This window comes from Nycticebus coucang, chromosome X, assembly GCF_027406575.1.
Source record: "Nycticebus coucang isolate mNycCou1 chromosome X, mNycCou1.pri, whole genome shotgun sequence".
Taxonomy (NCBI): domain Eukaryota; kingdom Metazoa; phylum Chordata; class Mammalia; order Primates; family Lorisidae; genus Nycticebus; species Nycticebus coucang.
The window spans coordinates 73318204-73462382 of NC_069804.1; the positions used below are offsets into that span (position 1 = coordinate 73318204).

General features: G+C 37.6%; 1 protein-coding gene across 1 annotated transcript; it reads left to right on the forward strand.

Moving 5' to 3' along the window:
• The first annotated feature begins 1170 nt into the window (after positions 1 to 1170).
• Positions 1171 to 63428, forward strand: LOC128576858 (syncytin-1-like). Its single transcript, XM_053579026.1, has 4 exons — positions 1171 to 1362; positions 1677 to 2626; positions 3576 to 3636; positions 63106 to 63428. The coding sequence occupies exons 1-4, from the start codon at positions 1296 to 1298 to the stop codon at positions 63426 to 63428; spliced, it is 1401 nt and encodes a 466-aa protein (XP_053435001.1). The 5' UTR covers positions 1171 to 1295.
• The last annotated feature ends 80751 nt before the right edge of the window (positions 63429 to 144179 follow it).

Here is a 144179-nt window from a genome sequence, read left to right on the forward strand (position 1 = left end):
AGAACCTCCAATTCCCCATTGCCCAATGCCTTATTATTTTTCACAAATGGCTCCTCTTCTGGTCATGCAGCTTATGCCTTTAATACAGAGATTGTACAATTTCAGGTAAAATCAAATTCTGCACAAACTGTAGAACTTCAAGCAGTTATCGCAGTTTTCTCCGCATTCCCCAATCAAGCTTTAAATATTTATACTGATAGTGCTTATTTATCTCATTCAGTTCCCTTATTAGAGACAGCAGCGCAAATCAAACATGTATCAGATACTGCTACCTTTTTCTTGCAACTTCAAAATCTTATACACCAAAGGACCCTCCCCTTTTTCATTGGACACCTTAGAAATCATTCCAATTTACCTGGAGAGCAGACGAAGCCACTCACTTAGTCTGTACTGCCCAAACCACCACAGAGCCTGATGGGATCGCATTAGCCTCCGCTGCTCACCAATTACATCATCTAAACGCTCACACCCTTAGAATCATGTTTCAAATTACCTGGGAACAAGCCCGCCACATCGTAAAGCAATGCTCTCCTTGTGTAATTCTACTCCCTACTCCCCATCTAGGAGTAAATCCTCCAGGTCTCATACCCAATGCCATCTGGCAAATGGATGTTACTCACCTACCTGAATTTGGAAAACTCAAGTATGTTCATGTAACCATAGATACCTTCAGTGGATTTATTTATGCCACTGGCCAGTCAGGGGAGGCCGGCAAACATGTCATTGCCCATGTACTAGCCACCATGGCTGTACTAGCCACCCCTAAACAAACGAAAACTGATAATGGTCCAGGATACACAGGACATGCATTTAACCCCTTCTGTAAACACCTCGATATCAAACACGTCACTGGTATACCATTTAACCCACAAGGGCAAGACATAGTAGAACGTACCCACCTATCTCTTAAAAACACTCTAGAAAAAATAAAGAAGGGGGAATGGTACCCTGTCAAGGGATCCCCAAGAAATCTCTTATCCCATTCATTACTCATTTAAAATTTTTTCACACTGGACCAAGACAGCCGGTCTGCAGCAGACCACTTCTGGCACCCAGATACTAGATGGGATTTTGCCACTGCCCTATGGAAAGATCCATTAGATAATAAATGGCATGGCCCCGATACGATTTTAATTCGGGGTAGAGGTGCCGTATGCATATATTCACAGAAGATGGAAGCAGCACGATGGTTACCTGAACGACTGGTCAAATAAGTAGATAACATCATCACCTCTAAATCCAGGGAGCAAGAGACCCCCTGAGAAGGCTTTCTTTCCTTTTCTTTGCAGGTAACTATGAGCACCTGGATGTGGCTACTGCTGGGAATCTCTCTCCTGATACGAAAAAATGAAGGTGGTTTCGGTAATCCCCATGAGGCTCAAGCACTCTTACAAAAATTAAGTGGTACTCCTTGCTAGTGTCGTGATGGCACCTGGAATGGTGAGACAACCCCTCTCCTAAATGTAGATTGTGGTGATAAAACAGCATACTTAGTAATGAGACAAAATGTTCATGGAGCACAGGCATGGGTCTGTAGCAAAAAGGCTAAAATTATCCCCACCTTTAATAAAAGCCTGGACCATGCCCTTGTATAGAATTTCATCCATCTGTACATAATACCTGTTATAAGCAGGTTCAACTATGTACTGGTACAGATAATAATACCTATTTTACAGCAATCTTGACCAGACATTTTTCGGGGACATTTGGAGGCGAGTGGGACACAGTCCCTCAGGTCCGGGGGACCTCAAATAAATATGCCCAATCTGGCTGTCCCAATACAGTAGGAAAAACAATTTGCTGGAATAAGACTCCACCTGTGCACGTCTCTGATGGAGGTGGACCCCAAGATCAGGTGAGACAGAATATAGTCCAAAAGCAACTGGAAAACATTGTAAACCACATGTCTCCTAAATTTAATTATCATCCAATAGCTTTACCCAAAAATAGGGATGCGAATCCAGACCCCCAAACCCTGAAAATGTTAGACATCACACATAGGTTACTTAATCAATCCAACCCTTCTTTGGCTCAAAATTGCTGGTTATGCCTTCATTTAGGACTATCTATGCCTATTTCTATCAATATTAATTCCATTGAATTATCATCTAATAACTGCATGCCCATTATGCCTTTACCAGTACAACCTATCTTTTCTGAAGCACCCTGTATTGTCTCCCCTTATAGAGACGACAGTTATGCTATTGATATTGGCATACTCTCTTTGACCAATTTCACTGACATCATCAATATTACTTATTCCCCGTGTGCTCCCAATGATATGGTATTTGTTTGTGGCAATAACTTGGCATATACCATTCTGCCTACTAATTGGACAGGATTATGTACTATTGCCCTTTTGCTAACTGATATAGATATAGTCAATGGAAATGAATCTTTACCTATACCATCCTTCGATTATATATCTGGCTGTTCTAGAGGGGTTATCCAATTTCTCCCTCTCTTGGCCACTCTGGGAATCACTGCTGGCATGGCCACTGGTACAGCCGATATGGTCATTGCTGTACATAAATATACTGAACTATCTCAACTTATGGCAGAAGATATACAAGCCCTATCAGGCACAGTTAAAGATCTTCAAGTTCAATTAAATTCCTTAGCTGAAGTAGTACTACAGAATAGAAGAGGTTTAGATCTTCTAACGGCTAACCAAGGAGGCATCTGCTTAGCATTACAGGAAAAATGCTGCTTTTATGAAAATAAATCAGGAATTGTTCGAGACAAAATAAAAATTGACAAGATAATCTAGAGGAAAGAAAAAGAAAAATTATGGACAACCCGTTTTTGTGCGGGCTAAACGGCTTTTGGCCTTATCTCCTTCCATTTTTAGGGCCCCTCCTTGGCTTACTAATATTACTGTTGCTAGGACCTTTTCTTTTTAACAAAGTCATGGCCTTTATAAAACAACAAATTGATGCTATTAAAATGCAGCCCCTCCAGGTTCATTATCACAGACTTGCTATGGAAGATGTATGCATAAGGATAACTACTTAGGGGACTGGCTAGTCAAGGATGGGTAACAAGGATGCTCATCCCAGACTTTGCTTATCCTACCAACCTAAGACAGGAGCCCAGTCAGATAGCTACCATGTATCCCATGATGGGTAAGGAGGATCAGCTGAGATGGTAAGGTGGTCCCAACCTAAGACAGACCCAATCACCCCGCCCTCTCAGTCGAGAGCTGGAAAAACTTTAAAATTAAAATGTACATTTAAAAATACTATTAAAAAAGGGGGACCTGTGGAAGGCTGACACCACAGCATCTACATTGTAGGCCAAGTGCTATTTCTGGTACTAACAGACTTAAGTTTCTATTTCCCTGCAAACGCCAGGCCTCTTCTCGTAAATCACATGAGTGAAACTTGGAAGCTTGCCCTTGGGAACTTATCTCCACCATGGCCAGGTTGCTTGGATACCTGATGACGCAAACTTCCTCTTTCACCTACCCTTATATACCCTGGAAGAACTTTGCAATAAACAAGACTTGATCAGACTCCTGTCTTGTCTCCATTCTTCACGCCCCTTGCTCCTTCCCATTCTCACCCCCTCCTCAGGTATCCCTGTCGACTGACCCACGGGCCGGGTCAAAGGAGAAAATACTGCAAGCTGTAAGATGTAAGAAAGCAATAACATACGAGGGGAAGAACATTAGAATGACTGCAGATCTCTCTGCTGAAATCTTTCAAGTCAGGAGAGGGTGGTTATCAACCTTTAATCTCCTTAAACAAAATAAATTTCAACACAGGTTCTTGTATACGGCTAAACTGAGTTTCATCTATGATGAAGAAATTACATACTTTAATGACAGTCACATGTTGAAGAAATTTTCCATAACTAAACCAGCTCTTCAGAATATTCTCAGACCCATCCTCTGTAATGAGCAGCAAAATCCTCCACCACCAAAGTAAACTCACTCAGAAATATTTGATCAAATTCCAACTTCCACAATGACAAAAGGATTAAAAATGTCCACTTGACTTTCAAAAAATTCAATACTCAAAACTCTATCTGGTTTATCATTACTCTCAATTAATGTGAATGGCTTAAATTGCCTTCTAAAGAGACACGGGTTGGCTGCTGGATACCAAAACTGAGGCCAGATTTCTGTTGCATTCAAGAATCAAACCTTAACTTAAAAGATAAACGTAGACTCAGGTTGAAGGGATGGTCATCTATAATTCAGGCAAATAGAAATCAGAAGAAACCTTTATACGCAGATACAATTGGCTTTAATCCAACCAATGTAAGGAAAGATACTGAGGGTCACTTCATATTTGTTAAGGGCAACAACTCAACTTGATGAGATTTCAATTACCAACATTTATGCACCCAACCAGAATGCCCCTCAATTTATAAGAGAAACTCTAACAGACATGAGCAACTTGATTTCTTCTAGGACCATAAATGTTCGAGATTTTAACACTCCTTTGTCAGTGTTGGATAGATCCTCGAAAAAAGAAGCTAAGCAAAGAAATTTTAGACTTAAACTAACCATTCAACATTTGCATCTAGCAGACATCTACAGAACATTTCATCCTAACAAAACTGAATACACATTCTTCTCTTCAGCCCATGGATCATCCTCCAAAATTGATCAATTCTTAGGTCACAAGTCTAACCTTAGCAAATTTAAAAGAATAGAAATCATTCCTTGTATTTTCTCAGACCATCACAGAATAAAAGTTGAACTCAGTAACAACAGGAATCTCCACACGCATACAAAAACATGGAAACTAAATAATCTCATGCTGAATGATAGCTGGGTCATAGACAAGATTAAGAAGAAAATTACCAAATTTTTGGAACAAAACAATAATGAAGAAATGAAACTATCAGAACCTCTGGGATATCAAAAAGGCAGTCCAAAGAGGAAAATTTATAGCATTGCAAGCCTTCCTCAAGAGAATGGAAAGAGAAGTCAATAACTTGATGGGATATCTCAAGCAACTGGAAAAGGAACAACTTTCCAACCCTAAACCCAGCAGAAGAAAAGAAATGACTAAAATTAGAGCAGAACTAAACAAAATTGAAAAGAAAAGAATCAGGGGGGCGGAGACAAGATGACAAATTGAAGCCAGCTTTCCACAGAGGCTCCCGTCCTGAAGGAGAGATAAGGGACAGAAATTTAGCAAGTAACCTGATGGATTCAAGCACCACCAAGCGAGAAAGTTGAAGAACGCACATCAACCCTGCTGAGGAGAGCTACGACCACAAGGATGCAAACAAAAGGTACAAAACCCACCACCAAGCAGACGGGATACCCCCTCCCCAACCTGATTGGCTTAAGAACCCCACAAACAAATGGGCAGAAATCAAAGGCCCTCCCACTACACTTCATGGGAGAAACCTACTAAAATATGGACCTACCTCCCTTACTAGGGCGCCAGGCACACTAGTATGGGAGGTAGGTCCAGACATAAAACTGTATAAAACAGTAAATATCCTTTGCCGGCAACTCAGAGCAACTGCCAGACATAAAACTGTATAAAACAGTAAATATCCTTTGCTGGCAACTCTGAGTTCCAAGAACTTCCCTCCACTCTCTCTGAGGTCTGAAAGCCTGTCCCCCAGGAGTTCGGATTCTTGGGTGACTTCTAGAGGGGAGAGGACAGTCCCCGAGCTGCGGCTGGTCAGTGCTGATTCTGGGGCACAAGAGAGAGGTGAGGACAGTCAGCGGAGGGCGACTCTCACCAGAGCGGCGCTTCCCTGAGCCGTGGTGCAGCAGCCCTCCTTGGGCAACGATACAACTAGGCATAAAACTGAGTGGAACTGTGTGACCTCACTACTGGAGGATCTGGGCTCCCGGCTCTGGGCTCCTGGTGCTCCCCCCACCCTCGCTCTGTGGTCTGGAGACCTGAGCACCTGCCATGTGGATGGGCAAGGAACTGGGTCGAACTGAGTCTGTTCGCTACCGGCTGCTCTGGGCTCCAGCTGCTCCCCACACTCCGCCCTCACTCTGAAGCCTGATGGCTCGAGCTGCAGCACTGCGGCCTGGCAAGAGACTGGGAGGGAGCTGAGTGTGCTCGCTGCCAATGGCTCTGGGCTCCTGGTGCTCCCCCTGCCCTCGCCCTGTGGTCTGGAGCCTGAGCACCTACCATGTGGCTGGGCAAGGAACTGGGTCAAACTGAGTCTGTTCACTGCCAGCATCTCTGGGCTCCAGCTGCTCCCCCCACCCCGCCCTCACTCTGAAGCCTGAAGGCTTGAGATGTGGAGCTGTGGCCAGGTGAGAGACTCTGGGCTCTGGGCTCCTGGCCCTCCCCCCACTCTCGCTCTGTGATCTGGAGACCTGAGCACCTGCCAAGCGGCCAGGCAATGAACTAAGTGGAATGGAGTGTGTTCACTGCCGGCGGCCCTGGGCTCACACCACTCCCCCCAGCCCGCCCTCACTCTGAAACCTGGAGGCTTGGGATGCAGCGGTGCAGTGGAGCTAAAGATTGGGAGGAACTGAGTGTGCACACTGCTGGCGGCTCTGGGCTCCCGGCGACCCACCCCACCCTCACTCTAGAATCTGGAGGCCTGTCCCACGGGAGTCCAGATTCCTGGAGAATTTGTTGGGGCATGGACAGTGCCCGAACTGTGGCTTGTCGGTCCTGACTCTGGGACACAAGAGTGAGGCCAGGGGAGAACCACATCAGAGTGGCAGTTCCCTGAGGTGGCTGAAGCCACAACCCCTGCCACCCTGGGCAGCTAGAGGCCACTCCTGAGTATAGAATTTGCCTCAGGTGACTCACAGACCCAGGAAACTTACAGGGCAGGGCTGACTCAGAGAACTGAGACTTCAACCCAGAGCAAGTGCTTCACTGGGGTCAAACAGAAGCCAGCTGAAAATAAGTCAGAACCACTTAGCCCCACCACACCAGACAGGGCCCCAGTCACTCAGGCCACAACACTGAAAGGGCCCTCAACTAAACCCCAGGGGAAAAATCAAAGGGAGTAAAACAACCATGGGCCGGAATCAGCGGAAAAACTCTGGGAACATGAATAACCAGAATAGATCAACCCCCCCCAAGGAAAGATATGGCAGATGTAATTGAAGATCCCATTCATAAAAACTGGCAGACATGTCAGAAATCAAATTCAGAATTTGGTATGCAGACAAGATTGATAAAATGGAATTAGGAATCCGAGGAGAAATTCAAAAGTTGTCTAAAGAATTTAACGAATTTAAAGACAAAACCACCAAAGACTTAGACACACTGAAGCAAGAATTTGCAGCCTTTAAAGATATGAAAAATACAGTAGAATCCCTCAGCAACAGAATGGACCAAGCAGAAGAAAGGATTTCTGACATCGAAGATAAAGCCTTTGAATGCTCCCAAATTCTCAAAAAGGAAGAGAAATAGAGAGCAAAAATGGATCACTCTCTTAGAGAGCTCTGGGATAATTTGAAGAAGGTCAATATACGAATAATAGGAGTTCCAGAAAAAGATGAAGTGGCATCAATGGGCACAGAGGCCCTTCTGCATGAAATTATAAAAGAGAATTTTCCAGACATGCCTAGAGACTCTGAAATTCAGATAGCAGACACTTTCAGAACTCCAGCACGATTCAACCCGAATAAGTCATCCCCCAGACATATCATAATTAGCTTCACTAAAGTTAACATGACGGAGAAAATACTCAAGGTTATCAGGTGAAAGAAAGCCATTACCTACAAAGGTAAGACCATTAGAATGACTGCAGATCTCTCTGCTGAAACTTTGCAAGCCAGAAGAGGGTGGTCATTGACTTTTAATCTCCTAAAGCAAAATAACTTTCAACCCCGGATCTTGTACCCAGCTAAACTGAGTTTCATCTATGATGGAGAAATTAAATACTTTAATGACATTCATATGTTGAAGAAATTTGCCACAACCAAACCAGCTCTTCAGGATATTCTCAGACCTATCCTCCGTAATGACCAACCCAATCCTCTACTACAAACGTAAACTCACTCAGAAACTCCTGATCAAACGCCAACTTCTACAATGGCGAAAAGATTAAAAATGTCCACTGGACTTTTGAAAAACTCGATATCCAAAATTTCACCAAACTTATCAAGAGTCTCCACCAATGTGAATGGCTTAAACTGTCCTCTAAAGAAACATAAGTTAGCTGACTGGATACAAAAATTCAGACCAGATATATGTTGCTTACAGGAGTCACATCTTAACTTAAAAGACAAATACAGACTCAGGGGGAAAGGATAGTCATCCATATTTCATGCAAATGGTAATCAGAAAAAAGCAGGTGTTGGAATTTTATTTGCAGACACAATAGGCTTTAAACCAACAAAAGTAAGGAAGGACAAGAATGGTCACTTCATATTTGTTAAGGGTAATACTCAATATAATGAGATTTCAATTATGAATATCTATGCACCAAACCAGAATGCACCTCAATTTAAAAGAGAAACTCTAACAGACATGAGCAACTTGATTTCCTCCATCTCCATAGTAGTCAGAGATTTTAACACTCCTTTGGCAGTGAGGGATCGATCCTCCAACAAAAAGCTGAGTAAAGAAATTTTAGATTTAAATCTAACCACCTAGCATTTAGATTTAGCAGATATCTACAGAACATTTCATCCTAACAAAACTGAATATACATACTTCTCATCAGCCCATGGAACTTACTCCAAAATCGATCACATCTGGGGTCACAAGTCTATCCTCAGTAAATTTGAAGGAATAGAAGTTATTCCGTGCATCTTCTCGGACCATCATGGAATAAAACGTGAGCTGAGTAACAACAGGAATCTGCATAATCATACAAAAACATGGAAGTTAATTAACCTCATGCTGAATGATAGCTGGGTCAGAGATGAGAACAAGAAGGAAATTGCCAAATTTTTGGAACAAACGACAATGAAGACATGAACTGTCAGAACCTCTGGGACACCACAAAGGCAGTTCTAAGAGGGAAACTTATAGCACTGCAAGCCTTCCTCAGGAGAACAGAAAGAGAGGAAGTTAGCAACTTAATGGGACCTTTCAAGCAACTGGAAAAGGAAGAAGACTGCAACCCCAAACCCAGTAGAAGAAAAGAAATAACCAAAATCAGAGCAGAATTAAATGAAATTGAAAACAAAAGAATAATACAACAGATCAATAAATCAAAAAGCTTTTTTGAAAATGTCAACAAAATAGATAAACCATTGGCCAATCCAATCAGGATAAAATGAGTAAAATCTCTAATCTCATAAATCAGAAATGACAAAGACGAAATAACAACAGACTCCTCAGAAATCCAAAAATCCTTAATGAATATTACAAGAAACTTTACTATCAGAAATATGAAAATCTGAAGGAAATGGACGGATACTTGGAAGCTTGTCACCTTCCAAGACTTAACCAGAATAAAGTGGAAATGTTGAACAGGCCAATATCAAGTTCGGAAATAACATCAACCATACAAAACCTCCTCAAAAAGAAAAGCCCGGGATCAGATGGTTTCACATCAGGATTCTACCAAACCTTTAAAGAGGAATTAGTACCTATACTACTCAACCTGTTCCAAAAGGTAGAAAATGAAGGAAGACTACCCAAAACATTTTATGAACCAAACATCACCCTGATCCCCAAATCAGTAAAAGACCCAACAAGAAAAGAAAACTACAGACCGATATCACTAATCAATATAGATGCAAAAATATTCAACAAGATCCTAACAAACAGAATCCAGGAAAACATCAAACAAATTACACATCATGATCAAGTTGGCTTTATCCCAGGGTCTCAAGGCTGGTTCAATATACATAAATCCATAAATGTAATTCAGCACATAAACAAAGCGAAAAACAAAGACCATATGATTCTCTCAATCGATGCAGAAAAAGCTTTTGATAACATCCAACATCCCTTCATGATCAGAACACTTAAGATAATTGGTATAGAAGGGACATTTCTTAAACTGATAGAGGCCATCTACAGCAAACCCACAGCCAATATCATATTGAACTGATTTAAATTGGAATCATTTCCACTTAGATCAGGAACCAGACAAGGCTGCCCATTGTCTCCATTGTTTTTAACATTTTTTTTTTTTTTTTTTTTTTTTTTGTAGAGACAGAGTCTCACTGTACTGCCCTCGGGTAGAGTGCCGTGGCGTCACACGGCTCACAGCAACCTCTTAACTCTTGGGCTTACGCGATTCTCTTGCCTCAGCCCCCCCAGCAGCTGGGACTACAGGCGCCCGCCACAACGCCCGGCTATTTTTTTGTTGCAGTTTGGCCGGGGCTGGGTTTGAACCCGCCACCCTCGGCATATGGGGCCGGCACCCTACTCACTGAGCCACAGGTGCCGCCCTGTTTTTAACATTGTAATGGAAGTTTTAGCCACCACAATTAGGGAAGAAAAGGCGATCAAGGGTATCCACATAGGGTCAGGAGAGATCAAACTTTCGCTCTTCGCAGATGATATGATTGTATATCTGGAAAACACTAGGGACTCTACTACAAAACTCTTAGAAGTGATCAAGGAATACAGGAACATTCATAAATCGGTAGACTTTATATATACCAACAATAGTCAAGCTGAAAAAACAATTAAGGACTCTATCCCATTCACAGTAATTCCAAAGAAGATGAAATATTTGGGAGTTTATCTAACAAAGGATGTGAAAGACCTATATAAAGATAACTATGAAACTCTAAGAAAAGAGATAGCCGAGAATGTTAATAAATGGAAAAACACCATGCTCATGGCTGGGAAGATCAACATTGTTAAAATGTCCATACTACTCAAAGCAATATATAACTTCAACGCAATCCCTATTAAAGTACCACTGTCATACTTTAAAGATCTTGAAAGAACAATACTTCGTTTCATATGGAATCAGAAAAAACCTCGAATAGCCAAGACATTACTCAAAAGTAAAAACAAAGCAGGAGGAATTACTCTACCAGACCTCAGACTATACTACAAATCGATAGTGATCAAAAGAGCATGGTATTGGTATAAAAACAGAGAAGTAGATGCCTGAAACAGAATAGAATGAATCCAGCTACTTACCGTTATTTAATCTTTGACAAGCCAATTAAAAACATTCAATGGGGAAAAGATCCCCTATTTAACAAATAGTGTTGGGTGAACTGGCTGACAACCTGTAGAAGACTGAAACTGGACCCACACCTCTCACCATTAACCAAGATAGACTCTCACTGGATTAAAGATTTAAACCAAAGACATGAAACTATAAAAATACTAGAAGAGAGTGCAGGGAAAACCCTTGAAGAAATTGGGTTGTGCGAGTTTTTTATGAGAAGGACCCCCTGAGCAACTGAAGGAGCTTCAAAAATACACTATTGGGACTTTGTCAAACTAAAAAGCTTCTGCACAGCCAAGAACACAGTAAGTAAAGCAAGCAAACAGCCCTCACAATTGGAGAAGATGTTTGCAGGTTGTCTCTAACAAAGGTTTAATAACCAGAATCCACAGAGAACTCAAACGCATTAGCAAGAATAGAACAAAGGATACCATTGCAGGCTGGGCAAGGGACTTGAAGAGAAACTTCTCTGAACAAGATAGGCATGCGGCCTTCAAACATATGAAAAAATGCTCATCATCTTTAATCATCAGAGAAATGCAAATCAAAACTACTTTGAGATATCATCTAAGTCCAGTGAGACTAGCCTATATCACAAAATCCCAAGACCAGAGATGTTGGCACGGATGTGGAGAAAAGGGAATACTTTTGCACTGCTGGTGGGAATGCAAATTAATACATTCCTTTTGGAAAGATATATGGAGAACACTCAGAGATCTAAAAATAGATCTGCCATTCAATCCTGTAATTTCTCTGCTGGGCATATACCCAGAAGACCAAAAACCACATCATAACAGAGATATTTGTACCAGAATCTTTATTGCAGCCCTATTCATAATTGCTAAGTCATGGAAAAAGCCCAAGTGCCCATCAATCCACGAATGGATTAATAAATTGTGGTATATGTGCACCATGGAATACTATGCAGCCTTGAAGAAAGATGGAGACTTTACCTCTTTCATGTTTACATGGATAGATCTGGAACATATTCTTCTCAGTAAAGTATCTTGAGAATGGAAGAAAAAAATATCTAATGTACTCACCCCTACTATGAAACTAATTTAGGACCTTCACATGAAAACTATAACCCAGTTACAACCTAAGTATAGGTGGAAGGGGGAAGGGTGGGGAGGGAGGGGGAGGGGGTAGAGGGAGGGTCATTGAAAGGATCACACCTGTGGTGCATCTTACAAGGGTATATGTGAGGCTTGATAAATGTGGAATGTAAATATCTTAGCAAAGTAACTATGAAAATGCCAGGAGGGCTATGTCAACTAATATGATAAAAATGTGTCAAATGGTCTATGAACCAAGTGTATGGTGCCCCATGATCATATTGATGTACACAGCTATGATTCAGTAAAGATAAAAATAAAAAAAATCATACAACAGATTAACCAATCAAAGAGTTTTTCTTTTCTTTTTTTTTTGAAAAGGTCAATATAATAGATAATCCTTTGGCTAACCTAACCAGAAGTAGAAGAATAAAATCCCTAATTTCATCAGTCAGAAATGATAAAGGCCAAATAATAACAGACTACTCAGAAATTCATAAAATCCTTAATGAATACTACGTAAAACTCTACACTCAGAAGCATGAAAATCTGAATGAAATAGATCAATACTTGTAAACATGCCACCATCCTAGACTTAGCCAGAATGAAGTGGAAATGTTGAACAGGCCTATAAAAAGTTCTGAAATAGCATCAACTGTAAGAAATCTCCCCAGAAGGAAAAGCCCAGGACCAGATGGATTAACATCAGAATTCTACCAAACCTTTAAAGCAGAACTAGTACCTATATTAGTTAATGTTTTCCAAAACATAGAAAAAGAAGGAATACTTCCCAATACATTTTCTGAAGCAAGTATCATCCTGACACCCAAACCAGGAAAAGACCCAACAAGAAAAGGAAAACTATAGACCAATATTTCTAATGAATATTGATGCAAAAATGTTCAATAAGATCTTAGCAAACAGAACAGAACAACACATCAAAGAAATTATACACCACGACAAGGTGGATTTCATCCCAGGGTCCCAAGGATGATTAAATATACATAAATCCATAAATATAATACATCACATAAAAAAGCTAAAAAACAAAGACCATATGATTCTCTCAACTGATGCAGAAAAAGCTTTTGACAATATCCAGCATCCTTTCTTGATCAGTACGCTTAAGAAAACAGGTATAGAAGGAAAATTTCTTAAACTGATAGAGGCTATCTACAGCAAAACTCGCAGCCAATATCATAGTGAATGGAGTAAAATTGAAACATTTCCACTCAGATCAGGAACCAGGCAAGGATGCCCACTGTCTCCACTGCTTTTCAACATTGTAATGGAAATCCTGCAATCAGGCAAGAGAAGACAATCAAGGGGATCCAAATCAGACCAGAGAAGATCAAACTGTCACTCTTCACAGACGATATGATTATATATATGGAAAATTCCAGGGAATCAACTACAAAACTCGTAGAAGTGATCAAGGAATATAGTAACATCTCAGGATACAAAATTAAACTCATAAATCTGTAGCCTTTATATACACCAACAATAGTCAAGGGAAAAAAACAATCAAGGACTTTATTCCCTTTACAATAGTCCCAAAGAAGATAAAATATCTGGGAGTGTATCTAACTAAGAATGTGAAAGGTCTCTATAAAGAGAACTATGAAACTCCGAGAAAAGAAATACCTGAAGATGTTAACAAATGGAGCAATATACCATGCTCATGCCTGGGAAGAATCAACATTGTTAAAATGTCTATACTACCTAAAGCAATCTACAGATTTAAAACAATCCCTATTAAAGCACCTCTGTCATATTTTAAAGACCTGGAAAAATTAGTACTTTGTTTTATATGGACATAGAAAAAAACTCAAATAGCCAAGACATTACTCAGAAATAAAAACAAATTGGGAGGAATCATGCTTCCAGACTTCAGACTATACTATAAATCAATAGTGATCAAAACAGCGTGGTACTGGCACAGAAATAGAGAGGTAGATGTATGGAACAGAATTGAAGACCAAGAAGTGAACCCAGACACTTATCGTCATTTGATTTTTGATAAGTCTATTAAAAATATAAATTGGGGGAATGATTCCTTATTCAGTAAATGGTGCTGGATGAATTGGCCAGCAACTTGTAGAAGATTGAAACAGGACCCCCACCTTTCTCCTCTAACAAAAATTGACTTTTACTGGTTAAAGGACTTAAACTTAAGATATGAAACTGTAAAAATTCTTAGAGAGAGTGCAGGAGAAATGCTTGAAAAAATTGGCCTGGGAGAATACTTTATGAGGAGGACACCCCAGACAATTGAAACAACATCAAAAATACATTACTGGGATCTGATCAAATTAAAAAGCTTCTGCACTGCCAAGAACATAGTAAGTAAAGCAAATAGACAGCACTCGGAATGGGAAAGCATTTTTGCAAGTTATACTTCTGACAAATGTCTAATAACTAGAATCCACTGAGAACTCAAACTTATTACTAAGCAAAAAACAAGTGATCTCATTTCATTGTGGGCAAGAGACATGAACAGAAGCTTCTCTGAAGAAGACAGGTGCATGGCCTATAGACACATGGCCTATAGACACATGAAAAAATGCTCATCATCTTTAATCATCAGAGAAATGCAAAGGAAAGCCACTTTGAGATACCATCTAACTCCAGTATGAGTAGCCAACATCACAAAATACCAAAACTACAGATGTTGGCGTGGATGTGGAGAAAAGGGAACACTTCTGCACTGCTGGTGGGAATGCAAGCTAGTACGTTCCTTTTGGAAGGAAGTTTGGAGAACACTCAGGGATCTAAATGTAGACCTGCCCTTTGATCCCGCAATTTCTCTTCTAGGTGTATATCCCCAGGACCAAAAATCATTTGGCAATAAAGATATTTGCACAGATTGTTCATTGCAACTCAATTCATAATTGCCAAGTCATCGAAGAAGCCCAAGTGCCCATCGACCCATGAATGGATTAATATATTGTGGTATATGTATACCATGGAATACAATGCAGCATTAAAAAATATGGAGACATATCCCATTTATTTTTACATGGATGAAACTGCAAAATATTCTTCTTAGTAAAATATCTCAGAAAAGGAAAAAAAATATCCAATGTACTAAGTACTACTGTGAAACCAATTTATAATCACTTACACTTGCATATGAAAAATGAAACACAACTATAGCCTAGGATGAAGTAAGGAAGGGGAAGGAGGGGGAGGGGAGAGGGTTGGAGGGATAGTAGGAGATAGTAGGGGGACCACACCTATGGAGCATATTGCAAGTACAAGTTGTATCTATCATGTGTAGAACGCAAATGTCCTAATGCTGTAATTGGGTAAATGAGGTGAAGGCTATGTTGATTAGTATGATGTAAGCACTCCAATTTGTACAAATAATCAACACATTGAAAATGGCATAAATGTATTTATGATCTATGTGCAAAAAATTTAATAAAAAATAAAAATTATTTCTTTTGAATAATTTAGCTATTATTTCTTCAAATATTTTTTTTCTTCTACATTCCTCTTTTTCTGGTGCATCCATTATATATATGTTGATACTCTAAAATTGCCCCATATACTTCTGAGGCTTTGTTCAGTTTTTCTTATTTTTATCTCTGCTTTTTTTTATGGTTTATGTAATCTCTATTTATCTATATTCAACTTTGCTAATTCTTCTCCCTAGATGAATTTATTGTTTATTCCATCTGTTAAATATTTACTTCAGTTCTTATAATTTTCAACACCACAATTTCCATAGGATTCTTTATTGATATTTTCTATTTGATATGTCATTGTAATTTGACTTTCTTTTACTTCTTTGATCATGCTTTCCTTTGGTCCTGTGAACATATTTTTAATAATTACCTTTAATTCTTTTTATGGTTGAGTCCAACATCCGAGTGATCTCCCATGCAGTTTCTATGACCTACTTTTTCCTCTGGTAGGAAAAAGTAGGTTTCTTTTTTCTTTTCATTCTTTGTATTTTTTTGGTTGAGAACTAGACATTTCAGATATTATATTATAAAAACTATGGATATTCCTCCCCTACTCTGGGAGTGGTTATTGTTATTTACTGATTTATTTGCTTAGTGAATGGCTAGATTATTTTAGTGGCACCACAGTGTTAAGTCTTTGATATTGTTTCTCAGGTCAGCACAGCTTTGGGGCATGTCAAAATCACCCCTGGATGATGATATTTCTGGTACGGTGCTCTTTCACTCTTACCCTGACCACCATCAGGTGTTATGTGCCACTAAGTATTGGCTTATTTCTCTATTATTTACAACAATTCCCTGGAATGCAATTTTTTCCTACAAATTAATCACATCTTATTGGGAATGTTTTGACAGAATAGTTTTGATAATGGTATGCAATATTTGTTTTAACCCCCAGGAGGACCATGCCAAGCTGTTTGTTTCTAGGTTCTGTACTACATACTAGCCAGTCTACATTCTAGGCTCTATCGTTAGTAGTTATATGAATATCCTTCTAATTGTTTTTTTACTACAACCTCTACTGTTCTTGAGAGAGACCTCAGGTTTAAAGTTATTCAATCTTTATTGCAAATGATGTAATTTCTTTTGAGAAGAGATTAAAAAATATTTTTTTGAGACAGAGTCTCACTTTGTCACCCTTGGTAGAGTGCTGTGGCATCAAAGCTCACAGAAACCTCCAAATCTTGGGCTTAGGCAAGTCTCTTGTGTCAGCCTTCTGAGAAGCTGGGACTACAGGTGCCCACCACAACACCTGGCTACGTTTTTGTTGCAGTTTGGCCAGGACTGAGTTTGAACTTGCCACCCTCATTATGTGGGGCCATTGCCCTACTCACTGAGCCACAGGTGCCACCAAAGATTAAGAAATATGTTACAGACTTTTCTCTCCACCAGGAAAAATCTCTCAGCCAGAGCTCTGAAATTGAGGGTGGGAGTATTGCAAGATTCCCACTAGTAATACTCTTATTCTAGAAGCTTAGCACTTAGTGGAATTGTAATGAGAAGTCAGCAGCCTATGGTGATTGAGCCTGTTTTTTTTTCCTTGTGTGGAACCACTACATCATGACCTTTGGTTCAGAGTCAGAGAGAGAGGAAGCCCTATCTTTTTTGGCTATATTGGCTATATTGTTCAGTACTGGAGTTACTATTTTACGGAGTTGGGATGAAGGAGGAAGTAAGAACTCTTGTTCAAAACACCGCAGAATCCTTCCTTTCTCACCACATTTTGATATATTTTTTTCATAGATGTTTCTTTCTTTCTTTTTTTTTTTTTTGAGACAGAATCTCACTTTTTTGCCCTCAGTAGAGTGCTGTGGCATGACAGCTCACTGCAACCTCCAACTCCTGGGGCTTAGGTGATTCTACTGCCTCAGCCTCCCAAGTAGCTGGGACTACAGGCACTCGCCACAACGCCCAGCTACTTTTTGATGCAGTTTGGCCAGGGTCGGATTCAATTCTGCCACCCTCTGTATATGGGGCTGGCGCCCTAACCACTGAACGACAGGTGCTATCCCTCATTCCTCTATTCTTGCAATAATACTGAGAGCTTAGGTGTGCCAGACTCTGTGATAAATGATGGCTGATGGATATTGTTAAGGAGTAAATGATTATATCTCTCCTAAATATAGTTGAAACCCTAATCCTGGAGTTGGAGATGGAGATGGAGCCATTGAGAGGCAATTAGATGAGGTCATGAAAGTGGGTCCCTTATGATGGCAATAGTGCCTTTTATACAGGAGCTTCTCCCTCTGTCTCTCTTTTCTCCTCTCTCTTCAAGTACACACAAAGAAGGCATAATGTAAACATACAATAATATGGTATCCACTTAGCCGGGCGTTGTGGCGGGCGCCTGTAATCCCAGCTACTCGGGAGGCTGAGGCAAGAGAATCGCCTAAGCCTAGGAGTTGGAGGTTGTTGTGAGCTGTGTGACGCCACGGCACTCTACCAAGGGTGATAAAGTGAGACTCTGTCTCTACAAAAAAATATATATATATATGGTATCCACTTATAGGCCAAGAGATGATGCTCTCAATAAAACCTACCTTGCAAACATTTTGATCTTGAACTTTCAAGTCTCCAAAACTATGAGAAATATATTCTGCTGGTTAATCCACAGCCTTTCACATTTTATTATGACAGCCAAAGCAGGTGAATGCTGATGAGTAAACACAATATGGTTGCTGTCTTTGGCAACATTTTAGAGGAGAGTAATATTAATTAACTAACCACAGAAAAATATATAAAATCGCCCATGTCAAGAGCGACATAAAAGCACAGCACTATAAGAGCATATAAAACTGCATTGACCTAATCAAGAAGATCAAGAAAGAAACAATAAATTCTACAGGAAAACATAAAACGTTTCTGTTGAGAGTGGTGTATTCCAGGCCTTAGCAACAGAATTTCCTATCCTAAGACTAATAATGGGACAACCACTAAGGCTATTTTAACATACAGATGACATGACCTTTGTGTTATGCAAAGATCATGCTGGTAGCAGTGTGGAAAATGATTTGGATGGGGACTCTGAGAAAAGCATACTATTTTTATACACTCTTACACAGACCATTTATGACACCAGATATGTGGGAATTTTCCCACAGTGGCCAATTGTCTGATTCTCCATGGACACCAGCTGTGTGCCCTACAGTTCAATTAAATTCCAACAGTATCCACCTGTACCTAGCATCGGATCCCACAAGTTAAGAGCTCATATAAGATTGCCCCCCTTTTCAGACACCAGTCATAAGTCTGAGTCTCCTGAACTTTTGAACAACTGAGCATAAATCAGGGGTTCTCATAGCTTCCCCTTCGCGTATGATAAATTTCTAGACCAACTCAGAACTCAGGGTAACACTTACATTTACTGGCTTAGTATAAAGGATATTATAAAGAATACAGATAGGGCAGCACCTGTGGCTCAAAAGGTAGGGTGCCAGCCCCATATACTGGAGGTGGTGGGTTCAAACACAGCCCCTCCCCACAACACAAAAAGAATACACATGAAGTCGGATGAAAAGACATAATAAACCAGGTTCACAAGAGTCCAGAGAGCAGAAGTTTCTTTCGTTGTGCACTAGGCATATGTCATCCTTCTGGCATACGGGGGGAGGGAGGGGGAAGGAGGGGGATTAATGGGATTACACCTGCGGTGCATCTTACAAGGGTATATGTGAATCCTAGTAAATGTGGAATGTAAAGGTCTTAGCAAAATAACTAAGAAAATGCTACAAAAGCTATGTTAACTAATGTAATGAAAATGTGTCAAACGATCTATGAACCAAGTGTATGGTGCCCCACGATCATACTAATGTACACAGCTATGGTTTAATAAAAATAAAAAAAAAATAAAAAAAAAACAGAATCTCATCCAATCTTATTGTTCAAGAGTTTTCGTAGAGCTTAATCTCTACCAATGCCAGTTCCCAAAGACTGGTGGGGAGGGTTGAAAGTTCTAACCCTCTAATCATTTGTTTTTCTCTGGTGACTGGATTTATCCTGAATCTAACTACCACTTCATCCTACATCAGCTCATGAGCATAAACCCATGTGTGGTCAAAAGGGGCTTATTATAAATAACAAAGGGTACTTCTATTACTCAGGATTCCTATGCATTTAGGAGCTCTGTGCCAGGAATCAGGGACAAAGACCAAATATATTTATAATTATACCTCAGGGTACACAACAGAAACAAGAAGATGAGAAAAGTGATGGCAATAGCCTGGGCCAGGAGAGTATTGGTGGAGGTGAAAAGCTGAGGATACAGTAGTAAGAGAAAAAGAGAAGTGGAGAGATTTTATTCATATACAGGAAGATATACATGAAAGGACTTATTCATGGATTGAAAAGAAGAGTGTCATGGAATGTGAGAGATAACAATGATAAGTCAGAGGTTTTATTTTTAGCATTCAGAGAAATGGCAAACATTAGATGAGGATCAAGTTTGAAAAAAAGATGGCATAAGTTTAGTTTATAACAATCTATTATTCAAAAGTTTATGGCACAGCTCCCTGTAAATCCAGTGGAGACCTACAGTCTGAATCTTTTTAGCCCACAAAATCATCCCCCTCCTGGTGCCCATATGTAGTGAGGGATACTGAGGAGTTCTGGGAGAGATCTTCGGATGAGAGGAGCTCAAAGATGTCAGACAATGTTGGAATGTCTGCTGAGAAATCACAGGCATAAGGACTCTGGGACCACAGTGGGCCTGGGGCAGGGTCTGGGGAAGCCCCTGAGAATGAGCCTGTGCTTGGACCTTAAAACGGGCCTCAGAATGGGCCTGAGTTTGGGCATTGGCTTGGGCCTTGGCATGGGCCTGCCATTGGGCCTAGGGCAGCAGGGATGACTTCCTGGGTGTTGTACCCTAGGCACCCCCATGCCTGGTGGAGGCTGCAATCGGTGGTGGCTTCTGCTGCTGGGAAGATTCCTGGGGGGGGGGCATACAGAAGAGAACTTGGGAAACCTGGGCCATTTGGGGACATGAGGTGGCTGCTGCCCGGGGCATGGGCCCTAGGGCTGGTGGGTGCAGCCCAGGCTCCTCAGGTTCCCTGTCCATAACCTCCTCAGACTCCCTGTTCATGACCTCTGCAGCTCTGTTTGGGCCTGCGGTTCTTGAACCACACTCTGGGAATCATTAGGATCTTCCATGTTGCTCCTGCTGTGTCCAGAACATGACATAGAAGAGATTTGTTTAGTAGTATCTTTATGTACTATTTTTTAAAAAAATTCTAATTTGTTCATTTCTATATATTGAGACCTTATCCATAGAATCCTTATTTTGTAGCTCTTTACTCAATTAAATTCTCTCTATATAGCAACAGAGGTCATGTTACAGCAAAGGAGATCATTATTTTCTTTTTTAAAATTTCAGAGTGATATGAGAGAACAAATGATTAGGATATGTACCTTGCAATTGTCTGGCAAAGTCCAAGTTATAGTTGAGTCTTCCGCCTAGAGGATGTGCTGGATATCCTTAAATTGTGCTCATTATATGAGAGCTTACCAACCCCTCTCCCTCTTCCCTTCTCTTGTAACTCTCTTCCCTCTCTCTGCATTTGAAATTAATTGTGTGTTTTTTTCCAGTGGGCATTTATGACTTTTTCTATTGCTTTCATATTAGTATTGAGTAAAATGTTTACTTGTTTTTCTGTCCTTGTGACACTTTACTAAGGAGAATATTATTCAAATCATCTAGGTTAAGGAAAGATGTAAAATTTCTGTCTTTTTATGGCTAAATAATACTCCATAGTATGCACATAGCACAGTTTATTAATCCATTTGTGTTGAAGGACACTAGGGTTGATTCAGCATCTTGGCTATTGTGAACTGACCTGTGATAAACATTCTAGTGCAAATGTCCTTATGGTAAAATAATGTTTTTTGTTTTTGTTTTTTTTTTTCCTTCTGGGTAGACACCTAATAATGAGATAGCAGGATCAAATGGAAGGTCTACTTTCAGCTCTTTGAGACTTCTCCAGACTTCTTTCCATACAGGATATATTAATTTGCAATACCACCAACACTGTAAAAATGTTCCCATCTTTCCACATCCACACCAACATATACAACTTTGGGACTTTGTCATGTGATATATTGTTATTGGGGTTAGGTGATATCTCAAGGTGTTTTTGATTCATATTTCTCTAATTATTAGAGATTATGACCATTTTTCATGTGTTTGTTGGCCATTCATCTGTCTTCTTCAGAGAAGGTTATGTTCATATCTCTTGCCCATTTATATATGGTATTGTTTGTTCTTTTCCTGTTGATTAGTTTAAACTCTGTGTAGGTTCTAGTTATCAGCCCTTTGTCATATTTGTACCATACAAAGATCTCTCATTCTGAAGGCTACCTTCTCCTTTAGTTGTGCCCTTTTCTGTGCAGAATCTTTTTATATTGGTATGTCCCATTTATTTATTTTCTAGTGTTGCTGAAAATGCCATAACGGTCTTCTTCATAAAATATTTTCTCATGCCTGCAGGGAGAATGAGGACCGAAGACCCCATTCTTAGCAAGGGAAAACATCTCAAGGAAAAGGGAAAAATAAATAAATTAGCTGAGAAAGACAGAATAAAGCAAAGTCAGCTAGTTTATCCTTAAACCAGCCACTGCTAAATTTCTTATTGGAGCAGTTTCCTGGAAGTCTGGCCTATAGGGGATACAGCTTGCAAACACCCTTGCTGGCTCTTTGAACACTCTGAAGGAATAGTGCCCACAGAAGAAGCTATGTTCAAGGCCTGGCAAGAAAAATAAACTAGGCTGTCTTCTGCCCAGTCAACAGCCAAAGCAAATACTCATTACAGAGATTTGTATTTGGCCAGATCAGAGATCAACATAACAGCCTGAGCCCTGAAATATGATCCAGAGAGATCATATCCCTTATTATACACAAAAAGCCTCTGTGGTAGAGATCAGAGGAAAATTCCTCTGTCCCACTGACTCTTTAGAGGGGATTGATGCTGGTGGAAATTTACTCCACAGAGAACTAATGGAGATTAACCCTCCCCTAGAAATCTGTGTGTGTGACCACAGATCTCTGTGTGTGTGACACAGACAGATTCCCCTAGGAATCTTTGTCTGTCCTCACACTAGGCTCAGGTTTTGGATTTCTTGCTTTATTTATTTAATTAAATCACAGCTGTGTACATTAATGCGATTATGGGGCACCATACACTGGTTCTATAGACCGTTTGACACATTTTCATCACATTGGTTAACATGGCCTTCCTGGCATTTTCTTAGTTATTGTGTTAAGATATTTACATTCTACATTTAATAAGTTTCACATATAGCCTTGTAAGATGCACCACAGGTGTAATCCTACCAATTGCCCTCTGCCCTTCCTCCCCTCCCTTTCTCCCTTCCCCCTATTCTTGGGTTATAACTGGGTTATAGCTTTCATGTGAAAGCTATAAATTAGTGTCATAGTAGGGCTGAGTACATGGGATATTTTTTTCGTCCATTCTTGAGATATTTTACTAAGAAGAATATGTTCCAGCTCCATCCATGTAAACATGAAAGAGGTAAAGTCTCCATCTTTCTTTAAGGCTGCATAATATTCCATGGTGTACATTTACCACAATTTATTAATCCATTCGTGGATCGATGGGCACTTGGGCTTTTTCCATGACTTAGCAATTATGAATTGGGCTGCAATAAACATTCTGGTACAAATATCTTTGTTATAAGGTGATTTTTGGTCTTCCAGGTATATGCCAAGTAGAGGAATTATAGAATTGAATGGCAGGTTTATTTTTAGAACTCTAAGTGTTCTCCAAACATCCTTCCAAAAGGAATGTATTAATTTGCATTCCCACCAGCAGTGTAGAAGTGTTCCCTTTTCTCCACATCCACGCCAACATCTCTGCTCTTGGGATTTTGTGATATAGGCTAATCTTATTGGAGTTAGATGATATCTAAAAGTAGTTTTGATTTGCATTTCTCTGATGATTAAAGATGATGAGCATTTTTTCATATGTCTTTAGGCCGCGTGCCTGTCTTCTTCAGAGAAGTTTCTCTTCAAGTACCTTGCCCAGCCTGCGATGGGATCACTTGTTCTTTTCTTGCTTATACATTTGAGTTCTCTATGGATTCTGGTTATTAAACCTTTGTCAGAGACATAACCTGCAAATATCTTCTCCTATTCTGAGGGCTGTTTGCTTGCTTTACTTACTGTGTTCTTGCCTGTGTAGAAGCTTTTTAGTTTGATAAAGTCCCAGTAGTGTATTTTTGAAGCTGCTTCAATTGCCTTGGGGGTCCTCCTCATAAAATACTCGCCCAGACCGATTTCTTCAAGGGTTTTCCCTGAACTCTCTTCTAGTATTTTTATAGTTTCATGTGTTAAGTTTAAATCTTTAATCCAGTGAGAGTCTACCTTAGTTAATGGTGAAAGGTGTGGGTCCAGTTTCAGTCTTCTACAGGTTGCCAGCCAGTTCACCCAACAACATTTGTTAAATAGGGAATCTTTTCCCCACTGGATGTTTTTAATTGACTTGTCAAAATGTTTCAGATTTCTTTTCTCTTTTCTTTTTTTTTTTTTTTTTTTTTGTGTGTGTGTGTGTGTTTCAGATTTCTTAAGGCTCCTTAGGCCCTTAATGTTAATGATTATAGAAACAATAGGAGCTGACAGGCTTGCTCAGAGAAACTGCTGATGTCTGTGTTCCCTTCCTCAGCTTGCATGCTGGAACTAATGAGCAAATAGCTTTGAAAAAAGCTGAATGGAACAAACACTGGGCCACTGCTCTGAACCCCACAAGCTAGCAGTGATTGACTGTACTCTTACCTTTGAAAATTCTATTCTACATGTCTTATGTCTTTGTCTCTCACCATTTCTAACTTTACTTTTCTTCAGTAAAGTTACCACCACTAGTTCAACAGGTCTTAAAGGACCCTGTCCCCAGGACAAGACCCCAGGAAGGCCAATATCATCAAGAGCTTTTCCCACACTTTCTTGTAGTGTTTTATTGTTTTGTGTCTTAAATTTAAATCTTTAACCAGCAAGAGTCAACTTTTGTAAGGGGTGAGAAGTTCAGATTCACTTTCAGTCCTATACTGTGGCTATCCAGTTCTCATAGCATCATTTATTAAATAGGGATTTCCCTCCGCCAGGGTATGCTTTTGTTTGGTCTATTAAAGATGATATATGTGTCTGTTTTTATCTCTGGGTTGTTTATTCTATTCAATAGATGTAAATATCTATTTTTGTGCTTGTACCATGCTGTTTTGATCACTATAGACTTGTAGTATAAGCTTAAGTCTGGTAACATGATGCCTTCAGGTTTGATTTTATTTCTAAAAACCGTATTGGCTCTTCAGGTCTTTTTCGGCTTCCATATGAAATAATGCACTATTTTTTCAAATTTGTCGAAGTATGACATTGGTGCTCTGATGGGGATTGCATTAAAATCTGTAGATTGCTTTAAGAATGCTGATTCTTCCCAGTCATGAGCATGGTATTTTTTTCCCATTTGTTAGCATCTTTTCCTATTTCTTTTCTCATGGTTCCCTGTAGGTCTCTGTAGGGATCCTTCATACTCTTTGCTAAGTATATTACCAGGTATTTAACTTTCTTTGAAGCTACTGTGAATAGTTTTATGTCTCTGATTTTGTTCTTAGCTTGACTGCTATTATCCTATATGAAGGTTACTGATTGGTGGACACTGATTTTATACCCTGAAACATTATTCTATTTCTTACTTGTTTCCAGGAGCATTGTGCTGAATCCCTAGGATTTTCTAAGTATAAGATATTATGATTATCAACTACAGAGAGTTTGACCTCATTTGCAACATTTGAATATCCTTGATGTCCTTCTTTCTTTCTTTCTTTCTTTCTTTCTTTCTTTCTTTCTTTCTTTCTTTCTTTCTTTCTTTCTTTCTTTCTTTCTTTCTTTCTTTCTTTCTTTCTTTCTTTTCTATCTTTCTTAGATATCCTTGATATCTTTCTTTCTCTTGCCTGGGTGCACTGGCTAGGTTTTCATTTTGTTTGAGAAATCTAATGATTCACCACTTTATCTACTCCTTCACCCAGTTGTCAGTCAGCATAAGGTTAGTTTAGTTTCCATGACTTTATGTGAGGATAGGTATTTTTGTTGGAGTTGAGTTCTACTTTTATTTCACAGTGATTCAAAAAGATACAAGATATAATTTCTATACTTTTTAATTTATTGAGATTTGATTTGAGTCCTAATTTATGATCCATTTTGGAGAATGAACCATATACTAATGAGAGAAACATATACTCAACTTATTGGGGTGGAGTCTTCTGTATATGTCTGTTTAGCCCATTTGTTCTAAAGTCTTCTATTGCTTCTTTGTTTAGTTTTTGTTTGGAGGATCTGTCTAGTTCTGTCAGTGGGGTGTTCAAGTCCCTAGTTACTATAGTGTTGCAGGATATCATACTGTTCAGCATGATAGTACTGAACAGTATGAACAGTATGACCCTACTGTTCAGTTACAGTCCATTTTATACATCTGGAAGAATTTAAGTTGGGTACATAGAATTTAAATGTCTTCTTATTGTATTGTGCCTTTGACCAGTATATGGTATCCATATTTATCTTTCTTTACTTTTATTGGCTTGAAGCCCAAGGAATCTGTCAAGAAGATGGTAATTCTTGCATTTTTCTAATTTCCATTTGTGTGTGGTAAGGTTTTTCAATCCTTCACCCTGACTCTTGTTTATCATTGGAGGTTAGATATGTTTCTTGAAGACATCATATACTTGGATGAACGTATAGTATATCTTAGATCAAACAAAGACTTTGTATTGTGTCTTTTTTATTGAGTCAGCCAGCCTGTGCCTTTTCAGTTGGTGAATTCAAGCCATTCAAATTTACTGAGAAAATTGATAAGTACGTTGGTGTCCTGTTCATCTTGTTTTTTTGAAGGTCTGTTGCTTAGTTTTATCATTTGTACCATTTATTTATTTATTTTATTATTTTTTTTTTTGTCCCTGAGTGTCTTTGCTTCACTTGTGGTCCATTGTGATGGTCAGATTACTTCCTGCAGAGCTGATATTCTTGTGGTGAATTTCCTCAATGTATGATTTGATTTAAAATATTTGTTTTCTCCATTGAATATGAAACTTCATTTAGCAGAATACACAATCCTGGGATGAAAATGGTTTTATTTCAGAAAGTTAAAGGCAGTTGACCACTCTTTTTGGTTAAAAAATTTTCTGTTGAAAAGTTTACTAGTACCCTGATGTTTTTTGCCTGATAGGTAAGAAGTTGCTTAAGATTGGCTGCTTGAATAATTTTCATTTTTTACTTTGGCCAGGTTAATTATAGTATTTATAGGAGATCCTATTTTGAATTAAACTGTCTTGGGGTTCTGAAACTATCCAATATCTGAATTTCTGGACCTGTCGTAATGGATGGGGAATTCTTCACCATGATGTCTTAAAGTAGAGCTTCCATGCTTTTAGGAATCTTTTTTTCTCCTTCAGGAATCCTCATGATTTATATGTTTGTGTATTTCATATAGTTCCTTATCTCGCTAAGAAATAGTTCTGATTTTGTTCTTTTATTTTTCTGCCTTTTTGAATGTTTGGGTTAGTTCAAAAGTCTTGCCTTTGTTTTCTTTTCTCTAAATTTCTTCCACTTTTTTAAATTTATGGTTCATACAGGGTACAAAAATTAGTTTATACTAATTGCATTAATTAGGTAAGTCCCTCTAATAATTGTGTCCAGTTCCCAAGAAGTGTGCCATACACCACAAATCCCATCACCCTCCTTCCTCCTCTCTCCCTGCTGTCTCATTCCCCTGCCCCCCAACTTGAACTGATTTGAGTTTTTATCTTATGAGGGTATGTGTTACATTGTCTACTGACTTCATGTTATAATTGAACACATTGATTTTTTGCTTCTCCATTCTTGTGATACTTCCGAACACAAACCAGGTAATAGAAAAGATTTAAAGTTTCTGTCTTTTTTTACTGTTTAGGATTCATTGAGGGTACAGAGAAATATTATGTTACATTGATTGGATTTGTTAGGTATAGTCCCTCTTATAATTGCGTCCACCTCTAAGAAATATGCAATACACCACAATGTCCATCTCCCTTGCTCCTCTCCTTTCCCCACTCCCTTATTCTCCTGCTCTCCACCATGAATTGTTTCAAATATTTCTCTGATAAGGGTGGGTATTAGATTGCCTACTGGCTTCATATTAGAATTGAGTACATTGGATTCTTGCTTCTCCATTCTTGTGTTACTTTACTAAAATTAACGTGTTCTAACACAAACCAGGTTAATACAAAAGATGTAAAATCTCCATCTTTTTAATGACTGAATAGTATTCCATGGCATACTTATACCACAACTTGTTAATCTATTCCTGTTTTGGTGAGCATTTAGGTTGTTTCCACATTTTGGCAATTGTAAATTTAGCTGCAATAAACAGTCTAGTGCAAATGTCCTTATGATAAAATGATTCTTTTTTCTTCTAGGTAGATGCATAGTAGTGGGATTGAAGTATCAAATGGGAGGTCTATTTTGAGTTCTTTCAGGATTCTACGTACTTCCTTCCAAAAAGGTTATATTAGTTTGCAGTCCATCAGCAGAATAAAAGAGTTCTCTTCTCTCAACATACATGCCAGAATCTGCAGCTTTGTGACTTTGTGACATGGGCTATTATCACTGGGATTAAGTTATATCTCAGAGTAGTATTGATTTGCATTTCTCTGATGATCAGGGACAACGAGCATTTTTTCAAATGTTTGTTAGGTATTCACCTGTCTTCATCAGAGAAGGTCCTATTTGTATCTCTTGCCCAGTAGCAGATGGGATTGTTTGCTCATATTTTCTTGGTTGATTTGAGCTCACTGTAGATTCTAGTTATCAATCCTTAGTCAGATTGATACCCTGAAAAAATCTTTTCTCATTCTGAAGGTTGTCCTTTTTGCTTTACCTATTGTGTCTTTAGCTGTGCAGAAAATTTTCAGCTTAATTCAGTCCCTTTTGTTATTTTTTTGTTGGAATGTGATAGCCACTGAAGTCTTAGTTGTAAAATCTTTCTCCAGTCCAAAATACTCCAGGGTTTTCCTCACACTTCTTTCTAATATTTTTACCATTTCTTGTCTTATATTTAAGTATTTTATACATCTTGATTCAATTTTTGTAAGTGGTAAAAGGAATGGGTCAAGTTTCAGTTTTTACTTGTTTTTATCCAGTTCTCCCAGCACCATTTGTGAACAGGGATCCTTTTCATAACTACATGCTTTTGTTTGGTGTATCAAAGATCAGATGGAAAGAATAAACTAGTTTCATCTCTTGGTTTTATATTCTTCTCCATTAGTCTATGTTTTTATTTATGCACCAATATCATGCTGTTTTAAATACTGTGAACTTTTAAGATAGCCTAAGTTCTGGTAGGGTGATGCCTCCAGCTTTGTTTTCATTACTAAGAATAGCCATAGCTATACAAGATTTTTTTTCTGGTTTCATACAAAACGAAGTACTATTTTCCCCACTTCTTCAAAATATGATGTTGGTACGATTAAATTGAATCTGTAGATTGCTTTGGGTAGAATATATTTTTTACCAATGTTGATTCTTGCCATGAAAAGCACAGTATATTCTTTCACTTGTTACTGTCTTCTGAAATTTCTTTTCTTAGGGTTCCGTAACTCTTTGTTAAGATCCTTCACCTCTATTGTTAGGTAGATTCCTATTTTTTTTTTTTTTCATTTTCTTTGAAGCTCCTGTGAAGGGAATTGTTTCCTTGATCTCCTTATACAATTGGCTGATACTGGCATATACAAAGGCTAGTGATTTGTGGATATTATTTTTTTTATCCTGAGATGTTGCTCTATTTCTTGATCACTGGCAGGAGTTTTACAGTTTAGTCTCTAGGGTTTTATATGTATAAGATTATTTTTATTTTTTTTATTAAATCATAGCTGTGTACATCAATATTATCATGGGGCACCATACGCTTGGTTCATAGACCATTTGACACATTTTCATCACATTATTTGACATAGCCCTCCCGGCATTTTCTTAGTTACTTTGCTAAGATATTTACATTCCACATTTACCAAGCCTCAGATTATATCATCAGCAAAGAGCAAGAGTTTGACCTCCTTTGCCCCATTTGGATGCCCTTTATATCTTTATCTTGTCTGATTGCATTGGCTACAACTTCCAGTATAAAGTTGAATAACAGTATTGATAGTGGACATAACTGTATGCCTCCAGTTCTAGGTGGAAAAGCTTTCAGTTTTAATTCATTCAGTATGATTTTAGCTGTGGGTTTGTCCTAGGTGGCTTGAATCAGCATAAGAAATTTGCCACCTATTCCTATACCCTTAAGTGTTCTTGTTAGAAAAGAATGCTGGATTTTGTTAAATGCTTTTCCTGCATCTATTGAGAGGATCCTATGGTATTCACTTTTGCTTGTATTAATATGGTGTACTACATTTTTTGATTTGTGCATGTTAAACCACCCTGGAATCCCTTGGATGAAGCCTGCTTGATAATGATGTATAAGTTCTTTAATGTGTATCTATAATCTATTAGTTAAGATTTTATTGACTATTTTGCCAGTAATATTCACTAGTGAAATTGGTCTGTAGCTATCCTTTTTAGTTGGGTTCTTTCCTCATTTTGGAGTCAAGGTGATATTTGCTTCATAGAAAATGTAGGAGAAGTTTCCCACCTTCTCAATGTTTTGGAATAGGTTCTGCAGTATAGGTACAAACTCATCCTTGAACATGTGTTAGAATTCTGATGTGAAGCCATCTGGTCCTGGTCTTTTTATTTTTGGAGGCTTTTATATTGTTTCTGCAATCTCAGTGCTTGATACTGGTCTGTTCAAGAGATGCACAGCTTCCTGGTTAGGTCTAGAGAGATAGTGGGATTCCCAGTATGGGTCCATTTGATCCACATTGTCAAATTTCTGGGCTTAGAGTTGTTGCTAGTAATCATAAATAATCTCATGTATTTCTGTGGTATCAGTTGTTATTTCCCCATTTTGTTTCTGATTGAGATTATTAAAGATTTTACTTTTCACTTTCTGGTTAATCTAGCCAAAGGTTTATCAATTTTATTCATCTTCTCAAATAATGAACTTTTTATTTCATTAATTTTCTGAATGATTCTTTTATTTTAAATTTAATTTATTTTTGATTTAATTTTGGTTCTTTCTTTTCTTCTTCTGTTTTTGTTATTTGATTGCTATTCCTTTTCCATTCCCTTAAGATGACTCATTAGATTGTTTATCTATTCTCTTTCTATTTTTTGGATGTAGGCATCAAATACCATAAAGTTCCCTCTTAGGACTGCTTTTGCAGCGTTCCACTGGTTTGAGTAGCTTATGTCTTCATTGTTATCATGCTGAAAAAAATTGATAATTCCATCCCTTATCTCTTCCTTGACCAAAGTGTCATTCAGCATAAGGTTTAGTTTCCATTCCTTTATGTGGCAAGGAAAACTTTTGGTGGAGTTGAGTTTCACCTTTATTGTCTTGTGATCTGAGAAGATACAAGGTATAAATTCAATGCTATTGATTTTTTTTTTTGAGGTTTCATTTGTATCCTAGGATATAATCCTTTTTTTTTTTAAATACCAGACATGTTTATTTTATTTTATTTTTGTGTGTGTTGCTCTTCTTTATTATTAAATCATAGCTGTGTACATTAATGTGATCATGGGGTACCATACACTGGTTCTATAGACCGTTTGACACATTTTCATCACATTGGTTAACATAGCCTTCCTGGCATTTTCTTAGTTATTGTGTTAAGACATTTACATTCTACATTTACTAAGTTTCACATATACCCTTTTAAGATGCACTGCAGGTGTAATCCCCAACACACCCTCCCTCCGCCCACCTCCCCTATCCCTCCCCTCCCTTTTCCCCTTCCCCCAATTCTTAGGTTATACCTGGGTTATAGCGTTCATGTGAAAGCCATAAATTAGTTTCATAGTAGGGCTGAGTACATCGGATACTTTTTTCATCCATTCTTGAGATATTTTACTAAGAAGAATATGTTCCAGCTCCATCCATGTAAACATGAAAGAGGTAAAGTCTCCATCTTTCTTTAAGGCTGCATAATATTCCATAGTGTACATATACCACAATTTATTAATCTATTCATGGATCAATGGGCATTTGGGCTTTTTCCGTGACTTAGCAATTATGAATTGGGCTGCAATAAACATTCTGGTACAAATATCTTTGTTATGATGTGATTTTTGGTCTTCTGGGTATATGCCTAGTAGAGGAATTATAGGATTGAATGGCAGATCTATTTTTGGATCTCTAAGTGTTCTCCAAACATCTTTCCAAAAGGAATGTGTTAATTTGCATTCCCACAAGCAGTGTAGAAGTGTTCCCTTTTCTCCACATCCACGCCAATATCTCTGCTCTTGGGATTTTGTGATATGGGCTAATCTTACTGGCCTTAGATGATATCTCAAAGTAGTTTTGATTTGCATTTATATGATGATTAAAGTAGTTTGATTTGTATGTAGGCCATGTGCCTGTCTTCTTCAGAGAAGTTTCTCTTCAAGTCCCTTGCCCAGCCTGTGATGAGATCACTTGTTCTTTTCTTGCTTATACGTTTGAGTTCTCTGTGGATTCTGGTTATCAAACCTTTGTCAGAGACATAACCTGCAAATATCTTCTCCTATTCTGAGGGTTGTTTGCTTGCTTTACTTACTGTGTTCTTTGCTGTGCAGAAGCTTTTTAGTTTGATCAGGTCCCAGTAGTGTATTTTTGAAGCTGCTTCAATTGCCCAGGGGATCCTCCTCATAAAATACTCACCCAGATAATCTATTTTGAAGAACGTTCCATGGGCTTTGAAAAGAACATGTATTCTTTACTTTGGGGATGGATTGTTTTGTACATGACTATTATGCATAATAGTCCTAGGGTCATTTTTAAGCCCCTTGTATCTTTGTTTCATTTCTGTTTAGAGGATCTGTCCAGCTGTGTAAAAGGAATATTAAGGTCCCCTGCTAATATGGTGTTACAGGATATCGTATTGCTCAGACTAATTAAGATCTGTTACATAAATCTGGGAGCATTTAAGTTTGGTGCATAAATATTTAGAATTGAAATGTTCCCTTCTTTTATTGTTCTCTTGACCAATATAAAGTTTCAATCTTTTTTTCCTTTAGTTGCTTTAAATCCACTTGTGTCTGAAAATAATATTGTAACACTTCCTTTCTTCTGATTTTCATTTGCCTAAAAATATGACTTTCCATCCCTTAACCCTGAGTCTTATTTTGTCTTTTAAGACTAGGTATGTTTTCTCCAGATAGCATATGGATGGCTTGTGCTTTTTTATCCAATCAGCAGGCCTATGCCTCTTCAGTGGGGGATTCAAGCTATTAACAACATTTATTTAGAGAATTAATAATTGTTATGAAGTTCCAGTCATCTTATTTTGTGAAAGTCCATTGTTTGGCTTTATTTTTTGCAACATTGCAAAAGCTTGGTTTATTTTATTTTATTTTTATTTAGTTATTTTCTTTTTTATTATTACTTATTATTACTTTTTAGACAGAGTCTCATTTTGTTGCCCTCAGGAGAGTGCTGTGGCATCACAACTCACAGCAACCTCCAGCTCTTGGGCTTAAGCAATTCTTTTGCCTCATCCTCCTTAGTAGCTGGGACTATAGGGGCCCGCCACAATGTCCAGCTATTTATTTTTTATTGTTGTTATTGCAGTTTGGCCAGGGCCAGGTTCAAACCCACCACCCTTAGTATATAGGGCTGGCACAGGAGTTGCCCTATTTTCTGACTGTTTATTTTGCTGGTGGTCCATTGTTATGTTCATGTGGAGAATAGGTCTAAGTATTTCCTGTAGAGCTGGTCTTGTTGTGGAAACTTCCTCAAGGTTTGCATATCAGTAAAAAATTATATTTCTTCACCCATTTTAAAACTTAGCTTTGTAGGATATAGAATTCTGGGCTAAGAGGGGGAAGATGGCCGACTTGAGCCAGCCTCTGACAGAAGCTCCTGTATAGAGGGAAGGATAATGTCCAGGAAGTACCCAATTAAGCTGATGACTGGGAGCCAAGCGGAGAGAGAAGAGTTATAACTGCAGGTCACCTCTGCTGAGGCAAGCTGTGACTCCAAGAAAGCAAACTTCAGGTAAAAGATTCATACCAAAGGAAAAGTGTCTGTCCCCTCACCCAAGAAAGTTGTGTCTTACATTTTTTCTTTTTTTTTTTTAATTTTTTTTTCTAGAGACAGAGTCTCACTTTATGGCCTTCGGTAGAGTGCCGTGGCCTCACACAGCTCACAGCAACCTCCAACTCCTGGGCTTAAGCGATTTTCTTGCCTCAGCCTCCCGAGTAGCTGGGACTACAGGCCCCTGCCACAATGTCCAGCTAGTGTCTTACTTTTTTTTTTTCTCTTCGTTTGCTCCCATAGGTTTTCTACAGGTGAGCAGTGAGCTGAGGACCTCTTGTTTCACTCCAAGGGTGAGAGCTATAAGAAGTGTGGTCTACTTCCCAAGTGGGACCCTGTTGTGACCCTGAGCACTCTCTTTCCAGGCAGAAAAATTGAACTAATGTTTTTCCTGTCATTCTGAACTTCCAGTCTACCCTTCCCCCCTTGCCTGAAGAACCAGAAGCCTAACCCCTGCAGTGACTGTGAGAGGAGGCTCATGAGCAACGCCCCTGCCCTGCCGGATGAAGGGCCCCACCCCACCCACAAGAGCCTTGACTCCCACCCTGATAGAGCCAAAGGTCCCACACTCCACCCATGGAGCTCTGCCCTGCAAGAGCCACTGTGCTGCACCCTGGCCAGAGAAATGAGCTGAACTGTCTCCTTACTGAAGTCACTGGGCATCAAGCACTTCCAGAAACATGTGCAGCATCCACTGCCCTGCTGCTGGATTTGTGTGCCCTACACTCCTGGAGCTGCTCCTATAGCCAGAACTCCCTGGCTTTGGCAGTCACCTTGGAACTGCGTAGGGTCACTTCCCACAAAGATCCAGCAACAATATAGCGATCCTGCCATGGTCTAATCATGGAGAGACACCTCCCCAACACTGAGGACTACCAAAGGAAACAAGAACTCCAACTATAGAGATACCTGGTGCTGTAGAGTGGCAGGGGCAAAGTTGCAGTGGCTGAGGGAGAAAAGCATTTGCTGACTTGTTACCCTCAGGATTAGACTAAGTCCATGTGGAACGCTAGCCAGTGGCTATTGAGTAACTGAGGCAGGCAAGCCTCAGTTCCCCTAGCTGGCTGGTGGAAGAGGGTAGTAGGTTGGCCATGTGGGCTTTGACCTTCCTTTGACTCTGAGAGGTGCAAAGCCCTGGCACATGTGCTTATTGGAGGGAGCAGGACTTCAGTCCTGTGGGGTCACAAGTGACTGGGCATGAAAGAGGAGCAAAGTGGAAAAAGAGACACATCCCCATGGTCTCACTCTGCTATTGGCTGGGTCTTTCTGATGCCACAGAGCTCAAGAGCAAGCCAAATTTGAGCAGCCAGTAGACCTTCACCACCTAGTTACTTGAGACCTTACAAACTCTCCCACTTGAGAGTTTGTACTGACTGGGTCAATTGGTTTGGAACTCCTAACCAGGGCCAATCACCTAAGGACCTTCTTGGGTGGTACCCTCATTGTGCGGTAATGGGAAGGGTTGATTTTCCTCTTCCAGTTTTTGTCCATAGGGGTTCGAATGTCTTAGTTGCTTGTATTTCTCCACAGCTAGGACTTCACTAGAGTCACTGATCCAATAGGATCAGACAAGAACCAGCTGAATACAAGACAGATCCACCTAACCCTACCACATCAAGCAGGTTTCCTCAGCCTCAGACTGTAATAGTGTACGGGTCCTTTGCAAAGCGATAGGGGGAAAAGCTGCAGTCATCAATCCCAGATCCTTGACAAAGGGCTGGTTAAACACAATTCCAGGAACTCCCAATCCAATTTCAACTAACCTGCCCATCTAGTCAATGGTGAAAAACACTCATGAGGTGGAATCAGTGGAAAAACTCCCCCAAGAAACAATATGGCAGACACAGCACAAGATCTCATCCATGAACAAATGGCTGAGATGTCAGAAATCGAGGTCAGAATTTGGATAACAAATAAGAAAAAAACAAGGGAGGTAAAGATGGAATTAGAATTTCAAGGAGTAATTCAAAAAATATCTCAAGAATTCAATGAATTCAAAGACAAAATCACCAAAGATCTTGACACATTGAAGCAAGAACTTGGAGCCCTCAAAGATATAAGAAATACAGTAGAATCCCTCAGTAATATAATGGAGCAGGCAGAAGAAAGGATATCTGACATTGAAGACAAAGCTTTAGAATGCTCCCAAATGCTCAAAGAGGGAAAAAAAGTGGAGAACAAAAATGGATCATTGTGGGTGGTGCCTGTGGCTCCATGGGTAGGGCGCCAGTCCCACATGCCAAGGGTGGCGGGTTCGAACCCAGTCCCAGCCAAACTGCAATAAAAAAAAAATGTTTTAAAAAAAATGGATCATTCTTTCAGAGAGCTCTGGGATAATTCAAAGAGATCTAATATTTGCCTAAAGTGATGAGGTTTCTGCAAAGGATACAGATATGAAATAAACAAAGAGAATTTTCCAGACATGACAAGAGATTCTGAAATTCAGATAGCAGACAGTTTCAGAGCACTGGCAAAATCAACCCAAATAAAATTTCTCATAGACACATTAAAATTAGCTTTGCCAAGTTTAAAATAAAGGAGAAAATTCTGCAAGCATCCAGACATAAGAAAGCCATAACCCACAACGGGAAGAACATTAGAATGACTACAGATCTCTGTGCTAAAACCTTTCAAGCTAGAAGAGGGTGATCATTGACCTTTAATCTCCTTAAACAAAATAACTTTCAACCCAGGATCCTGTATCCAGATAAACTGAGTTTCAACTATGATGGAGAAATTAAATACTTTAATGACATTCACATGTTGAAGAAATTTTCCATAACTAATCCAGCTCTCCAGGATATTCTCAGACCTATGCTCCATAATGAACAGCACAATCTTCCAACACCAAAGTAAACTCACTCAGAAATGTTTGATCAAATTCCAACATCCACAGTGGTGAAAGGATTAAAAATGACCATTGCACTTTCCAAAAACTCAATACCCAAAATACTATCTGGTTTATCAATACTCTCAATTAATGTGAATGGCTTAAATTGCCCTCTAAGGAGGACAGGTTGGCTCACTGGATACAAAAACATAGGCCAGACATCTGCTGCATTCAAGAATCAAACCTTACATTAAAAGATAAACATAGACTCAGGGCGAAGGGATGGTCATCTGTAATTCAGGCAAATGTAAATCAGAAAATATTAGGTGTTGAAATTTTATTCACATATACAATTGGTTTTAAACCAATAAAAGTAAGGATGGATAAGGATGATCGCTTTTTATTTGTTAAGGGCAACACTTAACATGATAATATTTAAATTATTAACATGTATACACCCAAGAAGAATGTGCCTCAATTTATAAGAGAGACTCTAAAAGAATGAACAACTCTATTCACTCCAGCACCACAATTGTTGGAGATTTTAATACTCCTATGTCAGTGTTGGATAGATCCTCCAAAAAGAAGCTAAGAAAAGAAATTTTAGACTTAAACTTAACCATTCACATTTAAATGTAACAGATATCTAAAGAACATTTCATCTTAACAAAATTGAATAGATATTCTTCTCATCAGCCCATGGATCATCCTCCAAAATTGATCACACCTTAGGTCTCAGGTCTAACCTCAGCAAATTTAAAAGAATAGAAATTATTTCTTGTATTTTCTTGGACCATCATGAAATAAAAGTTGAACTCAGTATAAACATGAATCTGCATGCACATACAAAAACATGTAAACTAAATAACCTCATGCTAAATGATAGCTGGTTCTAGATGAGATTAAGAAGGAAATTACCAAATTTTTGGAACAAAACTGTAATAAAGACACAAACTATCAGAACCTCTGGGATACTACAAAGGCAGTCCTAAGAGGAAAATTTATAGCACTGAAAGCCTCCCTCAAAATAACGGAAAGAGATAAACTCAACAATAGTCAAGCGGAAAAAACAATCAAGGACTCTATTCCCTTTAAAATAGTGCCAAACAAGATGAAATATTTGGTAGTGTATCTAACTAAGGACGTGAAAGATCTCTATAAAGAGAACTATGAAACAGAGAAAGGAAATAGCTGAAGATGTTAACATATGGAAAAACATACCATGCTCATGGCTGAGAAGAATCATCATTGTTAAAATGTCTATACTACCTAAAGCAATCTACAGATTTAATGAGATCCCTACTAAAGCACCTCTGTCATACTTTAAAGACTTGGAAAAATTAGTACTTCATTTTATCTGTAAACAGAAAAAACCTCAAATAGCCTAAACATTACTCAGAAATAAAAACAAATTGGGAGGAATCATGCTTCCAGACTTCAGACTATACTATAAATCAATAGTGATCAAAATAACATGGTACTGGCACAAAAATAGAGAGGTAGATGTATGGAACAGAATTGAAGACCAAGAAGTGAACTCAGACACTTATCGTCATTTGTTTTTTGATAAGCCTATTAAAAATATAAATTGGGGGAAGATGCCCTATTCAAAAAATGGTGCTGGGTAAATTGGCTGGCGACCTGTAGAAGACTGAAACTGGACCCAAACCTTTCTCCTCTAACAAAAATTGACTCTAGGGGGCGGCTCCTGTGGCTCAGTGAGTAGGGCGCCAGCCCCATATGCCGAGGGTGGTGGGTTCAAACCCAGCCCCAGCCAAACTGCAAAAAAAAATTGATTCTCACTGGTTAAATGACTTAGAGTTAGGACATGAAGCTATAAAAATTCTTAGAGAGAGTGGAGGGTAAATGCTTGAAAAAAATGTCCCGGGGGAATACTTTATGAGGAGGACACTTCGGGGAATTGAAGCAATATCAAAAATACATTACTGGGACCTGATCAAATTAAAAAGCTCCTGAACTGCCAAGAACACAGTAAGTAAAGCAAGTAGACAGCCCTCAGAATGGGAGAGGATCTTTGCAAGTTATATTTATGACAAAGATATAATTACCAGAATCCACAGAGAACTCAAAGTTATTACTAGGAGAAAAACAAGTGGTCCCATTTTATTGTGGGCAAGAGACATGAACAGAAGCTTCTCTAAAGAAGATAGGCACATGGTCTACAGACACATGAAAAAATGCTCATCATCTTAAATCATCAGAGAAATGCAAAGGAAAACCACTTTGAGATACCATCTAACTCCTGTAAGAGTAGCCAACATCACAAAATCCCAAAACTACAGATGTTGGTGTGGATGTGGAGAAAAGGGAACACTGCACTTCTGCACTGCTGGTGGGAATGCAAGCTAGTATACTCCTTTTGGAAAGAAGTTTGGAGAATACTCAGGGACCTACATGTAGACCTGCCATTTGATCCTGCAATTCCTTTTTCTAGGTGTACATCCCAAGAACCAAAAATCATTTGGCAATAAAGATATTTGCACAGATTGTTCATTGCAACTCAATTCATAATTGCCAAGTCATCGAAGAAGCCCAAGTGCCCATCGACCCATGAATGGATTAATATATTGTGGTATATGTATACCATGGAATACAATGCAGCATTAAAAAATATGGAGACATATTCCATTTATTTTTACATGGATGGAACTGCAAAATATTCTTCTTAGTAAAATATCTCAGAAAAGGAAAAAAAATATCCAATGTACTCAGTACTACTGTGAAACCAATTTATAATCACTCACATTGCATATGAAAAATGAAAGAAAAATATAGCCTAGAATGAGGGATTGAAGGGGAAGGAGAGTGGAAGTGAGGGGGATGGGTCTATAGAGGGAGGGTTAGTAGGGGGACCACACCTATGGAACATATTGCAAGTACAAGTTGGATCTATCAGGTTCAGAACACAGATGTCTTAAACCTGTAATTGGGTAAATGAGGTGAAGGCTGTTTTGATTAGTAGAATGTAAGCACTCCAATTTGTACAAATAATCAACACATTGAATCTCATAATGGGATGAATGTATTCATGATCTATGTACAAATGCCTTAATAAAAATATTTAAAAAGTAAATGAGGTAATGCCTAGAAAAAATAAAGAAAAAAAAAAGAATTCTGGGGAGAGAGACAAGATGGCAGACTGAAGCCAGCTTTCAACAGAGGCTCCCGTCCAGAAGGAGAGTTAAGGGACAGGAATTTAGTAAGTATCCTGGTGGACTTGAGCCTCACCAAGAGAGAAGGTTGAAGAACGCACATCAACACCGCTGAGGCAAGCTGTGATCAAAAGGACGCAAACAAAAGGTACAAAATCCACCACCAATCGGACGGGAGTCCCCCTCCCCCATGGGACCGGCTCAAGAGCCCCACAATTAAACAAGCGGGCAGAAATTAAAGGCCCTCCCACTACACTCCACGGGAGAGACCTTCTAAAAACTGGACCTACCCCCCGTACTGGGGTGCCGTGGCATTCTCCTGCCAGGCATAAAACAGAATAAAACTTTGGGAATCCTTCGCCGGCAACCCTCCCGGCGCTCCCCTCCCGCCCACTGAGGTCTGGAGGCCTGTCCCCCAGGAGTTCAGATCCTTGGGTGATTTCTCAAGGGGAGTGGACAGTCCCCGAGTTGCGACTGGTCAGCATTGACTCTGAGACGCGTGAGTGAGGAGAGGACACCGGGCGGAGGGGGAGTCACGCCTCGCGGCACTTCCCTGCGGTACAGTGCAGCAACCCTCCCCTGGCACAAGACTGAATAAGACTCTAGCTTCCCCGCTGAGAGCTGAGAGCCCCTACTCTCACTTGGGGTCTGAGGGTCTATCCCCCAGGAGTTCGGATCCTTGGGTGATTTCTCAAGGGGAGTGCACAGTGCCTGAGCTGCGTCAGGTCAGCGCCGACTCTGGGACACGTGAGCGAGGAGAGGGCACTCTGCTGAGGGGAAATCAAGCCTTGGCGGCACTTCCCTGCGGTGCAGTGAAGGAGCCCTCCCCGGGCCGTATTGTTGCCTAAAACTGAATGAAACTCTAGCTTCCGCCCCCCCACTCCCATTTGGGGTCTGGGGGCCTATCCCCCAAGAGTTCTGATTCTTGGGGGATCTCTTGAGGGGTGTGGACCCAGCACAAACTGCGGCCGCTCAGTGCTGACTCTGGGGCGCGAGACAGAAGAGAAAAGGGTCGCCTGAGTGCCCACACCAGAGCAGCAGTTCCCTGGAGGTAGATCAACAGCCGTTTTTTCTTTAACGGCAGAACGCTCACTTCTGGATATTCTGAGGCCACACCCCTTGTCTCCCTGGGCAACCAGAGGAGGACACCGGTGAGCGGGGGATTTACTGACACTGCTCACAAACCCGGGAAGCTTCCAGGGCGGGGCCGACCCAGAGAGGTGATCGGACTCAAACCTCCAACACCAAAGACGTTTGAACTCAAACCAGCTCGTCTTCTGTAGGCGATTTCGACAGGAACAGAGACAGAACCCAGCAAAGTTGTCTGTTCTGTTCTGCTCTGTTCTGTTCTGTTCTGTTCTGTTCGCAGCATCCATCAGGGACGGGGCTAAGCCTGAGTGAACACCTCCCTCCCATCACCTGCATCAAACACTCATAGATGTCAGGCCTCATCTCCTCCTGCTAGATAGCGGCAGTCTGCGGGGGCCTGGCAGACTTCCTTGCGATTCAGGCAGGTGCAAACCCTTGGAGGGTCTGTTCAATGCAGGCAACTGGGTTAGCCATCTGCAGAGATACCAGTGACTGGGTCCAACGGAGGGGCAAAGGGGGAAGGAGACGTCAACCTTCCTAGACTGCTCTGTTTGCTGGGTGGCTCCTCCTGACTCCACGCTGCACTGGGATGAGCCGTGTCAGAGGAGTCACCAGGCCCCTGTGATCCAGTTCCCAGAGACCTCTTGAACCCTTCCACCCGAGACAAGTGCCGATTGAGACAGCTGATTCGGACCTTCTGAAATGGGCTAATAGACTGAGGACATTTCAGGCGGTGCCCTGGGTGTATGGTTGTAGGAAGGTTGATTCTCCTTTTCCAACTGGGGCCAGAGGTGGGCAGGCAGGGTTACTTAATTGCTGATTTTTCCACACAGCAGAGACTTCAAGCCAGAGTAGAAGTTGCAATAGGATCGAACAGAAACCAGCTGAAAATAAGACAGAACCACTTTGCTCCACCACACCAGACAGGGCCCCAGTTTCTCAGGCCACAACACTTTACGGGCCCTCGATAAAAATCCAGGGGAAAAACCAAAGGGAGTAAAATAACCATGGGCGGAATCAATGGAAAAACTCTGGTAACATGAATAACCAGAATAGATCAAACCCCCAAGAAAAGATATGGCAGATGTGATTGAAGATCCCATTCATAAACAACTGGCTGAGATGTCAGAAATCGAATTCAGAATTTGGATTGCAGACAAGATTAATAAAATAGAATTAAGAATCCGAGGAGAAATTCAAAAATCATCTCAAGAATTTAACAAATTTAAAGACAAAACCACCAAAGACTTAGACACACTGAAGCAAGAACTTACAGCCCTCAAAGATATGAAAAATACAGTAGAATCCCTCAGTAACAGAATGGAGCAAGCAGAAGAAAGGATTTCTGACATTGAAGATAAAGTCTTCGAACGCTCCCAATCTCTCAAAGAGGAAGAGAAATGGAGAGCAAAAACGAATCACTCACTCAGAGAACTCTCAGATAATTCGAAAAAAAAGCAACATAAGGATTATAGGAATTTCTGAGAACGATGATGAGGCCTCCAAGGGCACAGAGGCCCTTCTGCATGAAATTATGAAAGAAAATTTTCCAGACATGCCTAGAGAATCTGAAATTCAGATAGCAGACAGCTTCAGAACCCGAGCACGATTCAACCCCAATAAGTCATCCCCCAGACATATCATAATTAGCTTCACTAAAGTTAACATGAAAGAGAAGATTCTCAAAGCAGCCCGGTGAAAGAAAACTATAACGTACAAAGGTAAGAATATTAGAATAACTGCAGATCTCTCTGCTGAAACTTTTCAAGCAAGAAGAGGCTGGTCGTCAACTTTTAATCTCCTAAAGCAAAAAAACTTTCAACCCAGGATCTTGTATCCAGCTAAACTGAGTTTCATCTATGATGGAGAAATTAAATACTTCAATGACATTCATATGTTGAAAAAATTTGCCATAAGTAAACCAGCTCTTCAGGATATTCTCAGACCTATCCTCCACAATGACCAACCCAATCCTATACCACAAAAGTAAACTCACTCAGAAACTTTGTATCAAACTCCAACTTCCACACTGGCGAAAGGATTAAAAATGTCCACTGCACCTTTGAAAAACTCGATACCCAAAATTCCACCAGACTTATCAATACTCTCCATCAATGTGAATGGTTTAAACTGTCCTCTAAAGAGGCATAGGTTAGCTGACCTGATACAAAAACTCAAGCCAGATATTTGTTGCATACAAGAGTCACATCTCAACTTAAAAGACAAATACAGACTCAGGGTGAAAGGATGGTCATCCATATTTCAGGCAAATGGTAATCAGAAAAAAGCAGGTGTTGCAATTTTATTTGCAGATACAGTAGGCTTTAAACAATCAAAAGTAAGGAAGGACAAGAATGGTCACTTCAAATTTGTTAAGGGTAATACTCAATATGATGAGATCTCAATTATTAATATCTATGCACCCAACCAGAATGCACCTCAATTTATAAGAGAAACTCTAACAGACATGAGAACTTGATTTCCTCCAGCTCCATAATCGTTGGAGATTTCAACACTCCCTTGGCAGTGTTGGATCGATCCTCCAGAAAGAAGCTGAGCAAAGAAATCTTAGATTTAAACCTAACCATCCAATATTTAGATTTAGCAGACATCTACAGAACATTTCATCCCAACAAAACTGAATACACATACTTCTCATCAGCCCACGGAACTTACTCCAAATTTGACCCCATTTTAGGTCACAAGTCTAACCTCAGTAAATTTAAAGGAATGGAAATTATTCCATGCATCTTCTCGGACCATCATGGAATAAAACTTGAATTGAGTAACAACAGGAATCTGCATACCCATACAAAAACAAGGAAGTTAAATAACCTTATGCTGAATGATAGCTGGGTCAGAGATGAGATTAAGAAAGAAATTGTCAATTTTTTGGAACAAAACGACAATGAAGACACAAACTATCAGAACTTCTGGGACACCGCAAAGGCAGTTCTAAGAGGGAAATTTATAGCACTGCAAGCCTTCCTCAAGAGAACGGAAAGAGAGGAAGTTAACAACTTAATGGGACATCTCACGCAACTGGAAAAGGAAGAACATTCCAACCCCAAACCCAGTAGAAGAAAAGAAATAACCAAAATTAGAGCAGAATTAAATGAAATTGAAAACAAAAGAATAATACAACAGATCAATAAATCAAAAAGCTGGTTTTTTGAAAAGTTCAATAAAATAGATAAACCTCTGGCCAACCTAATCAGGAAAAAAAGAGTAAAATCTCTAATATCATCAATCAGAAACAACAAAGACGAAATAACCACAGACTCATCAGAAATCCAAAAAAACCTTAATGAATACTACAAGAAACTTTATTCTCAGAAATATGAAAATCTGAAGGAAATAGACCGATACTTGGAAGCACGCCACCTTCCAAGACTTAATCAGAATCAAGTGGAAATGTTGAACAGACCCATATCAAGTTCAGAAATAGCATCCACTATACAAAACCTCCCTAAAAAGAAAAGCCCGGGACCAGATGGTTTCACGTCAGAATTCTACCAAACCTTTAAAGAGGAATTAGTACCTATATTACTCAACCTGTTCCAAAAGGTAGAAAAAGAAGGAAGACTACCCAACACGTTCTATGAAGCAAACATCACCCTGATCCCCAAACCAGGAAAAGACCCAACAAGAAAAGAAAATTATAGACCAATATCACTAATGAATATAGATGCAAAAATATTCAACAAGATCCTAACAAACAGAATCCAGCAACACATCAAACAAATTATACATCATGACCAAGTTGGTTTTATCCCAGGGTCTCAAGGCTGGTTCAATATACGTAAATCTATAAATGTAATTCAGCACATAAACAAATTAAAAAACAAAGACCATATGATTCTCTCAATTGAAAGCTTTTGATAATATCCAGCATCCCTTCATGATCAGAACACTCAAGAAAATTGGTCTAGAAGGGACTTTTCTTAAACTGATAGAGGCTATCTACAGCAAACCCACAGCCAATATCATATTGAATGGAGTTAAATTGGAATCATTTAAACACAGATCGGGAACCAGACAAGGCTGCCCATTGTCTCCATTGCTTTTCAACATTGTAATGGAAGTTTTAGCCGCCGCAATTAGGGAAAAAAAGGCGATCAAGGGTATCCATATAGGGTCAGAAGATATCAAACTTTCGCTCTTCGCAGATGATATGATTGTGTATCTGGAAAACACTAGGGACTCTACTACAAAACTCCTAGAAGTGATCAAGGAATTCAGCAGCGTCTCAGGTTACAAAATCAACATTCATAAATCGGTAGTGTTTATATACACCAACAACAGTCAAATTGAAAAAGCAGTTAAGGACTTTATCCCGTTCACAGAGGTACCAAAGAAGATGAAATATTTGGGAATTTACCTAACAAAAGACGTGAAAGATCTCTATAAAGAGAACTATGAAACTCTAAGAAAAGAAATAGCTGAAAATGTTAAGAAATGGAAAAACATACCATGTTCATGGCTGGGAAGAATCAACATTATCAAAATGTCCATACTACCCAAAGCAATATATAATTTCAACGCACTCCCTATTAAAGCTCCACTGTCATATTTTAAAGATCTTGAAAAAACATTACTTCGTTTTATATGGAATCAGAAAAAACCTCGAATAGCCAAGACATTACTCAGAAATAAAAACAAAACAGGAGGAATCACATTACCAGACCTCAGACTTTACTACAAATCGATAGTGATCAAAACAGCATGGTATTGGCACAAAAACAGAGAAGTAGATATCTGGAACAGAATAGAGAACCAAGAGATGAATCCAGCTACTTACCGCTATTTGATTTTTGACAAGCCAATTAAAAACATTCAGTGGGGAAAAGATTCCCTATTTAACAAATGGTGCTGGGTGAACTGGCTGGCAACCTGCAGAAGACTGAAATTGGACCCACACCTTTCACCATTAACTAAGATAGACTCTCATTGGATTAAAGATTTAAACTTAACACATGAAACTATAAAAATACTAGAGGAGAATGCAGGGAAAACCCTTGAAGAAATTGGTCTGGGTGAGTATTTCATGAGGAGAACCCCCCGGGCAATTGAAGCAGCTTCAAGAATACACTACTGGGACTTGATCAAACTAAAAAGCTTCTGCACAGCTAAGAACACAGTAAGCAGAGCAAGCAGACAGCCCTCAGAATGGGAGAAGATATTTGCAGGGTATAACTCTGACAAAGGTTTAATAACCAGAATCCACAGAGAACTCAAACGCATCAGCAAGAAAAAAACAAGGGATCCCATCGCAGGCTGGGCAAGGGATTTGAAGAGAAACTTCTCTGAAGAAGACAGGCGCACGGCCTTCAGACATATCAAAAAATGCTCATCATCTTTAATCATCAGAGAAATGCAAATCAAAACTACTTTGAGATATCATCTAACTCCAATGAGACTAGCCTATATCACAAAATCTCAAGACCAGAGATGTTGGCGTGGATGCGGAGAAAAGGGAACACTTCTGCACTGCTGGTGGGAATGCAAATTAATACATTCCTTTTGGAAAGATATATGTAAAACACTCAGAGATCTAAAAATAGATCTGCCATTCAATCCTGTAAGTCCTCTGCTGGGCATATACCCAGAAGACCAAAAATCACAACATAACAAAGATATTTGTACCAGAATGTTTATTGCAGCCCAATTCATAATAGCTAAGTCATGGAAAAAGCCCAAGTGCCCATCGATCCACGAATGGATTAATAAATTGTGGTATATGTATACCATGGAATACTATGCAGCCTTAAAGAAAGATGGAGACTTTACCTCTTTCATGTTTACATGGATGGAGCTGGAACATATTCTTCTTAGTAAAGTATCTCAAGAATGGAAGAAAAAGTACCCAATGTACACAGCCCTACTATGAAACTAATTTGGGACTCTCACATGAAAGCTATAACCCAGCTACAACTTAACAATAGGGGGAAGTGGGAAAGGGAGGGGGGTGGGTAGAGGGAGGGGGATCGGTGGGATCACACCTGTGGTGCATATTACAGGGGTATTTGCGAAACTTGTTAAAGGTAGAATGTAAATGTTTTGGCACAGTAACTGAGATAACGCCAGAAAGGCTATGTTAACCACTGTGATAAAAATGTGTCGAATGGTTTATGAAGCGAGTGTATGATACCCCATGATCATATCAATGTATACAGTTATGATTTAATAAAAAAAAAAGAAAAAAAATAATAATTCTGGGCTGAAAATTGTTCTGTTTCATTAGATTAAAGACAGATGACCATTCTGTTCTGGCTTCAAAAGTTTCATTTGAGACGTTCCCTGTCAGCCTGATGGATTTGCCCATGTAGGTCAGTTGGCACTTACTCCTGGATTCTTGCAGAATATTTTCTTTTACTTGACTTTGGAAAGGTTAATAAAGTGTCTTGAAGAACCTCTCTTTGAGTTGAGACATCCTGAGGTTCAATATCCTTCCGATTGGAGTGTGTCAGAATCTTTGGTGATACTCAGGAAATTTTTATTTATGATATCCTCTAGTAGGTTTTCCATTCTGCCTGGGAGTTCTTCCTCCCATTCTGAGATATGTATAATTCATATGTTTGAACAGTTCATAAAGTTCCATAATTTTCTCAGTGAATGTTCTGATTTTTCTTGCTCTCTCTTTTTTCTGTATCTTCAAGTGCCTATATTAGCTGAAGAGCTTTATACTCTACCCCTAAGGTTTTTTTTGTTCAGAATAACATAATTTGTTATTGATACTTTCTATTGCATTTTAAAGTTCCCTGACGGAGTTCTTCAATTCCTTAAGCTCCGCGATATTGTTTCTATGTTATTTATATCATTCATCTCTTATTTGATAGTGTTTTGCGTTTCCTTTTCATTATTCTCCACTATCTCAGCAATTTCCTTCATTATTTTTACCTCCCATATTTTAAATTCCCTCTCAGTCATTTCTAACATTTCTCTTTAGGTGGAATCTTCTACAGTAGCTACCTCATAATCCCTTGAGGGTGTTGCTCTGTTCTGGTTTTTCATGGTGCCAGAATTTTTTTATTGTTTCTTATTCATGAGTGTTTTCTTTTTGGCTGTTTACCTGCCCTACCTTTTACTTTCACTTCCTCCTCCTCTTTAAATTACTGTGCCTCTGACCTAAGATGTCAAAGTGTCCTTTTGCTATAGGACCAAAATGAAGAGAAGAGTGAGGAACAAGAAAAGGTAAAAGATAAAAAAAAAAGAAACAAAAGAGAAAGGAGGGAGTAAATGGGAAAATTGACAAAAAAGAATAGAATAACAAAAGGAGAGAGATGGGAGTAATATTGGTATGCAGTAGTGTACTTAAACCCACAACTACAAATCCCCACCTCTGGGGTCTGGCTTGGGTGTGTCCCTTGACGTCAGGATCTCTTTGCCAGCCTGAGCAGATACAAGACCCCATCTCCACCAAATATGGAAGAAAACCAAAAATAGTATAAATCAAATTATAAAGAAAAAAGGAACAAAAGACTTCAAGGGATAAAAATTGGGGAGAAAAAATAATAGCAGGGGAGAGAAAACTAGCAGAAATTGAACCCTTATTATTAAAGAGGAAAAAAATAAAGATTATAATTACAGGCGGAAAAAGAAGAGAAAAAGTGAAACAAAATCTTAGGGGGGAAACGTTGAAAAATATAATTTTAAATGTAAGAAAAAATATTTATATATCTTGCTGTGTATTTCCTGGACAACAGATAATCTGCAGTATGAGATGCCAAATCAGAACACTAATTCAGTGGTATAATATGGATACTGGAAGCCTCTGTCTTGCTGACAAGACCTGGGCCATCTTTCTGACTTCTTTGCCCTCAATCCCTGCAGGGTTGGGAACCTGAAGCTCTCCTTAGCCTGCTTCATAGACACTCCATAACCTTTTCAAACTATGTATTTTGGCCATGGAGAGGCTTTTCCCGGAAACCTTTTGTCGCACAAATCTCCCCAGGAGTGGTTGCTGAGCTTATGAGGCACACTAGTACAGTCCTCGCACTAGGGCCTGAGGGCAGATCCTGCAAGGCAGCTTCCCCACAATGGCTGTGCTTGGTCTGAAGCTGAACTATGTATGCTCTGTTCTACCCAGTGACTCAGTCCTGGATCCTGGGAACAGTTCAACATCACTGTCTTGGTTGCCCAAGCTCTCCAAAGGTAACTCAACCAAGGGCCCAGGTCAAAATATAAACTTGCAGGTGAGGCCTTGCTGCTGCCACTGCACTGGCCAGCCTCTTCTGGCACACAAGTTCTCTCCCTGGTGCTACTTCTCCACTGCTTCTGTCCTCTTCTTGGGGTCCTGAAGTCTCCAACTGCCTCTATGTGACAGAGAAGGGATGTTTCTGCATTGAGCCCACCAGCCATATGTGCCTGAAATCTTTCTCCGCAATCTTACTGTGCATGGCTGCAAAAAAAGCTGCCTCTAGTCCAACTTCTTGCTCTGCCTAGCTCTTTGATTTCTGAAATTTTTTCTTCTCTATGTTTTTCTCTATTGCTAACACTCTCTATTGCATTCTGGAACTATCTAAAAGTCTCTTTAATTTGTTTAAGCTTTTCTATAGCCTTCCTAATTATGTCGATATCCATGTTGTCTTTGTGATTAGTTTAATTGTTTTCTTGAGACATTTTTGAACTTCTTTGTGGATGTCTTTTTCAATTTTCTACTCAATACCATTCATCTTATTTGCCATCCATGTTCTGAATTCAATTTCTGTCATTTAATCAATTTCTCTGTGGATGGTATTTTTAGGTGTATCTCCATTTTAATCTCTTGGGGGAATTTATTTGTTCTTATTTTTCATCAGCAGGATTCTTCTGCTGATAGGTCCCCAAGTTTGTTTTCAATTTATTATACTTTTTAAGCTAGAATATTACATTGTCCTTAAACTTTTGTTAAGAGATATTCTAATCGGGTTTCTTAGGTAGCTCTCAGGAGATGATTTGGGCCCAATAGGTGGAGCTTGGGAGGGCAGCCATTCAATTGGCTCTGGGGAATTTAGATGTAGAGTGTGGTGGGCCAGTAGTGAAACTAGCTGTCCCAATTTACAAAGCTGTCCCAACCCTTTTCAGAACTTGTCCTTTGAAAGTGGACTTTTGAAATGAGATCCAAAGGCCCCAGGATATGGTGGTTGGCACTTCCTTTCCCTACTGACTAGTCAAATGAGTGCTACTTATACCTGTGGCCCTTCCCACATATAGCCTCCCAAAATTTGCTTTCATGGTTTCAGTGTTTGAGGGTCCTTTAAAACTGGCCTTGCTTTCTCCAAGCTGGGTGGCATGAGGCTGACAACAGGACCTCCAGGTGATGCTCCTAGGCTGGGGGAAGCTCACAGATAGTGAACCTAATTGTTCTATTCACAGTGCCAGCCCTGCACACCAATAAATGGTAAAAGCTGTGGTTTTTCCCATAGCTCCACCCTACAACAGATTCAAAATTATATGATAGCTTTTGTCCATGGTTGTAGGAGGGGAAATCCGAGATTTTTCCATGTACTTCTCAATGGTTCTCAAAGTGAAGTCACCTAAGGCCAGGCACTCCCCTCTCTAAGTTGGCAGGTGCAGCACTATGGTGAACTTCCAGGAGAGGAATGAAGGGCACATATGCCACACCAAGCCTCTCCACAGTGTAGAGTAAGCTTCCCCTGAGCAAGATGAAGACTTGGATGAAATCCTGCATCACCAGTGTTAGTGCACTTGAGCCATAGAGTCCTTCCACTGTATGTACCAATACACTCTCATTTCACCATGCCACACAATGCCGAGACTACTCAGATTTCCCACCAGATATGTGGGAAAGGCAAGGCTTGTCTCTATTTCCTCCCATGGCTGGCTATAGATCCAGCCTGTTGACAATAACAGAAAGGAAGACCATGGCCTCTGCAGTCATTGCTTCTGTGGTGGCAATAAGGACTGAGTAGGGTCGAAAGCTCCTATGTCTTTCTTGTGCCTATGGGTACAGCATCAATTCCAGGTTGTCTGAGCTGGGCTAGCACTCTGAGTAATCCACATAGGGAAGCAGACCTCTGCAGGAGGAAATCTTTCAAGCAACCAAAGAAAGTAGCAGATTTGACTATGTCCACAAGTCCTCTAGAGCCATAATTGTTCACTCTTCTGCCAGGAAGAAGGGGCAGCTAGAGGAAGATACAACTCTGTGCAGGAAAACTGGGTCTTTAATTCCTCAAATGGCATTCTTCCATGAGGTGAGAGATCTTGTGTCTCACTGTTTGTGGAGAGCCCCTGTGAGGGAAAAGGGGGCCTCCTTACTCTTCTATTTGGCCCTGAGCTATCCACAACTGTTCTGCTCTGTAACTGTCCTCAGTTACCTACCTTCCTCCTTCTCCTCTTTGTTCTCTCTGTTTGTGGGATTGGTAAACACCTTAATTTTCTTCTCCTTGTCATCAGTCTCCAAATTTTGTACTACTGTGAAATTCACTTCAGTCCAATTTTCTCTATCTGAATGGAAGCTTCTGACAAAAGCTGCCTCTATTCAGCCATCTTGCCCCTCTCCTTTACCACACAGGTCTTATTATTTCCTGGGCAGAATAATTTTTGAAGTGGAAACGTAGATCCTCAACAGTCACATCTGTAGTTGTACCCTAGCTGATAGATGATGAAACCAAGTACTTGAAACAGAATTTTGTTCAATAAATATCTGTTGGTCTCTGTTGAATGTAAGGCTCTGTGATGAGTTACTTGAGGTAGCTCATCCTACTCATTCCTGGTGAGGTTCACAGTCCAAGATGGAGACCATTACTTTTAAAATCAATCATATCCATTGTGTTCTGGCCTAAGAGTCTAAAGACCTAAGTTACAGTACCTGTTCAGCTGTTAACTATATTGGGAAACCTTTAGGTAGTCCCTATTTTACATTGATTATGTGGCTGACCACTGGCTGTTAACAGAGGTCTATCAAGCAATCCATTGGCAGTTTGATCATTTCAGAGAAAAGAGCAATGAAACATTTGTTTATATAACTTTTACCAATGTAAATTTTTGTTGCAAGTCTCATAAAAATTTTATGAAGGGAATAAAATTTCACAAGTTTCATAAAAGTAGTAATAGATAGGTTGCATTTCATCTTTAAAATATTTTCACATCATCCAAGTGTTATTATTTTTCCCAGTTATCTATTGCTGTATAATAGACTACCCTAACACTTAGTGGTTTAAGGCAAAACCCACTATATTTTATCTTACAATTTTCTGCATCAGGAATTTGAGAAGGGCTCAGGTGGGCTAGAGTCATTTGATGTTATTCAGATGACATCTGGCCTAGTATAAATGTGACAAAATGACTTCATTTACATACCTGAAGCATTAGTTGAAATATCCACAAAGCTGAGCCCAAATAGGACACTCTTTCTATGATGTCTTAAAACCTGTCCATATGATCCCTCCATCAAAAGAGTTACACTTCTTATATGGTGCTGTCAATTAAATTGCATCTCCCTAAACGATATGTTGAAGTCCGAATCTCAGGAACCTCAAAATGTGACCTATTTGGAAAAAGTCATTGAAAATGTAATTAGTAAAGATAACATCATACTGTAGTAGGGTGGGCTCTATTCTAATATGATGATGACCTTTTTCACAACACCAGAAGCTAACAGAAAGTAAATAAGCATATTCTTACCCAAAAAACTTCAGAGAGAAAACATAAGGTCCTATCAACACATCAGTTTGGGATTTCTATCCTCTAGAATTGTGAGAGAATAAATTTCTGTTTTATTAAAGCCAACCATTTTATAGTACTTCATTATGATAGCCCTAGTAAAATATACACCTAGCAGTTCAGAGTTCCAAGACCAAATGATCCAATACACAGTAAATAGAATATATGAGTCTCATAAGGACTGTGACTGCATACTGATCCAGTCACTTCTAACATAGTCCATTGGTCATAATACCTACAGAACCTACCCCAAGATTCAAAGAGAGAGGACATAGACCCATGGAAGAAATATGAAATATGAAATAATTGTATATGTCTTTAATCTACCATGTTATTTGTTAAATTTCCATCTTTACTATTATCTTTGTGTTTCATAATGTCCATAATTCACAAAAATATCTATTCCATCAGACAAGTGGGAGCCTAATGGTGCAATCCAAAAACAGCAGAATTTGGGTGGCGCCTGTGGCTCAGTGAGTAGGGTGCCGACCCCATATGCCGAGGGTGGCGGGTTCAAACCCACCCCTGGCTGAACTGCAACAAAAAAATAGCCGGGCGTTGTGGCGGGCGCCTGTAGTCCCAGCTGCTCAGGAGGCTGAGGCAGGAGAATCGCGGAAGCCCAAGAGTTGGAGGTTGCTGTGAGCTGTGTGACGCCACGGCACTCTACCTGAGGGCGGTACAGTGAGACTCTGTCTCTACAAAAAAAAAAAAAAAAGAAAAAGACAAAAACAGCAGAATTTTATTTTTCCCTCTGCCCAATTTAACCTATTCTGTCAGGGTATTTTTTGTTATTGTTGTTTTTTGTTTGTTAGTTTGTTTTTTCCCTGGTATTGGAAAAAATTTTGAACAAGCTCCATTGTTTATCTGCTCATTCTTAGTAAAAAGCCTCGTTCAATTCTGGTTGAAAGAATAGTTTTATTTAATTATTAATATGCTCTTTCCAGTATAATAATAAAAAAAATCTGACTTCATTCAAAATTGACATTCTTCCTTCAGTCAGCTCTTGTCTGCTTTAGACTGGCTACTTAGAGTAATAAAAAAGAGACACAATTATCATTAGACTATCTTCACTTTTACCAAAGTTGGAGTGAGTGTATAGGGAAAAGAAATTTAAAGAAGAATGCTCTGTGGGCTTGTGCAGGTTGCGAATCTACCAACTTGTCCCACCATTTATGACCACCCTGATTTTGGGAAATAAAGGCCCATCTTGATTCCAACAGACATTTTGTGTGTGTGTGTGTGTGTGTGTGTGAATTCTCTCTTTTCTGGGGAAATATTTAAGGTTAACTCTAAAAATGCACCTTCTAACCTTCATCACATCAGATATCTAGGAATGTTTTTCTTCTTTACTTTAAGCATAGTGAGAAGGTCTTCAAGGAGACCATATAGATAGCCTTAACCTTTGCCTCCTGGCATTTGAAAGACACAGTAGACAGTTGAAAGGCTGGGTCAAATAGTCTATGATGTTACCTTGGCATTTATAGCTCACTGATTAGGGCACCAGCCACATGCACTGAGGCTGGTGGGTTTGAACCTGGACCAGGCCTGCTAAGGAACAATGACAACAACAAAAAATTGCCAGGTACTTTGGCAGGTGCCTGTAGTCCCAGCTACTTGGGATGTTGAGGCAAAAGAATCACTTAAGCCCAAGAGTTTGAGGTTTCTGTGAGCTGTGTTGCCACAGCAGTCTATCGAGGGTGACATAGTGAGATTCTGTCTCAAAAAACAAAAATTCTATGATGGCAGAGTAGAGGAATGGTATGGTAAGAAATTGTTATTACACCAGCCAGTAGTCAGAGTCAAGCTATTCAAACTTTGAGACAATCAGGGAAATTTGAATGCCATAGGGTCATTTTATAATATTCAGGAAATATTATTCATTTTTATTGTGGTAGTGATATTTTAGTTGTTTTGTGAAGCTTTTGCTTTTAGAGATGCATACTGAAGAATTTATCAATTCAAACGAATTATAAAATAAACAAACACATACATAAATAAGTGATTAATGGAACAAATGTGGAATTTATGATAGAAATGTCAGACTGAGAAATTTTTTTAAATGATTTTTCCTAAGATAGATTTTGCTAGAAAGTGAAGAGAAGAAAGAGGATGAAGATGCCATCACTGAGTGAGAAGAGTTTGAAAATTATAGGCAAGCCACATGCTCCTCCACATGAGAAGCCCAGGAAAATGTCTATGACAGAAAAAGCTTAGCACAGACACGGTCAGAGTAAATCAATAACAGATTGATGGACTGATCAACTCTTTGAGTAAGACCTTTCTTGCTTTCTCTCCACTCTGCCACCAGAGGAAAAATGAATCAATGTCTCAAAAGTAGTGCATTAAAATGCAAAAGTTTCATGGTAAGCGGAATAATTGTCCTTCAAAGATGTCTACACTCTAGTCTCTGGAGCCCAAAAATATGTTTTACATAGCAAAGCGATATTAAGGTCTCAGATGGAATTAAAGCTGTTAAACAGTTGGCATTGAGATGGAGAGATTATCCTGGATTGTCTCAGTGGGTCCAGTATAATTATAAGGCTTCTTATAACAGGAAGAAAGAGACAGAATGGAGAAAACAAAAAAGATGGCAAATTTAGGAGAATTTGGAATGATTTTGTTGGCTTTGAAAGTGGTGAACTGAGTCCAGGGAAGCAGGCAGCCCCTATGAGCTGGAAAGGGTAATTTAATGGGCTCTCTCGTTAGAAGTTACAGAAAAGAACTCAGCCCTGCTAACATACTAATTTTAGTCTGGTAAGACCCATTTCAGAATTACATCCTCTAGAACTGTGATAATTTGTGTTGTTTTAAGCTACCAAAAGGGTGATACTTTGTTATAGTAATAATAGGAAAGTAATACAAGCACTAATTTAAATAGTCATAATTTTTCCAATTCAGTATAATGTCATGAAGACAAATAATAATAAAGTAAACATAAATATGAAATGGAAAAAATGTATTGGTTGGGACAAATGAATTTTCATGTGTATTAATATCACTCAAGCAGTAAAAGTAAAGTGTGACCAGAAAATAATACAAGTATCTCAAAATTGAATATTATTGAACCGGTAATGCAGTCACTCTTATGTCACAGGATGTTGCTATAAAACATTGTCAAGTGATGGTATGAAGCCACACACAAAAAAATCTTTTGCATAATTTTCAAATAAGCATGATAATTCCTCTATTAAACCAATTTTGTTTTAAAACCAAAGCAAAACAATACTTAGAAGTACAATTTTTTTTTGTAAATTAGAGAACAAATTAAAAGTAAATTAGCACTATTCAAAACTGAAATTCACATACCAATGATAGGTGATACTATTACCAAAGAAATTGTATAACCAACTGCAGTGTTAATATGTATCAAACATTAGCCCCAAATAGGAAACAGAAAGTTATTGGCAAAATCTTTTCTAAATCACAGGTCATTGTTGGACAATGGTATGTGATATTGAAGACCATTTACTGACATCTGAATCTTCCAGCATTATTTTGCTTATAGTCAGACAAATATAATAATGTGCAAATAATTTTTAGCATATGATTGTTTATACACATGTGGATATACATACATTTATAAAATAAATATATATGTATATCTAATTTTATTATATTTAATGGAGAAGTGAAATGTTACTTTTTCCTCTTTGTGTAACTTAAAAACATAAGAAACAAGAGCTTTTTCTTCAATTTTATTGTTGCACATTTTGTTTGATTTTGTTTTTGTTTGTTTGCTTTTAATGAGCTACAGTACAGACTAAAAGTTGTTGACATTATTATCTATAGCCAACCAACATTTTGCAGCAAGTTATAGAATTGCTACACAAATGAGAAAGGTTATCTTGGATGTCACTATATATACTACTTTATTCAAAAAGAATAAAGAAGCTAAGCCCCCCGAATTAACTCAACTTCAAATGACATGGGGACATAGTGAAAATTATAAATGTTATCAAATTATGACCACATACTTCTTTTCAATATGTTATGTGAAGAAATGTACAGAAATTAGGAGATTCATTTTTTTCACATTGAAGTATATTGTTTGCTGAATGGAAAGGTGCTTGCATAAATTTTTGAAATAAAAGATAAAATTAAAAACATGACACTGATAATGGCAATTTTAATTATCTCAAGTGAATTTCTTAGCTGGTATAGCTTAGGAATATATTCAGTATTTTAAACAAGCTAACTCTACCACTTAAGTGCCAAAATATGACAACTTTTATGGTAAGGATGGGATATTAAGGTATCTTCAGAATGCTAAACTGGTGTGTAAATAGCTCCATCACCAAGAAATTTACTTCTACATATTTCCTTACAACTTTCCATACTTATTAGAGAAAGAAGATGGATAAATTGTTTTCAAAAAAGAAAGAATTACTATGTTCAACTTTATCACCCATATTAAAACATTCATCTTTCATCTCATCAACAATGAAATCTCTAACTAAATTTTTGGGTTATGTTCCATAAAATATTCAGGAATGTAGCATAATATTTAGAAATAAACATACCCTACATCAAGCACACAAAGTGAACTCAGTTTGAGTTTAAAATGACTTGCTATTCTTCCAGAGGCTTAAAGGACCTGGGCCCCCAGGACACACGCAGAGTTGGCTTGCCTAAAATTAAAAATTCCACAAGCCCATTCTCTGAAGCTGTGCACCCTGTGAAGCCTGAGATCGAAGGGCATGCCGCCCTTCCTCAGAGATACGGGCGAGAGGGTTGATGTATATTAACAACATATTGTCAGAGGTCTGTAGGTACTCTGCCCTGAGGAAAAGACACAGTCATTATTTCATACTGAGTAAACTGAGTGAACACTTGAAGATATTCTTCCATTAACTGTATTCCCCTGTGGCTACTTTCTTCTTTATGATTTTGTTTAGACACCTGTCCAGAGCTTAGTCAGTGTCTAGAAGAAGATGTTTACTGCAAAAGTGATTGTGTTGATGTGGTAACAGGATATTTCCTTTCAAGTTGATTTCTGATAGGTAAATTGAGGTAATGGTGAAACTAACAGATAATAGATTAAATGTGTACGTGACTAGAAAGGTATAAAATCAAACCCCTAAATAAAGAACTTCGCTACACACCATCCTATCTCATGTAGTCTGTTTCTTGACTTAATAATTACAGGAGTGAGTTTACACCCACGGCAAAGCTGTTGTTCGTTCGTGTCTCCAGTCATGCAACATATTGGCATAGTCTGCAGTATCAGGGGATCACAAAGGAGCAGAAAGACTTTCTGGACGCTGGGCTGGAGGATGTCCACCTCTGCCAGGATGCCTCAGGGAGATCTTCACTGAAGCTATTTGAGGTAAGCTTGAGAACCCGGTAACTGGGATGGAGCAATTGCCATGCAGAGTACATGGGACGTCTCCAGCATAGCAAAAAACATGGGAGGAAATAATATGAGTCTTCAGCTCTTTTCCTCTTTGGAGGACCAATGTACTGCCATTTAAAAAACTCTGATTTCTACCACTAAAATTCCCGTAAAAACCAGTAACCTGAGGCAACTTTTCCATGTGGTTGTTAAGCATTGCTACTGGTTCACGCCTGACAGGAAAGTCCAGCTTAATTTGAAAGTCTGGAAGAAAGTGGGTCAGGCTCTGCATCATGCCCACCAAAAAGGCAATTTTATAAGCAGGGAAATATGGGCAACATATCAACTGGTTCATATCGTGTTGGAACCATTTCCGACATGTTCTGAGTAAACCTCTAAGACTGAGGATATTGGCGCTGATGAGTTGCCACCCCCACCTCCTTTGCCAGAGCTGGGTCAGTGAGACCAGCGAGAGCAGGCTGTTGAAAGTCTCAGAGAATCGGAACATGAATATGATATGCCACTTTCACATTCTGAACCCGAGCTTAATAAGCCTACAAAGACATATGTGGGTGATTTAATTAGTTTAGAGAATGATGAGGTGAGTTATCCGGAAGTAGTGGAAGTGGCTGATGAATCAACTCAAAAAGAGTCTGAGTTTGAACATCTTAAAAAAGTTATGGCTGAAATTTTTCAAACAATGAATCAAAGAATTGCCTTCTTAGAAAAGAAGGGAGCTGAAATACTCTCCTGTAGAGTAAGCTCTAAAGCAGGTTCTCGTAAAGATGTGCTTCCACCTTACAAGCCTCTAATTCCTTCTGCACCAGCAGGTCCTATGGTCTGGAGGGAAGGCCCCTTACATCATAATGCTCCACCAGGAATCTATCCTGTGTGGCCTAATCCCCCAGATACTCGCTTCACTGCACGGTATCACTTTCCTTTAGATGTTTCTGAATTGGCTGTATCTAATGAGAACTCAGTTCAAATTTCAAAATTGGGTAATAATGAAGAGTCTATTATACAAGCATGTCCTGTTTTCAGGGAAATTTGAGAGAATGGTCAATCAGGAGCTGCTCAACATGCTCCTATATAAGTAAAATTTTTAAGAGCAATGAAAGATGCTGTTTAGGCTTATGGACCTACTTCTCCTTTTGTGATTGGCATTTTGAATTCATAATGTGCAAATCATATTTTTATTTCTGCTGACTGGGAAACTTAGCTCGTACTATCTTGAGCCCGGGTCAATTTTTACAATTCAAGGCTTGGTGGCTGGAAGAGGCAACTTTGCAAAACCGAGCTCCGGGAACTTCAGTTAACTCTTTAATGGGTACTAGCCCTGCAGCTGACATTCACCAACAGCTGCAATTAACACAAGACTTATTAATGCAGGTTAAAGATGTTTGTATTAGAGCTTGGCAAAGACTAGAGGAAAAAGATAAGGTTAAACAGTTTTTTACAAGAATCATGCAAGCAAACAATGAACCATATTCTGAATTTGTAGCTAGACTTCAGACATCTATTGAAAGGTCTGTTCCTGGAGAACAGGCCAGACAGATGCTTTTATTACAATTAGCATTCAAGAATGCCAATTCAGATTGTAAGTTGGCCCTGACACCTGTCAAAAATCAGGACAAAGTTTCCATTGAACAATATCTCTGCACTTGTAGGGATACTGGCTCTGCAACATTTCAGGCAAAGCTTAATGCTGCTGCCTTGGCGGAGGCACTTAATGGGCTAAAAAGAAAGCAAAATTTTTTAATTGTGGAAAAATGGGGTATCTGCGTTCTGAATGTTACAAAGCTAAAACTGAAAGTGCTCTGGCTACTGTAATTCAGGATATCAAGCAGCAAGCACCTGGCCTATGCCGCCACTGCGGAAAAGGCAAACATTGGACTAATCAATGTAGATCTGTTAAGGATAAAGACAGCAAACTCCTGCTGCCCAGGGTAGAATTTGCTCCAGCTCAGGATCCAAAAAAAGGCTGCAGGGCCCACCTCTGGGCCCAATAATAAACAATACAAGCACTCAAAGTCAGCTTCCAGTGGACAACGGGGTAACACATGCACAGGTGAATCAGAGCAACTAATTGAAATAGAGCCTGTGAAATTACATGTTCAGGATCTCTTTCATGCAACTCAAGGAAGTACAGCTTGAGACATACCAATATTATCTAAGGAAGAACCCTTAGCTTGACAAAAGCCTAGAAAACTTCAAACTGGAATTTATGGCCCTATTCCACCAGACTCTGTGGGGCTTATTATAGGTAGAAGCAGTTTAACAATGGAAGGTTTAAACATACATCCTGGAGTTATTGATTCTGATTTTCAAGGGGAAATTATGCTTATGGCTTCTTCTACCCAGAATATAAAATAAAAAGCTGGTCAAAGAATTGCACAAATTTTAATACTGCCTTATCATAAAGGACAGGCCGCTCCCATAAAGAGGGAAGGTGTCTTTGGAAGCACTGGAAAACAGGTTTTTTGGCATACTTTCCTTAATGACTCCAGACCTCAGTGTACAGTACCTTTTGCTGATAAAACGGCAATTACTGGACTAGTAGATTCAGGAGCTGATGTTTTGATAATTGCTTCTTTCATGTGGCCTAGGGGATGGCCAAAAAAGAAAATTGAGGCTACATTTATTGGTATGGGAACCTTAACTGATGCTGAACAAAGTGTTAATACTTTAGACTGTTCTGGCCCTGAGGGTCAGAAAGCTCAACTGTGCCCCTATGTGGCTCCTATTGTGTTATAATATGGGGAAGAGATCTTTTACAACAGTGGGGAGTCATGATTACTATTCAAAATATTTCCAAACCAGCCAAGACTATAATGATGAATATGGGTTATAATCCCATTGACCCCTCTCCTACTTTAAAACCTGAAATTGTAAGAATGGGAAATGACAAAACTGGACTAGGCTTGCCTGCTCTTCATGAGGGTTTTATATAGAGACTCCGTTCAGCACTTCGCCCTGCCGTTAAAATGGTTAACAGATAAACCAATATGGGTTGAACAGTGGCTGCTCCCTTATGAAAAATTAGAAGCACTTAATAATATAGTTCAGGAACAGTTAAAAGCAAGCCATATTTCACACAGTAACAGCTGCTGGAATAGCCCAGTATTCTTAATAAAAAAAAAAATCTGGAAAATGGAGAATGGTGACTGATTTAAGACGAATTAATGCAGTTATTTCTCCAATGGGAACCCTACAATCAGGTACACCTAACCCGTCTCTAATTCCTAAAACTTATTCTATTATCATAATTGATTTAAAGAACTGTTTCTTTACCATTCCTCTTCACCCTGAGGATGCTGAGAAATTTGCTTTTAGTATTCCTGCTTTGAAAACCTGCAAGACACTTCCATTCGAGGGTCCTTCCTCAAGGCATGTTGAATAGCCCCACCTTGTATCAACTGTTTGTAAATCAGCCTTTAGGAGTAGTAAGAACACTTTTCCCGAAGGGGATGTGCTTACATTATATGGATAACATCTTAATAGCACACCCTGACAAGGAAAAGCTACAACAGATGTTTAAAGCTGTAAAAGAAAATGGCCAGCAATTTGAGCTTGTAATTTCTGAGGACAAAACACAGTATACAAATCCTTGGGAGTATTTAGGATATAAAATAACTAGGCAAAAAATAATTCCACAAAAAGTAACTATTAGAAGAGATACTTTAAAAACTCTGCATAATTTTTAAAAACTATTAGGAGATATAAATTGGATTAGACCTAGTTTGGGAATTCCCATGTATGCTCTAAAAAAATTGTTTGCAACTTTAGAAGGGCCAGCCATTTAAAAAGCCCTAGAGTATTAATTGCTGAGGCAGAAAAAGAATTACAGCAGATAGAACAGCATATCCAGCAATCTCAAATAGATAGAATTGATGAAGTTGGTCATTTTTATTTATATGTGTTTCCTTCCAGTCATTCTCCTATTGGACTGTTAACACAGGAAAGTAATTTCATAGAATGGCGTTTTCTACCTAATAAGACAGTTAAGAAAATGGATATGTATATGTATATATATATATATATATATATATATATATATATAAAATGGCCACAAAATTTTTAAAAAGACGTCAAAGATTTAGACAATTAATTGGTAAAGACCCTGAAAAAATATTTGTGCCTGTTACAAATTCTCAAATTAATAATTTATTTATCTTAAACACTGAATGGCAAATTTCTCTTTCTGATTACTTAGGACTTACAGACAATCATTATACTACAGATAAAAGAATTCAATTTCTTAAAAGAACTAATTGGATATTACCAAAAAAATATTAAAGAACATCCTTTAGATAATGTTCTCACTTTTTATACTGATGCTAACAAGAAAGGAATTGCAGGATATGTAGGAGAAGAAATACAAAAGGTCGAACAGTCTCCTTATCAATCTGTCCTGAAAGCTGAGTTGTTTGCTATAGTAATGCTATTAAGTGATTATCCAGATAAAGAGATAAATATAATTAGTGATTCAATATTTAATACAATTATACTAAAAATATTGAGAGTGTTACTTTAACTGAAAATAATTCAGAATTAAATTTATTGTTTCAAAAACTACAAAATTTAGTAAGAGCCCGAGTAAAAGGTATTTATATTACACATATTAGAGCCAATACAGGATTACCTGGACCTTTATCAGAAGGTAATCATATGGTAGATCAATTAATAGGGTCAGTACTTACTACCCAACAAGAACATAATGTTCATCATTCTAAGGTAAGATCATTAAAACAGAGACATGGCATCAATTGGCACTCTGCCAGAGCCATAGTCCTATCTTGCCCCACTTGCCAACCTTTAGTAGCACCTTTTTATCCAAGGGAGCTAATCCTAGAGGATTGATATCTAATCAACTATGGCAAATGGATGCGACTCGATTTCCAGAATTTGGAAAAACAAAATATATACATCATACTGTGATACTTATTCTCATTTTTCATGGGCAGCAGCATTATCATCTGAAAAAGCAGATGCTGTCATTACACATCTGTTAGAATGCTTTACTATTGTGGGTAAACCTGAAACTATAAAAACAGATAATGGATCAACATATATTTCAAATAAATGCAAAGAATTTTTTAATCTCCATCAAATAAATCATCTAACAGGTATTCCTCAGAATAGCCAGGGTCAGGCTATAATTGAAACACAAAATAGAACATTAAAAGTTATGCTGATGAAACAGAAAGTGGAGGGACAGTATACCTCCCCAAGAAACAGATTATCTTCAGCTCTATTTACTTGAAATTTTTTAAATTTGAATAATGAAAATGAAACTCCAGCATCTAAGCACTGGAGTGTGGTCACACCACGATCTATTGACCAACCAGTTTATTACAAGGACAACCTAAATAATCAGTGGATCCACACCACTGTGGTAAAATGGGGAAGGGGATTTTCTTATATTTCCACAGGAGACCGTAACTTTTGGGTTCCAGATAAAAATATTAAACTCAGAAGTGTTACCCATGAAGAAACAATGGCAGAGAAACCTGATGAAATTTTGAGTGAACAAATTAGCCCCAAGATTCCAGTGCCTAACCTTGACACACAAGGACAGGAAGTGCAAAAAGATGACATCAGTGCACCCAGAAATGGTGACTAGGCAACAAATGCAGAAACTAGGGAAAGCCACTGTGACAAGCCTACACAAACAAAAGCGTAAGTTAACACTTGTGAATATTTTTTAGCAATGTTTGTTTTCCTTATGTCAACTGTATAAGGAAAGGAATTTTATTATTGGACTTATGTCCCTAATCCGCTGCTGCTGTGAGGGGTTAGTTGGACAGAACCCACAGTCCCCATATTTACAAATGAATCTGTCTGGCTCCCAGGACCATATGATACCCAAGCACTATTTAAACCTGAAGAGGAGGGAATGAAGCTTGGTAATTATACTTCTGGGGTCACTGGCCCTCCTATTTGCTTTGGTCAACAATATCAGTATTTAAATATGACTGTAAAGTACTGGCTAACTCATTATGACTGGCCAGCTTCTGGGAATGACATCAAACGTGAGATGTTTATGCTAAGTGCTAATTCCATCTTTCGTTTTATCCCAGGTTTTACTCCTACAGATGTGGAAGCTCCTTCTTGTAAAGAGCACAGTTTTACATGACAAAGGGAATGGGTACATTGGACTTGATGTAAAAGAGGTCAAACTTTTTTCTTTACTAATACCTCTAAAGGTCCTATAATGGACTGGAGTCCAAAGGCAACTTTATTTGACAGTAATAATTAACATTGAGTTGCCAAGAGATGAGATTACCTATTCTATAAATAAAAATAAAATTAATATTAATATGATAACACCTACTTGTTGGACAGATGTTGAGTTTGCACCCCCCGCACCTGGAATTTATGGCTTTCCTAAACAAAATCATTTGTGGAAAGTACCAGCACCCCTAAAACCTATGAAGGGTTGGACTGGTGGATTGTTTTATCATCAAACCAGCACACCCCATACTTATGGTGTGGAATTTACTGTCCATGATGAAAGATACATTCAAGGTTGTGTTCAATTACCCTTTGTGTGGCTTAAGGGCAACATAAAGTGGAATGAAAAAAACAAGAGAATTGTTTTGTCCTGTGTGTCGACTATTTACTTTTATTAATAGTTTTCTAAGTTTTGATCCTCAAAAGGAACAGCTATATTTGTTGAGAGCCAGAACAGGTGTGTGAATGCCAGTGAACTTAACTAGGCCATGGCAAGAATCTCCTGCCCTGACAGTCCTTCAACTTCTGGCTGATGGTGTCCTGAAAAGAACCAAGAGATTTATTGGACTTTTGATTGCTGCCATTCTAGTAATTATTGCAGTGACAGCTTCTGCTGCCACCTCTGGGGTGGCTTTAACTCAAGGAATTAGAACCCATAATTTTGTGGCTGATTGGCATAAAGACTCTGAACAATTATGGACTGCTCAAAAACAAATTGACACTGAATTATATAATAAAATTGTCGATTTAGAACAAGCTGTTGTTATGTTGGGGGATGAGTTAGTTAGCTTTAAGAAACAAATGAAGTTAAAATGTGATTGGAATGTAACTACTTTTTGTATAACCTCTGTTAAATATAATAATATAATGAGAGTAATTTCCTTGGGAGAATGTTAAAAAGCATTTGTTAAACTATGATAACTTGACTAAGGAAATTGTTAATTTACAACATGAGGTATATTCAAATTTTGAAAATAAGTTACAAAAAATAGATGGAGATCAGATTTTACAAGGCATAGCTGATGGAATTAAACAAATGAATCCTATTCCAAAAATACAGGGACTTATAGGAAGTTCAGTAGGATCATTAGCAATATTTTTATTTTTTAAAAGAAAATACTATTTATTTGTTCATAATAAAAAGGAATTGCCAAAATGTTAAAAAAATATAACAAATTATAAAACAGTATGTTTGAATAATTCATACACAATGTATGATAGACACTTAAAGACTAAGTGAAAAATTCCTAGATAATTCAAAACACTTTGTCTGAAACTTTAAAAGTATTTGCAAATGTCTATAAATTTGAGATTGTTTGGTACCTATGACATACCTTTATGTAATCATTTATCTGTCCTTTTTCTTGACCTGGAACAATGCCCTCAAATTGATCAGATTTATATGATCCCTAAATTTAACAGTGAATCTTTCCAGTTCCGCATTTTGTAAGAGATTTGATAGTATAGGATTGTTGTCATTTATTAAACAAATGAACAAAATATTTTGTTTGTATACTCTCATATAAACAAATGGAAATATTAGTCATATCTCCTCCATTGATTTTTGTTGATAATCAATGTGGACATTGATCACATTGGATTTGAGAAAAAAAGAAAAATCCAAACATCTTACCAATTGTGAAAACATCAATGTGTGTAAAGTATGCAAATATATAAATATTTATCTACAAGGATAGTTATGCCTATATTTCATAGCCGTCTTTTATACATTCATTTAACAGAGAGGTTGGGCTGTGAAGCTAGTGAAGGATGCCCCACAAATATATAAATGTACACAGCTATGATTTAATAAAAAAAAATAAATAAAAAACAATATTTTTAATTATAGGATTCATTTTATATTTAATTTGTAAGAAAACGAAGCATGCCCAAAGTGAAAATGAACATGATGTGCAGGTGTTTGCTTTAATAATGACAGATAGGAATAATAGCCATCAAAAAACAGAAAGGAAATGTAGGATAATATTTGGAAATAAGCATATCCTAAATCAAGCACACAAATTGAACTCAGTGTGAGTTTAAAATGACTTGCTATTCTTCCAGAGGCTTAAGGGAACTGGGCCCTCCTGGGAAACACACAGAGTTGGCTTGCCTGAAGTTAAAAATTCCACAGGCCCATTCTCTGAAGCTGTGCACCCCATGAAGCCTGAGATCAAAGGGCATGCCACCCTTCCTCAGAGATACGGGCCAGAGGGTTGACATACGTTAACAACATATTGTCAGAGGTCTGTAGGTGCTCTGCCCTGAGGGAAAGACACAGTCGTTATTTCATACTGAGTAAACTGAGTGAACACTTGAAGATATTCTTCCATTAACTCTGTTCCCCTGTGGCTACTTTCTTCTTTATGATTTTCTCTAGACACCTGTCCAGAGCTTAGTCAGTGTCTAGAAGAAGATGTTTACTGCAAAAGCAATTGTGTTGATGTGGTAACAGGATATATCCTTTCAAGTTGATTACAGATAGGTAAATTGAGGTAATGGTGAAACTAATAGATAATACATTAAGTGTGTACATGACTAGAAAGGTATAAAATCAAACCCCTAAATAAAGAACTTTGCTTCACGACATCTTATCTCATGTAGTGTGTTTCTTGACTTAATAATTACAGGAGCAAGTTTACACCCACAGCAAAGCTGCTGTTCATTCACGTCTCCAGTCACACAACACAGGAATGTCCAAAGTAATTGCTGAAGTATAAATAAAACTATATCCTTCATCAAGCCATATATATATATGAAATATATATTTTGGTTTAAGGGTATAAACTATTCTGCCTTTCTCACTGATGTTAAATAATTATTCTTTATTTTTAAGTTGCATTCTATTTTAACTTAATAAATTTTAATCAGTCTTTTAAAAGTGACCTCTAGTATACCAAAATGCACATCAGCATGCTCTAAATTTGATATACACTAGACTACCTGATTGCTAACATTCTTTTTATTTTTCTAACAAATATTCTAACTGTACTAGGTAAAGTCAGTTGTAAGCACTAGAAGGAATGCTAAAATATATTAAAAAATCTTCTGTGCCCATTCAGAATGTCAATCAAAAGAATAAGACAGGCTAACTTGCAATCGTGCACATTATTATGACATAAAAGGGAATTTTTCATATAAACTAACAATGTACCTTTGATAGTTCAAAAATATAACTTGAGGTAGGGAAGTTGACTGATTGTATTACAGTAGGCAATCCTTCAATATCTTTTTCACATCATGGATTCATAGAAAATATAGTATCTGGATAAACAGTGAGCTAAAGAGAAAACATTGGTTGAAGTCAGAAGCAACAGGAACAGAGGGATTTGTTTTTCAAAGGGTTCTCCAAGCTTCCCCAAGGTCTAAGTCTCCTTAGCTACGCAGGGTAATAAGCAATATCTTAGTAGAACTGAAACCCATTTATGGAATACCTGTTAGGAAGCTCTGGTATGGGGATTAAGGATTTGATTTCTAGAACAAGAAAGACCTGAGTTCAAGGTAGGTGGCTCTTTGCCTTTATTCTAAGAATATTCAAGAAGAGATTTTGCAGTTCAAGAAGAGAAGTAATAACATCTGATTTGTGTTTAAGAACAAAAAACTTGGACATAGTGTGAAAGATAAATTAATTTATAAATTACTTAATTTCTCTAACCTTCAGTTTTCTTATCAATAAAATGGGATAATAATTTTAGTACTTCATAGGCTTTAAGGAGGTAATGCATGTATTTATTAATTTATGTAACAAATAAATATTAAGAGACAAAAGACTAATGTAGGCATTAGTAATATAGTAGCAAGAAAGCAGACATTATCTCTGGCTTAATGGCTCTTAAAGTTATCAAGAAAGATAAATATTAAACAAGTAATTAGAAGGGCACTGAGTATGAAAAAAGTGAAGATTGAGTCCACTTTATTTGGTATGTGTTGAGGACAGAAGGAAAATCAAACTTCCTGAATAGGTAATATATTTACTTATCCTCAGAATTCATAAGCTATTTGATTATTAGAAATCTGTATTTTTTCCAGTAGCACAATCTTAAAAACCTCGGGTTTTACCCTAAGAATAATAGAGAACAACTTTTGAAGTCATTCAAAAGTTTTTTAACAGGAGGTAAAGTAAAATCTGAGTTATGTTTAAGAACAATAATAATCACGTGGACATAGTATGGATAATGAATTAGAGGACCTGTTGCAGTAATGTAAGTGGTGGAGACTGAGATAATGAAGGCTTTGACCAGGTAAAGCAGTGGCATCCTGGGATAAATAGAAGATAGATTTGAGGAAGATGGTAAGAATTATGATGCTGATGATGAAGAAAATGAGGAGGACGATATTGTTCTCAAGTGCCATAATGTCTGGAAAATAATATTCACAATAGTTTCCTAACTTTACATTCAAATGTATATGACCTTCGGTAGCTTCATTCATCAAATTTTTCACAACACTCCATGGAATTATCTTTATTTCCCCAAAGTCTAACCTCTCTGATAGACTTTTGGCTCTATTAAGACATGGTGCATCACAATAATCAAGATCTCTATGTCCAAGATATAATAATTAAGAGATTTTCACGGAGTAGATATTGTTGGGACCAAGGCCGTCTGAATTTTGAGCAATAGGTTTAGGTGATTCTAATATAGTACTACTTCACAGTTTTTTTTTTTTAATATATAATCAAAACAGTATAAAAAATAAACAACCATAACACCACAATCCAAACCAAAAGTTTGAAAATGAATGATAACTTTAATTGATGTAATCTTCCCCTACCTCATACCCTATTTCCATTTAGATGTAATCTTAATTCTGAATTTATGTTTATCATTTTCTTGATTGTTAAAAGTGTTATATCATCCTTGTATATAAGCTTTAATAACATATTTTGTACTTTATTAATATATAATTTGCACACCATGCAATACACTCATTTAAAATGTACAGTGAAAAATTCAATGGTTTTTAGTGTATTCGCTGAGTTATGAAACCATTCCTCAATCTAATATTAGAGTATTTTAATCCCTCCTCTAAAAGGTATGTATGTGTATTTGTGTGTGTATACACACACAAGCAGTCACTGTCCATTTCCTAAACCCTTTAGGGCCAACCCCAGACCAGCACAATATAAATGGAATCATAAAACATGAAAAAAATTTTCACTACCTTCCTTTAATTAAGACTATTTATTTATTCATATTGTTTAGTATTTATTGAGGGTACAAAGAATTAGGTTACATTGATTGCATTTGTTAGGTAAAGTCCCTCTTATAATGTATCCTGCTCCCAGGAGGTACTATACACCATGACCCCCATCCCTCACACACCTCCCCTCTCCTTGCTCCCTCATTCCCCTACCCCACACCTTATATTAAATCATATACTTTTTTTTTTTTTTTTTTTTGTAGAGACAGTGTCTCCCTTTATGGCCCTCAGTAGAGTGCCATGGCATCTCATAGCTCAGAGCAACCTCCAACTCCTGGGCTTAAACGATTCTCTTGCCTCAGCCTCCCGAGTAGCTGGGACTACAGGCGCCCGCCACAATGCCCAGCAATTTTTTGGTTGCAGTTCAGCCGGGGCTGGGTTTGAACCCACTGCCCTCGGTACATGGGGCCGGGGCCTTACCGACTGAGCCACAGGCACCGCCCCACATACTACCTTTTTATTATACGTTACTGTGAGGGTACAAAAATTCAAATTACAATATTTGAATTTGTTCGATAGAAACCTTCCTGTAGCTATGTACTGCACCAAAAAGATGTGCCATTAACTTCTACATTGTGTCTATTCAGTGGGAGAACCACAAATTATCCCCCATCCCCCCATCTTGAATTGAAATGAGAGTTTTTCTACTATATGGGCATCTTTTTTGTAGCTTAAAGCATTCCATGTTAAGAATACTGCAGTTTGTTAACATTCCTGAATTGATAGGCATTTACATTGTTTCCACATCTTGTCAATTGTTAATTGAGTTATAATAAATAATCTAGTGTGTATTTCCCTATGATAAAATATTTTTTTTGTTCTTGGTAGATGTCTACTAGTGGGATTGCTGGGTCAAATGAAGATGTAATTTGAGTGCTTTGAATATTCTCCATATTTCTTTGCAAAGAGGCTGTATTCATTTTCATTCCCACCAGCAGTGTAAAAATGTTCCCCTCTCTCCACATCTGTGTCAGCATCTGCAACTTTAGGATTTTTTGATGAGGGCAAATCTTACTGTGTTTAGGTGATATCTCAGTATAGTTTTGATTTGCATTTCTCTGATGATTGGGAACAATGAGCATTTTCTCATATGTTTATTAGCCATTCTTGAGTCTTCATCAGAGAAGGTTTTGTTCCTGTACCTTGCTCAGTGATATATGGGATTTTTAGCTCTTTTTTTGTTGATTAATTTGAGTTCTCTCTAGATCTTCCTTATCAAGCCTTTGTCAGATTCTTAATACACAAATATATTTTCCCATTCTGAAGGTTGCCGATTTGCTTTCATTGTTGTGTTCTTAGCAGTGGAGAAACTTTTCAGTTTAATTAATTACTATTTGCTAATTGTTGTAGCAATTGTCACAGAATTCTTCTTCATAAAATCTTTCCCCAGGCCAACATCCTCAAGAGTTTTTTGTCACACTTTATTCTAAGACTTTTACTATTTTATGTCTTAGATTTAAATATTTTATCCATTTTGAGTCAATTTTTGTAAGTGGTGAAACGTGCGGGTCAAGTTTCAGTCTTTTACGTGTTGTTATTCAGATGTCCCAGCACCATTTATTCAATAGGGATCCTTTTCCCCAGTGTATGCTTTGGCTGGGTTTATCAAAGATCAGATGGCTATAAGGTCCTGGTTTCATCTCTCGATTTTCTATTCAGTTTCATTTGACTATGTCTCTATTTTTGTGCCAATACCACACTGTTGTGATCACTGTGGACTTGTAATATAGCCTGAAGTCTGACAGGGTGATGCTTCCAGCTTTATTTTTATTAATAAGAAATGCCTTGACCATACTTTTTTTTCTTGTTCCGTACAAATCAAAGAACTATTTTTTCCAGTTATTCAAAGTGTGATTTTTATATTTTTAATGGGGATTACATTGAATGAGTAGATTGCTTTGGGAAGTATAGACATTTTAACAACGTTGACTCTTCTCAGTCAGGGGCATTGTATGTTCTTCCATTTGTTAATGTCTTCTGCTATTTCTTTTCTGAAGGTTTCATAATTCTCATTGCAGAGATCCTTCAGTTCTTTTGTTAGGTATATTCATAAGTATTTCATTTTCTATGACGCTACTGTGAAAGGAATTGTGTCTGTGATGAATTTCTCAATTTGGCTGTTATTAGCATATACAAAGTCTATTGACTTGTGGACATTGATTTCATACCCTAAGACATTATTATATTTCTTGATTACTTCCAGGAGTTTTGTGGTCGAGTCTCTGGGGTTCTTGTAGTATAAGATCACATAATTATTTGATTTGCTATGCCCCCATTTGGATGCACTTTATATCCTTCTACTACCTGATGGCACTAGATAGAATTTCCAGAACTATGTTGAAGAGTGGTGGTTATAGAGGGCAACCTTGTGTGGTTCCAATTCCAAGTGGAACAGCTTTCAGTTTTACTCCATTCAGAAATATATTAACTGTGGATTTGTCATGAATGGCATTAATCAGTCTAAGAAATGTGTCACCTATGCCTATATTCTTCAGTGTTCTTGTTAGAAAAGGATGCTGATTTTTATCAAATGCTTTTTCTGTATCTATTAAGAGAATCACATGGTCCTTGTTTTTGCTTATATTAATATAGTCAATTATACTTACAGATTTGTGTATATGAAAGCAGCCTGTATCCCTGAGATGAAGCCTACTCAATAATGATGTATAACTTTTTTTTAATGGGTAGTTGTAATCTATTGGCTAGGATTTTGTTGAGTAATTTTTGCATTGATGTTCACTAATGAAAGTGGTCTGTAGCTATTGTTTTTAGTTTAATATTTCCCTGATTTTGGCATTAGGTTGATTTTTCCTTCCTAGAATGTGTTGAGAAAGATACCTTGCTTCTCAATGTTTTGGAATAGTTTCTGCAGTATTAAGTATTAGTTCTTCATTGAAGGTTTGATAGTATTCTGATGTGAAGTCATCTCATCCAGGGTATTTTTTGGTTGGAAGCTTTTTTATTGTTTCTTCAATCTCAGTGCTTGATATTTTCATTTCAACAGATCTATTTCTTCATGGTTAAATCTGGGGAGAGGGATTGATCCCAGGTATTGGTCCATTTCCTCTACTTTTTTCAAATTTCTGTGCATAGAGCTTTTTATAGAAGTTAGAAATAATCTCTTGCATCTCTGTGATATCTGTTGTTATTTCTCCTTTAAATTTCTGATTGAAGTTATTAAAGATTTTACTTTTATATTTCTAGTTTGTTTGGCCTATGGTTTATAGATTTTATTTATTTATATTTTAAGAACCATCTCTTTATTATGTTTCTGAATGTTTCTTTTTTCTCTTATTTTTTATTAAATCATAACTGTGTACATTAATGCATTTATGGGGTACAATGTGCTGATATTATATACAACTTGGAATGCTTACATCAAACTGGTTAATGTAGCCTTCACCTCACTTACTTAATTATTGTGTTAAGACATTTATGCTCTACTCTTAATAGATTTGACCAGGTACCCTTGCAATATACACCATAGGTGAGGTCTCAAAAATTATCCTCCTTCCACATACCCTCCCCTCTTCCCTCTCCCTCCTCTTCCCTCCTTCATCCTGCACTACATTTGTGTTTTATCTTTCATATAAAAGTGTGGATGATTATATATTGGTTTCATAATAGTGCAGAGTACATTGGATAGAAGAAAAAAGTATCAAATGAATTATTCTTTTTTTATTTCATTAATTTTTGACTTAATTTTGGTTATTTATTTTCTTCAGCTATGTTTGTGATTAGATTGCTCTTTCTTTTCCATTTCCTTTAGATAATTTGTAATTTTGTTGATGTTCACTTTTTCTATTTTTCAGATGTAGTCATCTAGCGTTATAAATTTCCCTTTTAAGACTGATTTTGCAGTATCCCACAAGTTTTGGTAACTTGTATCTTCATTGTTTTTATCTTTGAGAATTGTTTTTCCTTTTTTTTTTAAGACAGAGACTCACTTTGTCACCTTGATAGTGTGCCATGTCATCATAACTTACAGTCATTTCAAACTTCTGGGCTCAAGATAGCCTTGCTTCAGCCCTCCAAATAGCTTGGACTATAGGTGGCCAAGACAATGTTTGATTGTTTTTATAGATGAAGTCTTTCTCTTCCTCAGGCTGGTCTGGAACTCCTGAGCACAACCAATTCACCTGCCTCAGGTTCCCAGAGAGCTAGGATTACAGGTGTGAGTCACCATGCCTGGCTCTATTTTTAAAAAATTTAACAACTTCCCCCTTCACCTCTTCCTTGACCCAAATATCATTCAGTATAACATTATTTCATTTTTATGCCTTTGTGTGGAGATGAAAGTTTTTTTGGAATTTCATTTCATCTTTATTTCCTAGGGGTCTGAGAAAATACAAGTAATAATTTTAATTATTTTAATTTTGGTGATTTTTTATTTGTATCCTAAGATATGATCTATTCTGGAATATGTTCCATGGGCTGATGAGAAAAATGTATACTCCTTAGCTTTGGGATGATGTATTCTTTATAGGTCCATTAAGTCCATTTTTTTTCTAGGTTCGCATTTAAATCCTTTGTATCATTTCTTAGTTTCTGTTTAGAGAATCTATCTGATTGTGTTAGAGCAGTGATAACGTCTCTAGCTATTACTGTGTTATGGAATATCATATTGCTCAGACCAATAAAGGTATGTTTCCCAAATTTGGGAGGATTTAACTTTGGTTCATAAATATTTAAGATTGAAATGTTCTCTTGATGTATTGTTCCCTTGACCATCTTGGTCTTTCTGAACTTCAATTGCTTTAAATCCACTTATATCTGAAAATAAGATTGCAACCCTTCCTTTCTTCTGATCTCCATTTGCCTGATATACTGTTTTCCTTCCATTTATCCTGAGTCTTGATTTGTCCTTCAGGGTTAGGCTTGTCTCCTGGAGACAACAAACATATGGATGGCTTATGCTTTTTGATCCAATTATCCAGTCTGTGGCTCTTCAATGGGGAATTCAAGCCATTTACACTTACCGAAATAATTATGTGTAGTGGAGTTCCATTCATCTTATTTTGTCAGAGTCTGTTGCTTGATTTTATACTTTGTGCCATTGTGAAAACTAGGTTTTGTCCTTCATTTTCTGAGTGTTTGTTCTACTGGTGGCCTTGTGTTATGGTCAGTGTTAAGAATAGGTGTAGATGTTTCCTATAGAGCTGGTCTTGATGTGGTGAATTTTCTAAATGTTTGCAAATCAGCAAAATTTTTTATTTGTTCATCAATTTTAAAGCTTAGTTTAGAAGGATACAGAATTCTGAGCTTAACATTGTTTTATTAAAGAAGGTTAAGATAGATGACAATTTTCTTCTGTCTCAAGAAGTTTTATTTGAGAAGTCTGTTGTCACACTAATGGATCTGCCCCTATAGTTCAATTAGCACTTAACTCCTGGCTGCTTGCAGAATTTTGGCTTTTGTCTTGACTTTGTACACATCCATTACAATGTGTCTTGGAGATGCTCTGTTTGTGTTGAGGTGACTGGGATTTGATGTTCCTCTGAAAAGAGAGTTTTGGAATCTTTAGCAAAACTTGGGAAGCTTTCATTCATGAAATCCTCCAGTAGGGCTTTTATTCCTTTGAGACTTTCTTCTTCTACTTCAGGGATATCTATAACTCATATTTTTGAACACTTCATGAAGTCCTGTAATTCTCTGAGTGAATGTTCTGCTTTCTCTCTTTTCTTTTCTGCCTCTTTAACTATCTGAGTTAGCTCATGAACTTTATCCTCTAGCTCTGAGATTATTTCTTCTCCATGGTCTAATCTGTTATTGATTATTTTCTGCTGCATCTTTAAGTTCCCTGATTGACTCCTTCATTTCCTTAAGCTCCACCAAATACTTTCTATATTCTTTATGTCTTTGACAAATTTGGGGGGTTCTATTTTTTCTCTTTCCGATCAATTTCCTTTATTGTCTTTACCATCTGTATTTTAAGACCCCTTTCTGTGGGCGGCGCCTGTGGCTCAGTGAGTAGGGCGCCAGCCCCATATGCAGAGGGTGGCAGGTTCAAACCCAGCCCCGGCCAAACTGCAAAATAAAAAAAATAGCCGGGCGTTGTGGCGGGTGCCTGTAGTCCCAGCTGCTTGGGAGGCTGAGGCAAGAGAATTGCTTGGGCCCAGGAATTGGAGGTTGCTGTGAGCTGTGTGACGCCACGGCACTCTACCCGAGGGCACTACAGTGAGACTCTGTCTCTACAAAAAAAAAAAAAGACCCCTTTCTGTCATTTCCATTACTTCTTTATAGGTGAAGTCTTCTGAAGTAGCTGCCTCATGTCCCCCTGAAGCCCAACTAGCAGCCACTTCCCACAATATCCACCCAGCTAGCAGTGAAGCTGGTGGGAGATCCACTCCATCAGGTATTCAAACCTATTTGATCATCACTGAGTCCACTCACTCATCTAAAACTTCCACGGGAGTTCCAGTGCAGTCCAGCCCAAGATCAGGAACCTGAAAGACCGTACCTTCCTATCTCCAGAACTTTGTGTAAGGGCTGGCTAACTGGCTGGCCCCTGCCCATTCCCACTTACTTGCTTTTCGTGCAGGCTGTCCTCAGCTCTTGACATCATCACTGGCCTGTGTAGTCCACCACTGGCTCAATGTGCCCTCTGCAATGATGTCTCCAGGTAGATTCCTCCCACTGGGGCTTTTTTTCTCTTGCCTTTTTGGGAATGGGCTAGTAGGGTGATGTTTCTAGTCCACCATCTTGCCCTGCCCTGAATTAAGAAAACTTTTTAAAGATTCATCCAGGTCAGGTGCTGTGGCTCCATCTCAGCTATCCTAGCACTCTGGGAGGCCAAGGCATATGGATTAATTGAGCTCAGGAGTTCCAGACCAGCCTGAGCAAGAGCAAGACCCATCTCTACTAAGAATAGAAAAATTAGTGCTGGGTGCTTGTATTCTCAACTACTCAGAAGTTTGAGACAAGAAATTGCTTGAGCCCAGGAGTTTGAGTTTGCTGTGAGCTTTGATGCCACAGCATTCTACCCAGGGCAACAGATTGAGACTCTGTCTCCCCCCCACAAAAAAAAAGTCTCATGCATGTTGTAGGATGTATCAGAACTTTCTTTATATTAATAAATAGTATTACCTTGTGGGGACATATCACATTTTGTTTATACATTTATAAGTTGCTAGACATTTGGATTATTTCTACTTTTTGGCTAATATGAATAATGCTGCTATGAAGAGTCATGCACAAATTTTTATTTAGATATGTGTTTTAATCTCTTATTATATACCCTGGAGTGGAATTGATTGACTGTATGGTAACTTTATATTGAAATATTTGAGGAAGTGTTAGTCTGGTCTCCAAAGTGACTTCACTATTTTATACTTGCACTTGCCAACGTTTGTTGCTATTTCTCTTTTTGTTTATGGCTATCCCACTAGGTGTGCAGCTGTACCTCCTTGTGGTTTCAACTTAGATTTACATAATGACTAATAATGTTGAGCCTCTTTTCATATGCTCATTGACAATTTTAAAAATTTTTAAATAAATATTCCAATCCTTAATTCATTTTTTAAAATTGGGTTATTTGGCTTTTATTATTTATTTTAAAAAGATATTTATGAATTCTATACAAATACCTTACCAGAATGGTGCATTCAAAATATATATATATATATATTTTTTTTTTTACCATTCTTTGGGTTGTCTTCTACTTCCTTGATTTTATTCCTTGAAAGTTTAAGTATTTACTCTTGATGAAATCTAGTTTTCAATTTTTTTCTTGATTTGTAAGTAACTTTTTCTACATGGTGTAAAGTAGGAGGTCTAAATTCCTTCTTTTCCACATAGATATCAGGTTTCAAAAGAGTATCACTTTTCAAAGAAGTATTCTTTACTCCTATTGAATTGTGATATCACCCTTATCAAAAGTCATTTGAATGTATATACTTGTTTCTGTAGTACAAATTTTATTTGATTTATCAATATATCTATTGCTGCATAAGTACCATACTGTTATCATTCCCATAGATTTTTATTAAATTTTGATTTTGAATTTGGAAAGAGTCCTACAACATCTTTTTCAGGATTGTCGTGGCTATTTTGTGTCTCTTAAATTTCCATATGAATTTTGTGATCAGTTTTTCAACGTTTTATAAGGATATCAGCTGGGATTATGCTTAAACTTGCATTTAATCCATAGATCAACTGGAGAAACATTGAAAATTTGACAAAATTAAGTCTTTTGATCAATGAACACAAGATGTGCTTCTCTGTTTCTTTTGCCTTTCATTTTTTGAATGATATTTTATAACTTTCAGTCTACAGGTCTTTCACTTTTTTTTTTGTAAATGTTTTCCTAATTTATTACCTTTGTGCTATCATAAATGAAATTTGTTTTCTTACTTTAATTTTTGATTATTCATTAATAGAGTAAAGGAATAATATTAATCTTTATATGTTGATCTTGTATCTTTCACCCTAACTAAACTCATCTATTATTTTTCATAGGTTTTTTTTATGTACAATAATATTGTCATCTGTAAATAGAGATAGACAAGCTATTTCCTCCAACATGGATGGTAACTATTCCTTGCCTCATTATCCTGGTTATATTCCACACTGAAATGCTAATGTGAATTGGTGAAAGCAAGCATCCTTTTTTTGTTTCTAATTTGAGGGGGTAAGCATTCTTTCACTATTAAATATTATTTGATTTTTGTCCTTAACTCTATTAATATGGCATATTATGTTGATTAACTTTTGAAATGTTAAAAAGAAACTTGCATTCATTGGATAAATTTGACTTTGTCATAATAGATAATTCTTTTTATATGTTTGAAGATTCATTTAGCTAGTATCATGTTGAACATTTTAATGTTTATATTAATAAGGGATATTGGACTGTAGTTTTGATATGATGTCTTTGGTCTTTGTTTCATAGTGATACTTGTTTCATAGATTGAACTGAAAAGTACTATATTCTTTTTTTTTCTGAAAAAGCTTGAAATATTGGTATAAATTTTTCCTATAATGGTATTTATAACTTTCCAGTGATGTAATCTGATTTGGGTTTTCTTTGCAGGGGGTCATTTTTATAATGAATTTGTTCTCTCTATTTGTTATAAGTATATTCAGATTTTCTATTGCTTCTTAAGTCAGCTTTGGCAATCTGTATCATTCTAGAAATTTGTCAATTTCAGCAAATTCTCAGACCTTTTTGGCTCAGAATTCTTCATAGTATTTTCTTCTAGTCATTTTTTAAATTTCTGTTAGTGATGCTCCTTTTTTCATTTCTTATTTAATATTTTTTCCTTGTTCTTTTTTCTTCACCGATCGCACTAAATGTTTATCAATTTCATTGTTCTTTTCAAATCTAAACTTTTGATTCCATTGATCTTGTCTTTTTTCTATTATCTATTACATTTTTTTTCTAGGCTTCAGCTTCTTTTCTTTTAATTTGATATACTCTTTCTAGTTTTTAAGGTAAAAAGAATAAATTTTTGATTTCAAGTATTTTTTTCTTTTAAATGAAATGCAGTTATAAATTTTCAATCAAGGACTAATTTTTTCTCTCTGTTCTTCATATTACAAAATCTGTATCTTCAAATTGGTTGATATTTTTATTTTGCCCAATGTAATCTACTGGTACGTACATCTAGTGAAACTTTCATTTTGATGACTGTATTTTTCAACTCCAGGGTTTCCAAATGGCTCTAATTAAAGTTTTTTGATATAGCTTTTTAAAAATATAATTAATTTACCATACAATTTACTAACTTAAAGTGAATGGTTTTAAGTATATTTGAAACTAGCAACACAATCTTTTTTTTAATTTTAACTTTTATTTTTACATGCATGCACGTGTTAATTAGGTTTCCATTTTTTTGCCTTCACAAAATTAAAAAGACTTAATATTTAATAACAATAACTGTTTAAGATAAGGATTAGAAACAAAAACTTTGTAAAGAATGAACGAACATAAATACATTCAGAAAAGGAATCAGACAATTGCTTCGTCAAAATATTAAGCAATAATAATAATAAAAACAATGCAAATAAAGTAACATTTACATTGTCAAATAAGAGTATGTCTATTATAGAATGCTTTGACTCTGAGATTTAGTATGGAGTCATCAGTTAACTTCTTATTTTTTTTAGTATCAAAAAATAGACAACTAATATTTATAAATAAAAGTAAATGATATTTTCAAAAAAGAGATCATGCTAAATCTTATAGACAGTAGGAAAAGAAGAAATACATCAAAATCATTCTGCTTGATCTGGCTACACCTGATATAAAAGTTAGAGAAAATGTATTATTATAAAGGAGAAAGTACAAACATATGTCACTTATAAATGAGGATACAATATCCTAAACAACATATTATCATGTTGAGTTAAAAATTAATGTTTAAGCAATATACTTTGGTCAAAATTAAAACCAATTTATGTGAAGATTAGTCACCATTTTCTTTTCTTTTCTTGTTTTTTTTTCTTCTTCTTTTCCTCTCCCTTAGCCCTTCTCTCCTTCTCTGTCTGCTCTCCCCTTCCCCCATGCCCCACCATGTCATTAATTGTCTTCAAATCAAAATTGAGTACATAGGATTCATACTTCTCCACTCCTGATAGCTTCACTAAGAATAATGTGTTCCACCTCCATCCAGGTTAGTATAAATGCTGAAAAATCTCCATTTTTTTCCATTTTTTTATGGTTGAATAATATGCCATTGTATGCATATGCCACAGCTTACCGATCCATTCCTGGGTTGAAGGACATTTAGCTTGTTTCCACATTTTGGCAATTGTAAACTGGGATGTGATAAATAGCCTAGTATGGGTCTTTATAATAAAAGGTGTTTTTTTTTTTTTTTTTTTCCTTTTGGATAGATGTCCAGTAATGAGATTGCAGGATCAAATGGGAGGTCCAGGTTGAGTTCTTTGAGGTTTCTCCATACTTTATTCCAAAAAGGTTGTATTAGTTTGCAGTCCCACCAGCAGTGTAAGAGTGTTCCTTTCTCTCCACAACTGCACCAGCATCTGCAGTTTTGAGATTTTGTGATATAGGCCATTCTCGCTTAGGTTAGATGATATCTCAGGGTGGTTTTAATCTGCACTCTCTAATAATTTGGGATGATGATCATTTTTTCATATAATTACTAGCCATTTGTCGGTCATCTTTGGAGAAGATTCTATTCATCTCTATTCCCCATTGATGTATGGGATTGTTTTTTTTTTGTGAATTAATGAAAATTCTGTATAGATCTTGGTGATTAAGTGTTTGTCTGATTCAAAATATGCAAATATCCTTTGCAATTGGGTAGGTTGTCTATTTGCTTTGGTTGTTATCTCCTTGGATGAACCAAAAACTTTCAATTTAATTGAATCCCATTTGTTTATTATTGGTGTTGTTGCTATTGCCATGGCAGTCTTTCTCATAAAATCTTTCCCCAGGCTGATATCTTCCAGTGTTTTTCCTATTCTTTTTTTGAGGATTTTTATTGTTTCATGCCTTAAATTTAAGTCCTTTATCCATCTTGAATCAAATTTTGTGAGTGGAGAAAGTTATGGGTCCAGTTTCAGTCTTTTACATGTATATATCCATTTCTCCCAACACCATTTATTGAATAGGGAATCTTTCCCCCAGTGGACGCTCTTGTTTGTTTTATCAAAGATTAGGTGGCTGTAAGTTGTTGATTTCATTTTCTGGTTTTCTATTTGATTCCAAATGTCTATGTCTCTATTTTTGTATCAGTACCATGTTGTCTTGATCACTATGGCCTTGTAATACAGCCTAACATCTGGTCTCGGCTTTGTTTTTATTGTTAAGAACAGTCTTAGCAATACGGTTTTGTTTCTTATTCAATACAAAACACAGAATCATTTTTTGCAAGTCTTGAAAATAGGATGTTAGTATTTTAATAGGGATGGCATTGAATCAGTAAATTGCTCTTGGAAGTATAGACATTTTAACAATGTTGATTCTTCCCAGCCATGAGCATGGTATGGTTTTCCATTTGTTAAGGTCCTTTGCTATTTCCCATTTTAAGATTACATAATTTTCTTTTTTTTCCTTGTTTTTTTATTGAGCAATAATAATAATAATAATAATAATGCAAAAAAGTAACATTCGCATTGTCAATTTTCTTTATAGAGGTCCTTCACCTCTTTTGTTGGGTATATTCCTAAGTATTTCATTGTCTTTGGGTCTATGGTAAAGGAAGTTGTGTCTTTAATTAACATCTCATCTTGGCTGTTTTTAGCATATACAAAAGCAACTGACTTGTGGACATTGATTTTATATCCTGAAACATTTCTGTATTTTTTAATGACTTCCAAGAATCTTGTGGTTGAGTCTTTAGTGTTCTCTAAATATAAGATCATATCATCAGCAAAGATAGAGAGTTTTACTTCCTCTGCTCCAATTCTGATACCCTTTATTTTCTAGTCTTGTCTAATTGTATTGGCTAGAACTTCCAGCACCATGTTGAATAGTAATGGTGACAGAGGACAACCTTATATGGTTCCAGTTCTAAAAGGAAAGCTTTCAGTTTTACTCCATTCCGTAAAATATTAGCTGTGGGTTTGTCATAAATAGCTTTGATCAGTTTCAGAAATGTGCCACATATGCCTATACTGCTCAGTGTTCTAATTAGAAAAGGTTGCTGGATTTTGTTGAATGCTTTTTCTGCATCTATTGAGAGGATGTTACTTCTGTTGATACGGTGAACAACCTTTATAGACTTGCATATATTAAACCAGCCTTGCATCCCTGGGATGAAATCTACTTGATCGTGATGTTTGACTTTTTTGATGATAAACTGTAATCTGTTGGCTAAGATTTCGTTGAGAATTTTTGCATCTATATTCATGAGTAAAATTGGTCTGAAATTCTTCTTTTTATTTTGGGATTTTCCTGGTTTTGGTATCAGAGTGAAGTTTGCTTTAGAAAATGTGTTGGGGAAGATTCCTTCCTTCTCGTTTTTTTTTTTTTTTCTTGAATAATTTCTGAAATACAGGAATAAGCTCTTCTTTGAAGGTTTGATAAAATTCTGGTGTGAAGCCATCCAGAGCAGGGCATTTTTTGGTTGGGAGATTTTTTTATTGTTTCTTTAATCTCAGTGCTTGAAATTGGTCTGTTCAGGAGATCTATTTCTTCTGGGGTAAGTCTAGGAAGATGGTGCAATTACAAATATTGATTCATTCCTTCACGTTGTCTAATTTCTGGGCATAAAGTTTCTGGTAGTATTCAGAGATAATCTCTTGTATCTCTGTGGCATCAGTTGTTATTTCCCCTTTGTAATTGCTGATTGAGGTTACTAGAGATTTTACTTTTCTATTTCTAGTTAGTCTGGCCAAAGGTTTATCTATTTTATTTATTTTTTTCAAAAAACTATCTCCTTGTTTCATTAATTTTCTGAATGATTCTTTTGTTTTCAATTTCATTAATCTCTGATTTAATTTTCAATACTTCTTTTATTCTGCTGGGTTTAGGTTTAGATTGTTCTTCTTTTTCTAATTCCATTAGATTGCTTGTGAGTTTCTTGATGTGCTCTCTCTCTGTTTTTTGAATGTAGGCTTCTAAAAAGATAAATTTTCCTCTCAGTACTGCTTTTGCTGTATCCCATAGGTGTTGATAACTTGTATCTTCATTTTTCATATACTCAAGAAAGTTAATTATTTCCTTTTTTATTTCTTCTCACACCGAACTATCATTCAGCCTAAGGTTGTTTAACTTTCACGCCTTTATGTGAGGTTGAGCATTTTTGTTGGAGTTGAGTTCCACTTTTAGTGTCTTGTGGTATGAGAAGATGAAAGGTAGAATTTCAATTCTTTTGATTCTGTTGAGGTTTGTTTTGTGTCCTAGGATATGATCAATTTTGGAGAATGTTCCATGGAACAATGAGAAGCATGTATATTCTTTATCTTTGGGATGGAGTATTCTATATATGTCTATCAAGCACAGTTGTTCTAGGGTCTCATTATATATCAAACATCTTTGTTTAATTTCTGTTTATAGGATCTGTCCAGCTCTGAGAGAGGGGTATTAGAGTCCCCTGTTATTATGGTGTTATAGGATATCATATTGCTCAAACTAAGGAAAGTCTGTTTCAAGAATCTGGAAGCATTTTAATTAGGTGCATAAATATTTAGAATTGAAATGTCTTCTTGTTGTATTTTTTCCTTGACTAATATGAAGTGAACATCATTGTCTTTTTTGACTTTAATTGCTTTAAATCCATCTGAAAATAAGATTGCAACCCCTCTTTTCTTCTGTTTGCCTGAAAAATTGACTTCCAACCTTTAACTTTGAGTTTTAATTTGTCTTTTAATGTGAGGTGTGTTTCCTGCAGACAGCAAATAGATGGCTTCTGTTTTTTAATCCAATCAGCCAATCTATGCCTCTTCAGTGGGGAATTCAAACCATTGACATTTATAGAGATAATAGATTAGTGTGGTAGGGTTTGGTTTATCTTATTTTGTGAAAGTCCATTGTTTAGTGTTGTCTTTTCTATCATTGTGGAAACTAGGTTCTATTCTTTAATTTATAGGTGTTTACTTTGCTGAAGGGCCATTGTGATGGTCAATGTGTAGAACAGGTTGAAATATTTCCTGTAAGGCTGGTCTTGTTGTGACAAATTTCCTCAATGTTTGCATATCAATAAAAGATTTAATTTCTTTGTCAATTTTAAAGCTTAGCTTAGCAGGATATAATATTCTGGGATGGAATTTGTTCTGTTTAAGTAGATTAAAGACAGATGACCATTGTCTTCTGGCCTGAAATGTTTCATTAGCGAAGTCTGCAGTGACCTTGATGGGTTTGCCCCCATAGGTCACTTGGCGCTTATTCCTGGCAGCTTACAAAATCTTTACTTTTGTCTTGACTTTAGATAGATGCATCACAATGTGCCTTGGAGAAGCTCTATTTGAATTGAAGCGACCAGGGGACCAATATCCCTCTTAAAGGAGTATGTCAGAATCTTTGGTGACATTAGGGAAATTTTCATTTATAATATTCTCTAGAATGGTTTCCATTCCTCTGGGACATTCTTCTTCCCCTTCTGGGATACCTATAACTCGTATGTTTGAACGCTTCATAGAGTCCCATAATTCTGTCAGTGAACATTTTGCTTTCTCTGTCTTCTTTTCTGCCTCTTTAACTATCTGAGTTATCTCAAGAGCTTTATCCTCTACCTCTGAGATTCTTTCTTCTGCATGATCTAATCTATTGTTGATACTTTCTATTGCATCTTTAAGTTCCTTAATTGACTACTTCGGTTCCTTCAGCTCTGCTACATCCTTCTTATATTCTTCGTATCTTTCATCTCTTATTTGATTCTGTTTTTGGATTTCCTTATGGTTATTTTCTACTTTCTCAGCAATTTCCTTCATTGTTTTCATCACATGTATTTTAAATTCCCCTTCTGTCCTTTCTAACATTTCTTTATAGGTGGAGTTCTCTGCTGTAGCTACCTCGCAATCCCTAGAAGGGGTTACTCTGAACTGGTATTTTGTGTTACCAGGATTTTTCTGCTGATTCTTCTTCATGAGTGCTTTTGTTTACCTGTATCCTTACCCTAATTATTCTTTCACTTCTTGCTCTTTAAAGTTTTAATGAGTTCTTTTGGTAGGGGACCAGAAGGATGAGAAAATTGAAGAGCAAGAAGGGAAAAAAGATATAAAATAGAAAGAAAAAAGAGAAAGAAGAGGGGGCGATTAAAAGGAAATATTGACAAAAAGAGGAAATTCACTGAAAGAAAGAAACAGTAATAATATAGATGTATAGTAGTATACTATGACACAACTTTAAGACCCCCAACCTCTGGGGGTGCTGGGTTGGATGATTCCCTTGAAGTCAAAAGCTATTTGCCAGCCAGATCAAACACAGTACCCCACCTCCACCAGGTAGAGACAAAAACCAAAAATACTATAAATCAAAACAAAATAAACAAGCAAGAACCCTTATAGAATAACACTGGAGGAAAAAAATAATAGGGGCAGAAACACTGGCAAAAATGTAATTTTAATTGTTACAGAAGGCAAAAATCAAAAATTGTATTTAAACTAGGATTGTGAAAAAATAAATATAAAACAAGAAAAATACCAGGGAAAAATGCTCAAATTAAGAAAAAACTGAGCAAACAAAAAAAGCATAACCCCCAAAACCCTCGAAAGCCCCCAAACTGAAGAACCAAATAGTGTGTGTGTGTGTGTGTGTGTATGTATATATATATATATATATATATATATATATATATATATATATCTTGCTGAATATTGTTCGGGCAGCAGGTGATCTTCTGAAGTATAAGATGTTAATCACAATATCACAATATTAATACAGGTGTATGAGACAGAGACTGGAAGCCTCTGCTGGTCTCAGACCCCGCAGGCTTGGAAGCCCCAAAATGTCCTCAGCCCACTTGAAAGACACTCCAAACTATGAACCTTGGCCAAGCAGCTTTCCAAGGAAAGCACTTATCTCTGGGATCTCTCCCTGTGTGGCTGCCTGCTTATCCAGTGCACCAAGTCTAGACTCCCACTGTGCCCCTGAGGGCCAAGGCTGTTAATCTGCCACACTTAGAGCTCCACACTTCCCCAGTGTCTCAGTGCCCTCCTATGGGCAGCTCAGTCACTAGATTGCTCACCCAAGGTTTTCTACCTGATCTCTGCGCTGCAACACACGGGGCAGCTCTCCCACAGATGCTGTGTGGGCAGCTGACAGCTGAATGATAGTAGCTCCTTTCCGGCTCAGCGACTCAGACCTGGGGCCCCAGACAACACCCAAAGTTGTCTGCACACACCAGCCCAAGATCTCCCAAGGCAGTTTAATCGAGTGCCCAAGTCCAAGAAAACCAAAATAGCCCACGGGTAAAGCTTTTCCTGCTTGCAGTCTCGTTGTTGCTATGGTTACAGCTGCAGGCAGCCTCCAACCGAACAAACGCACCTACCACTTGCCATATTTTCCACCACTTCTGTCTTTCTTGTGGGGTTCAGAAGTCTCTCACAGGCTTCCTGTGTCACCAAATGGAAGCCTCTGGGTAAAACCCAGTGGCCAGAAATGCCTGGAGTCTACTCTCGCCACTCTCACTGCGCCCAGCTGCACAGAAGCTGTTAGTCAGCAACCATCTTTCTCTCTCTCTCTTTTTTTTTTTTGAAACAGAGTCCTCACTCTGTGACCCTTGGTAGAGTACCATGTTATCATAGCTCACAGCAACCTCAATTCTTGAGGTCAGGAGATCCTCTTGCCTCAGCTTCCAAAGTAGCTGGGACTATAGGTGCCTGCCACAAAGATGAGTTTGTTTTTTTTTTAAGAAACAGGGTCTGTGCTCTTGCTCAGATTGGTCTCAAATTTCTTAGCTCAAACAATCCACCAGTCTTGGCCTCCCACATTAGTAGGATTATGATTGTGAGCCACAATCAATTTTATATCCAGGCACAATCAATTTTAAAAGAGTTTCAGAACTTCCCAGTAAAATTTCCTCCCCCAAACATAGATTTACATATGCCACAAACTGCCGCGCCCACGGCATAGAGCCGTTGTGAGGCGGCGCTGTCCACGTTATAGAACGACGGGAAGGTGAATTGTGCTCTGCGGAGCTTAGCCCCCAGTGCCCCCAACACGTACAAGCATCAGAAATGTTGCACTACGTGTCTTAGGTATTTGCCAAAGTTTAAAGATTATGGCATCTGTTCATGTGATTGTCATTCTGTACCTGAAACTCATTCACTCTGATAAATTGTCAATATGTACGTTCTTAAGAATGAGCACAATGCACTGTTGATTCAGATAGAGCACAACCTCGTGAGATTGTCAGACTCAGTGGCACTGATAATGAACACACAAAGATGTTTTCCCATCGTAAATACCAGAGAGCTGAAACAATAAACCCTAGAGCACAAACAATAGACTACCTACATAAGTTACAAATTCACTAGAACACATCCACTCATCATAATACAATAAAGTTCTGTTCAGAACACCGTGCTTCACCAACTCTCACATATAATAGAAATCAATGAAAGAACTTAATACATGCCAAAAAATCAACTCTTAAGTTATAATCAGTAGAAATAAAAATAGAAGTAGTCAAGCATTAAAATCAAGAAAAAAGTTAAACTGTTCAGGAAAGATAATAAGAAACTAAGAAAAGAATTGTAGGCGGTTACAACACAAAGATAAGAGGAAACGAACAAAGTTAACTGATAAACCGCTACCCTCTGGGGGGGGACGGAATGTGGAGAAACCTGACAATGCATAATAAACTACATTTGTAAGCACTAAAGATAACCAGCAGAATGAAAACTGCATTATGTAATTGTGTAAAAAATGTATAAATACCAACATGTGCACCTAGTAAAATTACAGCTGCATACTTCACCCGTAGTGTGTCAGACTGTCATTCCTTCGCCGATCTCTCGATCTTCCTCGTTCCCTCTCCCTGCATTCCCTCGGACTGAAGGCCACCGACCGGGCGGTCCGCGGCAGTTGGCGCCTCGAACAGGGACTTGAAGGACAGGTAATTTTCCCCTCTTTCTCTCTCTCTTTTCAAGGTTGAGGACGGCTCTTACCAGGGTGCTGCAGACCCGCCGGTAAAGGCTGACCGGTTAAGCGTAAGTAATCACAGACACTCATGGGGCACGCATTAACTAAAGAAGGAAGAATGTTGAGTATCATGTTACAGCGTTTGTTGGCCAAAAACGGGTTCAATGTGTCCCTCAAGCGGTTGGAGGATCTTATGCATTTTGTTAGGCTTGTCAGCCCCTGGTTTGTGGAGGACGGATCGCTGTCTTTAGCCGATTGGAAAAGGGTTGGAAGGGAAATGCGCCACTATGTGCAGGCTAACGGGGAACATTCTCTCCCCGACCAAGCTTTCCCTCTGTGGTTGCAGATTAGGGAACTTCTTACTGACACTATGCATCTTGAGGCGTTTGTCCGTGAGACTGCTTCTGATACTAAAAGTCAGCACACCTATGAGGAGGTTGCTGTGGAAGAGGCTGCAGGAGAAGAGTTAAAACCTGTAGGAAATGAATCAAAGCCTCCATGTACTTTAGTCACGGCTCCGTGCGCTGTGGCCACGGCTCCGTGCGCTGCAGCCTCGGCTCCCCTGTTGCCGGAATCAGAGGATTCCCCTGATGACGATTGGGATGTAACAGATGACATAGAGCAACAGGATAAGGCAGGAGATTTCTTTGATCATGTCCAACAGCCCCCTGTGGCATGTGTGAATAAGTCAAGAGCTCGTCCTGCTACGCGAGTTTCTCGCCCTTGTGCTCCGTGGCCCCCGTTTCCACCTATGGGATTTCGGGGGGCCATGGATGAGGCTCGTAGGCAAGGAGACTGCTCTTTTGCATTTCCGGTTAAAGCACCTCCAGCAGCTGATGAGGTCCCAGTATGGGAACCCCTCCCTTTAAAAACACTAAAGGAATTGCAGCAGGCTGTCCGTACTTCGGGCGCTTCTGCACCTTATACTTTGCAAATTATAGATTTGGTTGCGAGCCTTTGGCTCACACCTTATGATTGGCACCAAACAGCCAAAGCCACATTGTCCCCTGGGGACTACGTTCTGTGGAGAACTGAATATGAAGATAGATCTAAAGAAACTATTACTCAATTTAGTAATAGACGGGGAACTAAGCCCACTATGGCCATGTTATTAGGCACTGATAATTTTGCCTCTCCTGAGGCACAGGCAACCATACCTCGACAATTCTTAGAAGCAATAACAAAAAATGCTGTTAATGCCTGGCGTAAACTCCCTCCTCCAGGAACCAAAGGCAGTACTTTAGCAAACATTAAACAGGGTATGGAAGAATCATACCCAGAATTCATTTCACGGTTAGAAGAAGCCATTAACAGAATGCTCCCCCCGTCTGAGGGCACATCACTGTTGCTTAAACAGTTAGCTTGGGAAAATGCCAACGCGCTGTGTCAGGACCTTATACGTCCTCTAAGAAAAACAGGTACTTTACCAGATTATATTAAAACATGCATGGATGCCTCACCAGCTATAGTCCAGGGTATGGCCTATGCTGCAGCAATGCAAGGACAGAAATTCAGCGCCTATGTTAAAAATACCTTCAATAAAGGAGGTAAGGGGCCAAGAGCTCCTGCTAACACTTGTTATAATTGTGGCAAGCCAGGACATATGCAAAAGGACTGTAAACGGTCCCATGCCAATAAGCCGAGGGGAGACCCACCCGGCTTATGCCCCCGTTGTAAAAAGGGGCGACATTGGAAAAATGAATGTAAATCAAAGTTCCATAAGGATGGAACCCCTTTAAATGAAGACAAGGGTGACACTGATTCTGAAGATCAGGAAGTACGAAGGTCAAAAAACTAGATGAGGGGTGTTCTCCCAGCCCAAACCCCAAGGGAGATCAGGCTACGGTCCAAGACATGCAGCCATCATCCACTTTAAATCCTCAAGCCCCTGAATTTACTATTCATGACCTTTCACGGGGCACTCCTGGCAGTGCAGATTTAGATCTTGCTAGTGAAAAGGATGTGATTTTATCCAAATGGGACGGTGTTACTTTAATTCCTACTGCCGTCAAAGGACAACTGTTACCAGGGACAGTTGGACTTATTATTGGAAGAAGTTCAAATTATACTAAACATTTTGAAGTTATTCCAGGAGTAATTGATTCAGATACTCAAAACACAATTAAAATAATGGTTAGAGCTTTAGTAGAAACAACTCAAATACGTAAAGGCCAAAGAATTGCTCAGTTACTATTATTACCATATGTTCCTTTACCAGCACCACATTTAAAAGCAAATAGAGGACAAGGTCAGTTTGGTTCCACTGAGCATGTGGCTCTAGTGCATGATTTGTATAATCGACCATTTCTGAAAATAAAGTTGAATGGCAAAGTATTTAAAGGATTAATGGACACAGGAGCTGACAGAACCTGTATTACAGCTTCTGACTGGCCACAGTCTTGGCCAGTGCAAAAAACCGGTTCTTCTTTAGTTGGCCTCGGTTCAGCCACAGGAGTTATGCAAAGTACAGCTTATCTTTCATGGGAATTTGAAGGAAAAAAAGGTTTTGTTCAACCGTATGTGTTGCCCTCATTACCATTTACACTCTGGGGCAGAGATCTTTTACATATTATGGATTTAAAATTAGTTTCTGCTGATCATTTAAATAACCAGCATTTTATATAGGGGCCACTGCAGAAAATTATGCAATCAAAATAAAATGGTTAACAGATACGCCTGTATGGGTTAGTCAGTGGCCCCTAACAACAGAAAAGTTACAGGCACTACAAACTTTAGTTCAGAAACAAGTAGATAAAGGGCACCTGGAAGAATCCACTAGCCCATGGAACACTCCTGTATTTGTGATAAAGAAAAAATCTGGGAAATGGAGACTCTTACAAGATTTAAGAGCAATCAATGCAATTATGGAAGATATGGGAGCCTTGCAACCTGGGCTCCCTTCCCCTGTGGCCATACCTGAGGGATGGTCAATTATAATTATTGATTTACAGGATTGTTTTTTCACCATTAATCTACATCCTGATGACTGCCCTCGATTTGCTTTTAGTGTTCCTTCATTAAATTTACGAGAGCCTTTTAAAAGGTATCAATGGAAAACTTTACCTCAAGGTATGAAAAATAGTCCTACATTGTGTCAAAAATTCGTGGCTGCTGCTTTAGCAGCACTGCGAGTACAATTTCCAGATGCTTACATTATTCATTATATGGATGATATTTTATTGGCTCATCAACATCAGGCACAAGTACAACTTATGCTGGAAAAGGCCATAGAGCAATTAACTAAGTTTGGTCTAATTATTGCCCCAGAAAAAATTCAAAGAGATAAGCCGCTTAGCTATTTAGGTCAGTGGATTCATTCTGATTACATCACCCCTCAGAAAGTACAGATAAGAAGAGATAAATTACAAACACTTAATGATTATCAAAAACTCTTGGGAGACATAAATTGGATTCGGCCTTATTTGAAAATTACTACGGGAACTCTCAGTCCTTTGTTTGCTATTTTGCAAGGAGACTCAGATCCACGGTCTCCAAGAATAATGACTAAAGAAGCTTTACAGACACTGGAGGTTGTAGAACAGGCACTTAGCCAAGCTAGAGTTAAACAGATTAATTATCAGAAACCATGGTCTTTATTAATTTTCTCTACTGAATATACGCCCACTGCCTGTTTGTGGCAGGCAGGCATTTTAGAATGGATCCATCTACCACATGTACAAGCAAAAGTTGTTGCTGATTATCCTTATTTAATCTCTTTACTCATAGACAAAGGCAGGAAACGATCTAAAGAGTTATTTGGCAAAGAACCTCATGTCATTATAACTGCTTATAATAAAACTCAAATAGAACAATTACTTCAAAATAATGAAGATTGGATATTAGCCTTGCAAGGTTACACAGGTCAAATTTTATATCATTATCCAAAACATCCTTTAATTGAATTTGCAAAAACGGTTTCACTTGTATTTCCTCTTATGTGTGCCAGACAACCACTGTCTCAAGTTATTACTTTGTTCACAGATGGTTCCTCAACAGGCAAAGTTGTGGTTTTTAGTCCAGGCATGTCACCTCTTATAAAAGAAATAACACAAACTTCAGCCCAACAAGCAGAACTATGGGCTCTGATTTTAGCTTTTGAACATTTTTCACAGAAGTTTAATCTTTATACAGACTCTAAGTATGTTGCTTCCTTATTTCCAGCTATAGAAACTGCTCTTTTAACAGGAACTTCAACTATACTGCCTTTGTTAAAAAGGCTTCAAACTTTAATTCAACAAAGATACAATCAATTTTATATTGGTCATATAAGAGGGCACTCGCAATTGCCAGGGCCATTGGCTCGGGGCAATGCCACTGCAGATTTACTTACAAGAACTGTAGTGACCACAGTCACTCAGGCTGAGGACAGCCATGCTTTGCATCATCAAAATGCTAATGCATTAAGAAAAATGTTTCACATCACCAGAGAACAGGCAAGACAAATAGTCTTGCGGTGTAAGGCATGCCCTCTTACTCATCATCCTTTAAAATTTGGAGTTAATCCTAGGGGCCTCCGCCCCAATATTTTATGGCAAATGGATGTTACCCATGTGCCAAGCTTTGGAAAATTAGCATATGTACATGTAACTGTGGATACTTTTTCACATTATATTTGTGCCTCTGCAAGAACTGGCGAGGCTTACAAGGATGTTATTCAACACTTGTTTAACTGTTTTCAACAGCTAGGTATCCCTCTGCAATTAAAAACAGATAATGCTCCAGCCTATACGTCTCGAGCATTTGTTAACTTTTGTGCTCAATGGAAAATAGCTCATTCTACAGGGATCCCTTACAATCCACAAGGGCAGGCCATTGTGGAGCGAACCAATCAAATATTAAAATTACAAATTGAGCGCCTACAAAAGGCCCATACATATTTCTCTCCTCATCACATTTTATCGCATGCTTTATTTGTATTAAATCATTTAAATGTTAATTCAGAAAATCACACACCAGCATTTGTACATTGGCAACCTGAGACGAAAAACGTCTTGCCCAAAGTTCTTTGGAAAGATTTATTAACTGGTTTATGGAAAGGACCCGATGTCCTTATAACCTCGGGACGAGGGTATGCTTGTGTTTTTCCACAGGATGCAGAATCTCCCATCTGGATCCCAGACCGACTGGTCAAGCCGGCTCCTCCGAAAAAGACAACGCAAAAGGAGACGCCAGCGGCTTCTTCGAACTCTCACACATCGGCTGGAGAAAGTGAAAGTGCACCCGCCGAAGACGAACAAAATCACGTGGACACAAGTTAGAACTCTTACCCAAGAGGCAAAACATTTATTGTTGTCTCAAGGCAAAGCTTTAACTCCTGTAATGTATTTTGTAGCATTTCTAACTCTCATCTCTGCTCCTAAAGTGGAGAGTGCAGCCTACTGGGCATACATTCCAAATCCACCTTTATTATACCCTGTAGGATGGCTGGATTCAGAGCCTATAAAAATCTTAACTAATGATACCCTCCGCTTGGGAGGCTTACAAGATTCAGAATCACGAGGTCACGCTTCTTCACTAATCAATTTTACAGGTAGAGCGGACTCACTCCCAATCTGCCTTACTTTAAGAGGGAGAGCTCCGCCGTTTTGTGTACAAACTAGCTATAGAGTGTTCTTAACAGACGCTCCAGACCCCGCTGACGCAACTAAACGTTATGTTTGGCAATATGAACTTCAAACCTTAGGACATATAACTTTTAATGAAACTTTTGAAAAAGTAACTACTTTACCTATTCCCAACTGTAAAGAAAAATATAGAAATATAAATCAGTTCTGGGAATCATCTTTAACTAAAACACCCGTCTGGCTGTCATGTGGTTTTGCTGATGCTGCCAGCCGTCATGTCCCAGTCAATTCAAAATTAAACATTTGGGATTACTCTGCTACTTCAAGTACAATTGATTATGAAAAATATTTTAAAGATAATGATATAAAATATCATAATTATAAATGGACACCATTCTTTTCTCAGAAAATAAGACGATGGTATTCAACTGGTTTAGTGGAGCCCATATGGGTTGCACAAGGACAAAATAAAACTCAAATTCACTATGATCTTTTCCGTTTAGTAGCTGCAGCTAATATGATTTTAGAAAAGAAACCAGGTATGACAAACCCTGCAGCCATACCAGTACGTGTATGTGTAGGATATCCCTTTGCATTATTATTAGCACCTACAGCTTTCTTAAATATAACAGAATATAATAATTCTTATAAAGTTACATGTACTACATGCAAAATAACTAATTGTATTACATCTACTGATATCTTTCATGTTAATAATAGATTGTTTGATTCTATGTTAATTGTAAAAAGACCTTCATATGTAATGTTACCTGTTGATTTACAAGGTGATCCATGGTATGACAATGCAGCATTACAAGTGCTAGAAACACTTAATGAATTAATCAGACCTAAAAGATTTGTAGCAGCTTTAATCCTAGGTATTGCAGCTTTAATTTCTATAATCACTACTTTCGCTGTAGCTACTACAGCTTTAGTGCAGCAAGTGCATACAGCACACTATGTTAATACTCTTAGCAGTAATATAACTTTAGCATTAATGACACAAGCTAGTATTGATAATAAGCTTGAAGCTAAGTTAAATGTGTTAGAAGAAGTAGTCTTAGCTTTAAGCCAGGACATTAAGTACATACAACAGAAGCTACAAACAAAATGTCATTCTGCCTTTCAAGCCATTTGCATTACACCTCTACCATATAACATTTCTGACTCATGGAACAAAGTACAAGCTCATCTTCAAGGTGTGTGGAAAGATAATGACATCACTCATGATTTACACGGTTTACAACAAGATATTACAGCCTTGAGTCAAGCTCACTTACCAATGACCTCCCTCAATACACTGGCTCAATCTTTAACAAATGGATTTAAGGCACTCAATCCTCTTGACTGGATCCAGTATATTGTGCTCATAGCCGTTATTGGCTGTTTAATATTTTGTGTTGTGTTACTGTTACCATGTCTTATACGGTGTCTATTTTCTTCTATTAATTCTATACGCCAAGAAATCTTTGAACTGCGGTTTAAAAACAAAAAAGGGGGAAATGCCGCGCCCACGGCATATAGCCGTTGTGAGGCGGCGCTGTCCGCGTTATAGAATGACGGGAAGGTGGATTGTGCTCTGCGGAGCTTAGCCCCCAGCGCCCCCAACACGTACAAGCATCAGAAATGTTGCACTACGTGTCTTAGGTATTTGCCAAAGTTTAAAGATTATGGCATCTGTTCATGTGATTGTCATTCTGTACCTGAAACTCATTCACTCTGATAAATTGTCAATATGTACGTTCTTAAGAATGAGCACAATGCACTGTTGATTCAGATAGAGCACAACCTCGTGAGCTTGTCAGACTCAGTGGCACCGATAATGAACACACAAAGATGTTTTCCCATCGTAAATACCAGAGAGCTGAAACAATAAACCCTAGAGCACAAACAATAGACTACCTACATAAGTTACAAATTCACTAGAACACATCCACTCATCATAATACAATAAAGTTCTGTTCAGAACACCGTGCTTCACCAACTCTCACATATAATAGAAATCAATGAAAGAACTTAATACATGCCAAAAAATCAACTCTTAAGTTATAATCAGTAGAAATAAAAATAGAAGTAGTCAAGCATTAAAATCAAGAAAAAAGTTAAACTGTTCAGGAAAGATAATAAGAAACTAAGAAAAGAATTGTAGGCGGTTACAACACAAAGATAAGAGGAAACGAACAAAGTTAACTGATAAACCGCTACCCTCCGGGGTGGGACGGAATGTGGAGAAACCTGACAATGCATAATAAACTACATTTGTAAGCACTAAAGATAACCAGCAGAATGAAAACTGCATTATGTAATTGTGTAAAAAATGTATAAATACCAACATGTGCACCTAGTAAAATTACAGCTGCATACTTCACCCGTAGTGTGTCAGACTGTCATTCCTTCGCCGATCTCTCGATCTTCCTCGTTCCCTCTCCCTGCATTCCCTCGGACTGACGGCCACCGACCGGGCGGTCCGCGGCAACAAACATAGAGTCTTAAGAAACCACTAATCTCTTTTTGTCCATGAATTACCTATTCTGAACATTTAACATAAAGTAACTCATAATATGTGATCTTTTTTGACTAGATTCTTTGCCTTGTCATTTTTTTAAGGTCCATCTATGTTGTAGCATTTATCAGTACTTCATTTTTTTTATAGATGAATAATATTTCTCTTATTGGACATATCATATTTTGTTCATTGATTCATTTATTGATGGACATTACAGTTTTTTCCATCTTTTGGCTATTGTAAAATATATAGCTATGACTATTAATGAACAAGTGTTGGTGTGGACATAATTACTCACTTCCAGTGTTTATGTTTCTAGGAGTGGAATTTCTGGGTTATCTAGTAACTGTATAATTTTTATTTATTAGTTTGTATGCTGCCAGATTGTTTTAAGTAGTACCACCATTTTATATTCCTGCCAGCAGTGTATGAGAGTTTAAATTTTCACTTTCTTCGTGGTGACATCTGAAACACAAAGTTTTTAATTTTCATGAAGTCTGGTTCTTTTTTTATTTTTATTTTTTGATGTTCATACATTTGATGAATAGCTAAGGATCATTTTCCAAATCCAAAGTCATGAAGATCTTCCCCTGTTATTTATTCTCAAAGATTTATAATTTTAGCTCTTATTTGATCCATCCATCTTAAATTAATTTTTATGTAAAGTGTGAAAAAGGAATCCAGCTTCATTTTTTTCATATGTGGCTATGCAGTTCTCCCAGCACTGTATGTCTAGAGGACTAATTTTACCCAATTGAGTACTTTTTCAATCATGTTGAAAAACAATTTAGCATACTTACATGGGTTTTTATAGAATCTCAATTATATTCCATTGATCTTTGTATCTACCATTGTACCAGCACCACATCCTCTTGATTAATATTGCTTTACAGTAATAGTAAGTTTTTTTATTATTATTATTAAATCATAGCTGTGGGTGGCGCCTGTGTTTCAAGGGAGTGGAGCGCTGGTCCCATATACCAGAGGTGGCGGGTTCAAACCCAGCCCCAGCCAAAAACTGCAAAAAAAAAAAAAAAATCATAGCTGTGTACATTCATGCAATCATGGAATACAATGTGCTGGTTTTATTTACCATTTGAAATATTTACATCAAACTGGTTAACATAGACTTCACTGCATTTTCTTAGTTATTGTGTTAAGACATTCATATTCTACACTTAGTAAATTTAGCATGTACCTTCGTAAAATGCACCATAGATGTGGTCCCACCAATTAACCTCCCTCCATCCATCCTCCCCTCTCCCCTCCCCTACCTCTTCTCTTTCCCCTTCTTCTTGGGCTATAGTTGGGTTATAGTTTTCATATGAAAGCTATAAATTGGTTTCATAGTAGGGCTGAGTACAATGGATACCTTTTCTTCCATTCTTCAAATACTTTGCTAAGTAGGATATATTCCACTCCATCCATGTAAACATGAAAGAGGTAAAGTCTCCATCTTTTTGAGGCTGCATAATATTCCACAGTGTACATATGCCACAATTTATTAATCAATTCATAAGTTTATGGGCACTTGGGCTTCTTCCATGACTTAGAAATTATTAATTTGGGTGCAATAAATTTTCTGGTGGAAATATCTTTGTTAAAAAGTGATTTTTTGGTCTTCTGGATATACACCTAATAGAGGAATTGAAGGATCAAATGGCAGGTCTATTTCTAGATCCCAAAGTGAACTCCAAACATCTTTTCAAATGGAACATATTAGTTTGCATTCCCACCAGCAATGTAGAAATGTTCCCTTTTCTACACATCCACGCCAACATCTATGGCTTTGGGAATTTTGATGTGAGCTAATCTTACTGGAGTTAGGTGATATCTCAAAGTGGTTTTGACTTACATTTCTCTGATGATTAAAGATGATCATTTTTTCATGTGTCTGTAGGCTGTGCACCTGTCTTCCTCAGAGAAGTTTCTCTTCAAGTGCCTTGCCCACTCTGAGATGGCATCCCTTGTTCTTTTCTTGCTAATACATTTGAGTTCTCTGTGGATTCTGCTTATTAAATCTTTGTCAGAGACATAACCTGCAAATATCTTCTCCCATACTGAAGGCTGTCTGCTTGCTTTACTTACTGTGCTTTTGGCTGTTCATAATGTTTTTAGTTTGATCATATTTCTTCAATTGCCCTGGGTGGCGGGGTCTTCCTCATAAAATATTTGCCCAGGCATATTTCTTCAAGTGTTTTCCCTGCACTTTCTTAAGGTTCATGTCTTAAGTTTAAATCTTTACTCCAGTGAGAGTCTATCTTAGTTAATGGTGAAAGATATGGATCCATTTTCAGTCTTCTACAGGTCGCCAACCAGTTTACCCAGCACCATTTGTTAAATAGGGAATCCTTTCCCCACTGAATGGCTTATCGAAGATCAAATAATAATAGGTAGCTGGTTTCATCTCTTGTTTCTCTATTCTGTTCTGTACATCTACCTCTCTGTTTCTGTGCCAGTACCATGCAGTTTTGATCACTACAGATTTATAGTATAATCCAAGGTCTGGTAGCGTGATTCCTCCTGCTCTGTTTTTATTTCTGAGTAATGTCTTGACTATTTGAGGGTTTTTTTCTAATTCCACATAAAGCAAAGTATTATTTTTTCAAGATCTTTAAAGTGTGACAGTGGAGCAGTAATAGGGATTACATTAATATTGTGTATGTCTTTGAGTAGTATGGAAATTTTAACCATGTTAAATGGTATGTTTTTCCATTTGTTAACATCCACAGCTATTTCTTTTCTGACAGTTTCATAGTTCCATAGTTCTCTTTATAGATATCTTTCACATCCTTTGTTAGGTAAGCTCCCAAATATTTCATCTTCTGTGGCACTACTGTGAAAGGAATAGAGTCCTTGACTGTTTTTTCAGCTTGACTGTTGTTGGCATATATAAAGGCTATCGATTTATGAGTGTTGATTTTGTAACCTGAGATGCTACTGTATTCCTTGATCACTTCTAAGAGTTCTGTAGTAGAATCCCTGGTGTTTTCCAGGTATAGTTGTATCATCTGAGAAGAGTAAAAGTTCGATCTCCTCTGACTATATATGGATATCCTTAATCGCCTTTTCTTCCATTATTGTGATGGCTAAGACACCCCTTACAATGTTGAAAAGAAATGCAGACAATGGGAAACCTTGCCTGGTTCCTGATCTGAGTGAAAATGATTTCAATTTCACTCTATTCATTAAGATATTGGCTGTAGATTTTCTATAGATGGCCTCTATCACTTTAAGAAATGACCGTTCTATACCAATTCTCTTTTTTTTTTTTTTTTTTTTTTGGCCAGGGCTGGGTTTGAACCCGCCACCTCTGGCATATGGGACCGGCGCCCTACTCTTTGAGCCACAGGCGCCGCCCTATACCAATTCTCTTAAATGTTCTGACCGTTAGAGGATGTTATCAAAAGCTTTTTATGCAACAATTGACAGAATCACATAGTCTGTGTTTTTTATTTTGTTTATGTGATGAATTATATTTATAGATTTACGTATATTCAAATAGCCTTGAGACCCTGGGATAAAACACAATGGGTCATGATATATAATTTGTTTTATGTGATGCTGGATTATGTTTGCTAAGATACTGTTGAATATTTTTGCATCAATATTCATTTGTTATATTGTTCTATAATTTTTTTTTCTTCTTTGGTCTTTTCCTGGTTTGGAAAAGGTAATGTTTGCTTCATAGAATGTGTTGGGTAGTATTTCTTCTTTTTCCATATTTTGGAAAAGGTTAAGTACTATAGGTACTAGTTCCTCTTTAAAGGTTTGGTAAAAGTCTGATGTGAAACCATCTGGTCTTGGGCTTTTCATTTTGGGGAGCATTTGTATATTTGAAGCTATTTCAGAACTTGAAGTAGACCTGTTAAACATTTCCACTTCATTCTGGCTAAGTCTAGGAAGGTGGTGTGCTTCCAAGTATTGGTCTATTTCCTTCAAATTTTCATTTTCTGAGAACCGAGTTTATTGTAATATTCATTAAGGATTTTTTTTTTAATTTCTGAGGAGTCTGTTGTTATTTCTTCTTTGCTATTTCTGATTGATGAAAATAGAGATTTTACTCTTCTTTTCCTGGTTAGGTTAGCAAAAGGTTTACCTATTTTATTGATCTTTTCAAAAAACCAACTCTTTGATTTATTGATTTGTTATATAATCTCTTTGTTTTCCATTTCATTTAATTCTGCTCTAATTTTAGTTATTTCTTTTCTTCTGCTGGGTTTTGGATTAGAATGTTCTTCATTTTCCCTTTGCTTGAGATGTCCCATTAAGTTGTTAAATTTCTCTCTTTTTGTTCTCTTGAGGAAGTCTTGCAGTGCTATAAATTTCCCTCTCAAGACTGCCTTTGCAGTATCTCAGAGGTTCTGGTAATTTGTGTCTTCGTTATCATTTTGTTCCAAAAATTTGGTAATTTCCTTCTTAATCTCATCTATGATCCAGCTATTATTTAGCATGAGATTGTTATGTTTCCATGTTTCTGTATGAGTATCATATTCCAGTTCAACTTTTATTCCATTATGGTCTGAGAAGATGCAAGAAATAATTTCTGTTCTGTTACATTTTCTGAGGTTATACTTGTGACCTAAGATGTGATCAATTTTGGAGGGTGTTCCATAGGCTGATGAGAAGAATGCGTATTCAATTTTGTTAGGATGAAATATTCTGTAGATATTTGTTCAATCTAATTTTTGAATGGTTAAGTTTAAGTCCAAAAGTTTTTTGCTGAGTTTTTATTGGAGAATTTGTACAGCACTGCCAAAGAAGTGTTAAAAATTCCGACTATTATGATGCTGGAGGAAAGCAAGTTGCTCATGTCTGTTAGAGTTTCTCTTATAAATTGAAGCACATTCTGGTTGGATGCATAAATGTTAATAACTGAAATCTCATCATGTTGAATGTTACCCTTAACAACTATGAAGTGGCCATCCTTTTCTTTCCTTACTTTTGTTGATTTAAAGCTTATTGTATCTATGAATAAAATTGCAACACCTGCTTTTTTCTGATTTCCTTTTACCTGAAATATAGATGACCATCCCTTCACCCTGAGTCTATATTTATCCTGTAAGGTAAGATGAGATTCTTATATGCAGCAGATATCTGGCCTGAGTTTTTGTATCCAGTCATTCAACCTGTGCCTCTTTAGAGATCAATTTAAACCATTCACATTAATTGAGAATATTGATACGCCTGGTAGTATTTTGGGTAATGAGTTTTTAGAAAGTCCAGTGGACATTTTTAATCATTTTGCCACCACGTAATTTGGAATTTCATTAAAAATTTCTGAGTGAGTTTACTTTGGTGGTAGAGGATTGCGCCAGTCATTATGGAAGATAGGTCTGAGAATATCCTGGAGGTCAGGTTTAGTTGTGACAAATTTCTTCAACATGTGAATGTCATTAAAATATTTAATTTCTCCATCATAATGAAACTCAGTTTAGCTGGATACAGGATCCTGGGTTAAAAGTTATTTTGTTTTAAGGGATTAAAAGTTGATGATCCCCCTCTTCTAGCTTGAAAGTTTTCAGCAGAGAGATCTGCAGTCATTCTAATATTCTTCCCCTTGTAGGTTATGGTTTTCTTACATCTGGCTGCTTTCAGAATTTTCTCCTTCATATTAACTTTGGTGAAGTTAATTATAATGTGTCAGGGGGATGCCTTATTTGGGTTGAGTCATGCTGGGTTTCTGAAACTACTATTTATATTTTAGAATCTCTTGGCATGTCTGTGAAGTTCTCCTTGATTATCTCATGGAGTAGAGCATCTGGGCCCAGGTCAAGAGTTCCAAATCAATTGTACCAGTCAGCACCCAGTCTCTAGTGTGAGTGTTCAAAAGGTCTCCAGGAACTAGATAACAGGGGTCTGCTGGCAGCTCGAGTATGATTTGCTCCAGTGTTCTGTGTAGTGAGAAGGACCCACCCAGCAAATGAATTAGTTTGAGAAGGTTGATGACTCCTTCCCCACTTTACACCTCCATCACAACTAGTCACTGGTAACCTAGAACAGCTGTGGCCCAGTTCCCTCCAATGAGCAGATGTTCTAGGGGTTTGCACCTGCCTGAGTCACAGGGAGATTGATGTCTCCTCAGCCAGACCATTGCAGTCTGCCACCACCCAGCAGGGAGAGCTGAAGCCTGATAACCTCGGGTGCTTAATGGAAGCTAGGACAATTTACTCAGTTCCAGCTCCACCTGAGATTGATGTTGCTGCCACTTACATTCTCATAGAATTTGAATTTCTGTCCTGTCTATATTCCCCTGCAAGCCAGGTGCTGTTTGAGGTCACAGAAACTGTGAATCAGCCCCACCCTGTGCCGCTGCCATTGTGCCAATTATCATGGAGGTGGTGTCTCTGTCTCTGCTGTACTCTGTGTTGGCGCAAGCACAGTTAGAGATCACACTCAATTCTCAGTTACTGCCTCTCCTTGGGCTGCTGCTCACACACAGCTCTCAGTTTCTGCTTCTCCCTGGACTGATGCTGTTGCCTCACCTGCTTTTGTCTCAGCTATGTTCCCCTGGGGGCCAGGTGCTTCTTAGATCCACTAATGCAGCACTTTTGACTCAGCCCCAGACTGGGAGTATGCTATCTCTGCATGCATGTATTCTAGTCTCCATCCCCGCTGTGCCCTGCCCAGACAGGTACCACCTCAGGCATACCCTTTACTCATGGGCCCTGCATTTCAATCCCAGATCTGTTCCACCAATGGATGCCACTGGAATAGAGGCCTGGCTTTCTCTGGTTTCCAAGAGAGGTGGGAAGTTTCTCTCCAAAATATCCCCTGGGGTGTGGACCCTATTGTTTCTGCCACTGCCGCTGCTGCTCTGTGCCATGGGGCACCACTTCTCCCTCTCTCGTGGCTCCCTTGGTTCACAGTTCTGTCTCCACACCTATGCCACAGAATCATCACAGACCCATAATAGTCCATGCCTTGTCCATACCTCTCAATAAAATTCCCAAGAATCTGGACTCCATGGGGAACAGGCTTCCAGACCTCAGGGTGAGAGTAGAGGGGAGTGCTGGGAGTTCAGCATTGCAGGTAGAGAATATATGCAGTTTTATGCCTGTGGGAGAGTGCCATGGCACACTAATCGGTCCTCTCTGGGGAAGAAGTTAAGGTTTTTAGAAGGTGTCTCCTGTGGGATAAAATAGGAGGAGATCTGAACTCTATTCTCCCTCTCCTGGGGGAGGGGACTCCCGATGGCATGGCGATGGATTCGTACCTATTGTTTGTTTCCTTGGGGTCACAGCTCACCTCAGCAGGGTTGATGTGAATTCTTCAACCTTGTTTCTTGGCTCAGCTCCAAACCATCAGCTTATGTTCAAAACTTCTGACCTTTAACTCTCCTTCTGGACAGGAGCCTCTGTGGAAAGCTGGCTCCCATCTTGTCTCTGCCCCCAATAGTAAGTTTTGAAATTAGAAAGTGCAAGTACTCTGAATTTGTTCTTCATTTTCAAGGTCATTTTGGCCACCCTGGGTCCTTTCAATTTCAAATAAAATTCAGACTCAGTTTTCAAAAAATTTTTTTTTTTTTTTTTTTTTTTTGCCAGGGCTGGGTTTGAACCCGCCACCTCCGGCATATAGGACTGGCGCCCTACTCCTTGAGCCCCAGGCGCCACTCAGTTTTCAAATTTTTACAAAGATAGTAGCTGGAATTCTGACCCTGACATATTGAATCTGTAGATCAATTTGGAAAATAATGTAATCTTAATAATGTTACATCATCCAAGCCATGAACATATTCTTTATTTTATCTTTAATTTCTATCAAGAATGTTTTATAATTTTCAGAGTATTCAGTTTTATATTTATTTTCTTCTAAATTCATTCCTAAATTATTAGTTTTGATGCTATGATAAATGGAATTATTCTCCTTATTTTGTTTTTAGATGGCTCATTTCAAGTATATACAAATACAATTGACTTCTGTATAGTGAGCTAGTATATTTAAATTTTAATATTTAATAAATACTTTTATTTTTTATTAAAAGAAAACTTTTTAGTGGATTCTTTAGAATTTTCTATATAAAAATGATGTCATCTGTGAACTGAGATTGTTTGACTTCTTCCTTTTAAATTTGGATGCCTTTTATTTATTTGTCTTGCCTAATTTCCCTGAGTAGAACATCCTGTAAGTGTTAAATGGAAGTAGTGAAATCAGACATCTTGTCCTTTTTATTGATCACAGGGGTAAAGTATCTAGTCTTTCACCATAAAATATGATGTTCTCTGCGGGTTTTTCATAGTTGTTTTTTTTTTTTTTTTAATCAGGTTTAAAATGTTTCTTCCTCTCACCTACTTGGGAGGCTGAGGTAAGAGAATCGCCTAAGCCCAAAAGCTGGAGGTTGCTGTGAGCTGTGATGCTACAACACTCTACCAAGGGCGATAAAGTGAGACTCCATCTCAAAAAAAAAAAAAAATGTTTCTTCCTATCCCTAGTTTGTTGAATGTTTGTGTCATGAAAAGCTGTGGCATTTTTTCCATTTGATTTTCTGTTTATACTGAGATTATCATGTGATTGTTGGTTTTTACTTTATCTAATGCATTACAAAAATTGGTTTTCAGTTGTCAAAACAACCTTATATTACTTGGAAAAATTTTATGTGTTGATGGTATCAATGTTTTATGTGTTCCTGAATTCAGTTTGCCAGTGAAATGTCATTTGCTAGTGACATTTTTATTTTTACTTTATTTTTTTTAAGATTCTACTTACATTTTATTTTTTATTTTATTTATTTTTTATTTTTTTACTTTTTTTATTAAATCATAGCTGTGTACATTGATATGATCATGGGGCATCATATACTCGATTCATAGACCATTTGACACATTTTCATCACAATGGTTAACATAGCCTTCATTTTTGAAGTTCAAATTTTCCATTTATAACTTTCTTATAATTTTTTCCTTTGTATTTTTTCTATGTCATAAGCCATTGTCATCATACCTTCCTTTAATTATTTAGTCATAATTTCCTTTACTTTTTTAAATCCATATTTTTATTTATTACACCTTCTTTAAATGATTTGCTAAATCTATCATTTAGGCCACTACAATGGTAATTTCTGTTGCTTGCATTTATTCTTTGTGTATGGAATACTCTGTTTCTTCCTATGTCACATTGTTTTTATTTAAATGTGGACTTACTAGATAGTATATTCAACCTTCTGGATACTAACCCAACCATCTGTACCACCTTCAGTTTTAGTTGCTGTTGTTTTTTGAATTAAGTTTAGTGACTTAGTTAACTTGGCAATTAAATGTCTATTCTTTACCATTTTAGGTGTGTTTGTTACCTGGAACCTTCTGTGATAGTTCAGAGAGTTTACATGGTTTTTGTTTGTCTGTTCATCTTTTTGCTGCACATTCAGCAAGGGGACTGCAGCTTGGAAGTTCTCTGTTTATTACACAGCCCTGGATTTGCACACAATTTTCTAGACCATCAGAGATGAGTGTAATATTTTTTAGACTCGCTTCTTAAGAGTCCCTGATGAATAAAAGTAATTTTTTGTTCATTTAGTCTTTGATTAGAGGTTTCATTTAAGCTCCTTGTGCCAGTGAAGCTTTTGCCCTGTCTTGATGGGATTGTGTGAATATTTTCAAGTTGGACTCATGTCCCCTGCTTTGATTGCTTCTACATAGTATGGCTCAGAGTATATAACAGACAGAGTTGACTGCCTTCCCAGAAGAGCTCTTTTTGCCTGTCTTTTTCTCTAATTATTTCTATTAAATTTATGACTGTTGTGCTGTTTTCCTTTCATGAGATAATGCGAGCCTCTTCTTAATTGCTCTTCACCAACAATCTGTTATTTCTGATACTGATTATAAGCATGGAGTTCTCTACTCTCTGTTTCAAATAAAGTCAGTCCCTTTAGACAGAGTTGGTGAGCTATTTCTTCTTATAGACAGTCCTTACTCTTGGGCAGAACTCCTGTGCTACTGGGCTGATTGTGGAGACCTGTTTTTCCCACAGTGACCCTTCTGCTCCCCAAGTAGGCATGTGTATGAGGAGTAGTGTCATTTTGTGTTCTTCTCAGCTTTCCCCTCTCAGTGTGAGCCCTTCATTCTATGAGCAAAGTGGGGGTGGTAGAAGAGAAAATTTGAGCCCCAATATTTTCAGGATATTACATTACGATAGATCTTCCCACCTTTTGAATTGATATGAAGTATCAAAAGAGAGACCTGATTTTGATAACTATGCCTGTCTGAAACAAAGCCTTGGTAACATAGGGCTGTGTGAAACTATGGTTTTATGCTGGGAACCTGAAGGAGAGAAAACCCTCACCTCTTTGTCAGCATGTGTCCAAAGTGGACTTCCCAAGGTGTGTGTGTGTGTGTATGTGTGTGTGTGTGTTATAGATGATATATATATATAGATATAGAAATAGAAATAGAGATAGATAGAAAGGTAGATAGATAGATAGATAGATAGATATCAGAGCTGGAAAGGAGATTAAAGGAGGTTGGGTAAGAGACAGGTTGTATCTCAAATTCCAGATTCTCATTCTTAGAGATATTTAGAAATTAAAATAATTCCTAATTAAAATAATGAATGTTTCTCAATTTGTTATATGTGCTTACAATTGTTTCCAAAAACTTTATGTGATAGCTTGTTACAAACAATTATTACCAGTTGAATTATTATTTTTCCTGGGAAGAGGACATCCTCACTCCATAATACCAAAAGTTCTCTTATGCTATTTTACTCGTTAAACATTATAGAAAGTTTTAACAAACTTTATTTACAATCAACACTGCTATTATGATTGATTTATGCTTTTACACATAACTAGTACATTCATTTTCAAAATAATTTTTGTGAATATAAAAATTTCTCTAACATGTCCCTAATTTTTCAAATTGAATGTACACAAGATAATTTTCCTTTATGTTCATTATTTGACGAGTAAGTCCTTATAACCACACAGATGAAATGACTTCTAAGTTATTTAATTTTTTATAATTTTGTGTTTATATCATTTTGTAATTTTAGAAAAGAAGTCATAAATTTATTATGTAAATTCTAGTTTTCAGTGCCACATAGCTATTTTGCATGCATGCTTTTCTCCTCAAATAAAATGTCTGTCATGTACCACCATTACTTCAGAGAACCAGCACCACAAGCCATTGACACCTTAGACCTTTTCTTTTGTGTGGAAAGTACTTTAATGGTATTTCCCCCCACTTCCTATTTCTAACAAAACTCAACTCATTACAAGATGGCCAACTACTAATTTAGATTGGAATTTACCAGTACATCCTAGCACTTCTAAAGACCTCACTCTAATTTATTAATGCTGCTTTTTATTTGAATTCTTTTTTTTTTTTTTTTTTGTAGAGACAGAGTCTCACTTTATGGCCCTCGGTAGAGTGCCGTGGCCTCACACAGCTCACAGCAACCTCCAACTCCTGGGCTTAAGCGATTCTCTTGCCTCAGCCTCCCGAGTAGCTGGGACTACAGGCACCTGCCACACGCCCAGCTATTTTTATTTGAATTCTTAAATTTAATGTTGCAGTTTATGAAAACATAAAAGTGCACTATTATTTTAAAGAAGTTAAAGTGTTGGTATTAATTGATTTTGAGCATGTTCCCCTAGTATATCTACATTTGAATGTGAATTACAAGCCTCAGTTAAAACAATGGTGAATAGGATGACAAAATAAGACTGTTTGATCCTATTTTGGCACAGAAACATCAATTCAAACAACTATCTGCATTCAAAAATTACTTTATAAGAGCTAAGGAAACCAAGTGAGGAAATAGAGCTCCTAAGTGTAGCACAGAAATAAGAAGACATGTTGAAGAAGGTAGGAAGAAGAGTTTCACATTGTCTGCATAAACCCTTCCCCAACCCCAGGCACACAGTGAGTAGAGAGATACCCTCTGCTTAGAAGGAGAATGAAGTGGGAACTGGATTTTTCCTGAAACTCAAAACCCAGTGAAACTCATTACTACTTACGTATTCATGGCCCCAGAATCTAAGACGATGTCTACAAACTTAGCCTCCAGGCCTGCCACAATATTAGGCCACATCCCATAGCCCTAGCTTAGCCTTTGGTCTCTGTATTGTCCCACCACCAAGCTAACCTCAGCAGCCTCAGGCTCCATACTACTACTACTTCTCAGCAAACCCAAGCATCCCCAGGCTTTAAACACTCTCCAATATCATATTTTCCCCTAAGCCACCAGGCTTCAGACATTCACTAATCCTAGTTGTCCCCCTAAGGCCTAATCATGAGGTTGGTACCCCTAGCTCTTAAAAATACAGGATCTAGGCTTACATAACTCCAAACAAGTCACTGGGGCCCCAGGTTCCAGGCTTGAGCAGTGACAACATATCACACTGGCCTTAAACATCAGACAAGCACCAGAAAGCACAAGCTCTAGTTCTTTACAGTGTGATAATCATCCCTGTAACAACATCTTGCACACCAGCCTGTCTGGCCCCATGCTTCAGCAGACCCAATGTTCAACTCTGTTCATATAGAACCAAGTTCCAAGGCTGTCTCAGTGGACCCCAATGATGCACTGGTTCCCACAGACTCAGCATCCAGGACTATTCCTGTGCACGTAATTCCCAGGCCGCCCCTGAGGGCCCAGGATAGAGGGAATTCTGCACAGATCGAGCCTTTATTATTTTTATGTTTAAATTTATTTTTGAAAATTTTCTTTTATTTTTTATAAATATACTATGCTTATATAAACTTTCTATGCTGCACTTACCTTTTTAAATTTTAATTTTATTGTTTGTATTAAATCATGACTGTGTATGTTAATGCATTTATGGGGAACAATGTGGTGATTTTATACACAATGTGGAATGCTTACATCAAACTGGTTAACATAACCATCACCTCACATACTTATTTGTTGTGGTAAGACATTTATACTCTACTCTTAATAGTTTTGAAAAGTACCCTTGCATTGTGCCCATTTGATGAGGGCCCACTAAATACCATACCTCCTACAAGCCTCTCTCCTCCCCTCCCCTCTCCCTCCTCTTTCATCCTTGTTTTTGGACTATAGTTGTGTTTTATCATTTGTATTAATATGTAGGTGATTATACATTGGTTTCACAATAGTATTGAGTACATTGTATAATTTTTCTTCCATTCTTGAGGTACTTTACATGAAGAATATGTTCTAGCTCCATTCAAGTTAACATAAAAGATGTGACATCTCCATCTTTTTAATGCCATATAGTATTCCATGATGTATATATATGACAATTTGTTAATCCATTCATGGGTTGATGGGCATTTGGGCTGCTTCCATGTCTTGGCAATTATGAATTGGGTTCCAATAAACATTCTGGTGCAAGTGTCTTTGTTGTAAAATGATTTGTGGTCATCTGGGTAATATCTAAGAGAGGAATTGCAGGATTGAGTAGTAGGTCTTCTTTTAGTTCCCTATGCATTCTCCAAATTTCTTTCCAAAAAGGACGTATTAGCTTGCATTCCCACCAGCAGTACAGAAGTGTTTCCGTCTCACCACATCCACCCCAACAACTGTAGTTTTGGGATTTTTGTGATTTGGGCTAATTTTACTGGAGTTAGATAATATCTCAAAGTGGTTTTGATTTACATTTGTCTAATGATTATTGATAATGGATTTTTTTTATGTGTTTGTAGGCCATGTGCCTGTCTTCTTCAGAGAAGCTTCTGCTCAAGTCTCTTGCCCACAAAGAATTGGGTTATTTGTTCTTTTCCTATTGATTAGTTTAAGTTCACTGTGGATTCTAGTTATCAGACCTTTTTTGGTGACGTATTCAAATATCTTCTCCCACTCTGAAGGCTGACTGCTTGCTTTAATTACTGTGCTTTTGGCTGTGCAGAAGCTTTTTAGTTTGATCAGATGCCAGTAATATATTTTTGGTGTTGTTTCAATTGTAAGGCATAATAAATTCTCCTTGGCCAATTTCTTCAAGCATTTTCTCTACACTCTCTTTTAGTATTGTTACAGTTTCATGCCTTAAGTCTAAATCTTTTATAAAGTGAGAATTAATTTTTGTTAATGGTGAAAGGTGGACATCTAATTTCAGTGTTCTATAGGTCACCAGTGAGTTCAACCAACACCATTTGTGAAATAGGGAATATTTCCAACAATGAATGCTTTTGATAGGCTTATCAAAGGTCAAATGATGATAAGGGACTGGATTCATCACTTGATTCTCTATTCTGTTCCATATCTCTACCTCTCTATTTTTCTGCGAGTACCAGGCTGTTTTGATCACTATAGATTAATGGTATAACCTGAAGTCTGGCAATGTGATACCTGCCTTTTTTTTTTTTATTTCAGACTAATATATTGGCTATGCAAGTTTTTTCTGATTCCAAGTAAAAAGAGCTTTTTTCAAGCTCTTTAAAGTATGTAAAAAGAGCTTTTTTCAAGCTCTTTAAAGTATTAAAAAGAGCTTTTTTCAAGCTCTTTAAAGTATGACAATGTTGCTTTAATAAGGATTGCATTAGATCTGTAGATTGCTTTGAGTAGTATGGACATTTTAACAATGTTTATTCTTCCCAACCATGAGCATGGTATGTTTTTTCATGTGTTAACATCTTCAGCTGTTTCTTTTCTTGGAGTTTTATAATTCTCTTTATACAGATCTTTCGTGTCCTTTGTTAGGTAAATTCCCAGATATTTCATTTTGTTTGGTACTCCTGTAAAAGGAATGGAGTCCTTGACTGTATTTTCAGCTTAACTATTGTTGGCATATACAAAAGCTGCTGATTTGTCACTAATGATCTTGTATTCTGAGACACTGCAGTATTCCTTGATCACTTGTAAGACTTTTGTAGTTGAGCCCCTTGGGTTTTCCAGGTAGAAGATTGTGTCATCAGCAAAGAGTGAGAATTTGATCATCTCTGACCACCTTAAATACCCTTGATCCTTTTCTCTTGCCTGATTGTGATGGATAAGACTTCCATAACTACATTGAATAGCAGTGGAGACAATGGGCATCCTTGTCTGGTTCCAGATATGAGTGGATATCTTTTCAATTATGTTCCATTCAATATGATATTGGCTGTGGGTTTGTGGTAGATTGCCTCTATCACTTTAAGAAATGACCCATATAATCCTATTTTCTTAAGTGTTCTTTTCATGAAAGAATGCTAGATATTATCAAAAGATTTTTCTGCATCAATTAAGAGACTCATACCATCATTGTTCTTTTATTTTATTTATGTGTTGTATTATATTTATATAGTTACATATATTGAATCAACCATGTAACTCTACCCTGGGATAAAGCCAACTTGATCATAGTGTGTAATTTTTTTGATGTGTCATTTAATTCTGTTTGCTAGGATCTTATTGAATATTTTTGGCATAGATATTCATTAATGAAATTGGTCTATAGTTTTCATTCTTTGTTGGATCCTTTCCTTATTTGGGGATCAGGATGATATTTGCTTCATAGAATGTGTTAGAAAGTATTCCTTCATTTCTGTTTTGGAAAAGCTTATATAACTATAGATACTAGTTCCTCTGTAAAGGTATGGTAGAATTTTGATGTGAAGCCATTTGGTCCTGAACTTTTCTTTTTTGAGAAGATTTTATATACTTGATGCTATTTCAGTGCTTAATATAGGTCTACTCAAAATATTTAATTCTCTCTGGCTGAATCTAGGAAGGTGGCATGCTTTGAGATATTGGTCCATTTCTTCCAGATTTTCATATTTCATATTAGTATTTCGTACTAATCATTGAGGATTTTTGAACTTCTAAAGTGTCTGGTATTACTTCTTCTTTATCATCATTTCTGTTTGATGATATTAGGGATTTTACTTTTCTGTTTCTGTTTCAAAGTGAAAGGTTTATCAATTTTGATAATCTTTTCAAAAAAAAACAACTTTTTGTTTTATTGATCTGAATGATTCTTTTGTTTTCCAACCCATTTATTTCTGGTCTATTTCTTTTCTTCTGCTGGGCATGGGGTTGGAACGTTTTTCCTTTTCCAGTTGCTTGAGATGACCCATTAAGTTGTTGACTTGCTCTCTTTCTGTTTTCCTGTTTTTATCAAATTCTTGATAAAATTCCCTTAGGAGGGCTTTTACACAATCACACGGGTTTTGATCAGTTGTATCTTTATTATCATTTTGTTCCAAAAATCTGGTGATTTCTTTCTTAATCTCAGCATTTACCCAGCTATCATTCAGGGCAAGTTTATTTAGTTTTCATGACTTTGTTTGAGTATGAAGATTCCTGTTGCTGTTCATTTTGACTTTTATTCTGTGATGGTCCAAGAAGATACTAGAAATAATTTCTATTCTTTTAAATTTATTGAGGTTAGACTTGTGTCCTAAGAGATGATGAGTTTTGGAGGATGATCTGTGGGCTCAAATGTTCTGTAGATGTTTGTTACGTCCATTTGTTCTAGCTTCAAGTTTAAGTCCACTATTTCTTTGTTTAGTTTCTTCTTGGAGGATCTATACAGAACTGCCAAAGGTGTGTTAAAACTTCCAAGTACTATAGTGCAGGAAGATATCAGATTGTTCACCTAGAGTTTGTTTTATAAATTGTGGAGCATTCTGATAGAATGCATAAATGTTAATTATCAAAATCTCTTCATATCGAGTGTTTCCTTTGACAAGTATGTAGTGTCCATCTTTATCTTTCCTTACCTTTGTTAGTTTAAATCCAATTTTATCACAAATAAAATTGCAACCTCTGCTTTTTTTTTAATTTCCATTTGCCTGTATGTACATCCCTTCACCCTGAGTCTTTTTTTAATCCTTTAAGGTAAGACAAGACTCTTGTATTCTACAGATATCTGGCCTGAGTTTTTGTATCCATTCAGCCTACCTGTGACTCTTTAGGGGACAATTTAAGCCTTTCACATTAATGGAGATAACTGATAAGCATGGTAGGGCTTTAGGTATTATGTCTTTCAAATATCTAGTGGATCTTTTTATTCCTTCCACCATTGTGGATGTTAGGTTTGGTTCAAAATTTTCTGAGTGAGCTTACTTTGGTGGTACACAATTATATTGATCATTATGTAGGATAGGTCTGGAAAATCCTCAAGAGCTGTTTTAGTTCTGACAAATTTCTTCAACATGTGTAACTTAGTAAAGTATTCAAGAGTTATGATGGCCAAATGGAGCCAGCTTTTGACAGAGGCTCCCATCCAGAGGGAGAGATTATGGACAAAGTAAACTCAATTCATTGAAGGTTTGGAGCTATGTTAGGAGAGAAGATTGATGAATGCACATCATCCATGCTGAGGCAAGCTGCAACACCAAGGAAACAAACTCCAGGTACATAGTCCATTGACAAGAGGAAGAGAGACCCCCTACCAAGAGAGTGGCTCACTGTATTCTCTCTACAAGCAAACCATGTTCATAATTCCTCTTATATTACCCCACGGGAGAGAGACACTAAACACTGGGACTTCTTCTCCAGAGAGGTCCCACCTGTGAGCCTAGGCATTCTCTTGGCCAGCATAAAATTTAACAAATATTTTCAATTTTGTTGAATTAAAATTTAACAATTTTTAAAATTGTGAACACCCGGTCTACCCTTCTCCCCTCACTCGGCAGTCTGAAAGCCTGTTCCCTGCAAAGCCCAGAGTGTTTGTGAATTACTTGAGAGACCTGAGCATTGTGTTGGCCGCTGCACTGCACAACTGCACTGAAACAATGACTTGAGTGAAATTTGGGGCATGTGGGGAGAGAGAGACAAGCAGGAGTAGGAGAAGTGTGCTGTAGCAACAGTATGTGGCAGCAGCAGAGCTCACACCCAGGGCCATATTATTAAGAAAATCTTCCTGGACTATGGAGGCACCAGTGGTGGAGTGCAGCTGGGGCAGAGATACAGACTCTGTGAAATTCAAATATGCCCAGCAACAGTACCCACCTGGCAGACTGTGTTGTTCACACCTCAGGACAGACTCTGTGGAGCACTCCCCAGATTCCATGGCAGTAGGGGATGAGGCACTGACTCCTCTTTGACTCTAGTAGGTGCATATCCCTGGAACCTTTGCTCACTGGAGGAAGCTGGGCCAAAGCCCAGCTGGGTTACTGGTGGCAGGGCATGGCTGCAGTGTAAGGCAGAGAAGGAAGCCCTAACACCCCTGGATTGAACCTTTGGCTGGGTGTGCCTTCCTGACTTTATAGAGCACCAGAGGGAGCCACACTCCAGCCTCTTGGGTTTTCAGGGCAAAGATGCCTGAAGATCCCTGCTGTCAAGTTGCTGGAGACCTGTTAAACTCTCCCAGATGAGCAGTGATTGTGCTGCCTGGGACAATCAGATTGAACTCTTGACATGGGATAGCCACCTGGGGAATTTCCAAGGTAGAGGTGTAATAGTGTTGTAGCAGGAGGGACTCATTCTCCTCTTCCAATTGTCACTGGTGGGGGGTGTATCTCAGTTGTTGGTATGTCTGCCCAGCTGAGATTTCAGGATTGGGTAGACGCTGGCTGAATACAAGTCAGAGTCAGCTAGCCCTATCACGCCAATCAGGTCCTCAGAATCTCTAGCTGCAGGTCTGAAAGGGATCTTTCTAAAGATGTAAAAGAAAAGCTACAATCACCAGATCCAGCTCTTTGATAAAGGGCCAGTTAATTACAATTAATGGAGCCCTCAGTCCAGTCTCACACTACCAGTTTTACTAGCCAAACTGTGAAAAATAATCACAGAACCAGCAGAAGAACTCTACAACTTGAATAATGAGAGTAGACCAACTCCCCAAAGGAATGACAAAGGAGATACATCGAGAATGTGCCATTTGTAAACAAAAGGCTTAAATATCAGAAATAGAATTCAGAATATAGATGGCAAATAAAATTAATGGAATGGAGGAAAAGATGGAAATAGAAATCCAAAGAGTTACGAGAACGTTCTCTCAAGAAATCAATGAATTCAAAAGTAAAATCATCAGGAATATGGACATAATGAGAAAAGAAATAGCAGAGCTGAAAGAAATGAAGAAGTTATTTGGGGAGCTCCAAAATACAGTAGAATCCTTCAGTAAAAGAGTTGAGCAGGCAGAAGAAAGGATGTCTGAAATTGCAGATCTAGCCTTTAGATTAGCATCTGTACACTCACCCTACAAGCAGCTGTAAGTAAACACAGCCCCCTGGTTAAACCCCACAGCCCCAGGTTCTAGACCACCTCTGGTAGCTCCAAGGACTAAGGTGGCAACCACGATACTAGATACTAGTTAACCATGGACCCAAGATCCAAGGTGGCCCTATGATCCTAGGTTCCAGAAGGCCCAAGGTCCAGGCTTGCTCTATCAGTCCTGGGGACTAAACCCACTCACAGTATTAGGACAGCACCTGTGCAATTAGACTACAAAATCACCTCTATAGAACCTTTTTTTGGGGAACCATTTGCAGTCCTCAGATCCAAACTCTCCCCCATGGACTCAGGCTCAAAACTCACTTCAGTGCTAGGTCAACCCTTGTGAATTCAGGCTCCAGGTCCATTCATGGATTCCAAGTACTAGGCCCAACCCAGGGCAAGTGCTTAAAGACTCAGGTTCCAAGCTTAATCCGGTTCTAGAATGAATCCAAGCTCTAGGCTTCCACCCATGCATATTGAACACAAGTATACCTTTATGTACCAAAGTTCTAGTCCCATAATCACAGATTCAATAAACAGGTCCATTTCAGTAGATTCAGGCTTCACATCAAATTCTATTTCTATAGGTACCACAACTGCATATCTAGTTATTCAGGCACCAGGAAAGTCTGCTCCAGTACTCGAGAAGCCATCCTTCCCTTGGATCATGCCAGACAGCCTCCACAGAATCTGTAAAAAATTTTCCCAGACAAAGCCAGTCTGCAAAGATTGAAATAAGTCTCTTGTTCAAACACACAGCATCAATGTACAGCAACAAGAAACATAAAAACCAAGAAGATACAACAGTACCAGAGGAATATAATAATGTCTCAGTAACTGACTCTAAAGAAATAGAGATGTGCAAACTCCCTAAAGAATAATCCAAAATGATTAAGAAGCCTCAGTGAACTTCAAGAAAATACAGAAAAACAATTCAATGAGGTCAGTAAAACAATAAGTAACCAAAATTGTAAAATTAACAGAAAAATTGAAATTACACAAAAACCCCAAACAAACAAATTCTGTAGCTAAAAAAAATGAATTAGAGCAAGAAAACAACAGAATTGATAATGCATGAGAAAAATTTGTGAAATCAAAGAGAGGTTATTAGAAAATATACAAGGAGAAGACGAAAGCAAGAAAAGAAGCTTACAACATTGTATGACAGTATCAAAAGAGGAAATTTTCAAGTGATAAGACTTTATGAAGGAGAAAAGAAAGATAAAGAGGTAGAAAGCATAAATGAAGAAATAATAGTAAAAACTGTTCCAAGTCTATAGAAATATATAAATATCCAGGTACAGGAAAATCAAAAGTCTTTAATAAGATTCGATCTAAATATGAATACAGCAAGGCAAATTTTAATCAAACTGTCAAAAATGAAAGAAAAAGAGAGGACTCTGAAATAAGCAATTGGGAGGAGGGAAGATATTTGGTGGGACCTCACCTAGCGTGCCCAATGCAATACTTTTCAAAACTCTAAATAGTAGAGTATAATTGTCTTACAACAACAAATAGGTAAGTGAAGTAATGGTTATGTTAACCAGTTTGATGTAAGCATTCCACACTGTATATCAAATCAGCACATTGTACCTCATAAATGCATTAATGTACACAATTATTATTTAGTAAAAAAATATAAGATCAATGTTTAATAAACTATATCTTCATTCCTCATTAAAAAAAGAAATCATATATAAGGGAGTTCCAATAAGGGTACCAGTGAATTTTTCAGCAGAGACCTTACAGATGGGGAATTAGTGAGATGATATACAAAATGCCACACAAAGGAGAAAAAATGTTGGTGAAGAGTACTGTATCCTACAGCTGTCCTTCTGAGAAAAGAAGTGAAAAAGACTTTTCCAGAGAAACAAAAGCCAAGGGAGTTAATAACTTTCTAACCAGTATTACAAAAAAAAAAAAAAAATGCTACATGGATTTTTTCAAGCATAAAGGGCTGCTAATTAGTAACATGAAAACTTATAAAAACCATACAACTTACTAATTAAAAATAAGTACCATGTCAAATTCAGAATAATATGGTAATGATGTTTTATAAATCATTTGTACATTTGTTATGAGGACTGCAAGACAAAATTTTGTCCAAGATGGCAAAACAGAAAGTTGCAGACTTCACTTATCCCAAGAAAGTTCAACTAGCAAACATCCACAGACTACGATGAGAGCAAGAAAGACTAGAGACATCACCTTACCAGCCACTTGTGATGAGACAGGAGAGAGAGGATTCCAGCTACCTCTGGCTGGAGGATGCTGCCCAGAAACCACACATGTGACACAGTGAAGCAGTAGGGGACTCCAGGAGCCAAAGAGAATGTCAGGAAGACAAGCACAGAAGTCAAGTGCCTGGGTACAGGTAGTGGTTGGCTGCCCCTATAGTGAAGGAGTAGAGACAGGAAAGGGGTTTCCTACTGCTTTTTGTTCTTGGACTGGACTCCTTGTTGGTGCTACCTTGGAAGGACTTAAGTGAGCAAGTAAACTGAAGCAGTATCCAGAGGCCAGTATTGAATCAATGGGTGGCTTGGCTACTAGCAGAGCATGGCCATTATTGGAGGGCAGCTTGAGAGGAAGTCTGCAGTGTCTTAGTGTATGGCTGGCTCTAGTGTGCCTGTTGAGCTTGGTCAGCTATCCTTGGGATAAGTTGAAAAGCTTCTACACAGTTGGGAAAGCCAAATTGTAGCCAGGGGGCACTGTTTGGAATGTTAAGGCATTCTTCCTAGGAAATTTGGCAACAGCTCAGGATCCTAATCCTGTGGAGACTGAATGCTAGCGAAATGACCAAGTTCCTCATTGAAACCAAATAAATCAGGAACACAGAATCAAGTATCCTCAGCAACTAGATAGTGGCTTCCAACTCCGTATTATACAACAAAACTAGTGTGTTCTAGTGTGTTTTTTATCCACCTCCTAACACCACAGCACCATCTCTCTGGTGTCCAGAAAATGTGTGTGTGTGTATTTTATTTTGACACAGAGCCTTACTTTGTCACCTCTGTAGAGTGGTATGGCATCATAGCTCACAGTGACCGCAGACTCTTGAACTCAAGAGATCCTCTTGCCTCAGTCTCCCAAGGAACTGGTACTACAGGCACCCACCACAATGTCCACAGTGTCCAGCTATTGTTAAAGATGGAGTCTTGCTCTTGCTCAGGCTGGTCTTGAATTCCTGAACTCAAGGAATCCAACCACCTCTGCCTCCAAGAGTTCTAGGATTACGAGCATGAGACACTGCACACAGTATATACATATGTAATTTTCATATACATGTTATAGTATATATATGTAATTTTCAATTTTATTGTTTATTTTTTTTTATTTTTTTAAATAGGTTTTTTGTTGCTGTTGTTTGATTTGGTTATATATTATTCCTTTTTTCACTTTTACTTTCTTCAATAACAAGGGCTCCTTTATTTCTGCTATAGTTTTTCAGCCCCTTTTCTTCTTTTTTCTTTGTTATTTCTATTTCTCTTTTTCCTTCTGGTAGATGTTTTTCTACTTTTCTCATATATCACACCAAAAACAACAAGAATGATATATTTTTCTTCATCTTATATAAGTTATTTTAATTTTCTTTACATGTTTTTATTATCTGATCTGCTTTACCCTATTTCATTTTGTACTCTATTTATGGGACAGAACTTCAATTTAATCTGAGACCTGGGCTGGGGGTCACAGCATTGGTCCGGCTAAAAAAGGCCTTCAGCTCATGATCTAGAGTGTCCTTCCAGTTTTGACTTTTAGAAAGATGGTATTGGTAGTTCCCCACTGTGACATACTTCTGATTATTTTCTACACTTGGAGGAGGTTGGGTCTTGCTTTTTTCCAGGTAGGTAAGGAGAACCTTACCTTGAGAAACCCATACAGCTTGGCCCCCAGGTTCTTGGAATTTCAGGTGTGGGTCAAAGCACCCTGCCAAACATCACCACTTCTCCTGTGTCTTTCTATCCTTCTCTCCATTTGGTATTTTTTTCCTTTCTCCGTCCTTTTGTTTTCTTCACATTTATCTTTCATTTCTGTACTTTCTCTCTCTGTATGCTTCTCTTGCTTTGGCTTTATACCAAAAGGCCACTTCAACACTTAAACACAGAGACAAGGTAATTTAAAGTGAAAGAGGTACTGAGAGGACAAAGTAAAGGAAAGAAGTAAAAAAGTAGAAATCACAAATGAGGAGAAACCAAGAGAAAATTTCTTGCAACATGCAAAGCAATAACACAGCAATCCCCCAAAGGATCATGAGATAGCTACCACAGAGGATTTTACCTATAGAAGATTAATGAAAATGTCGTAAAGGAATTTAAAACAGAGAGGGGAAAAAAACAGAATTAGCGAGAAAGTAGAAAACAATAAAAAAGATATCAAAACAGAACCAAAAATATATTAAAGCTATGAAGAATATAGAAAGGATATGGCAGACCTTAAGGAATTGAATGAGTCAATCAGGGAACTTCAAGATGCATTATAAAGTATCAATAACTGTCTAACCATGGAGAAGAAAGAATCTCAGAGCAAGAGGATAAAGCACTTGGGCTAAACCAGGCAGCTAAAGAGGCAGAAAAGAAGAGTAAGAAAGCAGAGAGGTCACTCAGAGAATTATGGGAGTTCACAAAGCATTCAAATGAACTTGTCCAAAGTCGAAACAAAAGAGAACATTTTGCAAATAGCCAGGAGTAAGCACCAAATGATTTAAAGAGATCCATCAGTATGACAGCAGACTTTTCAGCTCAAACTTTCCAAGCCAAAAGAGAATTATCATCTACCTTTAACCTTTCCATACAAAAAATTTACAGCCCAGAATCCTACGCCCTCCTAAACTGAGCTTCAAAATTGATGTATAAATCAAATCTTTTAATGACATGAAAAAATGATAAAATTCAAAAACAAGACAAGCTCTATAGGAAATACTCATATCATTCTCCACACTGACCATTACAGTGGACCACCAGCAAAATAAACACCCAGAAAGTAAAATACAAAGAGCAGCATCCACAATGGTGCAACAATACAAAACTAAGCAACAAACTTTCACAAAATAGGATGAATAGAACTCCATGACAATTATCAATTCTCTCAATAAAAATAAATGGCTTGAATTCCTCACTGAAGAAACACAGCTTAAGTTGTATGTATGAATACTAGGCATCTACCCAGAAGAAAACAAAATAATGATAAGGATATTTTCACTAGATTTTTTATAGCAGCTCAATTTACAATCACCAAGATGCAGAAATACCAAACTCCCATCAACCCAGGAATGGATTAATAAACTGTGGTGTATATATACACCATAAAGTAATATTCAACCATAAAAAATAAGGACTTTACATATTTTGTATTAACCTGGATGGAGTAGAAACACATTCTACTTAGTAAAGTGTTCCAAGAATAGAAATGCAAATATCCAATATATTCAATAATAATATGAAGCCAGTAGACAATCTAATACACAACCACATAAGGGAAAGCTCAATTAAATTCAAGTGGGGGGATAGGAAAGAGGTTGGGAGCAGAGAGAGGGCCATTGGCATCTCCCACTTAATGGGCACTATGTAAATGTATGTGGGACACCTCTTGGTTGTGGGACACAACTATAAGGATTGTACCTAACAAATGCAAGCATTGTAACCCAGTTACATATACCATCATATTGACCTGAAATATATATATATAGATATATATATAAAACACACACACATACACATATATATACACACATATACAATGAAAGCCCACAGACTAGAACATCCTGTTCAAAATTCCAACATCTATAAATGAGGCTAAGACACCTTTATTACATGCACAATAAACAAAATATGAATTAAAGAATGAGAAGAGTACACTCATTTTCATCATACCATCCTCTCCCCTCCACCAGCCAGTTAAGGAGAATTTTCATGAGCTCACAGTTTCTAATCGGGGAAAGACAATCAGAGGCAATCATCAAGCTTCCCTAGCATTTTAAGACACCTCCTGGGAAGCCCATTCTTGTTTCTGTTGGAGAAACTAAGGAAAATGGAACAACTTGATGATGAAGGGTCATGTATTAATAGAAATAAAGAAAGGGAACCACATGAAGATCTTGGTAGTACTTCTGTGTTCTTGCCAGCTGCAGTACTGGATCAGTGTATCAGCCCAATATCTGCACCCTCAGCAGAAATACCATGTTTGATTTCATTGGTATGCAGAACAACTTATTACCCTGCCCTCAACAAGAAGGCTGTGCCTAACCTCTGTGTAAAAGCTCCCATACCTCTGCGGCATGGGAAACTCTCAAAGGCCCTCATTACCAGCAGGAATATTGCACCTAATCCTGATAGTGTAGCCCCTATGCACTTGTAAAATTTAGAACAGCCAAGCATCTCAACTCCAGTGAGAATGCTGCACCTGACAGCATAGAGCAGCCTTTGTGCACACACAAACAGCCTGACAGCCCTATCCCCAGTGGGTAAATTCTGATAAACCACAGTGGACCAGCCCCTGTGTACCCATGTTACATGGAAAAACAACAAACCCTAAGCCCCAATGGGAAACCATGCCTGTCTTTGCAAAGCAGCTACACAAACTCCTATAGCCTAGGCCACTGAGGAGGTTGTGGGCATCACTGGCATTGACTACTGCAGAAGAAACTGCACAGAGCCTAAATTACTGCATCCATCCAGAAACAAAGCCAACATGCCCTCCCCAAACAATACCTCAGGACAAAACTTCAGGTGATAATCACTCTAAAAAATCGTCAATACAGTGACATAAGAAATATGAAAAATAAAGGACAATAAAACACTATCAAGGAAATAAAATAACTCTCCAGTAACAAACTTCATATAAATGGAAATTTACAAATTTCATGAAAAAAATTTAAAATAATGATCTAAAAGAAAGTTGGAGAGTTACAAGATAATAGAGATAGACAGTTTGACAAAATCAGGAAAACAATTCATGATCTAAATTAAATACAGAGATAGAACTTACTTTAAAAAACAAACAAACACAAATCCTGGACCTATAGACTTCAATGAAAAAATTAGAAAATACACTAAGGGATTAAAAAGCAGACTAGATTAAGGGGAAAAATAAAAGAATTACAAAATGTGAAGAGAGGACCTTTGAAATAATAAATTCAAAGGGTAAAGAAGAATAAAAAAGAGAAACAAAGCCTATTGAGACCTATTGAACACCATCAAGCAAACAAAATTTTGCATTATGGGAGTTCTCCAGAAGAGACAGAAAAAATCACAGAAAGCTTAGTTAATAAATTAATAGCTTAAAACTTATTAAATCTTCAGAGATATGGACTTCCAAAAGTTTAAAGGACCCCCACAGGATTCAACCCAAAGAGGTTCATTACAAGACAAATTATAATCAAACTGTCAAAAATTAAAGAAAAAGAGAGAAGTCTAAAAGCAACAAAAGTGTTCAGTCACATATAAATTGATCATAATTATCAGCAAATTTCTCAATAGAAACATGGGAGGCAAGTAAAAATTGGAAAGATATATTCAAAATGCTGAAAGAATAAAAGAAAAAGACACCTGGCAACTAAGAATACTACACCTAGCAAAGCTCTCTTTCAGAAATGAAGAAACAAAGTTATTCCTAGACAAGCAAAAGTTAAGGAAATTATCATCACCAAATCAGCCTTACAAGAAATGCTTAAGGAAGTACTTCAACCAGAAGTGAAAGGACATTAATTGTTAATAAGAAATCAAACGAAAGTATATGTAGGCTGCCCTTTCTGAGAGCTTCCACTTCTGACTCTGAATCCAAACAAAAATAAGGTTTTTTGAGTAATAAATGATATGGTATCTCAGAAAAAAAAAACTGTAAAGCTCACCAATACAGATTAAATTATAATTAATTTAAGAATATTTCCTATTGTAATGATAGCATTTAATCTTTTAGATTAAAAGTTAAGAGTCAAAATGATTAACAATAATCATAGCCACAATAAGTTATTAAATAATACACAATATAAAAATGTATACATTATGATAGAAAAATTATAAATTGTAAAAGGGAAGAATAAAAGTCCACATTATTTATATGCAACCAAGTTTAAGCTGTCATTCACTTGAAATAATATTTTATCATTATAATTTTTTAAATGTACATCTTACAGTAATCACAAAGAAAAATTTACAGCAGATATATAAGTAAGAAAGAGAAAATAATCGATTATCAGTGCAGAAAATTACCAAATGACACAGATAAATAATAAAAAAGGAATCGGAAACAAAAGATATGCAAAATAACCAAAAATCAATTAACATCATTAGAGCAAAAGAAAGTCCTTACCTAAGCAAGAATAGTCTAAATTTAAATAAATTGATTAATAAAATATAGAGTGGCTGAATTGATTAAATGAAGCAAGACTCAAAGATATGGTGCCTACTGAAGACTCATTTCATCTGTAAAGACACATATAGCATGAAAGTAAAAAGATGGAAAATAATATTCCATGTAAATGCAAAACAATGTAGAGTAGATGTAGCTATATTTATGTCAATTAAAAATTTTTTTAGTCAAAAACTGTGAAAAGAGACAAATGTTTTCATTATATAATCACAAAAGGGTCAGTTCATCAAGAAGATAATATAATTGTGTGTGTATGAGTGTGTGTGTGTGTGTGTGAACACAACATCAAAGCACCCTAACATAGAAACAGATTGCATTAAATCAATTGGGAGAGGTAGACTTCTATACAATAATAATAATAGTAGAGGACTTAAACACCCTACTTTTAGCAATAGACAGATCATAAATACAGAATATCAACAAAGAACCATCATATTTACATTAGGTCAAATGGATCCAGCAGACATTTATACAATATTCCACATAACAACTGCAGAATACACATTCTCTCATAAGTAGATAAATACATTCTCCAGAATAGATCATATTTTAGATCATAAAACAAGACATTAAAATTTTTAAAAATTGAAATTATAGCAAATACCTTTTCTTATCACAATGAAATAAAACTAAAAATCAATCACAAGAACTTTAGAAGTCATGTAAATAATATAAGAAAATTAAACACATAATCCTGAAAGTGAATTTGCCAATAAATAAATTAAAAACATTTTTGAGGCTAATGAAAATAGAAACACACTATACCAAAACATACAAAGAATAATAAAAGCAGTTTTAAGAGGAATGTTTTTAGATATAGACATCTACATAAAAAAAAAATTGAAAGATTCAAAATAAACAACTCTACAAAGAATTTAAGAAAATCAGCAATAAAAAGTCATTAAACCACTTTAAAATGTGGGTACATGAAAGTAGGGGGTAAAAATGGTAACTAGAGCAGCTTTTGTTGGAAGCTTCTATCCAGAAGGAGGGAATTTGAGAGTAGGTTACAAGTGAAGAGAACTTAGAGTACCTGAAAATTGAGAGTAGATTACAAGGAGCTCAGCAATTCCACTGAGATAAACTGTGAGGATGAAGATGAGGAAGAAGAAGGAAGAGGAGGCAGGACAGTTATAGAGCAAACCAGATCACAGGAAACCAGAGAAGAATAGAAGGGTAAGGGGAACACCTAATCCACCCAGGGGACTATCTGTAAGCAGCAAAACACAGGATGTCTCACCCCATGGGAATGGCACAAAGGAAAAAAGTTCCAGTTTTTCTACACCTAGAAATAACCTCCTCTGGGTCTCCATCCTGCCTGGCAGACTAGTGAGCAAGTTTGGATCCAGCTGCCTTATGGACACAGCCCATCCTCCCTCTTTCTCTGGTTTCCCAAGAGACTTCCACCTGTAGAGGCCTGCTTCTTAGTGTATAGTCAAGTTGAATTGCTAGCCTGACCCAGACAGCCTGAAGGGGCTGCCCCACCCCCAGACACAAGAAAGGTGAAGGAGCTTTGGTCCCCATCCAGCCCACATAACAACTGAGGAAGCAAGGATTATAAAGGCCACTTTCTCTGTCATTGGCCGATAGCAGAATCCTTAGCTGGCCATGGAAGGAGAGGCAGACAGGCCCTTGCCCCTCAAAATGTTTGATGACAACTCTGAGGGGTCTCTGCTTTGTGTTAGGTGAACTGACAGTGCCCCACTCCCAACTGTGGGAGCAATGTGTGGCTCAACTACACTAATTTTGGTGAGTCAGTGTCCCTCCTGAGTCTCCCTCCTGCTGTGGGGGGGGCAGAATTTTTACTAAACTCTGGAGTGACTTTGTCCATCTTTCGTGCCCATTGAGCCCCTCCAGCAGGTTCATCCCACAGATCTCCTCACTACCAACTTGGAGAGGCCTGTCTCACTCTGGGAAAGCCTAGGAAGCAGATAGAAAGCTGGAGATCCTCATCCCCCAACCACAGGCAAAAGATGTGGTATTTTGAATCTTTTGCAGTTGGAACTTCAGCAAAAACACCAGCAGTCTAAGTTTGTTTATTTGTGGGGCTAGAACATTGGCTGAAGCAGTTTACAAACCATAGATTCCCCTTCCCCAAGTGTATACAAAAGCCATGCTGTTTTGAATCTCTTATAGCAGAGACTTTGGTGAAAATGACAATTGTTTGAATTTGTTGGCACTGAAACAGTTTGATTCTCTATCTGGGAGCCACCCATGATCTAGGAGCATCTCCTGGAGGTACTGACTCCAGCTATGCTCCACTAAGCTTGGAGAGCAAGGAAGGTTCTTGAGCACCATGACCCACTGCAGCCCTATAAGGAAGCTTTGGGACGTTTTGTGCAGGAAGGGCCTAAGGTACAAGCAACATCCAATTTGAATAGTCAGTTGCAAAGGGGTGTTCCAAGCTCCTTATTATGGGGCCTTGGGATCTGAATTCAGCCCACCAGTTTTAGATTTCAAATAGGTCTTTTGAGTGATGCCTAAGTAACCTCAAATAGATTATTTCTCAATAAAAATTTATGGAAAATTTAACATTCCACCTTAGAAAGTATTATAAATACTTTCTATGATACTTTGTAAATATGTAAAAATCCCTGAAAATATACATGAGGAGGAATCAGCAAAAGAACTCTGGCAACATGGAAAATAAGAATGGATCAAATTCCATTTGAGAGAGATCCACAGAGAAAATGTTGAAGTAACATGTCGAATTCAGAATATGGATGGCAAACAAGATGAATGGAATTGAGGAAAAGACAGAGAAACAAATCCAAAGGAAGTTAAAAAAACTGTATCAGAAAATTGGTGAAATTAAAAACAGGTACAAAAGATCTGGATTTAATTAGGAAGGATAGAGCAAAGCTTTAGGAATTGAAAGAGGAATTCAAGGAGATTCAAAACAGTGGATAGTCTCAGCAATAGAGTCAAACATGGGGGAAGAAAGAATCTTATAAATGGAAGACAAGACATTTAAACTAACCCAATCATTCAAAGAGGCAGAAAAAATAAAAAGAAAACAAACAAAGGTTTTTGTGAGAGAGCTACAGGACTATACGAAATCCTTGAATATTTGTATCAATAGGGATTCATAAAGGAGAAAATGATTCAAAAAATACAGAAATACTACTTTAAGATATCATGATGAAGAATTTCGCAAGCATTGAAGGAAACCCAGAATTCGGATACTAGACAGCTTCAGAACTCCAGTATAACTCAGTTCAAACAAAGCATCTCCTACATACATTGTAATTAACTTGGCCAAAGTCAAAATAAAAGAGAAAATTCTGCAAACATACAGGCATAAACAACTTCTTACCTACCAACGGAAAAATATGAGGGTGACAGTAGAGTTTTCAGGTGAAACTTTTCCAGCCAGAAGAGGTGGGATTTACTTTTAACTTCCTCTTTCTTCTTCTTCTTCTTCTTTTTCTTCTTCTTCCTTCTTCTTCCTTCTTCTTCCTTCTTCTTCTTCTTCTCTTCTTCTTCTTCTTCTTCTTCTTCTTCCCTCTTCCCTCTTCCCTCTTTCCTCTTTCCTCTTCCTCTTCCTCTTCTTACAAAGTCTCACTATGTGAGCCATTGGTAGAGTGCTGTGGTGTCACAGCTCACAGCAAATGTACACTCTTGAGCTTAAGCAATTCTCTTGCCTCAGCCTCCCAAGTAGCTAGGACTACAGGCAGTCACCACAACACCTGGCTATTTTTGTTGTTGTTTTTGTTGTTTGACAGGCCCGGGGAGGGCTGTATTCAAACCCACCAGCCCCATTGTATGTGGGCTTGTGGCTTAGCTGCTGAGCTACAGGTGCTGAGCTATCCTTTCTAATCTCATCATGTATTGTATTAATTTCTAGGGTTAATTTTTATATTTCCCTTTGGTGGCTTTCCACTTTCTCTTCAATTTCCTTCATTGTTTTTACCATCCACACTTTAAATTCCCTTTCTGTCATTTCCGAATTTCTTTTTCTTTCTTTCTTTTTTCTTTTTTTTTTTTGCAGTTTTTGGCCAGGGCTGGGTTTGAACCCACCACCTCCAGCATATGGGGCCGGCGCCCTACCCCTTTGAGCCACAGGCACCACCCCCATTTCCTGAATTTCTTTATAGGTGGGATCCTCTGTGGTAGCTCCCTCATGATCCCTTAAGGTGGTTGATACATTCTGATTTTTCACTTTGCCAGAATTCTTTGTTTGGCTCCTTCTCATGTTTTTTTTTTTTTTTTTTTTTCCTTGTTCACAGCATCCCATACTTTTTCCTCTTGCTTCTTCCTTTTTAATTTTCTTTGTCTCTGTGCTTGGGTGTTGTAGTGGCCTTTTAGTACAGGAACAAAAGCATGAGAAGAGGAGAAGAGTACAGAGTAAGATGTGAGAAAAGAGAAAATAGAAAACATGGATGCAAGAAAAAACACGAAAAAGGAGAGAAGAAATACCGAAAGAGAAAATCAAGTATAATAGTTGTGTTCAGCATGGCATATTGTCCCAAACCCTCAATTCCAAGTCTCTGGGACACTGGGGATGGTGGGTCCCCTGAGATTAGGTACTCCTTTCAAGTTTGAGCAAAAGCAATTCCCTGCCTCTACCAAATATACAAAGAAATCAGCATTATGTCATGTTGAGGGGCTTACCAATACAGTTCTTCAGAAAACCAAATCTCCACAGATACCCTAGCCCAGGATTTCAAGGTATCCTTAAACCAGATCAATGCCATGGTACCTAAGCCCAGGCCTCAGAACAAGGCTCTGTCACATAAGGAAAATGCAGAATGAAATACAACAAAACAGGCCAGGAACAAAGAGGGATTTCTGGGTTGTCTTTTGAGAGTTTTATGAATGAAAGATGAAAAAAAGTGGAAAACTGTGTACAAAAAGAAAGAAAAGAGTGAAATAGAAAAGAAAGGAAAAAAGGCAGGAAAACATAACAGAGATAGAAACTTGATATTGAAGAAAATAAAGATAGAAGTGATATAATAACAAAACAAAAATTTTAAAAAAGAATAAAAAATATATTGCAGTATATCTCCTGGATATCAGGTGACACTGAGGGGTTAGGAGATATAAAACAAGCACATTATTTCTGCTGTGTCTTTTGGGGTAGGGAGCCACTATCTAGTTGCTGTGGAGACCCAGTCTTCTCTCTCTCTTTCTCTTTCCTTTTCTTTCTTTCTTTTTTTTTTTTTTTTGAGACAGTATCACTTTGTCACCCTGGGTAGAGTACCGTAGAGTCATAGCTCACGGCAACCTCAAACTCTTGGGCTCAAGCTATTCTCTTACCTAAGGCTCCCAGGTAGCTAGGACTACAGTACCCACCACAATGCCTGGTTATTTTTGGAGATGGGGTCTCGTTCTTGCTCAGGCTCATCTTGAAGTCCTGAGCTCAGGCAATCCACCCACCTCGGCCTCCGAGAGTGCTAGGATTATGGGCATGAACCACCGCATCCAGCCTCTGGTATTCTCTTCCTAATTTATCTGACTTCAGTCAGTGCATGGTCACTTAACTAGTGTTTAATCACCACATGTTTGGGAACCTGAAGACGTCACCAGACTTATTGGGAGACATGGTTTGACCATCTAAACAGTACCCTTTGGCCACAAAGGGGTCTGCACGGGAGTACAGAATCTGTCCAACTTGCCGCAAGGGTGAGCGCACGAGCTCAGCATGAACGCCAAATCAGGCCACCTGCTGGGGCCCTGGGGGCTGTTACTCTCTGGCAGCACTATTACAATGGTTGTGCCCTGTCATTGGCCTAGTTTTCCTGGAATTCAAACCCACCTGGTGGTTCAAACCTCGCCACCAGTGCCATTCAAGTTCGCTTGCTTTCTCAGGCCCCTCCAAGGCTACTCCAACAAGCTCACAAGTTCACAAAAAAAAGCAGGACAAGTCTTCCATATCTGTAGCCCTTTGCCGAAACTTCAGCAGGCCTCTGCATGCACCTAGGCACCTGTCTTCTATACCAGTCTTCCACTGCTCCCGACCTCCTCCTCAGCTCCTGGAGTCCCCTGCTATCTCACTGTGCCCTTGGAATGATGTTTCTGGATGGGAAAATCCAGGCAGAGGTGGATGGAGTTCATTCTCCCTGATATCCTCATGAGCAGCTGGTGAGACTGTGTCTTCAGGCAGCCATCTTGGAACTCCTCCTAGACATACTTTTTTTTAATTCCATATATAAATGAGATCGTACAGTACTTGTCTTTCTGTGTATGGCTTATTTCAATTAATATAATGTCCTTCAGATTTATCTATGGTGTCACAAATTGCAAAATTTTCTTCTTTTTAGTGGTGAGTAAAATTCCATTATATCTTAAATTTTCTTTGTCTATCAACAGACACATAGATTTTTGATATCTCGCCTATTGCAAATAATGTTGCAAAGAACATGAAGATCTAAATATCTCTTTAAGATACTGATCTCATTTCCTCTGGAAGTAAACCCCGAAGTGGGATTGCTGGACTACATAGCTATTCTACTTCTAATTTTTAAAAGAAACAACGTGCTCTTCCATAATGGCTGTACTAACTTACATTCCCTCCCACAGTATACAAGGTTTATCTTTTCTACACACCCTCAGAAACACGTTTTTGTTTTTTTTTTTATGTCATGCCATTCTAGCAGGTGTGAAGTCATATCTCATTTTTTTTTTTTTTATTGAAACAGAATCTCACTTTCACCCACGGTAGAGTGCTGTGTCCTCATAGCTCACAACAACCTCAATCTCTTGGGCCAAGGCGATTCTTTTGTCTCAGCCTCCATAGTGGCTGAGACTACAGATGCCTGTCACAATGCCAGACTATCATTTTGCTTTTTATTTGAATTTTTTAAATTTCAGATTAAGTGTAAAAATAATTAGGTTACATTGTTTGCATTTGTTAGGTAAAGTTCAAGTTGTAATTGAGCACTTCAACCAGGAGGTATGCCATATACCCCTGCATTATGTCAATTAGGGGAGAGTTTACCAAATCCCTCCCTCCTTCATTCTAAACCTCCTTACACCCTCACTTGAGTGTAGTTGTGTTTTTCCCTCATGTGGAGGTGTAGCTGTCTATCTCCTATTTTCTTATTAGTAATGAGTACATTGGATAATTTCTATTGCAGTTCCTATGATACTTTATTTAAAGGATGTTCTCCAAATCCATCCAAGTAAACAAAAAATATGTAAAACCTCCATCCTTTTAAGGCTGAATAGTATTCCATGATATACATATACTGTAATTTAATTTTTTTTATTTGTGAGTTAATGGGCACTTGGGTTGTTTCCACATCTTTGCATTTGTGAATTGAGTTTTTTTTTTTTTTTTACTACTAGGTAAACACCTAGTACTGGATTGCAGGGGCAAATGGAATATCTTCATTTGGCTCTTTGAGGATTCTCCATACTTCTTTTCAAAAAGGCTACATTAGTTTGCAATTTCACCAACAGCGTGTAAGTATTCTTTTCTCTCCATATCCACACCAGCATCTGCAGCTTTGGGACTTTGTGTGTGGGCTATTGTCACTGGGGTTAGGTTATATCTCAAGGTCATTTTGATTTGCATTTTTCTGATGATTAGGGATGATGAACATTTTTTTTCATGTGTTTATTGTCCATTCATCTGTCTTGTTAGAAGAAGGTTCTGTTTATTTCTTTTGCCCAGTGATAAATAAGATTGTTTAATAAATAGTGTTTGGAGAACTGGTTAGCTACATGCAAAAGACTAAGCCTGCTCCTCTCACCACTTACAAAAATTGACTCCTAATTGATAAAAAAATTAAGTCTAAGAAACAAAACAATTAAAATTCTAGATGAAAGTGTGGTGAAAACTCTTGACCATATTGACTTGGGGAAAGATTTTATGAAAAAGGCACTATTGGTAATCTCAACTACACCAAATATAAATAAATGTGACTTGATCAAGCTAAAAAGCTTCTGCACAGCTAAAGACACAACAATTAGACCAAACAGGCAATCTTCAGAATGGGAGAAGATATTTGCCTGCTATGAATCTGACAAAGAACTAATAAATCAGAACTAATAGGGAACTCAAAGAAATCAGCAAGAAAAGTGATTTGCATTTTTTGATGATGACGGATGTTGAACACCTTTTTATATACAGGGGAACAATTTGTATATCTTCTTTGGAAAATATATATCCATATTCTTTTCCCATTTTAAAAACAGTTTGGTTATAACTGGGTTATAGCTTTCATATGAAAGCCAAAAATTAGTTTCATAGGGTACATGTGAAACTTAGTAAATGTAGGATATAACTGCCTTAACACAATAACTAAGAAAATGCCAGGAAGGCCATATTAACCACTGTGATGAAAATGTGTCAAACTATTTATAAAACCAATGTATGGTGCCCCATGATCACATTAATGTACACATCTATGATTTAAAATTAATAAAAAATTAAATAAAAACAGTTTTGTTGTCTATTTGTTTATTTATTTTTGCTATATTATTTTTGTTGGCTGAGCTCTTGGTATCATATTAAAAAAAATCATTTGCCAAGATCAATATCAATAAGATTTTTCCTATATTTTCTTCCAAGAGTGTTATGATTTCAAGTTCTACATTTACATCTTTAATTCACTTTGAGTGGATTACTGTATGTGACAAAAGGGTCTAATTTCATTACTTTGCTTGTGGATATTTAGTTTTCATAGCATTATTTATTGAACAGACTAGCTTTTCCCTATTCTGTGTTTTTGACATCCTTGTCAAAGATTGACCACACATGTGTGGTTTCATTTCTGGGATCTTGATTCTGTTCGCTTATGTGTCTATCTTTATGCCAGTAATCTATTGTTTTGTTTACGATAGTTATATAATATAGCTGGAAATCAGTAAGTGTGATGCCTCTAACTTTCTTTTTATTTTTCAAAATTGTTTGGCTATTCAGGATCTTTTCTTCTTACATATAAATTTTAGAATAATATTTTATATTTGTGTGAAAAATGTCATTCAAACTTTAATAAGGGTTGCATTGAATCTATAGATCAATCATGTTGTGTAATATGAACCTTTTAACAACATTTAAGTCTCCTAATCTGTGAACATGGTATATCTCTGAATTTTTTTCTTTTATAATAACTTTTATAAACATTTTATGATTTTCAGCACACAAATTTTTCGTTTCCTTCATTGATTTTATGTCTAAATATTTTCCTTCTTGATGCTTCTGTAAGTGCAATTATATTTTTAATTTAATCTTTAGGTACTTTATTGGTAGTGCATAGAAACACAACTGATTATGAATGTTAATTTTGTATACTACAATTTTACTAAATATTTTTTATTAGGTCTCACTATTTTATTTTGGACACCGAGTCTCACTCAGTCAGCCTAGGGTGGAGTGCCACAGCACAGCTCATAGCAACCTCAAAATCTTGGGCTCGAGTGACTCTCTTGCCTCAGCCTCCCAGGCACTCACCATAATGCCCTGCTATTTTTAGAGATGGGGCCTGGGTCTAACTATATTTGATGTAGTTTTTATGGTTTTCTATGTATAACAGCATGTCTCTGCGATCAGAGAAAATTTTATTTTCTCATTTCCAACTTAGGGGCATTTTAAATCATTTTGCCCAATTGTTCTGTATATGATTTCTAGAAAAATGCTGAATATAAATCACAAGAGTGGACATCCTTGTCTTAATCTAATTCTTAAAAAATGTTTTTTCAAGATAATATGGCCTTTTTGGAAAGAAGTTTGGAGAACACTCAGGGAACTAAAAGTAGACTTACCATTCAATCCTGCAATGACTCTACTAAGTATATACCCAAATGATCAAAAATTATTTTACAACAAAGACATTTGCACCAGAATATTTATTGCAGCCCAATTCATAATTGCTAAGACATGGAAACAGCCCAAATGTCTATCGACCTATGAATGGGTTAACAAATTGTGGTATATGTACACCATGGAATACTAAGCAGCCATAAAAAAATGGAGATTTTACATATTTTATGTTTACCTAGATGGAGCTGGAACATATTCTTCTTAGTAAAGTATCTCAACAATGGAGGAAAAAATATACAATGTGCTCAATACTACTTTGAAATCAATATATAATCATCTACATATTCATATGAATGGCAAAACATAACTATAGTCCATAAAGTAAAATGGAAGAGGAGAGAGGGGGAGAGGAGGGGGAACACGGGATGAGGGAGGGTATTTGGGGCAACCTCAACTAATGTGCATGATGCAATGGTACATTTCAAAGCTATTAAGAAATGAGTATAATTATGATGGATGTGTTACTTAGTTCAATGTAAGCATTTCACATTGTATATCAAAGCAGTACACTGAACCCCATAAATGCATCAATGTACAAAGTTATGATTTAATAAAAAATAATAATGAAAATTTATTAAGAACTAAACTCTAATAAAAGTAGGTGGTTTCATTTGAAAAAAAAGATTTCAGCTTTTAAAAATTTTCTATTTTTTTTTATTTCTAAACATTCAGGGTATACAAATGTTTTTGTTACATGGACAGGTTCTATAATGCTGAAGTCAGGGCTTTCAGTGTTCCTACAACCAGGACAGTGCTCCTGGTACCAAATAGGTAAGTTTTTACCCCTCAATCTTCCATGTACCCCCGTTCTTGGATTCCAATGTCCTTATGTCTTTTGGTGCCCTGTGCATTCATCATTTAGTTCCTGTTTATTAGTGGAAACATATGGTGGTCATTTTCACATTCCTGGACATTTTATGGGGTGACTCTTTTAAAAGGAGATTTGTCTCCTAAATAAATTTTTCTTTTTATTTTTTTTTTAATTTTTACAAGCATCCTAGTGACATTTTAGATTTATGATTCTTCTTTGGCTCTCTGTCTTAGAGGCTGCAGAGGAAGGTGCCAGGAATGACTCTAGAAATGCTGTCATTATCATTCAGAGGGAGACTGGACCTTATTAACAATAGTGACAACACAAGGCAAGAACTTGTTACATTTGAGGACCCATAGATCCACTACTCCATGGTTGGTCACTTCAAAAGAGTAAAAATAAACACTTTTAATGGGAAAATATGGGTGTGAATCATTGTTCTAGGCATTTTGGAGGATACAAATCAAACAAGACACCAACATGGTCTTAGGAGATAATTTTTTTTAAATAATTATAAGCACTTGAGGAGATGGAGCAAGATAGCAACCAAGTAACAGCTTTTTTGCAACTGGGCATGGTGAGATTGGGGATAGAAGACTCCAACTCCGGGCACTGCTGGCTTGTGGGATATGCCCAGAGAAAGCTCTTAGAGAATCAGCAGGAGACTTCTGGACCCCAGGAGGAGGACAAAAACAATGGAGAAGTGGCAAGTGGTTGCATTTAGTCTGAGGCTATGGTGGCTACAGTAGCTATAGCTATAGCAACAGCGAGACTGAAGACAGGAAAGGCCTTCCCTGTGGATTGTTTTATTTTGGAGGACTTGGGCACTTGGTTGAGCTACTTTGGGAGAACTTGGGATAACGTGCAAGTGATTTTGAGCAGTGTCCAGAGTCTGGAACTGAGCCACCAAGCTGATAAAGAGCTTTCATTGTTTGGCTGTGGGCTGGCACAGCCATTGTAGGAGATCTGCCCTAAAGGCTTTCCCCTCAGGGTTCCAGAGTGAGGCCCATGATGAGAGAACATGGGCCAGTGATCAAGTGACTTTGAACAGTGCCCAGAGGCCAAGACTGAGACAACAGGAAAGAGCAGGGATTTGGGATTTTTTTGTTCAGCAGTAGGAGAGCTGCCATGCAGCCTTGGCCCTCAGGGGCACAGAGTGAGGATGGCTTGGTGTGCCCTTGTAAGTGAGCAACCACTTCAGCAGAGATCCCAGCAACACACGCTTTCCTGGTAAATCCCCTGCTTAACCAAGGGTTATGGTTTAAAGTGTCTTTTAAAGCCAGCTGAGGAGAGATGCAGTCTCTGAACCCTGTGAGGTTAGAGGGCAAAGTAGTGAGCAGAGAACTCCAGTCTCCATCTTATATAGCTGTATCAGCATTGTGAGCATTGTGATTAGCATCTCATACCCGAGAAGATCACCTGTTGTCTGGGCAATATTCAACAGGATATATATATATATATATATACATATATTACTTTTTTTATTAAATCATAACTGTATGCATTGATATGATCATGGGGTATCATACACTAGCTTCATAGACCATTTGACACGTTTTCATCACAATGGTTAACATAGCCTTTCCGGTATTATCTCAGTTACTGTGCCAAAACATTTACATTCTACATTTACCAAGTTTCGCAAATACCCCTGTAAGATGCACCACAGGTGTGATCCCACCGACCCCCCCCCTCTACCCACCTCCCCCCTCCCTCTCCCACTTCCCCCTATTGTTAGGTTGTAACTGGGTTATAGCTTTCATGTGAGAGACCCAAATTAGTTTCATAGTAGGGCTGAGTACATTGGGTACTTTTTCTTCCATTCTCGAGATACTTTACTAAGAAGAATATGTTCCAGCTCCATCCATGTAAACATGAAAGAGGTATATCCAGCATCCCTTCATGATCAGAACACTCAAGAAAATTGGTCTAGAAGGGACTTTTCTTAAACTGATAGAGGCCATCTACAGCAAACCCACAGCCAATATCATATTGAATGGAGTTAAATTGGAATCATTTCCACTCAGATCAGGAACCAGACAAGGCTGCCCATTGTCTCCATTGCTTTCCAACATTGTAATGGAAGTTTTAGCCACCGCAATTAGGGAAGAAAAGGCGATCAAGGGTATCCATAAAGGGTCAGAAGAGATCAAACTTTCACTCTTCGCAGAAGATATGATTGTGTATCTGGAAAACACTAGGGACTCTACTACAAAACTCCTAGAAGTGATCAAGGAATACAGCAGCGTCTCAGGTTACAAAATCAACATCCATAAATTGGTAGCCGTTATATACACCAACAACAGTCAAGTTGAAAAAGCAGTTAAGGATTGTATCCCATTCACAGTAGTGCCAAAGAAGATGAAATATTTGGGAATTTACCTAACAAAAGACGTGAAAGATCTCTATAAAGAGAACTATGAAACTCTAAGAAAAGAAATAGCTGAAAATGTTAACAAATGGAAAAACATACCATGCTCATGGCTGGGAAGAATCAACATTGTCAAAATGTCCATACTACCCAAAGCAATATATAATTTCAATGCACTCCCTATTAAAGTTCCACTGTCATATTTTAAAGATCTTGAAAAAACAATACTTTGTTTTATATGGAATCAGAAAAAACCTCGAATAGCCAAGACATTACTCAGAAATAAAAACAAGAGGAATCACACTACCAGACCTCAGACTTTACTACAAATCGATAGTGATCAAAACAGCATGTTATTGGCACAAAAACAGAGAAGTAGATATCAAAACTACTTTGAGATACCATCTAACTCCAGTGAGACTAGCCTATATCACAAAATCCCAAGACCAGAGATGTTAGTGAGGATGTGGAGAAAAGGGAAGACTTCTGCACTGCTGGTGGGAATGCAAATTAATACATTCCTTTTGGAAAGATATATGGAGAACACTCAGAGATCTAAAAATAGATCTGCCATTCAATCCTGTAATCCCTCTGCTGGGCATATACCCAGAAGACCGAAAATCACAACATAACAACGATATTTGTACCAGAATGTTTATTGCAGCCCAATTCATAATTGCTAAGTCATGGAAAAAGCCCAAGTGCCCATCGATCCATGGATGGATTAATAAATTGTGGTATATATATATATATATATATATATATATATATATATATATTACTTTTTTAATTAGATCATAACTGTGTACAGTACTATGTACTCCAATGTCCCCACCTTTTCTTCTTGAACTTGTACGAGTGAATATTGACCATAAATTCAGAAGTTGGACATTTATAACTTTTAAACTTCATTTGCTCATTTTAGATTCTAGATGTTAGCAATCATTTCAAAATCATTATGCTTCACTTTATGGCAATAGCTTTTCACCATCTACAAAACTGATACAAATTCCTTAGGTATGCATTCCTTATATTTTCATTCATCTTTTTCTGAAAAATAATTTTAAACAGGACATGTTTAGTAAATTCTTCCAAATTGATACAGGATGCAGAACTAGTACTGAGTATACTGTTTGTATAACTCATTTCTACTGTGCAGATTCACCAAATAGTACTCTCATATTGTCCATATTTCAATATCTGTCTTATAAAAGATTGCCAGGTGTTTGGATTAAATAAAGAGTCTGATTTGCCTGCCTAGAAAGTAAATAGTTATTTATTTATTTTTTTAAATTTCAGAGTGGTATAAGGGTATGCACATTTTGCATAATTTGTATTTGTACATTTGAAGTTGATGTTATAAGTGTATCCTTCACCCAGAATATGTGCATTGCACCTGGTATGTGTGAAGTTACCTTACCCCTCTTCCTCCCTTCCCTCTCCTAGATTACCATTGAGTTTACTTCCATATATGCACATTAAGTGTTAATCAACTAGTTCAAATTTAGTATTGAATGTGTTTTTTTTCCATTCTTGCAATACTTCACTTAGAAGAATTGTCTCCAGTTTCCTCAAGATTGTTACAAAAGATACTAGATCATGACATTTTCATGGCTGAGTAGTACTCCATGGTATACATATAACATATTTTATTAATCCATTCATGTATTGGTAGGCACTTGGGTTGTTTCCACATCTTTGAAGTTGTGAAATGTGCTGCTATAAACATTCAAGTACATGTGTCTTTTTGGTATAATACTTTTTTCCCCCTTTGAGTAAATGGCTAGTAGTGTGATTACAGGATCAAACCATAGGTCTAATGTTATATGTGAGACATCCATACTACTTTCCACAAAGTTGAATTAGTTTGCAGTTCCACCAATAGTGAATGAGTGTTCCTTTTTCTCTGCATCTATAACAGAATTTGTTGCTTTGAGATTTTTAATATGAACCCTTCTTACTAGAGTCAGATGATATCACATTGTAATTTTGATTTTCATTTCCCGGCTGATTAGTGATATTGAACATTTTTCAGGTGTTTTTTGGCCATTGGACTATTGTTTCTTGCAGTTTGGCCGGGGCGGGTTTGAACCCGCCACCCTCGGTATATGGGGCCGGCGCCCTACCGAAGGACTATCTTTTCTTAAAAGAGTTTCTGTTCATGTCTTTTGCTTATTTTTTAATGTGGTTGTTTAATTTTTACTTGATGATTTGCTTGAGTACTTTGTACATTCTAGTTATCAGTTCTTTATTATATGTATAGCATTCAAGTATTTTTTCCATTCTGTAGGTTGTCTACTTACTCTTTTGATTGTGTCCTTGGTGGTACAGAAACTTTTAATTTAATCAGGTTCAATTTCTTTATTTTTGTTGTTGCTATGATTGTCATTGGGGTCTTCTTCATAAATTCTTTGCTTAGGTCAATATCTATATGAGTTTTTTCCAACCATTGCTTCTAAAATTCACAGTTTCATGCTTTATGTTTAAGTCTTTTATTCATTATGAATTAATTTTTGTGAGTTTTGAGAGGTACGGATCCTGGTTTCAGTGTTTTACATACATATGGCTATCCAGTTTTCCTAGGTCCATTTATTGAATAGCAGTTATTTTCCCATTGTGTATTTCTTCTGCTTTATCAAAGATAAGATGGGATTATGAGTATCATTTAATTTCTGGGTTTTCAGTTATGATCTATAGGTCTATGTATCATTTTTTGTGCCAGTACCATGATTTTTAATTTATTATAGCCTTGTAATATTGTTTGAAGTATGGTAATGTCTCTTAATTTGCTCTTATTATGTAAGGTTGTGCTGTATTTTTAGGGTCTTTCTGGTTCTACATGAAGTGTAGAACTGTTTTGTTTTGTTTTGTTTAGATTTGTGAACATTGACCTTTGAATTTTAATGAGTATTGCACTAAATCTGTAATTTATTCGGGTTAGTACAGCCATTTTAACAATGTTGATTCTGTTGATCCATGAGCATAATATGTTTTTCCATCTGTTTAGATCCTCTGTGATTTCTCTCATAGTTCTCCCTATACAGGTCTTTCACCTTCTTAGATAAATATATTCCTATATATTTTATTTTATTTGTTGCTACTGTGAAAGATACTGCATCTTTAATTTGATTCTCGGTTTCACTGTTGTAGATATATATTAAAGCTACTGATATCTGTACATTGATTCTGTGATATGAGACTTTATTTACATTATTAATAGTTCTGAGAATCTTTTGGATGACTCTTTGGGGTTTTCAAGATGTAAGATCATGTCATCAGTAAAGAGTGATAGTTTGATGTCTTTTTTTCTAGATGTAAGATCACGTTATCAGTAAAGAGTGATAGTTTGATGTCTTTTTTTCCCATTTGGATATACTTGATTTCCTTCTCTTCCCTAGTTGTTCTAGTGAGGACGTACAGCACTATGTTTAACAGAAGTGGGGATAGTGGGCAACATTGCCTGGTTCCATATTTAATCAAGAATTCTTTCAATTTTTCTCCACTCAGTATGATGTTGTCCGTAGTTTTCTCCTATTTCTCCTTTGTAATTTTGAGGAATGCCCTATCTATACCAATTTTGTTGACCATTATTATTATGAAAGGGTGATGAATTTTGTCAAATGCTTTCTCTGTACTGATTAAAATGATAATATGGTCTTTCTTTCTGCACTTATTTATGTGGTGAATTAAATACATAAATTTTCTTTTTTTGCTGTTGTTGGGGATTGATTGAGGGTACACAGAACCAGTTTATATTGATTGCTTTTGTTGGATAAGGACCCTATTATAATTGTGTCCCACCACACAAAGGTGTACCACACCCCTTGTCCCCCCAACCTCCTCCCTCCTTCCCTTTCTCAGCCGTCCCCATCCCCTACCCCCCACCATGTTCTAGGACCTTAATTGACCTCATATCAAAAAAAGAGTACATAGGATTGTTGTTTCTTCATTCCTGTAATGCTTTACTAAGAATAATGTGTTCCACATCCATCCAGTTTACTACAAAAGTTGTAAAGTCTCCATCTTTTTTAGTGGCGGAATAGTATTCCATGGTATACATATACCACAGCTTGTTAATCCATTCCTGGGTTGGTGGGCATTTAGGCTGTTTCCACATTTTGGCGATTGTAAATTGAGCTTCAATATACAGTCTAGTGCAAGGATCTCTGTGGTAAAATGATTTTTCTTTCTTCTGGGTAGATGCCTAGCAATGGGATTGCAGGATCAAATGGGAGGTCTAGCTTGAGTTCTTTGAGGATTATCCAGACTTCCTTCCCAAAAGGTTGTATTAGTTTGAAGTCCCACCAGCAGTGTAAAAGAAGTGTCCCCTTCTATCCACATCCATGCCAGCATCTGCAGTTTTGAGACTTTGTGATGCGGGGCCATCCTTGCCAGGTTATATGGTATCTCAGGGTTGGTTTTGATTTGCATTTCTCTAATAATTAGGGACACAGCATTTTTCATATGTTTATTAGCCATTTTTCTATCTTCTTTAGAGAAGCTTATACCACAGTTACATCTCTAGAATGAAGCACAGTTACTTGTAGTGAATAATTTTTTGATGTGCTGCTGAATTTGACTTGCTAAGTCATTATTGAGAATTTTTGCACCTCTATTCATGAGTAATAGCAGCTATAGTTTTATTTTTTTATGTGTCCATTTTGGGCTCTGGTGTCATGCTAATATTGGGTTCATAGCATGAATAGGGGGAGATTCCCTCCTCAATGTTCTGGAATAATTTCTGCAGTAAGATATAAGTTCCTCTTTGTAGGTTTGGTGAAATGTGGTTGTAAATCTGTTCTGGGACTTGTTGATGGAAGATTTTTTTAATTGCTCTTTTAATTTCAGTGGTTGATATTGGTCCGTTCATGAGTTTTACTTATTCCTGACTGATTCCAGGATCATAGCCCATTTTCTCCACACTTTCACATTCATGGTCATAGGAATTTTATAGTATGCGGAGATGTTATTTTGCATTTATGTAGTATAAGTTGTGAGTGCTCCTTTTTTATTTTAAACCGAGTTCATTAGAGTTTTTTGTTTGTTTTACTTAATCTAGTAAAAGGATTGTCAATTATGCTCATCTTTTCTTAGAAAAAAATTTTAGCTTTATTAATCTTCTAAATAGTTCCTTTTTTTTTCATTTTTATTTAGTTCTGCTCTTGGTTATTTCTTTTCTTCTGCTGGATTTTGGATTGGTTTGCTCTTCCTATTCCAGTTCCTTGAGATGATCCATTAGATATTGATTTGTGATCTTTCTGTCTTTTAGATGTGTAAATTTAAGTATTCTTCTCAGGATAGTTTTTGCTCTATTGCACAGATGTTTTTCTTTTCTTTTTTTTTTTTTTTTTTAGAAGGATTTATTTTGCCTGTAGATTACACACTTTTTTTTTTTTGTGTGTGGTTTTTGGCCAGGGCTGGGTTTAAACCCGCCACCTCCGGCATATGGGACCGGCGCCCTACTCCTTGAGCCACAGGAGCCGCCCTATTGCACAGATGTTGATAGATTCTGTCCCCATTATCATTTTTTTTAAGATTCTTTAATTTGTATATTTATCTATTCATTTACCCAACTATCATTTAGCATTAGGTTGTTTGGTTTCTATGTCTTTGTGTAGAGATGAGTGCTTCTGTTGGAATTAATTTCTTGTTTTATTCCCCCATGGTCAGAGAAGATATATGCTATAATTTCTATTTTTTATACTTGTTGAGTAATGGTTTGTGGCTTAGCATATAATCAAACTTAGGGAATGTTCCATCTTAGAGAATATCACGTATTCAGTCATTTTGGGGTAGAATGCATTGTAAATATCTGTTAGGTCCATTTTTTCTAGAGTTCCCTTTAGGTCCATTATTTCTTTCTTCATTGTCTGTTGTGAGAATATGCCCAGTTCTGTCAGTGATGTGTTGAAGTCTGCAGAAATTTTGCTGCCGCTATTTATCAATTTGTTTAGCTTAACTAAAGTTTGTCTTAGAAGTATGGAAGCTCCTCTGTTGGGTGCATACATTTTTATGATTATTAAGTCTCTTTGTTTTTTTTTTAATGTTTAATATTGCATTGTGTGTATTTTCTTTTTTTAATTTTTTTTTTATTGAATCATAACTGTATACACTGATATGATAATGGGGCATCATAAACTCGCTTCATAGACCATTTGACACATTTTTATCACAATGGTTAACATAGCCTTTCCGGTGTTATCTCAGTTACTGTACCAAAACATTTACATTCTACATTTACCAAGTTTCGCAAATACCCCTGTAAAATATACCACAGGTATGATCCCACCGATCCCCCTCCCTCTACCCACCACCCGCCCTCCCCTCCCTTTCCCACTTCCCCCTATTGTTAGGTTGTAACTGGGTTATAGCTTTCATGTGAGAGCCCCAAATTAGTTTCATATTAGGGCTGAGTACATCGGGTACTTTTTCTTCCATTCTTGAGATACTTTACTAAGAAGAATATGTTCCAGCTCCATCCATGTAAACATGAAAGAGGTAAAGTCTCCATCTTTCTTTAAGGCTGCATAGTATTCCATGGTGTACATATACCACAATTTATTAATCCATTCGTGGATCGATGGGCACTTGGGCTTTTTCCATGACTTAGCTATTACGAATTGGGCTGCAATAAACATTCTGGTACAAATATCTTTGTTATGGTGTGATTTTTGGTCTTCTGGGTATATGCCCAGCAGAGGAATTACAGGATTGAATGGCAGATCTATTTTTAGATCTCTGAGTGTTCTCCATATATCTTTCCAAAAGGAATGTATTAATTTGCATTCCCATCAGCAGTGCAGAAGTGTTCCCTTTTCTCCACATCCACACCAACATCTCTGGTCTTGAGATTTTGTGATATAGGCTAGTCTCATTGGAGTTAGATGATATCTCAAAGTAGTTTTGATTTGCATTTCTCTGATGATTAAAGATGATGAGCATTTTTTCGTATGTCTGAAGGCCATGTGCCTGTCTTCTTCAGAGAAGATTCTCTTCAAATCCCTTGCCCAGCCTGCGATGGGATCCCTTGTTCTTTTCTTGCTGATGCGTTTGAGTTATCTGTGGATTCTGGTTATTAAACCTTTGTCAGAGATACACCCTGCAAATATCTTCTCCCATTCTGAGGGCTGTTTGTTTGCTTTACTTACAGTGTTCTTAGCTGTGCAGAAGCTTTTTAGTTTGATCAAGTCCCAGTAGTGTATTTTTGAAGCTGCTTCAATTGCCCAGGGGTTCTCCTCATGAAATACTCACCCAGACCAGTTTCTTCAAGGGTTTTCCCTGCAATCTCCTCTGGTATTTTTATAGTTTCATGTCTTAAATTTGAATCTTTAATCCAATGAGAGTCTATCTTAGTTAATGGTGAAAGGTGTGGGTCCAATTTCAGTCTTCTGCAGGTTGCCAGCCAGTTCACCCAGAACCATTTGTTAAATAGGGAATCTTTTCCCCATTGAATGTTTTTAATTGGCTTGTCAAAAATCAAGTAGCGGTAAGTAGCTGGATTCATCCCTTGGTTCTCTATTCTGTTCCAGATATCTACTTCTCTGTTTTTGTACCAATACAATGCTGTTTTGATCACTATCGATTTATAGTAAAGTCTGAGGTCTGGTAGTGTGATTCCTCCCATTTTGTTTTTATTTCTGAATAATGTCTTGGCTATTCGAGGTTTTATCTGATTCCATATAAAATGAATTATTGTTTTTTCAAGATCTTTAAAATATGACAGTGGACCTTTAATAGGGAGTGCGTTGAAATTATATATTGCTTTGGGTAGTATGGACATTTTGATAATGTTGATTCTTCCCAGCCATGAGCATCGTATGTTTTTCCATTTGTTAACATTTTCAGCTATTTCTTTTCTTAGAGTTTCATAGTTCTCTTTATAGAGATCTTTCACGTCTTTTGTTAGGTAAATTCCCAAATATTTCATCTTCTTTGGCACTACTGTGAATGGGATACAATCCTTAACTGCTTTTTCAACTTGACTGTTGTTGGTGT

Excerpts from the sequence above, each read along its gene's own strand:
- LOC128576858 (XM_053579026.1), top strand. The coding sequence starts at position 1,296 with ATGAGCACCTGGATGTGGCTACTGCTGGGAATCTCTCTCCTGATACGA. Across the intron at positions 1,363-1,676 it reads AAAAAATGAAGGTGGTTTCG|CAATCTTGACCAGACATTTT; the intron begins GTAATCCCCATG and ends CCTATTTTACAG. Across the intron at positions 2,627-3,575 it reads AATTAAATTCCTTAGCTGAA|GTATCCCTGTCGACTGACCC; the intron begins GTAGTACTACAG and ends CCCCCTCCTCAG.